Raw genomic sequence first — 144,179 nt, 5'->3', positions numbered from 1 at the left:
GAAAACGCCCAGGATCAGGCCAACAAGTAAGTGAAAAAGGCGAAAGTATGAGCCAGATGATGGCAAATACTAGACCTAACCCTGACCTAACCAGTGTTATCCTTTAAAATATAGATTGAATCCAAGACTAACCCACTGTTTCAGTGTGGTACCACATTACTGCGAGATCCGAACCAGAAAACGCCCAGGTTCTGGCCACCAAGTATGCGAAAAATGCGAAAGCATGAGCCAGATGATGGCAAATACCTGACCTAATCCAAACCTAACCAGTGTTACCCTCTAATATATACATCGAATCCAGGATTACTTCACTGTTTCAGTGCGGTACCACACTACTCCCTGATCCAACCCAGAAAACGCCCAGTATCTGGCAAACAAGTATGCGAAAAATGCGAGAGCATGAGCCAGATGATGGCAAATACCAGACCTAACCCAAACCTGACCGCTGTTACCCACTAAAATATAGATTTTATCCGGAATTAACTCACTGTTGCAGTGTGGTACCACAATACTACGTGATCCAAACCAGAAAACGCCCAGGATCTAGCCAACAAGTATGCGAAAAATGCAAAAGTATGAGCCAGATGATGGCAAATACCAGACCTAACCCTGACCTAACCGGTGTTATCTTCTAAAATATAGATTGAATCCAGGTATAACTCACTGTTTGAGTGTGGTACCACATTACTACGTGATACAAACCAGAAATCGCTCTGGTTCTGGCGATCAAGTATGCGAAAAATGCGAAAGTATGAGCCAGATGATGGCGAATCCCAGACCTCACCCCGACCTAACTGGTGTTATCGTTTAAAATATAGATTGGACCCAGGATTAATTCACTGTTCAAGTGTGGTACCACATTACTACGTGAGCCAACCCAGAAAAAGCCAGCATTTGGCCAACAATTATGCGAAAAAAGTGAAAGTATGGGCGAGATGATGGCGAATCCCAGACCTTACCCAGATCTTACCGGTGTTATCCTCTAAAGTCGTGATCGGGCCCCGGTTTAACCCGCTGTTTCATTGTGGTACCACATTACTACGTTAGCCATACCAGTAAAAGCCCAAAATCAGGCCAACATTTATACGAAATATGCGAGAGTATGGGCCAGATAATTTCAAATACCAGACCTAACCCAAACCTAACCGGTGTTACCCTCTAATATATAGATCGAATGCAGGATTAATCCGCTGTTTCAGTGTGGCATCACACTACTACGTGATGCAAACCAGAAAACGCCCTGGATCTGGCCAAAAAGTATGCGAAAAATGCGAAAGTGTTGAGCCAGATGATGGAAAATACCAGACCTAACCCTGACCTAACCGGTGTTATCCTCTAAAATATAGATTGAATCCTGGTTTACCCTCTGTGTCAGTGTGGTACCTCATTACTACGTGATCCAACCCAGAAAACGCCCAGGATCAGGCCCACAAGTATGCAAAAAATGCGAAAGTATGAGCCAGATTATTGCAAATACCAGACCTAACCCCGACCTAACCGGCGTTATCCTCTAAAATATAGATAGAATCCAAGATAAACTCACTGTTTCAGTGCGGTACCTCACTACTACCTGATCCAACCCAGAAAACGCCCAGGATCTGGCCAAGAAGTATGGGAAAAATGCGAAAGTATGAGCCAGATGATTGCAAATACCAGACCTAACCCTGACCGAACCGGTGTTATCCTCTAAAATATACATTGAATCCAAGACTAACTCACTGTTTCAGTGTGATACCACATTACAATGTGATCCAAACCCGAAAACGCCCAGGATCTGGCCAACAAGTATGCGAAAAATGCGAAAGTATGAGCCAGATGATGGCAAATCCCAGACCTCGCCCCGACCTAACCGGAGTTATCCTTTAAAATATAGATCGGACCCAGGATTAATTCACAGCTCAAGTTTGGTACCACATTACTACGTGACCCAACCCAGAAAAAGCCTGCATTTGGCCAACAATTATGCGAAAAAAGAGAAAGTATGAGCGAGATGATGGCGAATCCCAGACCTTACCCAGACCTTAACGGTGTTATCCTCTAATGAATTGATCGGGCCCCGGTTTAACCTGCTGTTTCATTGTGGTACCACATTACTACGTGAGCCATACCAGAAAAAGCCCAGGATCTGGCCAACATTTATGCGAAATATGCGAAAGTATGGGCCAGATAATATCAAATACCAGACCTAACCCAAACCTAACCGGTGTTACCCTCTAATATAAAGATCGAATCCAGGATTCATTCACTGTTTCAGTGTGGCATCACACTAGTACGCGATCCAACCCAGAAAACGCCCTGGATCAGGCCAACAAGTAAGTGAAAAAGGCGAAAGTATGAGCCAGATGTTGGCAAATACCGGACCTAACCCTGACCTAACCGGTGTTATCCTCTAAAATATAGATTGAATCCAGGATTAACTCACTGTTTCAGTGTGGTACCATATTACTACGTGACGCAAACTAGAAAACGCCCAGGATCTGGCCAACAAGTATGCGAAAAATGCGAAAGTATGAGCCTGATGATGGCAAATACCAGACCTAACCCTGACCTAACCGGTGTTATCCTCTAAAATCTAGATTGAATCCTGGTTTAACCCACTGTTTCAGTGTGGTACCACATTACTACGTGATCCAACCCAGCAAACGCCCAGGGTCAGGCCAACAAGAAGGTGAAAAAGGCGAAAGTATGAGCCAGATAATGGCAAATACCAGACCTAATCCTGACCAAACCGGTGTTATCCTATGAAATATAGATTGAATCCAGGTTTAACTCATTGTTGCAATGTGGCACCACAGTACTACGTGACCCATACCAGAAAACGCCCAGGATCTGGCCAACAAGTATGCGAAAAATGCGAAAGTATGAGTCAGATAATGGCAAATACCCGACCTAACCCTGACCTAACCAGTGTTATCCTCTAAAATATAGATTGAATCCTAGTTTAACCAACTGTTTCAGTGTGGTAACACATTACTACGTGTTCCAGCCCAGCAAACGCCCAGGATCAGGCCAACAAGAAGGTGAAAAAGGCGAAAGTATGAGCCAGATAATGGCAAATACCAGACCTAATCCTGACCAAACCGGTGTTATCCTATGAAATATAGATTGAATCCAGGTTTAACTCATTGTTGCAATGTGGCACCACATTACTACGTGATCCAACCCAGCAAACGCCCACGATCAGGCCAACAAGAAGGTGAAAAATGCGAAAGTATGAGACAGATGATGGCAAATACCAGACCTTACCCAGATCTTACCGGTGCTATCCTCTAAAGAGTTGATCGGGCCCCGGTTTAACCCGCCGTTTCATTGTGGTACCACATTACTACGTGAGCCATACCAGTAAAAGCCCAGAATCTGGCCAACAATTATACGAAATATGCGAAGGTATGGGCCAGATAATTTCAAATACCAGACCTAACCCAAACCTAACCGGTGTTACCCTCTAATATATAGATCGAATCCAGGATTAATCCAGTGTTTCAGTGTGGCATCACACTACTACGCGATCCAACCCAGAAAATGCCCAGGATCAGGCCAACAAGTAAGTGAAAAAGGCGAAAGTATGAGCCAGAAGATGGCAAATACCAGACCTAACCCTGATCTAAGCAGTGTTATCCTCTAAAATATATATTGAATCCAGGTTTAACTCACTGTTGCAGTGTCGTACCACATTACTACGTGACCCAAACCAGAAAACGCCCATGGTCTGGCCAACAAGTATGCGAAAAATGCGAAAGCATGTGCCAGATGATGTCAAATACCAGACCTAACCCAAACCTAACCGGTGTTACGCTCTAATATATAGATCGAGTCCAGGATTACTTCACTGTTTCAGTGCGGTACCACACTACTACCTGATCCAACCCAGAAAACGCCCAGGATCTGGCCAACAAGTATGCGAAAAATGCGAAAGTATGAGCCAGATGTTGGCAACTAACAGACCTAACCCTGACCTAACCGGTGTTATCCTCTAAAATATAGATTGAATCCAAGATTAACTCACTGTTTCAGTGTGGTTCTACATTACTACGTGATCCAAACCAGAAAACGCCCAGGATCTGGCCAACAAGTATGCGAAATATGCGAAAGTATGAGCCAGATAATGGCAAATACCAGACCTAACCCAAACCTAACCGGTGTTATCCTTTAAAATATAGGTCGGACCCAGGATTAATCCACTGTTTCAGTGTGGCATCACACTACTACGCGATCCAACCCAGAAAACGCCCAGGATCAGGCCAACAAGTAAGTGAAAAAGGCGAAAGTATGAGCCAGATGATGGCAAATACTAGACCTAACCCTGACCTAACCAGTGTTATCCTTTAAAATATAGATTGAATCCAAGACTAACCCACTGTTTCAGTGTGATACCACATTACAATGTGATCCAAACCAGAAAACGCCCAGGATCTGGCCAACAAGTAAGTGAAAAATGCGAAAGTATGAGACAGATGATGGCAAATACCAGACCTGACCCTGACCACCCGCTGTTATCCTCTAAAATATAGATTGAATCCAGGATTAACTCACTGTTTCAGTGTGGTACCATATGACTACGTGATCTAAACCAGAAAACGGCCAGAATCTGGCCAACAAGTATGCGAAAAATGCGAAAGTATGAGCCAGATGATGGCAAATACCAGACCTAACCCAAACCTAACCGGTGTTACCGTCTCATATATAGATCGAATCCACGATTACTTCACTGTTTCAGTGCGGTACCAACCTACCACCTGATCTAACCCAGAAAACGCCCAGGATCTGGCCAACAAGTCTGCGAAAAATGCGAAAGCATGAGCCAGATGATGGCAAATACCAGACCTAACCCAAACCTAACGGGTGGTACCCTCTAATATATAGATCGAATCCAGGATTAACTCACTGTATCTGTGTGGTACCTCATTACTACGTGATGCAAGCTAGAAAACGCCCATGATCTGGCCAACAAGTTTGCGAAAAATGCGAAAGCATGAGCCAGATGATGGCAAATACAAGACCTAACCCAAACCTAACCGGTGTTACCCGCTAATATATAGATCGAATCCAGGATTACTTCACTGTTTCAGTGAGGTACCACACTACTACCTGATCCAACCCAGAAAACGCCCAGGATCTGGCCAACAAGTATGCCAAAAATTCGAAACTATGAGCCAGATGATGGCAAATACCAGACCTAACCCTGACCTAACCGGTGTTATCCTCTAAAATATAGATTGAATCCAGGTTTAACTCATGTGGCAGTGTGGTACCACATTACTACGTGATCCAAACCAGAAAACGCCCCGGATCAGGCCAACAAGTATGCGAAAAATGCGAAAGTATGAGGCAGACGTTGGCTAATACTAGACCTAACCCTGACCTAACCGGTGTTATCCTCTAAAATATAGATTGATTCCAGGATTAACTCACTGTTTCAGTGTGGTACCACATTACTACGTGATACAAACCAGAAAACGCCCCGGATCTGGCCAACAAGTTGGCGAAAAATGCGAAAGTATGAGCCAGATGATGGCAAATCCCAGACCTCACCCCGACCTAACCGGAGTTATCCTTTAAAATATAGATCGGACCCAGGATTAATTCACTGTTCAAGGTTGGTACCACATTACTACGTGACCCAACCCAGAAAAAGCCAGCATTTGGCCAACAATTATGCGAAAAAAGAGAAAGTATGAGCGAGATGATGGCGAATCCCAGACCTTACCCAGACCTTAACGGTGTTATCCTCTAATGAATTGATCGGGCCCCGGTTTAACCTGCTGTTTCATTGTGGTACCACATTACTACGTGAGCCATACCAGAAAAAGCCCAGGATCTGGCCAACATTTATGCGAAATATGCGAAAGTATGGACCAGATAATATCAAATACCAGACCTAACCCAAACCTAACCGGTGTTACCCTCTAATATAAAGATCGAATCCAGGATTCATTCACTGTTTCAGTGTGGCATCACACTAGTACGCGATCCAACCCAGAAAACGCCCTGGATCAGGCCAACAAGTAAGTGAAAAAGGCGAATGTATGAGCCAGATGTTGGCAAATACCGGACCTAACCCTGACCTAACCGGTGTTATCCTCTAAAATATAGATTGAATCCAGGATTAACTCACTGTTTCAGTGTGGTACCACATTACTACGTGACCCATACCAGAAAACGCCCAGGATCTGGCCAACAAGTATGCGAAAAATGCGAAAGTATGAGCCAGATGATGGCAAATACAAGACCTAACCCAAACCTAACCGGTGTTACCCGCTAATATATAGATCGAATCCAGGATTACTTCACTGTTTCAGTGTGGTACCATATTACTACGTGACGCAAACTAGAAAACGCCCAGGATCTGGCCAACAAGTATGCGAAAAATGCGAAAGTATGAGCCTGATGATGGCAAATACCAGACCTAACCCTGACCTAACCGGTGTTATCCTCCAAAATCTAGATTGAATCCTGGCTTAACCCACTGTTTCAGTGTGGTACCACATTACTACGTGATCCAACCCAGCAAACGCCCAGGATCAGGCCAACAAGAAGGTGAAAAAGGCGAAAGTATGAGCCAGATAATGGCAAATACCAGACCTAATCCTGACCAAACCGGTGTTATCCTATGAAATATAGATTGAATCCAGGTTTAACTCATTGTTGCAATGTGGCACCACAGTACTACGTGACCCATACCAGAAAACGCCCAGGATCTGGCCAACAAGTATGCGAAAAATGCGAAAGTATGAGTCAGATAATGGCAAATACCATACCTTACCCAGATCTTACCGGTGCTATCCTCTAAAGAGTTGATCGGGCCCCGGTTTAACCCGCCGTTTCATTGTGGTACCACATTACTACGTGAGCCATACCAGTAAAAGCCCAGAATCAGGCCAACATTTATACGAAATATGCGAAGGTATGGGCCAGATAATTTCAAATACCAGACCTAACACAAACCTAACCGGTGTTACCCTCTAATATATAGATCGAATCCAGGATTAATCCAGTGTTTCAGTGTGGCATCACACTACTACGCGATCCAACCCAGAAAATGCCCAGGATCAGGCCAACAAGTAAGTGAAAAAGGCGAAAGTACGAGCCAGAAGATGGCAAATACCAGACCTAACCCTGATCTAAGCAGTGTTATCCTCTAAAATATATATTGAATCCAGGTTTAACTCACTGTTGCAGTGTGGTACCACATTACTACGTGACCCAAACCAGAAAACGCCCCGGATCTGGCCAACAAGTATGCGAAAAATGCGAAAGCATGTGCCAGATGATGTCAAATACCAGACCTAACCCAAACCTAACCGGTGTTACGCTCTAATATATAGATCGAATCCAGGATTACTTCACTGTTTCAGTGCGGTACCACACTACTACCTGATCCAACCCAGAAACCGCCCAAGATCTGGCCAACAATTATGCGAGTAATGAGAAAGTATGAGACAGATGATGGCAAATACCAGACCTAACACTGACCTAACCGGTGTTATCCTCTAAAATATAGATTGAATCCAAGACTAACCCACTGTTTCAGTGTCATACCACATTACAATGTGAACCAAACCAGAAAACGCCCAGGATCTGGCCAACAAGTATGCGAAAAATGCGAAAGTATGAGCCAGATGTTGGCAACTAACAGACCTAACCCTGACCTAACCGGTGTTATCCTCTAAAATATAGATTGAATCCAAGATTAACTCACTGTTTCAGTGTGGTTCTACATTACTACGTGATCCAAACCAGAAAACGCCCAGGATCTGGCCAACAAGTATGCGAAATATGCGAAAGTATGGGCCAGATGATGGCAAATACCAGACCTAACCCAAACCAAACCGGTGTTATCCTTTAAAATATAGGTCGGACCCAGGATTAATCCACTGTTTCAGTGTGGCATCACACTACTACGCGATCCAACCCAGAAACCGCCCAGGATCAGGCCAACAAGTAAGTGAAAGAGGCGAAAGTATGAGCCAGATGATGGCAAATACCAGACCTAACCCTGACCTAACCAGTGTTATCCTTTAAAATATAGATTGAATCCAAGACTAACCCACTGTTTCTGTATGATACCACATTACAATGTGATCCAAACCAGAAAACGCCCAGGATCTGGCCAACAAGTAGGTGAAAAATGCGAAAGTATGAGACAGATGATGGCAAATACCAGACCGAACCCTGACCAGCCGCTGTTATCCTCTAAAATATAGATTGAATCCAGGATTAACTCACTGTTTCAGTGTGGTACCATATGACTACGTGATCTAAACCAGAAAACGGCCAGAATCTGGCCAACAAGTATGCGAAAAATTCGAAAGTATGAGCCAGATGATGGCAAATACCAGACCTAACCCAAACCTAACCGGTGTTACCGTCTCATATATAGATCGAATCCAGGATTACTTCACTGTTTCAGTGCGGTACCACACTACTACCTGATCCAACCCAGAAACCGTCCAGGATCTGGCCAACAAGTATGCGAAAAATGCGAAAATATGAGACAGATGATGGCAAATACCAGACCTAACCCAAACCTAACCGGTGTTATCCTTTAAAATATAGGTCGAATCCAGGATTAACTCACTGTATCTGTGTGGTACCTCATTACTACGTGATGCAAACTAGAAAAAGCCCATGATCTGGCCAACAAGTATGCGAAAAATGCGAAAGCATGATCCAGATGATGGCAAATACAAGACCTAACCCAAACCTAACCAGTGTTACCCGCTAATATATAGATCGAATCCAGGATTACTTCACTGTTTCAGTGCGGTACCACACTACTACCTGATCTAACCCAGAAAACGCCCAGGATCTGGCCAACAAGTATGCCAAAAATTCGAAACTATGAGCCAGATGGTGGCAAATACCAGACCTAACCCTGACCTAACCGGTGTTATCCTCTAAAATATAGATTGAATCCAGGTTTAACTCATGTGGCAGTGTGGTACCACATTACTACGTGATCCAAACCAGAAAACGCCCCGGATCAGGCCAACAAGTATGCGAAAAATGCGAAAGTATGCGGCAGACGTTGGCTAATACCAGAACTAACCCTGACCTAACCGGTGTTATCCTCTAAAATATAGATTGATTCCAGGATTAACTCACTGTTTCAGTGTGGTACCACATTACTACGTGATCCAAACCAGAAAACGCCCTGGATCTGGCCAACAAGTTGGCGAAAAATGCGAAAGTATGAGGCAGACGTTGGCTAATACCAGACCTAACCCTGACCTAACCGGTGTTATCTTCTAAAATATAGATTGATTCCAGGTTTAACACACTGTTTGAGTGTGGTGCCACATTACTACGTGATCCGACCAAGAAAACGCCCAGGCTCTGGCCAACAAGTAGGTGAAAAATGCGAAAGTATGAGGCAGACGTTGGCTAATACCAGACCTAACCCTGACCTAACCGGTGTTATCCTCTAAAATATAGATTGCTTCCAGGTTTAACACACTGTTTGAGTGTGGTGCCACATTACTACGTGATCCGACCAAGGAAACGCCCAGGATCTGGCCAACAAGTAGGCGAAAAATGCGAAAGTATGAGACAGATGATGACAAATACCAGACCTAACCCTGACCTAACGGGTGTTATCCTCTAAAATATAGATTGAATCCAGGATTAACTCACTGTTTCAGTGTGGTACCATATTACTACGTGATCCAACCCAGAAAACGCCCAGGATCTGACCAACAAGTATGCGAAAAATGCGAAAGTATGAGCCAGATATTGGCAACTAACAGACCTAACCCTGACCTAACCGGTGTTATCTTCTAAAATATAGATTGAATCCAGGTATAACTCACTGTTTGAGTGTGGTACCACATTACTACGTGATACAAACCAGAAATCGCCCTGGTTCTGGCGATCAAGTATGCGAAAAATGCGAAAGTATGAGCCAGATGATGGCGAATCCCAGACCTCACCCCGACCTAACTGGTGTTATCCTTAAAAATATAGATTGGACCCAGGATTAATTCAATGTTCAAGTGTGGTACCACATTACTACGTGAGCCAACCCAGAAAACGCCCAGGATCACGCCAACAAGTATGCGGAAAAGGCGAAAGTATGAGCCGGATGATGGCAAATACCAGACCTAACCCAAGCCTAACCGGTGTTATCCTCTAAAATATAGTTTGAATCCAGGTTTAACTCACTGTTGCAGTGTGGAACCACATTACTACGTAACCCAAACCGGAAAACGCCCAGGATCTGGCCCACAAGTATGCAAAAAATGCGAAAGTATGAGCCAGATTATTGCAAATACCAGACCTAACCCCGACCTAACCGGTGTTATCCTCTAAAATATAGATAGAATCCAAGATAAACTCACTGTTTCAGTGCGGTACCACACTACTACCTGATCCAACCCAGAAAACGCCCAGGATCTGGCCAAGAAGTATGGGAAAAATGCGAAAGTATGAGCCAGATGATTGCAAATACCAGACCTAACCCTGACCGAACCGGTGTTATCCACTAAAATATACATTGAATCCAAGACTAACTCACTGTTTCAGTGTGATACCACATTACAATGTGATCCAAACCCGAAAACGCCCAGGATCTGGCCAACAAGTATGCGAAAAATGCGAAAGTATGAGCCAGATGATGGCAAATCCCAGACCTCACCCCGACCTAACCGGAGTTATCCTTTAAAATATAGATCGGACCCAGGATTAATTCACTGTTCAAGTTTGGTACCACATTACTACGTGACCCAACCCAGAAAAAGCCAGCATTTGGCCAACAATTATGCGAAAAAAGAGAAAGTATGAGCGAGATGATGGCGAATCCCAGACCTTACCCAGACCTTAACGGTGTTATCCTCTAATGAATTGATCGGGCCCCGGTTTAACCTGCTGTTTCATTGTGGTACCACATTACTACGTGAGCCATACCAGAAAAAGCCCAGGATCTGGCCAACATTTATGCGAAATATGCGAAAGTATGGGCCAGATAATATCAAATACCAGACCTAACCCAAACCTAACCGGTGTTACCCTCTAATATAAAGATCGAATCCAGGATTCATTCACTGTTTCAGTGTGGCATCACACTAGTACGCGATCCAACCCAGAAACCGCCCAGGATCTGGCCAACAAGTATGCGAAAAATGCGAAAGTATGAGACAGATGATGGCTAATACCAGACCTAACCCAAACCTAACCGGTGTTACGCTCTAATATATAGATCGTAACCAGGATTACTTCACTGTTTCAGTGCGGTACCGCACTAGTACGCGATCCAACCCAGAAACCGCCCAGGATCTGGCCAACAAGTATGCGAAAAATGCGAAAGTATGAGACAGATGATGGCAAATACCAGACCTAACCCTGACCTAACCGGTGTTATCCTCTAAAATACAGATTGAATCCAGGTTAAACTCACTGCTGCAGTGTGGAACCACATTACAATGTGAACGAAACCAGAAAACGCCCAGGATCTGGCCAACAAGTATGCGAAGAATGCGAAAGTATGAGCCAGATCTTGGCAACTAACAGACCTAACCCTGACCTAACCGGTGTTATCCTCTAAAATATAGATTGAATCCAAGATTAACTCACTGTTTCAGTGTGGTTCTACATTACTACGTGATCCAAACCAGAAAACGCCCAGGATCTGGCCAACAAGTATGCGAAATATGCGAAAGTATGAGCCAGATGATGGCAAATACCAGACCTAACCCAAACCTAACCGGTGTTATCCTTTAAAATATAGGTCGAATCCAGGATTAACTCACTGTATCTGTGTGGTACCTCATTACTACGTGATGCAAACTAGAAAACGCCCTGGATCTGGCCAACAAGTTGGCGAAAAATGCGAAAGTGTTGAGCCAGATGATGGAAAATACCAGACCTAACCCTGACCTAACCGGTGTTATCCTCTAAAATATACATTGAATCCAAGACTAACTCACTGTTTCAGTGTGATACCACATTACAATGTGATCCAAACCCGAAAACGCCCAGGATCTGGCCAACAAGTATGCGAAATATGCGAAAGTATGCGGCAGACGTTGGCTAATACCAGAACTAACCCTGACCTAACCGGTGTTATCCTCTAAAATATAGATTGATTCCAGGTATAACACACTGTTTCAGTGTGGTACCATATTACTACGTGATCCAACCCAGAAAACGCCCAGGATCTGGTCAACAAGTATGCGAAAAATGCGAAAGTATGAGCCAGATATTGGCAACTAACAGACCTAACCCTGACCTAACCGGTGTTATCTTCTAAAATATAGATTGAATCCAGGTATAACTCACTGTTTGAGTGTGGTACCACATTACTACGTGATACAAACCAGAAATCGCCCTGGTTCTGGCGATCAAGTATGCGAAATATGCGAAAGTATGCGGCAGACGTTGGCTAATACCAGAACTAACCCCGACCTAACCGGTGTTATCCTCTAAAATATAGATTGATTCCAGGTATAACACACTGTTCAAGTGTGGTACCACATTACTACGTGCGCCAACCCAGAAAAAGCCAGCATTTGGCCAACAATTATGCGAAAAAAGTGAAAGTATGGGCGAGATGATGGCGAATCCCAGACCTTACCCAGATCTTACCGGTGTTATCCTCTAAAGTCGTGATCGGGCCCCGGTTTAACCCGCTGTTTCATTGTGGTACCACATTACTACGTTAGCCATACCAGTAAAAGACCAAAATCAGTCCAACATTTATACGAAATATGCGAGAGTATGGGCCAGATAATTTCAAATACCAGACCTTACCCAAACCTAACCGGTGTTACCCTCTAATATATAGATCGAATGCAGGATTAATCCGCTGTTTCAGTGTGGCATCACACTACTACGTGATGCAAACCAGAAAACGCCCTGGATCTGGCCAAAAAGTATGCGAAAAATGCGAAAGTGTTGAGCCAGATGATGGAAAATACCAGACCTAACCCTGACCTAACCGGTGTTATCCTCTAAAATATAGATTGAATCCTGGTTAACCCTCTGTGTCAGTGTGGTACCTCATCACTACGTGATCCAACCCAGAAAACGCCCAGGATCAGGCCCACAAGTATGCAAAAAATGCGAAAGTATGAGCCAGATTATTGCAAATACCAGACCTAATCCCGACCTAACCGGCGTTATCCTCTAAAATATAGATAGAATCCAAGATAAACTCACTGTTTCAGTGCGGTACCTCACTACTACCTGATCCAACCCAGAAAACGCCCAGCATCTGGCCAAGAAGTATGGGAAAAATGCGAAAGTATGAGCCAGATGATTGCAAATACCAGACCTAACCCTGACCGAACCGGTGTTATCCTCTAAAATATACATTGAATCCAAGACTAACTCACTGTTTCAGTGTGATACCACATTGCAATGTGATCCAAACCCGAAAACGCCCAGGATCTGGCCAACAAGTATGCGAAAAATGCGAAAGTATGAGCCAGATGATGGCAAATCCCAGATCTCACCCCGACCTAACCGGAGTTATCCTTTAAAATATAGATCGGACCCAGGATTAATTCACAGTTCAAGTTTGGTAACACATTACTACGTGACCCAACCCAGAAAAAGCCTGCATTTGGCCAACAATTATGCGAAAAAAGAGAAAGTATGAGCGAGATGATGGCGAATCCCAGACCTTACCCAGACCTTAACGGTGTTATCCTCTAATGAATTGATCGGGCCCCGGTTTAACCTGCTGTTTCATTGTGGTACCACATTACTACGTGAGCCATACCAGAAAAAGCCCAGGATCTGGCCAACATTTATGCGAAATATGCGAAAGTATGGGCCAGATAATATCAAATACCAGACCTAACCCAAACCTAACCGGTGTTACCCTCTAATATAAAGATCGAATCCAGGATTCATTCACTGTTTCAGTGTGGCATCACACTAGTACGCGATCCAACCCAGAAAACGCCCTGGATCAGGCCAACAAGTAAGTGAAAAAGGCGAAAGTATGAGCCAGATGTTGGCAAATACCGGACCTAACCCTGACCTAACCGGTGTTATCCTCTAAAATATAGATTGAATCCAGGATTAACTCACTGTTTCAGTGTGGTACCATATTACTACGTGACACAAACTAGAAAACGCCCAGGATCTGGCCAACAAGTATGCGAAAAATGCGAAAGTATGAGCCTGATGATGATTGCAAATACCAGACCTAACCGTGACCTAACCGGTGTTATCCTCTAAAATCTAGATTGAATCCTGGTTTAACCCACTGTTTCAGTGTGGTACCACATTACTACGTGATCCAACCCAGCAAACGCCCAGGGACAGGCCAACAAGAAGGTGAAAAAGGCGAAAGTATGAGCCAGATAATGGCAAATACCTGACCTAATCCTGACCAAACCGGTGTTATCCTATGAAATATAGATTGAATCCAGGTTTAACTCATTGTTGCAATGTGGCACCACAGTACTACGTGACCCATACCAGAAAACGCCCAGGATCTGGCCAACAAGTATGCGAAAAATGCGAAAGTATGAGTCAGATAATGGCAAATACCCGACCTAACCCTGACCTAACCGGTGTTATCCTCTAAAATATAGATTGAATCCTGGTTTAACCAACTGTTTCAGTGTGGTAACACATTACTACGTGTTCCAGCCCAGCAAACGCCCAGGATCAGGCCAACAAGAAGGTGAAAAAGGCGAAAGTATGAGCCAGATAATGGCAAATACCAGACCTAATCCTGACCAAACCGGTGTTATCCTATGAAATATAGATTGAATCCAGGTTTAACTCATTGTTGCAATGTGGCACCACATTACTACGTGATCCAACCCAGCAAACGCCCACGATCAGGCCAACAAGAAGGTGAAAAAGGCGAAAGTATGAGCCAGATAATGGCAAATACCAGACCTAATCCTGACCAAACCGGTGTTATCCTATGAAATATAGATTGAATCCAGGTTTAACTCATTGTTGCAATGTGGCACCACAGTACTACGTGACCCATACCAGAAAACGCCCAGGATCTGGCCAACAAGTATGCGAAAAATGCGAAGGTATGGGCCAGATAATTTCAAATACCAGACCTAACCCAAACCTAACCGGTGTTACCCTCTAATATATAGATCGAATCCAGGATTAATCCAGTGTTTCAGTGTGGCATCACACTACTACGCGATCCAACCCAGAAAATGCCCAGGATCAGGCCAACAAGTAAGTGAAAAAGGCGAAAGTATGAGCCAGAAGATGGCAAATACCAGACCTAACCCTGATCTAAGCAGTGTTATCCTCTAAAATATATATTGAATCCAGGTTTAACTCACTGTTGCAGTGTGGTACCACATTACTACGTGACCCAAACCAGAAAACGCCCATGGTCTGGCCAACAAGTATGCGAAAAATGCGAAAGCATGTGCCAGATGATGTCAAATACCAGACCTAACCCAAACCTAACCGGTGTTACGCTCTAATATATAGATCGAATCCAGGATTACTTCACTGTTTCAGTGCGGTACCACACTACTACCTGATCCAACCCAGAAAACGCCCAGGATCTGGCCAACAAGTATGCGAAAAATGCGAAAGTATGAGCCAGATGTTGGCAACTAACAGACCTAACCCTGACCTAACCGGTGTTATCCTCTAAAATATAGATTGAATCCAAGATTAACTCACTGTTTCAGTGTGGTTCTACATTACTACGTGATCCAAACCAGAAAACGCCCAGGATCTGGCCAACAAGTATGCGAAATATGCGAAAGTATGAGCCAGATGATGGCAAATACCAGACCTAACCCAAACCTAACCGGTGTTATCCTTTAAAATATAGGTCGGACCCAGGATTAATCCGCTGTTTCAGTGTGGCATCACACTACTACGCGATCCAACCCAGAAAACGCCCAGGATCAGGCCAACAAGTAAGTGAAAAAGGCGAAAGTATGAGCCAGATGATGGCAAATACTAGACCTAACCCAAACCTAACCGGTGTTACCGTCTCATATATAGATCGAATCCAGGATTACTTCACTGTTTCAGTGCGGTACCAACCTACCACCTGATCTAACCCAGAAAACGCCCAGGATCTGGCCAACAAGTCTGCGAAAAATGCGAATGTATGAGACAGATGATGGCAAATACCAGACCTAACCCTGACCAGCCGCTGTTATCCTCTAAAATATAGATTGAATCCAGGATTAACTCACTGTTTCAGTGTGGTACCATATGACTACGTGATCTAAACCAGAAAACGGCCAGAATCTGGCCAACAAGTATGCGAAAAATGCGAAAGTATGAGCCAGATGATGGCAAATACCAGACCTAACCCAAACCTAACCGGTGTTACCGTCTCATATATAGATCGAATCCAGGATTACTTCACTGTTTCAGTGCGGTACCACACTACTACCTGATCCAACCCAGAAAACGCCCAGGATCTGGCCAACAAGTATGCCAAAAATTCGAAACTATGAGCCAGATGATGGCAAATACCAGACCTAACCCTGACCTAACCGGTGTTATCCTCTAAAATATAGATTGAATCCAGGTTTAACTCATGTGGCAGTGTGGTACCACATTACTACGTGATCCAAACCAGAAAACGCCCCGGATCAGGCCAACAAGTATGCGAAAAATGCGAAAGTATGAGGCAGACGTTGGCTAATACTAGACCTAACCCTGACCTAACCGGTGTTATCCTCTAAAATATAGATTGATTCCAGGATTAACTCACTGTTTCAATGTGGTACCACATTACTACGTGATCCAAACCAGAAAACGCCCCGGATCTGGCCAACAAGTTGGCGAAAAATGCGAAAGTATGAGCCAGATGATGGCAAATCCCAGACCTCACCCCGACCTAACCGGAGTTATCCTTTAAAATATAGATCGGACCCAGGATTAATTCACTGTTCAAGGTTGGTACCACATTACTACGTGACCCAACCCAGAAAAAGCCAGCATTTGGCCAACAATTATGCGAAAAAAGAGAAAGTATGAGCGAGATGATGGCGAATCCCAGACCTTACCCAGACCTTAACGGTGTTATCCTCTAATGAATTGATCGGGCCCCGGTTTAACCTGCTGTTTCATTGTGGTACCACATTACTACGTGAGCCATACCAGAAAAAGCCCAGGATCTGGCCAACATTTATGCGAAATATGCGAAAGTATGGGCCAGATAATATCAAATACCAGACCTAACCCAAACCTAACCGGTGTTACCCTCTAATATAAAGATCGAATCCAGGATTCATTCACTGTTTCAGTGTGGCATCACACTAGTACGCGATCCAACCCAGAAAACGCCCTGGATCAGGCCAACAAGTAAGTGAAAAAGGCGAATGTATGAGCCAGATGTTGGTAAATACCGGACCTAACCCTGACCTAACCGGTGTTATCCTCTAAAATATAGATTGAATCCAGGATTAACTCACTGTTTCAGTGTGGTACCACATTACTACGTGACCCATACCAGAAAACGCCCAGGATCTGGCCAACAAGTATGCGAAAAATGCGAAAGTATGAGCCAGATGATGGCAAATACAAGACCTAACCCAAACCTAACCGGTGTTACCCGCTAATATATAGATCGAATCCAGGATTACTTCACTGTTTCAGTGTGGTACCATATTACTACGTGACGCAAACTAGAAAACGCCCAGGATCTGGCCAACAAGTATGCGAAAAAGGCGAAAGTATGAGCCAGATAATGGCAAATACCAGACCTAATCCTGACCAAACCGGTGTTATCCTATAAAATATAGATTGAATCCAGGTTTAACTCATTGTTGCAATGTGGCACCACAGTACTACGTGACCCATACCAGAAAACGCCCAGGATCTGGCCAACAAGTATGCGAAAAATGCGAAAGTATGAGTCAGATAATGGCAAATACCAGACCTTACCCAGATCTTACCGGTGCTATCCTCTAAAGAGTTGATCGGGCCCCGGTTTAACCCGCCGTTTCATTGTGGTACCACATTACTACGTGAGCCATACCTGTAAAAGCCCAGAATCAGGCCAACATTTATACGAAATATGCGAAGGTATGGGCCAGATAATTTCAAATACCGGACCTAACACAAACCTAACCGGTGTTACCCTCTAATATATAGATCGAATCCAGGATTAATCCAGTGTTTCAGTGTGGCATCACACTACTACGCGATCCAACCCAGAAAATGCCCAGGATCAGGCCAACAAGTAAGTGAAAAAGGCGAAAGAATGAGCCAGAAGATGGCAAATACCAGACCTAACCCTGATCCAAGCAGTGTTATCCTCTAAAATATATATTGAATCCAGGTTTAACTCACTGTTGCAGTGTGGTACCACATTACTACGTGACCCAAACCAGAAAACGCCCAGGATCTGGCCAACAAGTATGCGAAAAATGCGAAAGCATGTGCCAGATGATGTCAAATACCAGACCTAACCCAAACCTAACCGGTGTTACGCTCTAATATATAGATCGAATCCAGGATTACTTCACTGTTTCAGTGCGGTACCACACTACTACCTGATCCAAACCAGAAAACGCCCCGGATCAGGCCAACAAGTATGCGAAAAATGCGAAAGTATGAGGCAGACGTTGGCTAATACTAGACCTAACCCTGACCTAACCGGTGTTATCCTCTAAAATATAGATTGATTCCAGGATTAACTCACTGTTTCAGTGTGGTACCACATTACTACGTGATCCAAACCAGAAAACGCCCCGGATCTGGCCAACAAGTTGGCGAAAAATGCGAAAGTATGAGCCAGATGATGGCAAATCCCAGACCTCACCCCGACCTAACCGGAGTTATCCTTTAAAATATAGATCGGACCCAGGATTAATTCACTGTTCAAGGTTGGTACCACATTACTACGTGACCCAACCCAGAAAAAGCCAGCATTTGGCCAACAATTATGCGAAAAAAGAGAAAGTATGAGCGAGATGATGGCGAATCCCAGACCTTACCCAGACCTTAACGGTGTTATCCTCTAATGAATTGATCGGGCCCCGGTTTAACCTGCTGTTTCATTGTGGTACCACATTACTACGTGAGCCATACCAGAAAAAGCCCAGGATCTGGCCAACATTTATGCGAAATATGCGAAAGTATGGGCCAGATAATATCAAATACCAGACCTAACCCAAACCTAACCGGTGTTACCCTCTAATATAAAGATCGAATCCAGGATTCATTCACTGTTTCAGTGTGGCATCACACTAGTACGCGATCCAACCCAGAAAACGCCCTGGATCAGGCCAACAAGTAAGTGAAAAAGGCGAATGTATGAGCCAGATGTTGGTAAATACCGGACCTAACCCTGACCTAACCGGTGTTATCCTCTAAAATATAGATTGAATCCAGGATTAACTCACTGTTTCAGTGTGGTACCACATTACTACGTGACCCATACCAGAAAACGCCCAGGATCTGGCCAACAAGTATGCGAAAAATGCGAAAGTATGAGCCAGATGATGGCAAATACAAGACCTAACCCAAACCTAACCGGTGTTACCCGCTAATATATAGATCGAATCCAGGATTACTTCACTGTTTCAGTGTGGTACCATATTACTACGTGACGCAAACTAGAAAACGCCCAGGATCTGGCCAACAAGTATGCGAAAAAGGCGAAAGTATGAGCCAGATAATGGCAAATACCAGACCTAATCCTGACCAAACCGGTGTTATCCTATGAAATATAGATTGAATCCAGGTTTAACTCATTGTTGCAATGTGGCACCACAGTACTACGTGACCCATACCAGAAAACGCCCAGGATCTGGCCAACAAGTATGCGAAAAATGCGAAAGTATGAGTCAGATAATGGCAAATACCAGACCTTACCCAGATCTTACCGGTGCTATCCTCTAAAGAGTTGATCGGGCCCCGGTTTAACCCGCCGTTTCATTGTGGTACCACATTACTACGTGAGCCATACCTGTAAAAGCCCAGAATCAGGCCAACATTTATACGAAATATGCGAAGGTATGGGCCAGATAATTTCAAATACCGGACCTAACACAAACCTAACCGGTGTTACCCTCTAATATATAGATCGAATCCAGGATTAATCCAGTGTTTCAGTGTGGCATCACACTACTACGCGATCCAACCCAGAAAATGCCCAGGATCAGGCCAACAAGTAAGTGAAAAAGGCGAAAGTATGAGCCAGAAGATGGCAAATACCAGACCTAACCCTGATCTAAGCAGTGTTATCCTCTAAAATATATATTGAATCCAGGTTTAACTCACTGTTGCAGTGTGGTACCACATTACTACGTGACCCAAACCAGAAAACGCCCAGGATCTGGCCAACAAGTATGCGAAAAATGCGAAAGCATGTGCCAGATGATGTCAAATACCAGACCTAACCCAAACCTAACCGGTGTTACGCTCTAATATATAGATCGAATCCAGGATTACTTCACTGTTTCAGTGCGGTACCACACTACTACCTGATCCAACCCAGAAACCGCCCAAGATCTGGCCAACAATTATGCGAGTAATGAGAAAGTATGAGACAGATGATGGCAAATACCAGACCTAACACTGACCTAACCGGTGTTATCCTCTAAAATATAGATTGAATCCTAGACTAACCCACTGTTTCAGTGTCATACCACATTACAATGTGAACCAAACCAGAAAACGCCCAGGATCTGGCCAACAAGTATGCGAAAAATGCGAAAGTATGAGCCAGATGTTGGCAACTAACAGACCTAACCCTGACCTAACCGGTGTTATCCTCTAAAATATAGATTGAATCCAAGATTAACTCACTGTTTCAGTGTGGTTCTACATTACTACGTGATCCAAACCAGAAAACGCCCAGGATCAGGCCAACAAGTAAGTGAAAGAGGCGAAAGTATGAGCCAGATGATGGCAAATACCAGACCTAACCCTGACCTAACCAGTGTTATCCTTTAAAATATAGATTGAATCCAAGACTAACCCACTGTTTCTGTGTGATACCACATTACAATGTGATCCAAACCAGAAAACGCCCAGGATCTGGCCAACAAGTAGGTGAAAAATGCGAAAGTATGAGACAGATGATGGCAAATACCAGACCTAACCCTGACCAGCCGCTGTTATCCTCTAAAATATAGATTGAATCCAGGATTAACTCACTGTTTCAGTGTGGTACCATATGACTACGTGATCTAAACCAGAAAACGGCCAGAATCTGGCCAACAAGTATGCGAAAAATTCGAAAGTATGAGCCAGATGATGGCAAATACCAGACCTAACCCAAACCTAACCGGTGTTACCGTCTCATATATAGATCGAATCCAGGATTACTTCACTGTTTCAGTGCGGTACCACACTACTACCTGATCCAACCCAGAAAACGCCCAGGATCTGGCCAACAAGTATGCCAAAAATTCGAAACTATGAGCCAGATGATGGCAAATACCAGACCTAATCCTGACCTAACCGGTGTTATCCTCTAAAATATAGATTGAATCCAGGTTTAACTCATGTGGCAGTGCGGTACCACATTACTACGTGATCCAAACCAGAAAACGCCCCGGATCAGGCCAACAAGTATGCGAAAAATGCGAAAGTATGAGGCAGACGTTGGCTAATACTAGACCTAACCCTGACCTAACCGGTGTTATCCTCTAAAATATAGATTGAATCCAGGATTAACTCACTGTTTCAGTGTGGTACCACATTACTACGTGACCCATACCAGAAAAGGCCCAGGATCTGGCCAACAAGTATGCGAAAAATGCGAAAGTATGAGCCAGATGATGGCAAATACAAGACCTAACCCAAACCTAACCGGTGTTACCCGCTAATATATAGATCGAATCCAGGATTACTTCACTGTTTCAGTGTGGTACCATATTACTACGTGACGCAATCTGGAAAACGCCCAGGATCTGGCCAACAAGTATGCGAAAAATGCGAAAGTATGAGCCTGATGATGGCAAATACCAGACCTAACCCTGACCTAACCGGTGTTATCCTATGAAATATAGATTGAATCCAGGTTTAACTCATTGTTGCAATGTGGCACCACATTACTACGTGACCCATACCAGAAAACGCCCAGGATCTGGCCAACAAGTATGCGAAAAATGCGAAAGTATGAGCCAGATGATGGCAAATACCAGACCTAACCCTGACCTAACCGGTGCTATCCTCTAAAATATAGATTGAATCCAGGTTTAACTCACTGTTGCAGTGTTGTGCCACATTACTACGTGAACCAAACCAGAAAACGCCCAGGATCTGGCCAACAAGTATGCGAAAAATGCGAAAGTATGAGCCAGATGTTGGCAATTAACAGACCTAACCCTGACCTAACCGGTGTTATCCTCTAAAATATAGATTGAATCCAAGATTAACTCACTGTTTCAGTGTTGCTCTACATTACTACGTGATCCAAACCAGAAAACGCCCAGGATCTGGCCAACAAGTATGCGAAATATGCGAAAGTATGAGCCAGATGATGGCAAATACCAGACTTAACCCAAACCTAACCGGTGTTATCCTTTAAAATATAGGTCGGACCCAGGATTAATCCACTGTTTCAGTGTGGCATCACACTACTACGCGATCCAACCCAGAAAACGCCCAGGATCAGGCCAACAAGTAAGTGAAAAAGGCGAAAGTATGAGCCAGATGATGGCAAATACCAGACCTAACCCTGACCTAACCAGTGTTATCCTTTAAAATATAGATTGAATCCAAGACTAACCCACTGTTTCAGTGTGATACCACATTACAATGTGATCCAAACCAGAAAACGCCCAGGATCTGGCCAACAAGTAGGTGAAAAATGCGAAAGTATGAGACAGATGATGGCAAATACCAGACCTAACCTTGACCAGCCGCTTTTATCCTCTAAAATATAGATTGAATCCAGGATTAACTCACTGTTTCAGTGTGGTACCATATGACTACGTGATCTAAACCAGAAAACGGCCAGAAACTGGCCAACAAGTATGCGAAAAATGCGAAAGTATGAGCCAGATGATGGCAAATACCAGACCTAACCGAAACCTAACCGGTGTTACCGTCTCATATATAGATCGAATCCAGGATTAACTCACTGTATCTGTGTGGTACCTCAATACTACGTGATGCAAGCTAGAAAACGCCCATGATCTGGCCAACAAGTTTGCGAAAAATGCGAAAGCATGAGCCAGATGATGGCAAATACAAGACCTAACCCAAACCTAACCGGTGTTACCCGCTAATATATAGATCGAATCCAGGATTACTTCACTGTTTCAGTGCGGTACCACACTACTACCTGATCCAACCCAGAAAACGCCCAGGATCTGGCCAACAAGTATGCCAAAAATTCGAAACTATGAGCCAGATGATGGCAAATACCAGACCTAACCCTGACCTAACCGGTGTTATCCTCTAAAATATAGATTGAATCCAGGTTTAACTCATGTGGCAGTGTGGTACCACATTACTACGTGATCCAAACCAGAAAACGCCCCCGATCAGGCCAACAAGTATGCGAAAAATGCGAAAGTATGAGGCAGACGTTGGCTAATACTAGACCTAACCCTGACCTAACCGGTGTTATCCTCTAAAATATAGATTGATTCCAGGATTAACTCACTGTTTCAGTGTGGTACCACATTACTACGTGATCCAAACCAGAAAACGCCCCGGATCTGGCCAACAAGTTGGCGAAAAATGCGAAAGTATGAGCCAGATGATGGCAAATCCCAGACCTCTCCCCGACCTAACCGGAGTTATCCTTTAAAATATAGATCGGACCCAGGATTAATTCACTGTTCAAGGTTGGTACCACATTACTACGTGACCCAACCCAGAAAAAGCCAGCATTTGGCCAACAATTATGCGAAAAAAGAGAAAGTATGAGCGAGATGATGGCGAATCCCAGACCTTACCCAGACCTTAACGGTGTTATCCTCTAATGAATTGATCGGGCCCCGGTTTAACCTGCTGTTTCATTGTGGTACCACATTACTACGTGAGGCATACCAGAAAAAGCCCAGGATCTGGCCAACATTTATGCGAAATAGGCGAAAGTATGGGCCAGATAATATCAAATACCAGACCTAACCCAAACCTAACCGGTGTTACCCTCTAATATAAAGATCGAATCCAGGATTCATTCACTGTTTCAGTGTGGCATCACACTAGTACGCGATCCAACCCAGAAAACGCCCTGGATCAGGCCAACAAGTAAGTGAAAAAGGCGAATGTATGAGCCAGATGTTGGCAAATACCGGACCTAACCCTGACCTAACCGGTGTTATCCTCTAAAATATAGATTGAATACAGGATTAACTCACTGTTTCAGTGTGGTACCACATTACTACGTGACCCATACCAGAAAACGCCCAGGATCTGGCCAACAAGTATGCGAAAAATGCGAAAGTATGAGCCAGATGATGGCAAATTCAAGACCTAACCCAAACCTAACCGGTGTTACCCGCTAATATATAGATCGAATCCAGGATTACTTCACTGTTTCAGTGTGGTACCATATTACTACGTGACGCAATCTGGAAAACGCCCAGGATCTGGCCAACAAGTATGCGAAATATGCGAAAGTATGAGCCTGATGATGGCAAATACCAGACCTAACACTGACCTAACCGGTGTTATCCTATGAAATATAGATTGAATCCAGGTTTAACTCATTGTTGCAATGTGGCACCACATTACTACGTGACCCATACCAGCAAACGCCCAGGATCAGGCCAACAAGAAGGTGAAAAAGGCGAAAGTATGAGCCAGATAATGGCAAATACCAGACCTAATCCTGACCAAACCGGTGTTATCCTATGAAATATAGATTGAATCCAGGTTTAACTCATTGTTGCAATGTGGCACCACAGTACTACGTGACCCATACCAGAAAACGCCCAGGATCTGGCCAGCAAGTATGCGAAAAATGCGAAAGTATGAGACAGATGATGGCAAATACCAGACCTAACACTGACCTAACCGGTGTTATCCTCTAAAATATAGATTGAATCCAAGACTAACCCACTGTTTCAGTGTCATACCACATTACAATGTGAACCAAACCAGAAAACGCCCAGGATCTGGCCAACAAGTATGCGAAAAATGCGAAAGTATGAGCCAGATGTTGGCAACTAACAGACCTAACCCTGACCTAACCGGTGTTATCCTCTAAAATATAGATTGAATCCAAGATTAACTCACTGTTTCAGTGTGGTTCTACATTACTACGTGATCCAAACCAGAAAACGCCCAGGATCTGGCCAACAAGTATGCGAAATATGCGAAAGTATGAGCCAGATGATGGCAAATACCAGACCTAACCCAAACCTAACCGGTGTTATCCTTTAAAATATAGGTCGGACCCAGGATTAATCCACTGTTTCAGTGTGGCATCACACTACTACGCGATCCAACCCAGAAAACGCCCAGGATCAGGCCAACAAGTAAGTGAAAGAGGCGAAAGTATGAGCCAGATGATGGCAAATACCAGACCTAACCCTGACCAGCCGCTGTTATCCTCTAAAATATAGATTGAATCCAGGATTAACTCACTGTTTCAGTGTGGTACCATATGACTACGTGATCTAAACCAGAAAACGGCCAGAATCTGGCCAACAAGTATGCGAAAAATTCGAAAGTATGAGCCAGATGATGGCAAATACCAGACCTAACCCAAACCTAACCGGTGTTACCGTCTCATATATAGATCGAATCCAGGATTACTTCACTGTTTCAGTGCGGTACCACCCTACCACCTGATCTAACCCAGAAAACGCCCAGGATCTGGCCAACAAGTCTGCGAAAAATGCGAATGTATGAGCCAGATGATGGCAAATACCAGACCTAACCCAAACCTAACCGGTGGTACCCTCTAATATATAGATCGAATCCAGGATTAACTCACCGTATCTGTGTGGTACCTCATTACTACGTGATGCAAGCTAGAAAACGCCCATGATCTGGCCAACAAGTTTGCGAAAAATGCGAAAGCATGAGCCAGATGATGGCAAATACAAGACCTAACCCAAACCTAACCGGTGTTACCCGCTAATATATAGATCGAATCCAGGATTACTTCACTGTTTCAGTGCGGTACCACACTACTACCTGATCCAACCCAGAAAACGCCCAGGATCTGGCCAACAAGTATGCCAAAAATTCGAAACTATGAGCCAGATGATGGCAAATACCAGACCTAACCCTGACCTAACCGGTGTTATCCTCTAAAATATAGATTGAATCCAGGTTTAACTCATGTGGCAGTGTGGTACCACATTACTACGTGATCCAAACCAGAAAACGCCCCCGATCAGGCCAACAAGTATGCGAAAAATGCGAAAGTATGAGGCAGACGTTGGCTAATACTAGACCTAACCCTGACCTAACCGGTGTTATCCTCTAAAATATAGATTGATTCCAGGATTAACTCACTGTTTCAGTGTGGTACCACATTACTACGTGATCCAAACCAGAAAACGCCCCGGATCTGGCCAACAAGTTGGCGAAAAATGCGAAAGTATGAGCCAGATGATGGCAAATCCCAGACCTCTCCCCGACCTAACCGGAGTTATCCTTTAAAATATAGATCGGAGCCAGGATTAATTCACTGTTCAAGGTTGGTACCACATTACTACGTGACCCAACCCAGAAAAAGCCAGCATTTGGCCAACAATTATGCGAAAAAAGAGAAAGTATGAGCGAGATGATGGCGAATCCCAGACCTTACCCAGACCTTAACGGTGTTATCCTCTAATGAATTGATCGGGCCCCGGTTTAACCTGCTGTCTCATTGTGGTACCACATTACTACGTGAGCCATACCAGAAAAAGCCCAGGATCTGGCCAACATTTATGCGAAATAGGCGAAAGTATGGGCCAGATAATATCAAATACCAGACCTAACCCAAACCTAACCGGTGTTACCCTCTAATATAAAGATCGAATCCAGGATTCATTCACTGTTTCAGTGTGGCATCACACTAGTACGCGATCCAACCCAGAAAACGCCCAGGATCTGGCCAACAAGTATGCGAAAAATGCGAAAGTATGAGCCAGATGATGGCAAATTCAAGACCTAACCCAAACCTAACCGGTGTTACCCGCTAATATATAGATCGAATCCAGGATTACTTCACTGTTTCAGTGTGGTACCATATTACTACGTGACGCAATCTGGAAAACGCCCAGGATCTGGCCAACAAGTATGCGAAATATGCGAAAGTATGAGCCTGATGATGGCAAATACCAGACCTAACACTGACCTAACCGGTGTTATCCTATGAAATATAGATTGAATCCAGGTTTAACTCATTGTTGCAATGTGGCACCACATTACTACGTGACCCATACCAGCAAACGCCCAGGATCAGGCCAACAAGAAGGTGAAAAAGGCGAAAGTATGAGCCAGATAATGGCAAATACCAGACCTAATCCTGACCAAACCGGTGTTATCCTATGAAATATAGATTGAATCCAGGTTTAACTCATTGTTGCAATGTGGCACCACAGTACTACGTGACCCATACCAGAAAACGCCCAGGATCTGGCCAGCAAGTATGCGAAAAATGCGAAAGTATGAGACAGATGATGGCAAATACCAGACCTAACACTGACCTAACCGGTGTTATCCTCTAAAATATAGATTGAATCCAAGACTAACCCACTGTTTCAGTGTCATACCACATTACAATGTGAACCAAACCAGAAAACGCCCAGGATCTGGCCAACAAGTATGCGAAAAATGCGAAAGTATGAGCCAGATGTTGGCAACTAACAGACCTAACCCTGACCTAACCGGTGTTATCCTCTAAAATATAGATTGAATCCAAGATTAACTCACTGTTTCAGTGTGGTTCTACATTACTACGTGATCCAAACCAGAAAACGCCCAGGATCTGGCCAACAAGTATGCGAAATATGCGAAAGTATGAGCCAGATGATGGCAAATACCAGACCTAACCCAAACCTAACCGGTGTTATCCTTTAAAATATAGGTCGGACCCAGGATTAATCCACTGTTTCAGTGTGGCATCACACTACTACGCGATCCAACCCAGAAAACGCCCAGGATCAGGCCAACAAGTAAGTGAAAGAGGCGAAAGTATGAGCCAGATGATGGCAAATACCAGACCTAACCCTGACCAGCCGCTGTTATCCTCTAAAATATAGATTGAATCCAGGATTAACTCACTGTTTCAGTGTGGTACCATATGACTACGTGATCTAAACCAGAAAACGGCCAGAATCTGGCCAACAAGTATGCGAAAAATTCGAAAGTATGAGCCAGATGATGGCAAATACCAGACCTAACCCAAACCTAACCGGTGTTACCGTCTCATATATAGATCGAATCCAGGATTACTTCACTGTTTCAGTGCGGTACCACCCTACCACCTGATCTAACCCAGAAAACGCCCAGGATCTGGCCAACAAGTCTGCGAAAAATGCGAATGTATGAGCCAGATGATGGCAAATACCAGACCTAACCCAAACCTAACCGGTGGTACCCTCTAATATATAGATCGAATCCAGGATTAACTCACCGTATCTGTGTGGTACCTCATTACTACGTGATGCAAGCTAGAAAACGCCCATGATCTGGCCAACAAGTTTGCGAAAAATGCGAAAGCATGAGCCAGATGATGGCAAATACAAGACCTAACCCAAACCTAACCGGTGTTACCCGCTAATATATAGATCGAATCCAGGATTACTTCACTGTTTCAGTGCGGTACCACACTACTACCTGATCCAACCCAGAAAACGCCCAGGATCTGGCCAACAAGTATGCCAAAAATTCGAAACTATGAGCCAGATGATGGCAAATACCAGACCTAACCCTGACCTAACCGGTGTTATCCTCTAAAATATAGATTGAATCCAGGTTTAACTCATGTGGCAGTGTGGTACCACATTACTACGTGATCCAAACCAGAAAACGCCCCCGATCAGGCCAACAAGTATGCGAAAAATGCGAAAGTATGAGGCAGACGTTGGCTAATACTAGACCTAACCCTGACCTAACCGGTGTTATCCTCTAAAATATAGATTGATTCCAGGATTAACTCACTGTTTCAGTGTGGTACCACATTACTACGTGATCCAAACCAGAAAACGCCCCGGATCTGGCCAACAAGTTGGCGAAAAATGCGAAAGTATGAGCCAGATGATGGCAAATCCCAGACCTCTCCCCGACCTAACCGGAGTTATCCTTTAAAATATAGATCGGAGCCAGGATTAATTCACTGTTCAAGGTTGGTACCACATTACTACGTGACCCAACCCAGAAAAAGCCAGCATTTGGCCAACAATTATGCGAAAAAAGAGAAAGTATGAGCGAGATGATGGCGAATCCCAGACCTTACCCAGACCTTAACGGTGTTATCCTCTAATGAATTGATCGGGCCCCGGTTTAACCTGCTGTCTCATTGTGGTACCACATTACTACGTGAGCCATACCAGAAAAAGCCCAGGATCTGGCCAACATTTATGCGAAATAGGCGAAAGTATGGGCCAGATAATATCAAATACCAGACCTAACCCAAACCTAACCGGTGTTACCCTCTAATATAAAGATCGAATCCAGGATTCATTCACTGTTTCAGTGTGGCATCACACTAGTACGCGATCCAACCCAGAAAACGCCCAGGATCTGGCCAACAAGTATGCGAAAAATGCGAAAGTATGAGCCAGATGATGGCAAATTCAAGACCTAACCCAAACCTAACCGGTGTTACCCGCTAATATATAGATCGAATCCAGGATTACTTCACTGTTTCAGTGTGGTACCATATTACTACGTGACGCAATCTGGAAAACGCCCAGGATCTGGCCAACAAGTATGCGAAATATGCGAAAGTATGAGCCTGATGATGGCAAATACCAGACCTAACACTGACCTAACCGGTGTTATCCTATGAAATATAGATTGAATCCAGGTTTAACTCATTGTTGCAATGTGGCACCACATTACTACGTGACCCATACCAGCAAACGCCCAGGATCAGGCCAACAAGAAGGTGAAAAAGGCGAAAGTATGAGCCAGATAATGGCAAATACCAGACCTAATCCTGACCAAACCGGTGTTATCCTATGAAATATAGATTGAATCCAGGTTTAACTCATTGTTGCAATGTGGCACCACAGTACTACGTGACCCATACCAGAAAACGCCCAGGATCTGGCCAGCAAGTATGCGAAAAATGCGAAAGTATGAGCCAGATGATGGCAAATACAAGACCTAACCCAAACCTAACCGGTGTTACCCGCTAATATATAGATCGAATCCAGGATTACTTCACTGTTTCAGTGTGGTACCATATTACTACGTGACGCAATCTGGAAAACGCCCAGGATCTGGCCAACAAGTATGCGAAAAATGCGAAAGTATGAGCCTGATGATGGCAAATACCAGACCTAACCCTGACCTAACCGGTGTTATCCTATGAAATATAGATTGAATCCAGGTTTAACTCATTGTTGCAATGTGGCACCACATTACTACGTGACGCATACCAGAAAACGCCCAGGATCTGGCCAACAAGTATGCGAAAAATGCGAAAGTATGAGTCAGAAAATGGCAAATACCAGACCTAACCCTGACCTAACCGGTGTTATCCTCTAAAATATAGATTGAATCCTGGTTTAACCCACTGTTTCAGTATGGTAACACATTACTACGTGTTCCAACCCAGAAAACGCCCAGGATCGGGCCAAAAAGTAGGTGAAAAAGGCGAAAGTATGAGCCAGATGATGGCAAATACCAGACCTAACCCTGACCTAACCGGTGCTATCCTCTAAAATATAGATTGAATCCAGGTTTAACTCACTGTTGCAGTGTGGTGCCACATTACTACGTGATACAAACCAGAAACCGCCCAGGATCTGCCCAACAAGTATGCGAAAAATGCGAAAGCATGTGCCAGATGATGTCAAATACCAGACCTAACCCAAACCTAACCCGTGTTACGCTCTAATATATAGATCGAATCCAGGATTACTTCACTGTTTCAGTGCGGTACCACACTACTACCTGATCCAACCCAGAAACCGCCCAAGATCTGGCCAACAAGTATGCGAGTAATGAGAAAGTATGAGACAGATGATGGCAAATACCAGACCTAACACTGACCTAACCGGTGTTATCCTCTAAAATATAGATTGAATCCAAGGCTAACCCACTGTTTCAGTGTGATACCACATTACAATGTGAACCAAACCAGAAAACGCCCAGGATCTGGCCAACAAGTATGCGAAAAATGCGAAAGTATGAGCCAGATGTTGGCAACTAACAGACCTAACCCTGACCTAACCGGTGTTATCCTCTAAAATATAGATTGAATCCAAGATTAACTCACTGTTTCAGTGTTGTTCTGCATTACTACGTGATCCAAACCAGAAAACGCCCAGGATCTGGCCAACAAGTATGCGAAATATGCGAAAGTATGAGCCAGATAATGGCAAATACCAGACTTAACCCAAACCTAACCGGTGTTATCCTTTAAAATATAGGTCGGACTCAAGATTAATCCACTGTTTCAGTGTGGCATCACACTACTACGCGATCCAACCCAGAAAACGCCCAGGATCAGGCCAACAAGTAAGTGAAAAAGGCGAAAGTATGAGCCAGATGATGGCAAATACCAGACCTAACCCTGACCTAACCAGTGTTATCCTTTAAAATATAGATTGAATCCAAGACTAACCCACTGTTTCAGTGTGATACCACATTACAATGTGATCCAAACCAGAAAACGCCCAGGATCTGGCCAACAAGTAGGTGAAAAATGCGAAAGTATGAGACAGATGATGGCAAATACCAGACCTAACCCTGACCAGCCGCTTTTATCCTCTAAAATATAGATTGAATCCAGGATTAACTCACTGTTTCAGTGTGGTACCATATGACTACGTGATCTAAACCAGAAAACGGCCAGAAACTGGCCAACAAGTATGCGAAAAATGCGAAAGTATGAGCCAGATGATGGCAAATACCAGACCTAACCCAAACCTAACCGGTGTTACCGTCTCATACATAGATCGAATCCAGGATTAACTCACTGTATCTGTGTGGCACCTCAATACTACGTGATGCAAGCTAGAAAACGCCCATGATCTGGCCAACAAGTTTGCGAAAAATGCGAAAGCATGAGCCAGATGATGGCAAATACAAGACCTAACCCAAACCTAACCGGTGTTACCCGCTAATATATAGATCGAATCCAGGATTACTTCACTGTTTCAGTGCGGTACCACACTACTACCTGATCCAACCCAGAAAACGCCCAGGATCTGGCCAACAAGTATGCCAAAAATTCGAAACTATGAGCCAGATGACGGCAAATACCAGACCTAACCCTGACCTAACCGGTGTTATCCTCTAAAATATAGATTGAATCCAGGTTTAACTCATGTGGCAGTGTGGTACCACATTACTACGTGATCCAAACCAGAAAACGCCCCCGATCAGGCCAACAAGTATGCGAAAAATGCGAAAGTATGAGGCAGACGTTGGCTAATACCAGAACTAACCCTGACCTAACCGGTGTTATCCTCTAAAATATAGATTGATTCCAGGATTAACTCACTGTTTCAGTGTGGTACCACATTACTACGTGATCCAAACCAGAAAACGCCCCGGATCTGGCCAACAAGTTGGCGAAAAATGCGAAAGTATGAGCCAGATGATGGCAAATCCCAGACCTCTCCCCGACCTAACCGGAGTTATCCTTTAAAATATAGATCGGACCCAGGATTAATTCACTGTTCAAGGTTGGTACCACATTACTACGTGACCCAACCCAGAAAAAGCCAGCATTTGGCCAACAAGTATGCGAAAAATGCGAAAGTATGAGCCAGATGATGGCAAATACAAGACCTAACCCAAACCTAACCGGTGTTACCCGCTAATATATAGATCGAATCCAGGATTACTTCACTGTTTCAGTGTGGTACCATATTACTACGTGACGCAATCTGGAAAACGCCCAGGATCTGGCCAACAAGTATGCGAAAAATGCGAAAGTATGAGCCTGATGATGGCAAATACCAGACCTAGCCCTGACCTAACCGGTGTTATCCTCTAAAATCTAGATTGAATCCTGGTTTAACCCACTGTTTCAGTGTGGTACCACATTACTACGTGATCCAACCCAGCAAACGCCCAGGATCAGGCCAACAAGAAGGTGAAAAAGGCGAAAGTATGAGCCAGATAATGGCAAATACCAGACCTAATCCTGACCAAACCGGTGTTATCCTATGAAATATAGATTGAATCCAGGTTTAACTCATTGTTGCAATGTAGCACCACATTACTACGTGACCCATACCAGAAAACGCCCAGGATCTGGCCAACAAGTATGCGAAAAATGCGAAAGTATGAGTCAGAAAAAGGCAAATACCAGACCTAACCCTGACCTAACCGGTGTTATCCTCTAAAATATAGATTGAATCCTGGTTTAACCCACTGTTTCAGTGTGGTAACACATTACTACGTGTTCCAACCCAGAAAACGCCCAGGATCGGGCCAAAAAGTAGGTGAAAAGGGCGAAAGTATGAGCCAGATGATGGCAAATACCAGACCTAACCCTGACCTAACCGGTGCTATCCTCTAAAATATAGATTGAATCCAGGTTTAACTCACTGTTGCAGTGTGGTGCCACATTACGACGTGATACAAACCAGAAACCGCCCAGGATCTGGCCAACAAGTATGCGAAAAATGCGAAAGCATGTGCCAGATGATGTCAAATACCAGACCTAACCCAAACCTAACCAGTGTTACGCTCTAATACAAAAATCGGCCCCCGGTTTAACCTGCTGTTTCATTGTGGTACCACATTACTACGTGAGCCATACCAGAAAAAGCCCAGGATCTGGCCAACATTTATGCGAAATATGCGAAAGTATGGGCCAGATAATATCAAATACCAGACCTAACCCAAACCTAACCGGCGTTACCCTCTAATATAAAGATCGAATCCAGGATTCATTCACTGTTTCAGTGTGGCATCACACTAGTACGCGATCCAACCCAGAAAACGCCCTGGATCGGGCCAAAAAGTAGGTGAAAAAGGCGAAAGTATGAGCCAGATGATGGCGAATCCCAGACCTTACCCAGATCTTACCGGTGCTATCCTCTAAAGAGTTGATCGGGCCCCGGTTTAACCCGCCGTTTCATTGTGGTACCACATTACTACGTGAGCCATACCAGTAAAAGCCCAGAATCAGGCCAACATTTATACGAAATATGCGAAGGTATGGGCCAGATAATTTCAAATACCAGACCTAACCCATACCTAACCGGTGTTACCCTCTAATATATAGATCGAATCCAGGATTAATCCAGAGTTTCAGTGTGGCATCACACTACTACGCGATCCAACCCAGAAAACGCCCAAGATCAGGCCAACAAGTAAGTGAAAAAGGCGAAAGTATGATCCAGAAGATGGCAAATACCAGACCTAACCCTGATCTAAGCAGTGTTATCCTCTAAAATATATATTGAATCCATGTTTAACTCACAGTTGCAGTGTGGTACCACATTACTACGTGACCCAAACCAGAAAACGCCCAGGATCTGGCCAACAAGTATGCGAAAAATGCGAAAGTATGGGCCAGATGATGGCAAATACCAGACCTAACCCTGACCTAGCCGCTGTTATCCTCTAAAATATAGATTGAGTCCAGGATTAACTCACTGTTTCAGTGTGGTACCACATTACTGCGTGATACAAACCAGAAACCGCCCAGGATCTGGCCAACAAGTATGCGAAAAATGCGAAAGCATGTGCCAGATGATGTCAAATACCAGACCTAACCCAAACCTAACCGGTGTTACGCTCTAATATATAGATCGAATCCAGGATTACTTCACTGTTTCAGTGCGGTACCACACTACTACCTGATCCAACCCAGAAACCGCCCAAGATCTGGCCAACAAGTATGCGAAAAATTCGAAACTATGAGCCAGATGATGGCAAATACCAGACCTAACACTGATCTAACCGGTGTTATCCTCTAAAATATAGATTGAATCCAAGACTAACCCACTGTTTCAGTGTGATACCACATTACAATGTGAACCAAACCAGAAAACGCCCAGGATCTGGCCAACAAGTATGCGAAAAATGCGAAAGTATGAGCCAGATGATGGCAAATACCAGACCTAACCCTGACCAGCCGCTGTTATCCTCTAAAATATAGATTGAATCCAGGATAAACTCACTGTTTCAGTGTGGTACCATATTACAACGTGATCCATACCAGAAAGAGCCAGCATTTGGCCAACAATTATGCGAAATATGCGAAGGTATGGGCCAGATAATATCAAATACCAGACCTAACCCAAACCTAACCGGCGTTACCCTCTAATATATAGATCGAATCCAGGATTAATTCACTGTTTCAGTGTGGCATCACACTACTACGTGATCCAACCCTGAAAACGCCCAGGATCTGGCCAAAAAGGATGGGAAAAATGCGAAAGTGTTGAGCCAGATGGTGGAAAATACCAGACCTAACCCTGACCTAACCCGTGTTATCCTCTAAAATATAGATTGAATCCTGGTTTAACCCTCTGTGTCAGTGTAGTACCACATTACTACGTGATCCAACCCAGAAAACGCCAAGGATCAGGCCAACAAGTATGCGAAAAATGCGAAAGTATGAGCCAGATGATGGCAAATGCCAGACCAAACCCAAACCTAACCGGTGTTACCCTCTAATATATAGATCGAATCCAGGATTACTTCGCTGTTTCAGTGCGGTACCACACTACTACCTGATCCAACCCAGAAAACGCCGTGGATCTGGCCAACAAGTAAGCGAAAAATGCGAAAGTATGAGCCAGATGATGGCAAACACCAGACCTAACCCAAGCCTAACCGGTGTTACCCTCTAATATATAGATCGAATCCAGGATTAACTCACAGTTTCAGTGTGGTACCACATTACAACGTGATCCAAACCATAAAACGCCCAGGATCTGGCCAACAACTATGCGAAAAATGCGAGAGTATAAGCCAGATGATGGCAAATACCCGACCTAACCCATACCTAACCGGTGTTACCCTCTAATATATAGATCGAATCCGGGATTACTTCACTGATACTGTGCGGTACCACACTACTACCTGATCCAACCCAGAAAACGCCCAGGATCTGGCCAACAAGTATGCGAAAAATGCGAAAGTATGAGCCAGATGATGGCAAATCCCAGACCTCACCCCGACCTAACCAGTGTTATCCTTTAAAATATAGATCGGACCCAGGATTAATTCACTGTTCAAGTGTGGTACCACATTACTACGTGATCCAACCCAGAAAAAGCCAGCATTTGGCCAACAATTATGCGAAAAAAGTGAAAGTATGAGCCAGATCTTGGCAACTAACAGACCTAACCCTGACCTAACCCGTGTTATCCACTAAAATATAGATTGAATCCAAGATTAACTCACTGTTTCAGTGTGGTTCTACATTACTACGTGATCCAAACCAGAAAACGCCCCGGATCTGTCTAACAAGTATGCGAAAAATGCGAAATTATGAGCCAGATGATGGCAAATGCCAGACCTAACCCAAACCTAACCGGTGTTATCCTTTAAAATATAGATCGGACCCAGGATTAATTCACTGTTCAAGTGTTGTACCACATTACTACGTGATCCAACCCAGAAAAAGCCAGCATTTGGCCAACAGTTATGCGAAAAAAGTGAAAGTATGAGCGAGATGATGGCGAATCCCAGACCTTACCCAGACCTTACCGGTGTTACCCTCTAATATATAGATCGAATCCCGGATTAATCCACCGTTTCAGTGTGGCATCACACTACTACGCGATCCAACCCAGAAAACGCCCAGGATCAGGCCAACAAGTAAGTGAAAAAGGCGAAAGTATGAGCCAGATGATGGCAAATACCAGTCCTAACCCCGATCTATCCAGTGTTATCCTCTAAAATATATATTGAATCCAGGTTTAACTCACTGTTGCAGTGTGGTACCACATTACTACGTGACCCAAACCAGAAAACGCCCAGGATCTGGCCAACAAGTATGCGAAAAATGCGAAAGCATGTGCCATATGATGTCAAATACCAGACCTAACCCAAACCTAACCGGTGTTACGCTCTAATATATAGATCGAATCCAGGATTACTTCACTGTTTCAGTGCGGTACCACACTACTACCTGATCCAACCCAGAAACCGCCCAGGATCTGGCCAACAAGTATGCGAAAAATGCGAAAGTATGAGACAGATGATGGTAAATACCAGACCAAACCCAAATTTAACCGGTGTTACCCTCTAATATATAGATCGAATCCAGGATTAACTCACTGTTTCAGTGTGGTACCACATTACTGCGTGATACAAACCAGAAAACGCCCAGGATCTGGCCAACAAGTATGCGAAAAATGCGAAAGCATGTGCCATATGATGTCAAATACCAGACCTAACCCAAACCTAATCGGTGTTACGCTCTAATATATAGATCGAATCCAGGATTACTTCACTGTTTCAGTGCGGTACCACACTACTACCTGATCCAACCCAGAAACCGCCCAGGATCTGGCCAACAAGTGTGCGAAAAATGCGAAAGTATGAGACAGATGATGGCAAATACCAGACCTAACCCTGACCTAACCGGTGTTATCCTCTAAAATATAGATTGAATCCAAGACTAACCCACTGTTTTAGTGTGACACCACATTACAATGTGATCCAACCCAGATAACACCCAGGATCTAGCCAACAAGTACGCGAAAAATGCGAAAGTATGAGACAAATGTTGGCAACTAACAGACCTAACCCTTACCTAACCCGTGTTATCCTCTAAAATATTGATTGAATCCAAGCATACTCACTGTTTCAGTGTGGTTCTACATTACTACGTGATCCAAACCGGAAAACACCCAGGATCTGGCCAACAAGTATGCGAAAAATGCGAAATTATGAGCCAGATGATGGCAAATACCAGACCTAACCCAAACCTAACCGGTGTTATCCTTTAAAATATAGATCGGACCCAGGATTAATTCACTGTTCAAGTGTTGTACCACATTACTACGTGATCCAGCCCAGAAAAAGCCAGCATTTGGCCAACAATTATGCGAAAAAAGTGAAAGTATGAGCGAGGTGATGGCGAATCCCAGACCTTACCCAGACCTTACCGGTGTTACCCTCTAATATATAGATCGAATCCAGGATTAATCCACTGTTTCAGTGTGGCATCACACTACTACGCGATCCAACCCAGAAAACGCCCAGGATCTGGCCAACAAGTATGCGAAAAATGCGAAAGTATGAGACAGATGATGACAAATACCAGACCTAACCCAAACCTAACCGGTGTTACGCTCTAATATATAGATCGAATCGAGGATTACTTCACAGTTTCAGTGCGGTACCACAATAATACCTGATCCAACCCAGAAACCGCCCAGGATCTGGCCAACAAGTATGCGAAAAATGCGAAAGTATGAGCGAGGTGATGGCGAATCCCAGACCTTACCCAGACCTTACCGGTGTTACCCTCTAATATATAGATCGAATCCAGGATTAATCCACTGTTTCAGTGTGGCATCACACTACTACGCGATCCAACCCAGAAAACGCCCAGGATCTGGCCAACAAGTATGCGGAAAATGCGAAAGTATGAGACAGATGATGACAAATACCAGACCTAACCCAAACCTAACCGGTGTTACGCTCTAATATATAGATCGAATTGAGGATTACTTCACAGTTTCAGTGCGGTACCACAATAATACCTGATCCAACCCAGAAACCGCCCAGGATCTGGCCAACAAGTATGCGAAAAATGCGAAAGTATGAGACAGATGATGGCAAATACCAGACCTAACCCAAACCTAACCGGTGTTACGCTCTAATATATAGATCGAATCCAGGATTACTTCACTGTTTCAGTGCGGTACCACACTACTACCTGAATCAACCCAGAAACCGTCCAGGATCTGGCCAACAAGTATGCGAAAAATGCGAAAGTATGAGACAGATGATGGCAAATACCAGACCTAACCCTGACCTAACCCGTGTTATCCTCTAAAATATAGATTGAATCCAAGATTAACTCACTATTTCAGTGTGGTTCTACGTTACTACGTGATCCAAACCAGAAACCGCCCAGGATCTGGCCAACAAGTATGCGAAAAATGCGAAATTATGAGCCAGATGACGGCAAATACCAGACCCAACCCAAACCTAACCGGTGTTATCCTTTAAAATATAGATCGGACCCAGGATTAATTCACTGTTCAAGTGTTGTACCACATTACTACGTGATCCAACCCAGAAAAAGCCAGCATTTGGCCAACAATTATGCGAAAAAAGTGAAAGTATGAGCGAGATGATGGCGAATCCCAGACCTTACCCAGACCTTACCGGTGTTACCCTCTAATATATAGATCGAATCCAGGATTAATTCACTGTTTCAGTGTGGCATCACACTACTACGCGATCCAACCCAGAAAACGCTAAGGATCAGGCCAACAAGTAAGTGAAAAAGGCGAAAGTATGAGCCAGATGATGGCAAATACCAGACCTAACCCTGACCTAACCGGTGTTATCCTCTAAAATACAGATTGAATCCAGGTTAACCTCACTGCTGCAGTGTGGAACCACATTACAATGTGAACCAAACCAGAAAACGCCCAGGATCTGGCCAACAAGTATGCAAAAAATGCGAAAGTATGAGCCAGATTATTGCAAATACCAGACCTAACCCCGACCTAACCGGTGATATCCTCTAAAATATACATTGAATCCAGGTTTAACTCACTGTTGCAGTGCGGAACCACATTACTACGTAACCCAAACCAGAAAACGCCCTGGATCTGCCAACAAGTATGCAAAAAATGCGAGAGTATGAGCCAGATGATGGCAAATGCCAGACCAATCCCAAACCTAACCGGTGTTACCCTCTAATATATAGATCGAATCCAGGATACCTTCACTGTTTCAGTGCGGTACCACACTACTAGCTGATCCAACCCAGAAAACGCCCTGGATCTGGCCACAAGTATGCGAAAAATGCGAAAGTATGAGCCAGATGATGGCAAATACCAGACCTAACCCAAGCCTAACCGGTGTTACCCTCTAATATATAGATCGGACCCAGGATTAATTCACTGTTCAAGTGTGGTACCACATTACTACGTGATCCAACCCAGAAAAAGCCAGCATTTGGCCAACAATTATGCGAAAAAAGTGAAAGTACGAGCGAGATGATGGCGAATCCCAGACCTTACCCAGACCTTACCGGTGTTATCCTCTAAAGAATTGATCGGGCCCCGGTTTAACCCGCTGTGTTATTGTGGTACCACGTTACTACGTGAGCCATACCAGAAAAAGCCCAGGATCTGGCCAAAATTTATACGAAATATGCGAAAGTATGGGCCAGATAATATCAAATACCAGACCTAACCCGAACCTAACCGGTGTTACCCTCTAATTTATAGATCGAATCCAGGATTAATTCACTGTTTCAGTGTGGCATCACACTACTACGCGATCCAGCCCAGAAACCGCCCAGGATCAGGCCAACAAGTAAGTGAAAATGGCGAAAGTATGAGCCAGATGATGGCAAATACCAGACCTAACCCTGACCTAACCGGTGTTATCCTCTAAAATATAGATTGAATCCAGGTTTAACTCACTGTTGCAGTGTGGAACCACATTACTACGTAACCCAAACCAGAAAACGCCCTGGATCTGGCCAACAAGTATGCAAAAAATTCGAAAGTATGAGCCAGATTATTGCAAATACCAGACCTAACCCTGACCTAACCGGTGTTATCCTCTAAAATATAGATTGAATCCAGATTTAACTCACTGTTTCAGAGTGGTTCTACATTACTACGTGATGCAAACCAGAAAACGCCCTGGATCTGGCCAACAAGTATGCAAAAAATGCGAAAGTATGAGCCAGATTATTGCAAATACCAGACCTAACTCCGACCTAACTGGTGATATCCTCTAAAATATAGATTGAATCCAGGTTTAACTCACTGTTGCAGTGTGGAACCACATTACTACGTAGCCCAAACCAGAAAACGCCATGGATCTGGCCAACAAGTATGCAAAAAATGCGAAAGTATGAGCCAGATTATTGCAAATACCAGACCTAATCCCGACCTAACCGGTGATATCCTCTAAAATATAGATTGAATCCAAGATAAGCTCACTGTTTCAGTGCGGTACCACACTACTACCTTATCCAACCCAGAGAACGCCCAGGATCTGGCCAACAAGTATGCGAAAAATGCGAAAGTATGAGCCGGATGTTGGCAAATACCAGACCTAACCCTGACCTAACCGGTGTTATCCTCTAAGATATAGATTGAATCCAAGACTAACTCACTGTTTCAGTGTGATACCACATTACAATGTGATCCAAACCCGAAAACGCCCAGGATCAGGCCAACAAGAAGGTGAAAAAGGCGAAAGTATGAGCCAGATAATGGCAAATACCAGACCTAATCCTGACCAAGCCTGTGTTATCCTATGAAATATATTGATTGAATCCAGGTTTAACTCATTGTTGCAATGTGGCACCACATTACTACGTGACCCATACCAGAAAACGCCCAGGATCTGGCCAACAAGTATGCGAAAAATGCGAAATTATGAGCCAGATGACGGCAAATACCAGACCCAACCCAAACCTAACCGGTGTTATCCTTTAAAATATAGATCGGACCCAGGATTAATTCACTGTTCAAGTGTTGTACCACATTACTACGTGATCCAACCCAGAAAAAGCCAGCATTTGGCCAACAATTATGCGAAAAAAGTGAAAGTATGAGCGAGATGATGGCGAATCCCAGACCTTACCCAGACCTTACCGGTGTTACCCTCTAATATATAGATCGAATCCAGGATTAATTCACTGTTTCAGTGTGGCATCACACTACTACGCGATCCAACCCAGAAAACGCCAAGGATCAGGCCAACAAGTAAGTGAAAAAGGCGAAAGTATGAGCCAGATGATGGCAAATACCAGACCTAACCCTGACCTAACCGGTGTTATCCTCTAAAATACAGATTGAATCCAGGTTAAACTCACTGCTGCAGTGTGGAACCACATTACAATGTGAACCAAACCAGAAAACGCCCAGGATCTGGCCAACAAGTATGCAAAAAATGCGAAAGTATGAGCCAGATTATTGCAAATACCAGACCTAACCCCGACCTAACCGGTGATATCCTCTAAAATATACATTGAATCCAGGTTTAACTCACTGTTGCAGTGCGGAACCACATTACTACGTAACCCAAACCAGAAAACGCCCTGGATCTGGCCAACAAGTATGCAAAAAATGCGAGAGTATGAGCCAGATGATGGCAAATGCCAGACCAATCCCAAACCTAACCGGTGTTACCCTCTAATATATAGATCGAATCCAGGATACCTTCACTGTTTCAGTGCGGTACCACACTACTAGCTGATCCAACCCAGAAAACGCCCTGGATCTGGCCACAAGTATGCGAAAAATGCGAAAGTATGAGCCAGATGATGGCAAATACCAGACCTAACCCAAGCCTAACCGGTGTTACCCTCTAATATATAGATCGGACCCAGGATTAATTCACTGTTCAAGTGTGGTACCACATTACTACGTGATCCAACCCAGAAAAAGCCAGCATTTGGCCAACAATTATGCGAAAAAAGTGAAAGTACGAGCGAGATGATGGCGAATCCCAGACCTTACCCAGACCTTACCGGTGTTATCCTCTAAAGAATTGATCGGGCCCCGGTTTAACCCGCTGTGTTATTGTGGTACCACGTTACTACGTGAGCCATACCAGAAAAAGCCCAGGATCTGGCCAAAATTTATACGAAATATGCGAAAGTATGGGCCAGATAATATCAAATACCAGACCTAACCCGAACCTAACCGGTGTTACCCTCTAATTTATAGATCGAATCCAGGATTAATTCACTGTTTCAGTGTGGCATCACACTACTACGCGATCCAGCCCAGAAACCGCCCAGGATCAGGCCAACAAGTAAGTGAAAATGGCGAAAGTATGAGCCAGATGATGGCAAATACCAGACCTAACCCTGACCTAACCGGTGTTATCCTCTAAAATATAGATTGAATCCAGGTTTAACTCACTGTTGCAGTGTGGAACCACATTACTACGTAACCCAAACCAGAAAACGCCCTGGATCTGGCCAACAAGTATGCAAAAAATTCGAAAGTATGAGCCAGATTATTGCAAATACCAGACCTAACCCTGACCTAACCGGTGATATCCTCTAAAATATAGATTGAATCCAAGATAAACTCACTGTTTCAGTGCGGTACCACACTACTACCTTATCCAACCCAGAGAACGCCCAGGATCTGGCCAACAAGTATGCGAAAAATGCGAAAGTATGAGCCGGATGTTGGCAAATACCAGACCTAACCCTGACCTAACCGGTGTTATCCTCTAAGATATAGATTGAATCCAAGACTAACTCACTGTTTCAGTGTGATACCACATTACAATGTGATCCAAACCCGAAAACGCCCAGGATCAGGCCAACAAGAAGGTGAAAAAGGCGAAAGTATGAGCCAGATAATGGCAAATACCAGACCTAATCCTGACCAAGCCTGTGTTATCCTATGAAATATATTGATTGAATCCAGGTTTAACTCATTGTTGCAATGTGGCACCACATTACTACGTGACCCATACCAGAAAACGCCCAGGATCTGGCCAACAAGTATGCGAAAAATGCGAAAGTATGAGCCGGATGTTGGCAAATCCCAGACGTCACCCCGACCTAACCGGAGTTATCCTTTAAAATATAGATCGGACCCAGGATTAATTCACTGTTCAAGTTTGGTACCACATTACTACGAGACCCAACCCAGAAAAAGCCAGCATTTGGCCAACAATTATGCGAAAAAGGGAAAGTATGAGCGAGATGATGGCGAATCCCAGACCTTACCCAGACCTTAACGGTGTTATCCTCTAATGAATTGATCGGGCCCCGGTTTAACCTGCTGTTTCATTGTGGTACCACATTACTACGTGAGCCATACCAGAAAAAGCCCAGGATCTGGCCAACATTTATGCGAAATATGCGAAAGTATGGGCCAGATAATATCAAATACCAGACCTAACCCAAACCTAACCGGTGTTACCCTCTAATATACAGATCGAATCCAGGATTCATTCACTGTTTCAGTGTGGCATCACAATAGTACGCGATCCAACCCAGAAAACGCCCTGGATCTGGCCAAGAATTAAGTGAAAAAGGCGAAAGTATGAGCCAGATCTTGGCAAATACCAGACCTAACCCTGACCTAACCGGTGTTATCCTCTAAAATATAGATTGAATCCAGGATTAACTCACTGTTTCAGTGTGGTACCATATTAGTACGTGACGCAAACTAGAAAACGCCCAGGATCTGGCCAACAAGTATGCGAAAAATGCGAAAGTATGAGCCTGATGATGGCAAATACCAGACCTAACCCTGACCTAACCGGTGTTATCCTCTAAAATCTAGATTGAATCCTGGTTTAACCCACTGTTTCAGTGTGGTACCACATTACTACGTGATCCAACCCAGCAAACGCCCAGGATCAGGCCAACAAGAAGGTGAAAAAGGCGAAAGTATGAGCCAGATAATGGCAAATACCAGACCTAATCCTGACCAAGCCTGTGTTATCCTATGAAATATATTGATTGAATCCAGGTTTAACTCATTGTTGCAATGTGGCACCACATTACTACGTGACCCATACCAGAAAACGCCCAGGATCTGGCCAACAAGTATGCGAAAAATGCGAAAGTATGAGTCAGATAATGGCAAATACCAGACCTAACCCTGACCTAACCGGTGTTATCCTCTAAAATATAGATTGAATCCAGGTTTAACTCATTGTTGCAATGTGGCACCACATTACTACGTGACCCATACCAGAAAACGCCCAGGATCTGGCCAACAAGTATGCGAAAAATGCGAAAGTATGAGTCAGATAATGGCAAATACCAGACCTAGCCCTGACCTAACCGGTGCTATCCTCTAAAAAATAGATTGAATCCAGGTTTACCTCACTGTAGCAGTGTGGTGCCACATTACTACGTGACCCAAACCGGAAAACGCCCAAGATCTGGCCAACTAGTTGGCGAAAAATGCGAAAGTATGAGCCAGATGATGGCAAATACCAGACCTAACCCTGACCTAACCGGTGCTATCCTCTAAAATATACATTGAATCCAGGTTTTGCTCACTGTTGCAGTGTGGTACCACATTACTACGTGACCCAAACCAGAAAACGCCCAAGATCTGGCCAACAAGTTGGCGAAAAATGCGAAAGTATGAGCCGGATGATGGCAAATCCCAGACCTCACCCCGAACTAACCGGTGTTATCCTGTAAAATACAGATCGGACCCAGGATTAATTCACTGTTCAAGTGTGGTACCACATTACTACGTGATCCAACCCAGAAAAAGCCAGCATTTGGCCAACAATTATGCGAAAAAAGTGAAAGTATGAGCGAGATGATGACGAATCCCAGACCTTACCCAGATCTTACCGGTGCTATCCTCTAAAGAGTTGATCGGGCCCCGGTTTAACCCGCCGTTTCATTGTGGTACCACATTGCTACGTGAGCCATACCAGTAAAAGCCCAGAATCAGGCCAACATTTATACGAAATATGCGAAGGTATGGGCCAGATAATTTCAAATACCAGACCTAACCCAAACCTAACCGGTGTTACCCTCTAATATATAGATCGAATCCAGGATTAATCCAGTGTTTCAGTGTGGCATCACACTACTACGCGATCCAACCCAGAAAACGCCCAGGATCAGGCCAACAAGTAAGTGAAAAAGGCGAAAGTATGAGCCAGAAGATGGCAAATACCAGACCTAATCCTGATCTAAGCAGTGTTATCCTCTAAAATATATACTGAATCCAGGTTTAACTCACTGATGCAGTGTGGTACCACATTACTACGTGACCCAAACCAGAAAACGCCCAGGATCTGGCCAACAAGTATGCGAAAAATGCGAAAGTATGGGCCAGATGATGGCAAATACCGGACCTAACCCTGACCTAGCCGCTGTTATCCTCTAAAATATAGATTGAATCCAGGATTAACTCACTGTTTCAGTGTGGTACCACATTACTGCGTGATACAAACCAGAAAACGCCCAGGATCTGGCCAACAAGTATGCGAAAAATGCGAAAGCATGTGCCAGATGATGTCAAATACCAGACCTAACCCAAACCTAACCGGTGTTACGCTCTAATATATAGATCGAATCCAGGATTACTTCACTGTTTCAGTGCGGTACAACACTACTACCTGATCCAACCCAGAAACCGCCCACGATCTGGCCAACAAGTATGCGAAATATGCGAAAGTATGACCTAGATGTTGGCAACTAACAGACCTAACCCTGACCTAACCGGTGTTATCCTCTAAAATATAGATTGAATCCAAGACTAACCCACTGTTTCAGTGTGATACCACATTACAATGTGAACCAAACCAGAAAACGCCCAGGATCTGGCCAACAAGTATGCGAAAAATGCGAAAGTATGACCTAGATGTTGGCAACTAACAGACCTAACCCTGACCTAACCGGTGTTATCCTCTAAAATATAGATTGAATCCAAGATTAACTCACTGTTTCAGTGTGGTTCTACATTACTACATGATCCAAACCAGAAAACGCCCAGGATCTGGCCAACAAGTATGCGAAATATGCGAAAGTATGAGCCAGATGATGGTAAATACCAGACCTAACCCAAACCTAACCGGTGTTATCCTTTAAAATATAGGTCGGACCCAGGATTAATCCACTGTTTCAGTGTGGCATCACACTACTACGCGATCCAACCCAGAAAACACCCAGGATCAGGCCAACAAGTAAGTGAAGAAGGCGAAAGTATGAGCCAGATGATGGCAAATACCAGACCTAACCCTGACCTAACCAGTGTTATCCTTTAAAATATAGATTGAATCCAAGACTAACCCACTGTTTCAGTGTGATACCACATTACAATGTGATACAAACCAGATAACGCCCAGGATCTAGCCAACAAGTATGCGAAAAATGCGAAAGTATGAGCCAGATGTTGGCAACTAACAGACCTAACCCTGACCTAACCCGTGTTATCCTCTAAAATATGGATTGATTCCAGGATTAACTCACTGTTTCAGTGTGGTACCACATTACTACGTGATTCAAACCAGAAAACGCCCTGGATCTGGCCAACAAGTTGGCGAAAAATGCGAAAGTATGAGGCAGACGTTGGCTAATACCAGACCTAACCCTGACCTAACCGGTGTTATCCTCTAAAATATAGATTGATTCCAGGTTTAACACACTGTTTGAGTGTGGTGCCACATTACTACGTGATCCGACCAAGAAAACGCCCAGGATCTGGCCAACAAGTAGGTGAAAAATGCGATAGTATGAGGCAGACGTTGGCTAATACCAGACCTAACCCTGACCTAACCGGTGGTACCCTCTAATATATAGATCGAATCCAGGATTAACTCACTGTATCTGTGTGGTACCTCATTACTACGTGATGCAAACTAGAAAACGCCCATGATCTGGCCAACAAGTTTGCGAAAAATGCGAAAGCATGATCCAGATGATGGCAAATACAAGACCTAACCCTGACCTAACCAGTGTTATCCTCTAAAATATATATTGAATCCAGGTTTAACTCACTGTTACAGTGTGGTATCACATTACTACGTGATCCGAACCAGAAAACGCCCTGGATCTGGCCAACAAGTTGGCGAAAAATGCGAAAGTATGAGGCAGATGTTGGCTAACACCAGACCTAACCCAAGCCTAACCGGTGTTACCCTCTAATATATAGATCGAATCCAGGATTAACTCACTGTTTCAGTGTGGTACCACATTACTACGTGACCCAAACCAGAAAACGCCCTGGATCTGGCCAACAAGTTGGCGAAAAATGCGAAAGTATGAGGCAGATGTTGGCTAACACCAGACCTAACCCTGACCTAACCGGTGTTATCCTCTAAAATATAGATTTATTTCAGGTTTAACACACTGTTTGAGTGTGGTGCCTCATTACTACGTGATCTGACCCTGAAAACGCCCAGGATCTGGCCAAAAAGTATGGGAAAAATGCGAAAGTGTTGAGCTAGATGGATGGAAAATACCAGACCTAACCCTGACCTAACCCGTGTTATCCTCTAAAATATAGATTGAATCCTGGTTTAACCCTCTGTGTCAGTGTGGTACCACATTACTCCGTGATCCAACCCAGAAAACGCCAAGGATCAGGCCAACAAGTATGCGAAAAATGCGAAAGCATGAGCCAGATGATGGCAAATGTCAGACCAAACCCAAACCTAACCGGTGTTACCCTGTAATATATAGATCGAATCCAGGATTACATCGCTGTTTCAGTGCGGTACCACACTACTACCTGATCCAACCCAGAAAACGCCCTGGATCTGGCCAACAAGTATGCGAAAAATGCGAAAGTATGAGCCAGATGATGGCAAATACCAGACCTAACCCAAGCCTAACCGGTGTTACCCTCTAATATATAGATCGAATCCAGGATTAACTCACGGTTTCAGTGTGGTACCACATTATTACGTGATGCAAACCAGAAAACGCCCTGGATCTAGCCAACAAGTATGCAAAAAATGCGAAAGTATGAGCCAGATTATTGCAAATACCAGACCTAACCCAGACCTTACCGGTGTTATTCTCTAAAATATAGATTGAATCCAGGTTTAACTCACTGTTGCAGTGTGGAACCACATTACTACGTATCCCAAACCAGAAAACGCCCAGGATCTGGCCCACAAGTATGCAAAAAATGCGAAAGTATGAGCCAGATTATTGCAAATACCAGACCTAACCCCGACCTAACCGGTGTTATCCTCTAAAATATAGATTTATTTCAGGTTTAACACACTGTTTGAGTGTGGTGCCTCATTACTACCTGATCCAACCCAGAAACCGCCCACGATCTGGCCAACAAGTATGCGAAATATGCGAAAGTATGACCTAGATGTTGGCAACTAACAGACCTAACCCTGACCTAACCGGTGTTATCCTCTAAAATATAGATTGAATCCAAGACTAACCCACTGTTTCAGTGTGGTACCACATTACTACGTGATTCAAACCAGAAAACGCCCTGGATCTGGCCAACAAGTTGGCGAAAAATGCGAAAGTATGAGGCAGACGTTGGCTAATACCAGACCTAACCCTGACCTAACCGGTGTTATCCTCTAAAATATAGATTGATTCCAGGTTTAACACACTGTTTGAGTGTGGTGCCACATTACTACGTGATCCGACCAAGAAAACGCCCAGGATCTGGCCAACAAGTAGGTGAAAAATGCGATAGTATGAGGCAGACGTTGGCTAATACCAGACCTAACCCTGACCTAACCGGTGGTACCCTCTAATATATAGATCGAATCCAGGATTAACTCACTGTATCTGTGTGGTACCTCATTACTACGTGATGCAAACTAGAAAACGCCCATGATCTGGCCAACAAGTTTGCGAAAAATGCGAAAGCATGATCCAGATGATGGCAAATACAAGACCTAACCCTGACCTAACCAGTGTTATCCTCTAAAATATATATTGAATCCAGGTTTAACTCACTGTTACAGTGTGGTATCACATTACTACGTGATACGAACCAGAAAACGCCCTGGATCTGGCCAACAAGTTGGCGAAAAATGCGAAAGTATGAGGCAGATGTTGGCTAACACCAGACCTAACCCAAGCCTAACCGGTGTTACCCTCTAATATATAGATCGAATCCAGGATTAACTCACTGTTTCAGTGTGGTACCACATTACTACGTGACCCAAACCAGAAAACGCCCTGGATCTGGCCAACAAGTTGGCGAAAAATGCGAAAGTATGAGGCAGATGTTGGCTAACACCAGACCTAACCCTGACCTAACCGGTGTTATCCTCTAAAATATAGATTTATTTCAGGTTTAACACACTGTTTGAGTGTGGTGCCTCATTACTACGTGATCTGACCCTGAAAACGCCCAGGATCTGGCCAAAAAGTATGGGAAAAATGCGAAAGTGTTGAGCTAGATGGATGGAAAATACCAGACCTAACCCTGACCTAACCCGTGTTATCCTCTAAAATATAGATTGAATCCTGGTTTAACCCTCTGTGTCAGTGTGGTACCACATTACTCCGTGATCCAACCCAGAAAACGCCAAGGATCAGGCCAACAAGTATGCGAAAAATGCGAAAGCATGAGCCAGATGATGGCAAATGTCAGACCAAACCCAAACCTAACCGGTGTTACCCTGTAATATATAGATCGAATCCAGGATTACATCGCTGTTTCAGTGCGGTACCACACTACTACCTGATCCAACCCAGAAAACGCCCTGGATCTGGCCAACAAGTATGCGAAAAATGCGAAAGTATGAGCCAGATGATGGCAAATACCAGACCTAACCCAAGCCTAACCGGTGTTACCCTCTAATATATAGATCGAATCCAGGATTAACTCACTGTTTCAGTGTGGTACCACATTATTACGTGATGCAAACCAGAAAACGCCCTGGATCTAGCCAACAAGTATGCAAAAAATGCGAAAGTATGAGCCAGATTATTGCAAATACCAGACCTAACCCAGACCTTACCGGTGTTATTCTCTAAAATATAGATTGAATCCAGGTTTAACTCACTGTTGCAGTGTGGAACCACATTACTACGTATCCCAAACCAGAAAACGCCCAGGATCTGGCCCACAAGTATGCAAAAAATGCGAAAGTATGAGCCAGATTATTGCAAATACCAGACCTAACCCCGACCTAACCGGTGTTATCCTCTAAAATATAGATTTATTTCAGGTTTAACACACTGTTTTAGTGTGGTGCCTCATTACTACGTGATCTGACCCTGAAAACGCCCAGGATCTGGCCAAAAAGTATGCGAAAAATGCGAAAGTATGAGCCAGATGATTGCAAATACCAGACCTAACCCTGACCGAACCGGTGCTATCCTCTAAAATATAGATTGAATCCAAGATAAACTCACTGTTTCAGTGCGGTACCACACTACTACCTGATCCAACCCAGAAAACGCCCAGGATCTGGCCAACAAGTATGCGAAAAATGCGTAAGTATGAGCCAGATGATTGCAAATACCAGACCTAACCCTGACCGAACCGGTGCTATCCTCTAAAATATAGATTGAATCCAAGACTAACTCACTGTTTCAGTGTGATACCACATTACAATGTGATCCAAACCACAAAACGCCCAGGATCTGGCCAACAAGTATGCGAAAAATGCGAAAGTATGAGCCAGATGATGGCAAATACCAGACCTAACCCAAACCTAAGCGGTGTTATCCTCTAAAATATAGATTGAATCCAGGTTTAACTCACTGTTTCAGTGTGGAACCACATTACTACCTGATCCAAACCAGAAAACGCCCAGGATCTGGCCAACAAGTATGCGAAAAATGCGAAAGTATGAGCGAGTGGATGGCAAATACCTGTCCTAACCCTGCCCTAACCGGTAATCCTCTAAAGTATAGATTGAATCCATGATTAACTCACTGTTTCAGTGTGGTAACACATTACTACGTGATCCAAACCAGAAATCGCCCAGGATCTGGCCAACAAGTATGCGAAAAATGCGATAGTATGAGCCAGATGATGGCAAATCCCAGACCTCACCCCGACCTAACCGGAGTTATCCTTTAAAATATAGATCGGACCCAGGATTAATTCACTGTTCAAGTTTGGTTCCACATTACTACGTGATCCAACCCAGAAAAAGCCAGCATTTGGCCAACAATTATGCGAAAAAAGAGAAAGTATGGGCGAGATGATGGCGAATGCCAGACCTTACCCAGACCTTAACGGTGTTATCCTCTAATGAATTGATCGGGCCCCGGTTTAACCTGCTGTTTCATTGCGGTACCACATTACTAAGTAAGCCATACCAGAAAAGCACAGGATCTGGCCAACAGTTATGCGAAATATGCGAAAGTATGGGCCAGATAATATCAAATACCAGACCTAACCCAAACCTAACCGGTGTTACCCTCTAATATAAAGATCGAATCCAGGATTCATTCACTGTTTCAGTGTGGCATCACACTAGTACGCGATCCAACCCAGAAAACGCCCTGGATCAGGCCAACAAGTAAGTGAAAAAGGCGAAAGTATGAGCCAGGTGTTGGCAAATACCGGACCTAACCCTGACCTAACCGGTGTTATCCTCTAAAATATAGATTGAATCCAGGATTAACTCACTGTTTCAGTGTGGTACCATATTACTACGTGACGCAAGCTAGAAAACGCCCAGGATCTGGCCAACAAGTATGCGAAAAATGCGAAAGTATGAGCCTGATGATGGCAAATACCAGACCTAACCCTGACCTAACCGCTGTTATCCTCTAAAATCTAGATTGAATCCTGGTTTAACCCACTGTTTCAGTGTGGTACCACATTACTACGTGATCCAACCCAGCAAACGCCCAGGATCAGGCCAACAAGAAGGTGAAAAAGGCGAAAGTATGAGCCAGATGATGGCAAATACCAGACCTAACCCTGACCTAACCAGTGCTATCGTCTAAAATATAGATTGAATCCAGGTTTAACTCACTGTTGCAGTGTGGTGCCACATTACTACGTGACCCAAACCAGAAAACGCCCAAGATCTGGCCAACAAGTTGGCGAAAAATGCGAAAGTATGAGCCAGATTATGGCAAATGCCAGACCAAACCCAAACCTAACCGGTGTTACCCTCTAATATATAGATCGAATCCAGGATTACTTCACTGATTCTGTGCGGTACCACACTACTACCTGATCCAACCCAGAAAATGCCCAGGATCTGGCCCACAAGTATGCAAAAAATGCGAAAGTATGAGCCAGATTATTGCTAATACCAGACCTAACCCCGACCTAACCGGTGTTAACCTCTAAAATATAGATTGAATCCAAGATAAACTCACTGTTTCAGTGCGCTACCACACTACTACCTGATCCAACCCAGAAAACGCCCAGGATCTGGCCAACAAGTATGCGAAAAATGCGAGAGTATGAGCCAGATGATGGCAAATACCAGACCTAACCCAAACCTAAGCGCTGTTATCCTCTAAAGTATAGATTGAATCCAGGTTTAACTCACTGTTTCAGTGTGGAACCACGTTACTACCTGATCCAAACCAGAAAACGCCCAGGATCTGGCCAACAAGTATGCGAAAAATGCGAGAGTATGAGCCAGATGATGGCAAATACCAGACCTAACCCAAACCTAAGCGCTGTTATCCTCTAAAGTATAGATTGAATCCAGGTTTAACTCACTGTTTCAGTGTGGAACCACGTTACTACCTGATCCAAACCAGAAAACGCCCAGGATCTGGCCAACAAGTATGCGAAAAATGCGAGAGTATGAGCCAGATGATGGCGAATACCAGACATAACCCAGACCTAACCGGTGGTACCCTCTAATGTATAGATCGAATCCAGGATTAACTCACTGTATCTGTGTGGTACCTCATTACTACGTGATGCAACCCAGAAAACGCCCAGCATCTGGCCAACAAGTATGCGAAAAATGCGAAATTGTGAGCCAGATGAAGGCAAACACCAGACCTAACCCTGACCTAACCGGTGTTATCCTCTAAAATATAGATTGAATCCAGATTTAACTCACTGTTTCGGAGTGGTTCTACATTACTACGTGATCCAAACCAGAAAACGCCTAGGATGTGGCCAACAAGTATGCGAAAAATGCGAAAGTATGAGCCGGATGATGGCAAATACCACACCTAACCCTGACCTAACCGGTGTTATCCTCTAAAATATAGATTGAATCCAGGATTAGCTCATGTGGCAAGTGTAGTACCACATTACTACGTGATGCAAACCAGAAAACGCCCAGGATCTGCCCAACAAGTATGCGAAAAATGCGAAAGTATGAGCCAGATGATGGCAAATGCCAGACCTCACCCCGATCTAACCGGAGTTATCCTTTAAAGTATAGATCGGACCCAGGATTAATTCACTGTTCAAGTTTGGTTCCACATTACTACGTGATCCAACCCAGAAAAAGCCAGCATTTGGCCAACAATTATGCGAAAAAAGAGAAAGTATGGGCGAGATGATGGCGAATGCCAGACCTTACCCACACCTTAACGGTGTTATCCTCTAATGAATTGGTCGGGCCCCGGTTTAACCTGCTGTTTCATTGCGGTACCACATTACTAAGTGAGCCATGCCAGAAAAGCCCAGGATCTGCCCAACATTTATGCGAAATAGGCGAAAGTATGGGCCAGATAATATCAAATACCAGACCTAACCCAAACCTAACCGGTGTTACCCTCTAATATATAGATCGAATCCAGGATTCATTCACTGTTTCTGTGTGGCATCACACTAGTACGCGATCCAACCCAGAAAACGCCCTGGATCAGGCCAACAAGTAAGTGAAAAAGGCGAAAGTATGAGCCAGATGTTGGCAAATACCAGACCTAACCCTGACCTAGCCGGTGTTATCCTCTAAAATATAGATTGAATCCAGGATTAACTCACTGTTTCAGTGTGGTACCAAACTACTACGTGATCCATACCAGAAAAGGCCCACGATCTGGCCAATATTTATACGAAATATGCGAAAGTATGGGCCAGATAATATTATACCAGACCTAAGCCAAACCTTGCCGGTGTTACCCTCTAATATATAGATCGAATCCAGGATTAACTCACTGTTTCAGTGTGGTACCACATTACTACGTGATCCAAATCAGAAAACTCCCAGGATCTGGCCAAAAAGTATGCGAAAAATGCGAAAGTATCAGCCAGATGATGGCAAATAACAGACCTAACCCAAACCTAACCGTTGTTACCCTCTAATATATACATCGAATCCAGGTTTAACTCACTGTTGCAATGTGGCACCACATTACTACGTGACCCATACCAGAAGACGCCCAGGATCTGGCCAACAAGCATGCGAAAAATGCGAAAGTATGAGTCAGGTAATGGCAAATACCAGACCTTACCCCGACCTAACCGGTGTTATCCTTTAAAATATAGATCGGACCCAGGATTAATTCACTGTTCAAGTTTGGTTCCACATTACTACGTGATCCAACCCAGAAAAAGCCAGCATTTGGCCAACAATTATGCGAAAAAAGTGAAAGAATTAGCGAGATGATGGCGAATCCCAGACCTTACCCAGACCTTACCGGTGTTATCCTCTAAAGAATTGATCGGGCCCCGGTTTAACCCGCTGCTTCATTGTGGTACCACATTACTACGTGAGCCATACCAGAAAAAGCCCAGGATCAAGCCAAAATTTATACGAAATATGCGAAAGTATGGGCCAGATAATATCAAATACCAGACCTAACCCAAACCTAACCGGTGTTACCCTCTAATATATAGATCGATTCCAGGATTAATTCACTGTTTCAGTGTGGTATCACACTACTACGTGATCCAACCCTGAAAACGCCCAGGATCTGGCCAAAAAGTATGCGAAAAATGCGAAAGTATCAGCCTGATGATGGCAAATACCAGACCTAATCCTGACCAAACCGGTGTTATCCTATGAAATATAGATTGAATCAAGGTTTAACTCACTGCTGCAATGTGGCACCACATTACTACGTGACCCATACCAGAAAACGCCCTGGATCTGGCCAACAAGTATGCGAAAAATGCGAAAGTATGAGTCTGATAATGGCAAATACCAGACCTAACCCTGACCTAACCAGTGTTATCCTCTAAAATATAGATTGAATCCTGGTTTAACCCACTGTTTCAGTGTGGTAACACATTACTACGTGATCCAACCCAGAAAACGCCCAGGATCAGGCCAACAATTAGGTGAAAAAGGCGAAAGTATGAGCCGGATGATGGCAAATACCAGACCTAACCCTGACCTAACTGGTGTTATTCTTCTATTATATAGATTGAATCCATTTTTAGCTCACTGTTGCAGTGTGGTACCACATTACTACGTGACCCAAACCTGAAAACGCCCAGGATCTGACCAACAAGTATGCGAAAAATGCGTAAATATGAGCCAGATGATGGCAAATAACAGACCTAACCCTGACCTAACCGGTGTTATCCTCTAAAATATAGATTGAATCCAGGTTTAACTCACTGTTGCAGTGTAGAACCACATTACTACGTAACTCAAACCAGAAAACGCCCAGGATCTGGCCAACAAGTATGCGAAAAATGCGAAAGTATGAGCCAGATGATTGCAATTACCAGACCCAACCCCGACCTAACCGGTGTTATCCTCTAATATATAGATCGAATCCAGGATTACATCACTGTTTCTGTGCGGTACCACACTACTACCTGATCCAACCCAGAAAACGCCCAGGATCTGGCCAACAAGTATGCGAAAAATACGAAAGTGTGAGCCGGATAATGGCAAATCCCAGACCTCACCCCGACCTAACCGGTGTTATCCGTTAAAATATAGATCGGACCCAGGATTACTTCACAGTTTTAGTGTGGCATCACACTACTACGCGATCCAAACCATAAAACGCCCAGGATCTGGCCAACAATTATGCGAAAAAAGTGAAAGAATGGGCGAGATGATGGCGAATCCCAGACCTTACCCAGACCTTACCGGTGTTATCCTCTAAAGAATTGATCGGGCCCCGGTTTAACCCGCTGTTTCATTGTGGTACCACACTACTACGTGAGCCATACCAGAAAAAGCCCAGGATCTGGCCAACAAGTATGCGAAAAATGCGAAAGTATGAGCCAGATGATGGCAAATAACAGACCTAACCCTGTCCTAAGCGTTGTTATCCTCTAAAATATAGATTGAATCCAGGTTTAACTCACTGTTGCAGTGTAGAACCGCATTACTACGTAACCCAAACCAGAAAACGCCCAGGATCTGGCCAACAAGTATGCGAGAAACGCGAAAGTATGAGCCAGATGATTGCAATTACCAGACCCAACACCGACCTAACCGGTGTTATCCTCTAAGATATAGATTGAATCCAAGATAAACTCACGGTTTCAGTGCGGTACCACACTACTACCTGATCCAACCCAGAAAACGCCCAGGATATGGCCAACAAGTACGCGAAAAAAGCGAAAGTATGAGGCAGATAATGGCAAATCCCAGACCTCACCCCGACCTAACCGGTGTTATCCTTTAAAATATAGATCGGACCCAGGATTAATTCACTGTTCAAGTGTGGTACCACATTACAACGTGATCCAAACCAGAAAACGCCCTGGATCTGCCCAACAAGTTGGCAAAAAATGCGAAAGTATGAGGCAGTTGTTGGCAAATACCAGACCTAACCCAAACCTAACCGGTGTTACCCTGTAATATATAGATTGAATCCAGGTTTAGCTCATGTGGCAAGTGTAGTACCACATTACTACGTGATGCAAACCAGAAAACGCCCAGGATCTGGCCAACAAGTATGCGAAAAATGCGAAAGTGTGAGCCAGATGATGGCAAATACCAGACCTAACCCAAACCTAACCGGTGTCACCCTCGAGTATATAGATCTAATCCAGGATTACTTCACTGTTTCGGTGTGGCGTCACACTACTACGCGATCCAACCCAGAAAACGCCCAGTATCAGGCCAACAAGTAAGTGAAAAAGGCGAAAGTATGAGCCAGATTTTGGCAAATACCAGACCTAACCCAGACCTAACCGGTGTTATCCTCTAAAATATTGATCGAATCCAGGGTTAATTCACTGTTCAAGTGTGGTACCACATTACTACGTGATCCAACCCAGAAAAAGCCAGCATTTGGCCAACATTTATGCGAAAAATGCGAAAGTATGGGCCAGATAATATCAAATACCAGACCTAACACAAACCTAAACGGTGTTACCCTCTAATATATAGATCGAATCCAGCATTCATTCACTGTTTCAGTGTAGCATCACACTACTACGTGATCCTACCCTGAAAACGCCCAGGATCAGGCCAACAAGTAGGTGAAAAAGGCGAAAGTATAAGCCAGATGATGGCAAATACCAGACCTAACCCTGACCTAACCGGTGTTATCCTCTAAAATATAGATTGAATCCATTTTTAACTCACTGTTGCAGGGTGGTAACACATTACTACGTGACCCAAACCTGAAAACGCCCTGGATCTGGCCAACAAGTATGCGAAAAATGCGAAAGTATGAGCCAGATGATGGCAAATACCAGACCTAACCCTGACCTAACTGGTGTTATTCTTGTATTATATAGATTGAATCCATTTTTAACTCACTGTTGCAGTGTGGTAACACATTACTACGTGGCCCAAACCTGAATACGCCCAGGATCTGGCCAACAAGTATGCGAAAAATGCGAAAGTATCAGCCTGATGATGGCAAATACCATACCTAACCCTGACCTAACCGGTGTTATCCTCTAAAATATAGATTGAATCCTGGTTTAACCCACTGTTTCAGTGTGGTACCACATTACTACGTGATCCAACCCAGAAAACGCCCAGGATCAGGCCAACAAGTAGGTGAAAAAGGCGAAAGTATGTGCCAGATAATGCAAACACCAGAACTAATCCTGACCAAACCGGTGTTATCCACTAAAATATAGATTGAATCCAGGTTTAACTCACTGTTGCAATGTGACACCACATTACTACGTGACCCAACCCAGAAAACTGGCAGGGTCTGGCCGACAAGTATGCGGCAAATGCGAAAGTATGAGCTAGATAATGGCAAATACCAGACCTAACCATGACCTCACAGGTGTTATCCTCTAAAATATAGATAGAATCCATGATTAACTCTCTGTTTCAGTGTGGTACCACATTACCACGTGACCCAAACCAGAAAACGCCCAGGCTCTGGCCAACAAGTATTCGAAAAATGCGAAAGTATGAGCCAGATGATGGCAAATACCAGACCTAACCATGACCTAACCGGTGTTATCCTCTAAAATATAGATTGAATCTTGGTTTAACTCACTGTTGCAGTGTGGTGCCACATTACTACGTGATCCAAACCAGAAAACGCCCAGGATCTGGCCAACAAGTATGCGAAAAATGCGAAAGTATGAGCCAGATGACGGCAAATACCAGACCTAACCCTGACCTAACTGGTGTTATTCTTCTATTATATAGATTGAATCCATTTTTAACTCACTGTTGCAGTGTGGTAACACATTACTACGTGACCCAAACCTGAAAACGCCCTGGATCTGGCCAACAAGTATGCGAAAAATGCGAAAGTATGAGCCGGATGATGGCAAATACCAGACCTAACCATGACCTAACAGGTGTTATCCTCTAAAATATAGATTGAATCCAAGATAAACTCACAGTTTCAGTGCGGTACCACACTACTACCTGATCCAAACCAGAAAACGCCGAGGATCTGGCCAACAAGTATGCGAAAAATGCGAAAGTATGAGCCGGATGATGGCAAATACCAGACCTAACCATGACCTAACAGGTGTTATCCTCTGAAATATAGATTGAATCCATGATTAACTCACTGTTTCAGTGTGGTACCATATTACTACGTGACGCAAACCAGAAAACGCCCAGGATCTGGCCAACAAGTATGCGAAAAATGCGAAAGTATGAGCTAGATAATGGCAAATACCAGACCTAACCATGACCTCACAGGTGTTATCCTCTAAAATATAGATAGAATCCATGATTAACACTCTGTTTCAGTGTGGTACCACATTACCACGTGACCCAAACCAGAAAACGCCCAGGCTCTGGCCAACAAGTATTCGAAAAATGCGAAAGTATGAGCCAGATGACGGCAAATACCAGACCTAACCCTGACCTAACTGGTGTTATTCTTCTATGATATAGATTGAATCCATTTTTAACTCACTGTTTCATTGTGGTACCACATTACTACGTGAGCCATACCAGAAAAAGCCCAGGATCTGGCCAAAATTTATACGAAATATGCGAAAGTATGGGCCAGATAATATCAAATACCAGACCTGACCCAAACCTAACCGGTGTTACCCTCTAATATATAGATCGAATCCAGGATTAATTCACTGTTTCAGTGTGGCATCACACTACTACGTGATAAAACCCTGAAAACGCCCTGGATCTGGCCAACAAGTTGGCAAAAAATGCGAAAGTATGAGGCAGTCGTTGGCAAATACCAGACCTAACCCAAACCTAACCGGTGTTACCCTCTAACATATAGATTGAATCCAGGTTTAACTCACTGTTGCAGTGTGGAACCACATTATTACGTAATCCAAACCAGAAAACGCCCAGGATCTGGCCAACAAGTATGCGAAAAATGCGAAAGTATGAGCCAGATGATTGCAAATACCAGACCCAACCCCGACCTAACCGGTGTTATCCTCTAAAATATAGATTGAATCCAAGATAAACTCACAGTTTCAGTGCGGTTCCACACTACTACCTGATCCAAACCAGAAAACGCCGAGGATCTGGCCAACAAGTATGCGAAAAATGCGAAAGTATGAGCCGGATGATGGCAAATACCAGACCTAACCATGACCTAACAGGTGTTATCCTCTGAAATATAGATTGAATCCATGATTAACTCACTGTTTCAGTGTGGTACCATATTACTACGTGACGCAAACCAGAAAACGCCCAGGATCTGGCCAACAAGTATGCGAAAAATGCGAAAGTATGAGCCTGATGATGGCAAATACCAGACCTAACCCTGACCTAACCGGTGTTATCCTCTAAAATATAGATTGAATCCTGGTTTAACCCACTGTTTCAGCGTGGTACCACAATACTACGTGATCCAAACCAGAAAACGCCCAGGGTCTGGCCAACAAGTATGCGAAAAATGCGAAAGTATGAGCCAGATGATGGCAAATACCAGACCTAACCCTGACATAACCGGTGTTATCCTCTAAAATATAGATTGTATCCAGGTTTAACTCAGTGTTGCAGTGTGGAACCACATTACTACGTGACCCAAACCAGAAAACGCCCAGGGTCTGGCCAACAAGTATGCGAAAAATGCGAAAGTATGAGCCAGATGATGGCAAATACCAGACCTAACGCTGATCTAACTGGTGTTATTCTTCTATTATATAGATTGAATCCATTTTTAACTCACTGTTGCAGTGTGTTAGCACATTACTACGTGACCCAAACCTGAAAACGCCCAGGATCTGGCCAACAAGTATGCGAAAAATGCGAAAGTATGAGCCTGATGATGGCAAATACCAGACCTGACCCCGACCTAACCAGTGTTATCCTCTAAAATATAGATTGAATCCAAGATAAACTCACTGTTTCAGTGCGGTACCACACTACTACCTGATCCAACCCAGAAAACGCCCAGGATCTGGCCAACAAGTACGCGAAAAAAGCGAAAGTATGACCCAGATAATGGCAAATCCCAGACCTCACCCCGACCTAACCGGTGTTATCCTTTAAAATATAGATCGGACCCAGGATTAATTCACTGTTCAAGTGTGGTACCACATTACTACGTGATCCAACCCAGAAAAGGCCAGCATTTGGCCTACAAGTATGCGAAAAAAGTGAAAGAATGAGCGAGATGATGGCGAACCCCAGACCTTACCCAGACCTTACCGGTGTTATCCTCTAAAGAGTTGATCGGGCCCCGGTTTAACCCGCTGTTTCATTGTGGTACCACATTACTACGTGAGCCATACCAGAAAAAGCCCAGGATCTGGCCAAAATTTATACGAAATATGCGAAAGTATGGGCCAGATAATATCAAATACCAGACCTAACCCAAACCTAACCGGTGTTACCCTCTAATATATAGATCGAATCCAGGATTAATTCACTGTTTCAGTGTGGCATCACACTACTACGTGATAAAACCCTGAAATCGCCCTGGATCTGGCCAACAAGTTGGCAAAAAATGCGAAAGTATGAGGCAGTCGTTGGCAAATACCAGACCTAACCCAAACCTAACCGGTGTTACCCTCTAACATATAGATTGAATCCAGGTTTAACTCACTGTTGCAGTGTGGAACCACATAATTACGTAATCCAAACCAGAAAACGCCCAGGATCTGGCCAACAAGTATGCGAAAAATGCGAAAGTATGAGCCAGATGATTGCAAATACCAGACCCAACCCCGACCTAACCGGTGTTATCCTCTAAAATATAGATTGAATCCAAGATAAACTCACAGTTTCAGTGCGGTACCACACTACTACCAGATCCAAACCAGAAAACGCCGAGGATCTGGCCAACAAGTATGCGAAAAATGCGAAAGTATGAGCCAGATGATGGCAAATAACAGACCTAACCATGACCTAACCGGTGTTATCCTCTAAAATATAGATTGAATCCATGATTAACTCACTGTTGCAGTGTGGTACCACATTACTACGTGACCCAAACCTGAAAACGCCCAGGATCTGGCCAACAAGTATGCGAAAAATGCGAAAGTATGAGCCAGATGATGGCAAATACCAGACCTAACCATGACCTAACCGGTGTTATCCTCTAAAATATAGATTGAATCCATGATTAACTCACTGTTTCAGTGTGGTACCATATTACTACGTGACGCAAACCAGAAAACGCCCAGGATCTGGCCAACAAGTATGCGAAAGATGCGAAAGTATGAGCCAGATGATGGCAAATACCAGACCTAACCATGACCTAACCGGTGTTATCCTCTAAAATATAGATTGAATCCATGATTAACTCACTGTTGCAGTGTGGTACCACATTACTACGTGACCCAAACCTGAAAACGCCCAGGATCTGGCCAACAAGTATGCGAAAAATGCGAAAGTATGAGCCAGATGATGGCAAATACCAGACCTAACCATGACCTAACCGGTGTTATCCTCTAAAATATAGATTGAATCCATGATTAACTCACTGTTTCAGTGTGGTACCATATTACTACGTGACGCAAACCAGAAAACGCCCAGGATCTGGCCAACAAGTATGCGAAAAATGCGAAGGTATGAGCCTGATGATGGCAAATACCAGACCTACCCCTGACCTAACCGCTGTTATCCTCTAAAATATAGATTGAATCCTGGTTTAACTCACTGTTTCAGTGTGGTACCACATTACTACGTGACCCAAACCTGAATACGCCCAGGATCTGGCCAACAAGTATGCGAAAAATGCGAAAGTATGAGCCAGATGATGGCAAATAACAGACCTAACCCTGACCTAACCGGTGTTATCCTCTAAAATATAGATTGAATCCAGGTTTAACTCACTGTTGCAGTGTAGAACCACATTACTACGTAACCCAAACCAGAAAACGCCCAGGATCTGGCCAACAAGTATGCGAAAAATGCGAAAGTATGAGCCAGATGATTGCAGTTACCAGACCTGACCCCGACCTAACCAGTGTTATCCTCTAAAATATAGATTGAATCCAAGATAAACTCACTGTTTCAGTGCGGTACCACACTACTACCTGATCCAACCCAGAAAACGCCCAGGATCTGGCCAACAAGTACGCGAAAAAAGCGAAAGTATGACCCAGATAATGGCAAATCCCAGACCTCACCCCGACCTAACCGGTGTTATCCTTTAAAATATAGATCGGACCCAGGATTAATTCACTGTTCAAGTGTGATACCACATTACTACGTGATCCAACCCAGAAAAAGCCAGCATTTGGCCAACAAGTATGCGAAAAAAGTGAAAGAATGAGCGAGATGTTGGCGAACCCCAGAACTTACCCAGACCTTACCGGTGTTACCCTCTAATATATAGATCAAATGCAGGATTAACTCACTGTTTTAGTGTGGTACCACACTACTACCAGATCCAACCCAGAAAACGCCCAGGATCTGGCCAACAAGTATGCGAAAAATGCGAAAGTACGAGCCAGATGATGGCAAATACCAGACCTAACCATGACCTAGTCGGTGTTATCCGCTAAAATATAGATTGAATCCAGGTTTAACTCACTGTTCCAGTGTGGAACCACATTACTACCTGATCCAAACCAGAAAACGCCCAGGATCTGGCCAACAAGTATGCGAAAAATGCGAAAGTATGAGCCAGATGATGGCAAATACCAGACCTAACCCAAACCTAACCGGTGTTACCCTGTAATATATAGATCGAATCCAGGATTAACTCACTGTTTCAGTGTGGTACCACATTACAACGTGGTCCAAACCAGAAAACGCCCTGGGTCTGGCCAACAAGTTGGCAAAAAATGCGAATGTATGAGGCAGTCGTTGGCAAATACCAGGTCTAACCCAAACCTAACCGGTGTTACCCTCTAATATATAGATTGAATCCAGGTTTAGCTCATGTGGCAAGTGTAGTACCACATTACTACGTGATGCAAACCAGAAAACGCCCAGGATCTGGCCAACAAGTATGCGAAAAATGCGAAAGTGTGAGTCAGATGATGGCAAATACCAGACCTAACCCATACCTAACCGGTGTCACCCTCTAGTATATAGATCTAATCCAGGATTACTTCACTGTTTCGGTGTGGCGTCACACTACTACGCGATCCAACCCAGAAAACGCCCAGTATCAGGCCAACAAGTAAGTGAAAAAGGCGAAAGTATGAGCCAGATTTTGGCAAATGCCAGACCTAACCCAGACCTAACCGGTGTTATCCTCTAAAATATTGATCGAATCCAGGGTTAATTCACAGTTCAAGTGTGGTACCACATTACTACGTGATCCAACCCAGAAAAAGCCAGCATTTGGCCAACATTTATGAGAAAAATGCGAAAGTATGGGCCAGATAATATCAAATACCAGACCTAACACAAACCTAACCGGTGTTACCCTCTAATATATAGATCGAATCCAGGATTCATTCACTGTTTCAGTGTAGCATCATACTACTACGTGATCCAACCCTGAAAACGCCCAGGATCTGGCCAAAAAGTATGCGAAAAATGCGAAAGTATGGGCCAGTTGATGGCAAATACCAGACCTAACCCTGACCTAACCTCTGTTATCCTCTAAAATATAGATTGAAAGCAGGATTAACTAATTGTTTCAGAATGGTACCATATTACTACGTGATCCAAACCAGAAAAGACCTATCCCTGACCTAGCCGCTGATATGCTCTAAAATATAGCTTGAATCCAGGTTTAACTCACTGTTTCAGAGTGGTTCTACATTACTACGTGATCCGACCCAGAAAACGCCCAGGATCTGGCCAACAAGTATGCGAAAAATGCTAAAGTATGGGCCTGATGATGGCAAATACCAGACCAAACCCTGACCAAACTGGTGTTATTCTTCTATTATATAGATTGAATCCAGGTTTAACTCACTGTAGCAGTGTGGTACCACATTACTACGTGATCCAACCCAGAAAACACCCAGGATCAGGCCAACAAGTAGGTGAAAAAGGCGAAAGTATGAGCCAGGTGATGGCAAATACCAGACCTAACCCTGACCTAACCGGTGTTATCCTCTAAAATATAGATTGAATCCATGATTAACTCACTGTTTCAGTGTGGTACCATATTACTACGTGACCCAAACCTGAAAACGCCCTGGATCTGGCCAACAAGTATGCGAAAAATGCGAAAGTATGAGCCTGATGATGGCAAATACCAGACCTAACCCTGACCTAACCGGTGTTATCCTCTAAAATATAGATTGAATCCTGGTTTAACCCACTCTTTCAGTGTGGTACCACATTACTACGTGATCCAACCCAGAAAACGCCCAGGATCAGGCCAACAAGTAGGTGAAAAAGGAGAAAGTATGTGCCAGATAATGCAAACACCAGAACTAATCCTGACCAAACCGGTGTTATCCACTAAAATATAGATTGAATCCAGGTTTAACTCACTGTTGCAATGTGACACCACATTACTACGTGACCCAACCCAGAAAACTCCCAGGGTCTGGCCGACAAGTATGCGACAAATGCGAAAGTATGAGCTAGATAATGGCAAATACCAGACCTAACCATGACCTAACCGGTGTTATCCTCTAAAATATAGATTGAATCCATGATTAACTCACTGTTTCAGTGTGGTACCATATTACTACGTGACCCAAACCAGAAAACGCCCAGGAACTGGCCAACAAGTATGCGAAAAATGCGAAAGTATGAGCCAGATGATGGCAACTACCAGACCTAACCATGACCTAACCGGTGTTATCCTCTAAAATATAGATTGAATCCATGATTAACTCACTGTTTCAGTGTGGTACCATATTACTACGTGACGCAAACCAGAAAACGCCCAGGATCTGGCCTACAAGTATGCGAAAAATGCGAAAGTATGAGCCTGATGATGGCAAATACCAGACCTACCCCTGACCTAACCGCTGTTATCCTCTAAAATATAGATTGAATCCTGGTTTAACCCACTGTTTCTGTGTGGTACCACATTACTACGAGATCCAAATCAGAAAAGACCTAACCCTGACCTAGCCGCTGATATGCTCTAAAATATAGCTTGAATCCAGGTTTAACTCACTGTAGCAGTGTGGTACCGCATTGCTACGTGATCCAACCCAGAAAACACCCAGGATCAGGCCAACAAGTATGTGAAAAAGGCGAAAGTATGAGCTAGATAATGGCAAATACCAGACCTAACCCTGACCTAAGCGGTGTTATACTCTAAAATATAGATTGAATCCTGGTTTAACTCACTGTTTCAGTGTGGTACCACATTACTACGTGACCCAAACCTGAATACGCCCAGGATCTGGCCAACAAGTATGCGAAAAATGCGAAAGTATGAGCCAGATGATGGCAAATAACAGACCTAACCCTGACCTAACCGGTGTTATCCTCTAAAATATAGATTGAATCTTGGTTTAACTCACTGTTGCAGTGTGGTGCCACATTACTACGTGATCCAACCCAGAAAACGCCCAGGATCTGGCCAACAAGTTCGCGAAAAAAGCGAAAGTATGACCCAGATAATGGCAAATCCCAGACCTCACCCCGACCTAACCGGTGTTATCCTTTAAAATATAGATCGGACCCAGGATTAATTCACTGTTCAAGTGTGGTACCACATTACTACGTCATCCAACCCAGAAAAAGCCAGCATTTGGCCAACAAGTATGCGAAAAAAGTGAAAGAATGAGCGAGATGATGGCAAATACCAGACCTAACCCTGACCTAACCGGTGTTATCCTCTAAAATATAGATTGAATCCAGGTTTAACTCACTGTTGCAATGTGACACCACATTACTACGTGACCCAACCCAGAAAACTCCCAGGGTCTGGCCGACAAGTATGCGACAAATGCGAAAGTATGAGCTAGATAATGGCAAATACCAGACCTAACCATGACCTAACCGGTGTTATCCTCTAAAATATAGATTGAATTCATGATTAACTCACTGTTTCAGTGTGGTACCATATTACTACGTGACCCAAACCAGAAAACGCCCAGGAACTGGCCAACAAGTATGCGAAAAATGCGAAAGTATGAGCCAGATGATGGCAAATACCAGACCTAACCCAAACCTAACCGGTGTTACCCTCTAATATATAGATCGAATCCAGGATTAACTCACTGTTTCAGTGTGGTACCACATTACAACGTGATCCAAACCAGAAAACGCCCTGGGTCTGGCCAACAAGTTGGCAAAAAATGCGAATGTATGAGGCAGTCGTTGGCAAATACCAGACCTAACCCAAACCTAACCGGTGTTACCCTCTAATATATAGATTGAATCCAGGTATAGCTCATGTGGCAAGTGTATTACCACATTACTACGTGATGCAAACCAGAAAACGCCCAGGATCTGGCCAACAAGTATGCGAAAAATGCGAAAGTGTGAGCCAGATGATGGCAAATACCAGACCTTACCCAAACCTAACCGGTGTCACCCTCTAGTATATAGATCTAATCCAGGATTACTTCACTGTTTCGGTGTGGCGTCACACTACTACGCGATCCAACCCAGAAAACGCACAGTATCAGGCCAACAAGTAAGTGAAAAAGGCGAAAGTATGAGCCAGATGATGGCAAATAACAGACCTAACCATGACCTAACCGGTGTTATCCTCTAAAATATAGATTGAATCCATGATTAACTCACTGTTTCAGTGTGGTACCATATTACTACGTGACGCAAACCAGAAAACGCCCAGGATCTGGCCAACAAGTATGCGAAAAATGCGAAAGTATGAGCCAGATGATGGCAAATACCAGACCTAACCATGACCTAACCGGTGTTATCCTCTAAAATATAGATTGAATCCATGATTAACTCACTGTTTCAGTGTGGTACCATATTACTACGTGACGCAAACCAGAAAACGCCCAGGATCTGGCCAACAAGTATGCGAAAAATGCGAAAGTGTGAGCCAGATGATGGCAAATACCAGACCTTACCCAAACCTAACCGGTGTCACCCTCTAGTATATAGATCTAATCCAGGATTACTTCACTGTTTCGGTGTGGCGTCACACTACTACGCGATCCAACCCAGAAAACGCCCAGTATCAGGCCAACAAGTAAGTGAAAAAGGCGAAAGTATGAGCCAGATTTTGGCAAATGCCAGACCTAACCCAGACCTAACCGGTGTTATCCTCTAAAATATTGATCGAATCCAGGGTTAATTCACAGTTCAAGTGTGGTACCACATTACTACGTGATCCAACCCAGAAAAAGCCAGCATTTGGCCAACATTTATGAGAAAAATGCGAAAGTATGGGCCAGATAATATCAAATACCAGACCTAACACAAACCTAACCGGTGTTACCCTCTAATATATAGATCGAATCCAGGATTCATTCACTGTTTCAGTGTAGCATCATACTACTACGTGATCCAACCCTGAAAACGCCCAGGATCTGGCCAAAAAGTATGCGAAAAATGCGAAAGTATGGGCCAGTTGATGGCAAATACCAGACCTAACCCTGACCTAACCTCTGTTATCCTCTAAAATATAGATTGAAAGCAGGATTAACTAATTGTTTCAGAATGGTACCATATTACTACGTGATCCAAACCAGAAAAGACCTATCCCTGACCTAGCCGCTGATATGCTCTAAAATATAGCTTGAATCCAGGTTTAACTCACTGTTTCAGAGTGGTTCTACATTACTACGTGATCCGACCCAGAAAACGCCCAGGATCTGGCCAACAAGTATGCGAAAAATGCTAAAGTATGGGCCTGATGATGGCAAATACCAGACCAAACCCTGACCAAACTGGTGTTATTCTTCTATTATATAGATTGAATCCAGGTTTAACTCACTGTAGCAGTGTGGTACCACATTACTACGTGATCCAACCCAGAAAACACCCAGGATCAGGCCAACAAGTAGGTGAAAAAGGCGAAAGTATGAGCCAGGTGATGGCAAATACCAGACCTAACCCTGACCTAACCGGTGTTATCCTCTAAAATATAGATTGAATCCATGATTAACTCACTGTTTCAGTGTGGTACCATATTACTACGTGACCCAAACCTGAAAACGCCCTGGATCTGGCCAACAAGTATGCGAAAAATGCGAAAGTATGAGCCCGATGATGGCAAATACCAGACCTAACCCTGACCTAACCGGTGTTATCCTCTAAAATATAGATTGAATCCTGGTTTAACCCACTCTTTCAGTGTGGTACCACATTACTACGTGATCCAACCCAGAAAACGCCCAGGATCAGGCCAACAAGTAGGTGAAAAAGGAGAAAGTATGTGCCAGATAATGCAAACACCAGAACTAATCCTGACCAAACCGGTGTTATCCACTAAAATATAGATTGAATCCAGGTTTAACTCACTGTTGCAATGTGACACCACATTACTACGTGACCCAACCCAGAAAACTCCCAGGGTCTGGCCGACAAGTATGCGACAAATGCGAAAGTATGAGCTAGATAATGGCAAATACCAGACCTAACCATGACCTAACCGGTGTTATCCTCTAAAATATAGATTGAATCCATGATTAACTCACTGTTTCAGTGTGGTACCATATTACTACGTGACCCAAACCAGAAAACGCCCAGGAACTGGCCAACAAGTATGCGAAAAATGCGAAAGTATGAGTCAGATGATGGCAAATACCAGACCTAACCATGACCTAACCGGTGTTATCCTCTAAAATATAGATGGAATCCATGATTAACTCACTGTTTCAGTGTGGTACCATATTACTACGTGACGCAAACCAGAAAACGCCCAGGATCTGGCCAACAAGTATGCGAAAAATGCGACAGTATGAGCCTCATGATGGCAAATACCAGGCCTAACCCTGACCTAACCGGTGTTATCCTCTAAAATATAGATTGAATCCTGGTTTAACCCACTGTTTCAGTGTGGTGCCACATTACTACGTGATCCAAACCAGAAAACGCCCAGGATCTGGCCAACAAGTATGCGAAAAATGCGAAAGTATGAGCCAGATGATGGCAAATACCAGACCTAACGCTGATCTAACTGGTGTTATTCTTCTATTATATAGATTGAATCCATTTTTAACTCACTGTTGCAGTGTGGTACCACATTACTACGTGACCCAAACCTGGAAACGCCCAGGATCTGGCCAACAAGTATGCGAAAAATGCGAAAGTATGAGCCAGATGATGGCAACTACCAGACCTAACCATGACCTAACCGGTGTTATCCTCTAAAATATAGATTGAATCCATGATTAACTCACTGTTTCAGTGTGGTACCATATTACTACGTGACGCAAACCAGAAAACGCCCAGGATCTGGCCTACAAGTATGCGAAAAATGCGAAAGTATGAGCCTGATGATGGCAAATACCAGACCTACCCCTGACCTAACCGCTGTTATCCTCTAAAATATAGATTGAATCCTGGTTTAACCCACTGTTTCTGTGTGGTACCACATTACTACGAGATCCAAATCAGAAAAGACCTAACCCTGACCTAGCCGCTGATATGCTCTAAAATATAGCTTGAATCCAGGTTTAACTCACTGTAGCAGTGTGGTACCGCATTGCTACGTGATCCAACCCAGAAAACACCCAGGATCAGGCCAACAAGTAGGTGAAAAAGGCGAAAGTATGAGCTAGATAATGGCAAATACCAGACCTAACCATGACCTAGTCGGTGTTATCCGCTAAAATATAGATTGAATCCAGGTTTAACTCACTGTTCCAGTGTGGAACCACATGACTACCTGATCCAAACCAGAAAACGCCCAGGATCTGGCCAACAAGTATGCGAAAAATGCGAAAGTATGAGCCAGATGATGGCAAATACCAGACCTAACCCAAACCTAACCGGTGTTACCCTGTAATATATAGATCGAATCCAGGATTAACTCACTGTTTCAGTGTGGTACCACATTACAACGTGGTCCAAACCAGAAAACGCCCTGGGTCTGGCCAACAAGTTGGCAAAAAATGCGAATGTATGAGGCAGTCGTTGGCAAATACCAGGTCTAACCCAAACCTAACCGGTGTTACCCTCTAATATATAGATTGAATCCAGGTTTAGCTCATGTGGCAAGTGTAGTACCACATTACTACGTGATGCAAACCAGAAAACGCCCAGGATCTGGCCAACAAGTATGCGAAAAATGCGAAAGTGTGAGTCAGATGATGGCAAATACCAGACCTAACCCATACCTAACCGGTGTCACCCTCTAGTATATAGATCTAATCCAGGATTACTTCACTGTTTCGGTGTGGCGTCACACTACTACGCGATCCAACCCAGAAAACGCCCAGTATCAGGCCAACAAGTAAGTGAAAAAGGCGAAAGTATGAGCCAGATTTTGGCAAATGCCAGACCTAACCCAGACCTAACCGGTGTTATCCTCTAAAATATTGATCGAATCCAGGGTTAATTCACAGTTCAAGTGTGGTACCACATTACTACGTGATCCAACCCAGAAAAAGCCAGCATTTGGCCAACATTTATGAGAAAAATGCGAAAGTATGGGCCAGATAATATCAAATACCAGACCTAACACAAACCTAACCGGTGTTACCCTCTAATATATAGATCGAATCCAGGATTCATTCACTGTTTCAGTGTAGCATCATACTACTACGTGATCCAACCCTGAAAACGCCCAGGATCTGGCCAAAAAGTATGCGAAAAATGCGAAAGTATGGGCCAGTTGATGGCAAATACCAGACCTAACCCTGACCTAACCTCTGTTATCCTCTAAAATATAGATTGAAAGCAGGATTAACTAATTGTTTCAGAATGGTACCATATTACTACGTGATCCAAACCAGAAAAGACCTATCCCTGACCTAGCCGCTGAAATGCTCTAAAATATAGCTTGAATCCAGGTTTAACTCACTGTTTCAGAGTGGTTCTACATTACTACGTGATCCGACCCAGAAAACGCCCAGGATCTGGCCAACAAGTATGCGAAAAATGCTAAAGTATGGGCCTGATGATGGCAAATACCAGACCAATCCCTGACCAAACTGGTGTTATTCTTCTATTATATAGATTGAATCCAGGTTTAACTCACTGTAGCAGTGTGGTACCACATTACTACGTGATCCAACCCAGAAAACACCCAGGATCAGGCCAACAAGTAGGTGAAAAAGGCGAAAGTATGAGCCAGGTGATGGCAAATACCAGACCTAACCCTGACCTAACCGGTGTTATCCTCTAAAATATAGATTGAATCCATGATTAACTCACTGTTTCAGTGTGGTACCATATTACTACGTGACCCAAACCTGAAAACGCCCTGGATCTGGCCAACAAGTATGCGAAAAATGCGAAAGTATGAGCCTGATGATGGCAAATACCAGACCTAACCCTGACCTAACCGGTGTTATCCTCTAAAATATAGATTGAATCCTGGTTTAACCCACTCTTTCAGTGTGGTACCACATTACTACGTGATCCAACCCAGAAAACGCCCAGGATCAGGCCAACAAGTAGGTGAAAAAGGAGAAAGTATGTGCCAGATAATGCAAACACCAGAACTAATCCTGACCAAACCGGTGTTATCCACTAAAATATAGATTGAATCCAGGTTTAACTCACTGTTGCAATGTGACACCACATTACTACGTGACCCAACCCAGAAAACTCCCAGGGTCTGGCCGACAAGTATGCGACAAATGCGAAAGTATGAGCTAGATAATGGCAAATACCAGACCTAACCATGACCTAACCGGTGTTATCCTCTAAAATATAGATTGAATCCATGATTAACTCACTGTTTCAGTGTGGTACCATATTACTACGTGACCCAAACCAGAAAACGCCCAGGAACTGGCCAACAAGTATGCGAAAAATGCGAAAGTATGAGTCAGATGATGGCAAATACCAGACCTAACCATGACCTAACCGGTGTTATCCTCTAAAATATAGATGGAATCCATGATTAACTCACTGTTTCAGTGTGGTACCATATTACTACGTGACGCAAACCAGAAAACGCCCAGGATCTGGCCAACAAGTATGCGAAAAATGCGACAGTATGAGCCTCATGATGGCAAATACCAGGCCTAACCCTGACCTAACCGGTGTTATCCTCTAAAATATAGATTGAATCCTGGTTTAACCCACTGTTTCAGTGTGGTGCCACATTACTACGTGATCCAAACCAGAAAACGCCCAGGATCTGGCCAACAAGTATGCGAAAAATGCGAAAGTATGAGCCAGATGATGGCAAATACCAGACCTAACGCTGATCTAACTGGTGTTATTCTTCTATTATATAGATTGAATCCATTTTTAACTCACTGTTGCAGTGTGGTACCACATTACTACGTGACCCAAACCTGGAAACGCCCAGGATCTGGCCAACAAGTATGCGAAAAATGCGAAAGTATGAGCCAGATGATGGCAACTACCAGACCTAACCATGACCTAACCGGTGTTATCCTCTAAAATATAGATTGAATCCATGATTAACTCACTGTTTCAGTGTGGTACCATATTACTACGTGACGCAAACCAGAAAACGCCCAGGATCTGGCCTACAAGTATGCGAAAAATGCGAAAGTATGAGCCTGATGATGGCAAATACCAGACCTACCCCTGACCTAACCGCTGTTATCCTCTAAAATATAGATTGAATCCTGGTTTAACCCACTGTTTCTGTGTGGTACCACATTACTACGAGATCCAAATCAGAAAAGACCTAACCCTGACCTAGCCGCTGATATGCTCTAAAATATAGCTTGAATCCAGGTTTAACTCACTGTAGCAGTGTGGTACCGCATTGCTACGTGATCCAACCCAGAAAACACCCAGGATCAGGCCAACAAGTAGGTGAAAAAGGCGAAAGTATGAGCTAGATAATGGCAAATACCAGACCTAACCCTGACCTAAGCGGTGTTATACTCTAAAATATAGATTGAATCCTGGTTTAACTCACTGTTTCAGTGTGGTACCACATTACTACGTGACCCAAACCTGAATACGCCCAGGATCTGGCCAACAAGTATGCGAAAAATGCGAAAGTATGAGCCAGATGATGGCAAATAACAGACCTAACCCTGACCTAACCGGTGTTATCCTCTAAAATATAGATTGAATCTTGGTTTAACTCACTGTTGCAGTGTGGTGCCACATTACTACGTGATCCAACCCAGAAAACGCCCAGGATCTGGCCAACAAGTTCGCGAAAAAAGCGAAAGTATGACCGAGATAATGGCAAATCCCAGACCTCACCCCGACCTAACCGGTGTTATCCTTTAAAATATAGATCGGACCCAGGATTAATTCACTGTTCAAGTGTGGTACCACATTACTACGTCATCCAACCCAGAAAAAGCCAGCATTTGGCCAACAAGTATGCGAAAAAAGTGAAAGAATGAGCGAGATGATGGCAAATACCAGACCTAACCCTGACCTAACCGGTGTTATCCTCTAAAATATAGATTGAATCCAGGTTTAACTCACTGTTGCAATGTGACACCACATTACTACGTGACCCAACCCAGAAAACTCCCAGGGTCTGGCCGACAAGTATGCGACAAATGCGAAAGTATGAGCTAGATAATGGCAAATACCAGACCTAACCATGACCTAACCGGTGTTATCCTCTAAAATATAGATTGAATTCATGATTAACTCACTGTTTCAGTGTGGTACCATATTACTACGTGACCCAAACCAGAAAACGCCCAGGAACTGGCCAACAAGTATGCGAAAAATGCGAAAGTATGAGCCAGATGATGGCAAATACCAGACCTAACCCAAACCTAACCGGTGTTACCCTCTAATATATAGATCGAATCCAGGATTAACTCACTGTTTCAGTGTGGTACCACATTACAACGTGATCCAAACCAGAAAACGCCCTGGGTCTGGCCAACAAGTTGGCAAAAAATGCGAATGTATGAGGCAGTCGTTGGCAAATACCAGACCTAACCCAAACCTAACCGGTGTTACCCTCTAATATATAGATTGAATCCAGGTATAGCTCATGTGGCAAGTGTATTACCACATTACTACGTGATGCAAACCAGAAAACGCCCAGGATCTGGCCAACAAGTATGCGAAAAATGCGAAAGTGTGAGCCAGATGATGGCAAATACCAGACCTTACCCAAACCTAACCGGTGTCACCCTCTAGTATATAGATCTAATCCAGGATTACTTCACTGTTTCGGTGTGGCGTCACACTACTACGCGATCCAACCCAGAAAACGCACAGTATCAGGCCAACAAGTAAGTGAAAAAGGCGAAAGTATGAGCCAGATGATGGCAAATAACAGACCTAACCATGACCTAACCGGTGTTATCCTCTAAAATATAGATTGAATCCATGATTAACTCACTGTTTCAGTGTGGTACCATGTTACTACGTGACGCAAACCAGAAAACGCCCAGGATCTGGCCAACAAGTATGCGAAAAATGCGAAAGTATGAGCCAGATGATGGCAAATACCAGACCTAACCATGACCTAACCGGTGTTATCCTCTAAAATATAGATTGAATCCATGATTAACTCACTGTTTCAGTGTGGTACCATATTACTACGTGACGCAAACCAGAAAACGCCCAGGATCTGGCCAACAAGTATGCGAAAAATGCGAAAGTATGAGCCTGATGATGGCAAATACCAGACCTACCCCTGACCTAACCGCTGTTATCCTCTAAAATATAGATTGAATCCTGGTTTAACCCACTGTTTCTGTGTGGTACCACATTACTACGAGATCCAAATCAGAAAAGACCTAACCCTGACCTAGCCGCTGATATGCTCTAAAATATAGCTTGAATCCAGGTTTAACTCACTGTAGCAGTGTGGTACCGCATTGCTACGTGATCCAACCCAGAAAACACCCAGGATCAGGCCAACAAGTAGGTGAAAAAGGCGAAAGTATGAGCTAGATAATGGCAAATACCAGACCTCACCCCGACCTAACCGGTGTTATCCTTTAAAATATAGATCGGACCCAGGATTAATTCACTGTTCAAGTGTGGTACCACATTACTACGTGATCCAACCCAGAAAAAGCCAGCATTTGGCCAACAAGTATGCGAAAAAAGTGAAAGAATGAGCGAGATGATGGCGAACCCCAGACCTTACCCAGACCTTACCGGTGTTATCCTCTAAAGAATTGATCGAATCCAGGATTAACTCACTGTTTCAGTGTGGTACCACATTACTACGTAACCCAAACCAGAAAACGGCCAGGATCTGGCCAACAAGTATGCGAAAAATGCGAAAGTACGAGCCAGATGATGGCAAATACCAGACCTAACCATGACCTAGTCGGTGTTATCCGCTAAAATATAGATTGAATCCAGGTTTAACTCACTGTTCCAGTGTGGAACCACATTACTACCTGATCCAAACCAGAAAACGCCCAGGATCTGGCCAACAAGTATGCGAAAAATGTGAAAGTATGAGCCAGATGATGGCAAATACCAGACCTAACCCAAACCTAACCGGTGTTACCCTCTAATATATAGATCGAATCCAGGATTAACTCACTGTTTCAGTGTGGTACCACATTACAACGTGATCCAAACCAGAAAACGCCCTGGGTCTGGCCAACAAGTTGGCAAAAAATGCGAATGTATGAGGCAGTCGTTGGCAAATACCAGGTCTAACCCAAACCTAACCGGTGTTACCCTCTAATATATAGATTGAATCCAGGTTTAGCTCATGTGGCAAGTGTAGTACAACATTACTACGTGATGCAAACCAGAAAACGCCCAGGATCTGGCCAACAAGTATGCGAAAAATGCGAAAGTGTGAGTCAGATGATGGCAAATACCAGACCTAACCCATACCTAACCGGTGTCACCCTCTAGTATATAGATCTAATCCAGGATTACTTCACTGTTTCGGTGTGGCGTCACACTACTACGCGATCCAACCCAGAAAACGCCCAGTATCAGGCCAACAAGTAAGTGAAAAAGGCGAAAGTATGAGCCAGATTTTGGCAAATACCAGACCTAACCCAGACCTAACCGGTGTTATCCTCTAAAATATTGATCGAATCCAGGGTTAATTCACAGTTCAAGTGTGGTACCACATTACTACGTGATCCAACCCAGAAAAAGCCAGCATTTGGCCAACATTTATGAGAAAAATGCGAAAGTATGGGCCAGATAATATCAAATACCAGACCTAACACAAACCTAACCGGTGTTACCCTCTAATATATAGATCGAATCCAGGATTCATTCACTGTTTCAGTGTAGCATCATACTACTACGTGATCCAACCCTGAAAACGCCCAGGATCTGGCCAAAAAGTATGCGAAAAATGCGAAAGTATGGGCCAGTTGATGGCAAATACCAGACCTAACCCTGACCTAACCTCTGTTATCCTCTAAAATATAGATTGAAAGCAGGATTAACTAATTGTTTCAGAATGGTACCATATTACTACGTGATCCAAACCAGAAAAGACCTAACCCTGACCTAGCCGCTGATATGCTCTAAAATATAGCTTGAATCCAGGTTTAACTCACTGTTTCAGTGTGGTACCACATTTCTACGTGATCCAACCCAGAAAACGCCCAGGATCAGGCCAACAAGTAGGTGAAAAAGGAGAAAGTATGTGCCAGATAATGCAAACACCAGAACTAATCCTGACCAAACCGGTGTTATCCACTAAAATATAGATTGAATCCAGGTTTAACTCACTGTTGCAATGTGACACCACATTACTACGTGACCCAACCCAGAAAACTCCCAGGGTCTGGCCGACAAGTATGCGACAAATGAGAAAGTATGAGCTAGATAATGGCAAATACCAGACCTAACCATGACCTAACCGGTGTTATCCTCTAAAATATAGATTAAATCCATGATTAACTCACTGTTTCAGTGTGGTACCATATTACTACGTGACCCAAACCAGAAAACGCCCAGGAACTGGCCAACAAGTATGCGAAAAATGCGAAAGTATGAGTCAGATGATGGCAAATACCAGACCTAACCATGACCTAACCGGTGTTATCCTCTAAAATATAGATGGAATCCATGATTAACTCACTGTTTCAGTGTGGTACCATATTACTACGTGACGCAAACCAGAAAACGCCCAGGATCTGGCAACAAGTATGCGAAAAATGCGACAGTATGAGCCTGATGATGGCAAATACCAGGCCTAACCCTGACCTAACCGGTGTTATCCTCTAAAATATAGATTGAATCCTGGTTTAACCCACTGTTTCAGTGTGGTGCCATATTACTACGTGACGCAAACCAGAAAACGCCCAGGATCTGGCAACAAGTATGCGAAAAATGCGACAGTATGAGCCTGATGATGGCAAATAACAGACCTAACCCTGACCTAACCGGTGTTATCCTCTAAAATATAGATTGAATCTTGGTTTAACTCACTGTTGCAGTGTGGTGCCACATTACTACGTGATCCAAACCAGAAAACGCCCAGGATCTGGCCAACAAGTATGCGAAAAATGCGAAAGTATGAGCCAGATGATGGCAAATAACAGACCTGACCCCGACCTAACCAGTGTTATCCTCTAAAATATAGATTGAATCCAAGATAAACTCACGGTTTCAGTGCGGTACCACACTACTACCTGATCCAACCCAGAAAACGCCCAGGATCTGGCCAACAAGTTCGCGAAAAAAGTGAAAGTATGACCCAGATAATGGCAAATCCCAGACCTCACCCCGACCTAACCGGTGTTATCCTTTAAAATATAGATCGGACCCAGGATTAATTCACTGTTCAAGTGTGGTACCACATTACTACGTCATCCAACCCAGAAAAAGCCAGCATTTGGCCAACAAGTATGCGAAAAAAGTGAAAGAATGAGCGAGATGATGGCAAATACCAGACCTAACCCTGACCTAACCGGTGTTATCCTCTAAAATATAGATTGAATCCAGGTTTAACTCACTGTTGCAATGTGACACCACATTACTACGTGAACCAACCCAGAAAACTCCCAGGGTCTGGCCGACAAGTATGCGACAAATGAGAAAGTATGAGCTAGATAATGGCAAATACCAGACCTAACCATGACCTAACCGGTGTTATCCTCTAAAATATAGATTGAATCCATGATTAACTCACTGTTTCAGTGTGGTACCATATTACTACGTGACCCAAACCAGAAAACGCCCAGGAACTGGCCAACAAGTATGCGAAAAATGCGAAAGTATGAGTCAGATGATGGCAAATACCAGACCTAACCATGACCTAACCGGTGTTATCCTCTAAAATATAGATGGAATCCATGATTAACTCACTGTTTCAGTGTGGTACCATATTACTACGTGACGCAAACCAGAAAACGCCCAGGATCTGGCAACAAGTATGCGAAAAATGCGACAGTATGAGCCTGATGATGGCAAATACCAGGCCTAACCCTGACCTAACCGGTGTTATCCTCTAAAATATAGATTGAATCCTGGTTTAACCCACTGTTTCAGTGTGGTGCCACATTACTACGTGATCCAAACCAGAAAACGCCCAGGATCTGGCCAACAAGTATGCGAAAAATGCGAAAGTATGAGCCAGATGATGGCAAATACCAGACCTAACGCTGATCTAACTGGTGTTATTCTTCTATTATATAGATTGAATCCATTTTTAACTCACTGTTGCAGTGTGGTACCACATTACTACGTGACCCAAACCTGGAAACGCCCAGGATCTGGCCAACAAGTATGCGAAAAATGCGAAAGTATGAGCCAGATGATGGCAACTACCAGACCTAACCATGACCTAACCGGTGTTATCCTCTAAAATATAGATTGAATCCATGATTAACTCACTGTTTCAGTGTGGTACCATATTACTACGTGACGCAAACCAGAAAATGCCCAGGATCTGGCCTACAAGTATGCGAAAAATGCGAAAGTATGAGCCTGATGATGGCAAATACCAGACCTACCCCTGACCTAACCGCTGTTATCCTCTAAAATATAGATTGAATCCTGGTTTAACCCACTGTTTCTGTGTGGTACCACATTAGTACGAGATCCAAATCAGAAAAGACCTAACCCTGACCTAGCCGCTGATATGCTCTAAAATATAGCTTGAATCCAGGTTTAACTCACTGTAGCAGTGTGGTACCGCATTGCTACGTGATCCAACCCAGAAAACACCCAGGGTCAGGCCAACAAGTAGGTGAAAAAGGCGAAAGTATGAGCTAGATAATGGCAAATACCAGACCTAACCCTGACCTAAGCGGTGTTATACTCTAAAATATAGATTGAATCCTGGTTTAACTCACTGTTTCAGTGTGGTACCACATTACTACGTGACCCAAACCTGAATACGCCCAGGATCTGGCCAACAAGTATGCGAAAAATGCGAAAGTATGAGCCAGATGATGGCAAATAACAGACCTAACCGTGACCTAACCGGTGTTATCCTCTAAAATATAGATTGAATCTTGGTTTAACTCACTGTTGCAGTGTGGTGCCACATTACTACGTGATCCAAACCAGAAAACGCCCAGGATCTGGCCAACAAGTATGCGAAAAATGCGAAAGTATGAGCCAGATGATGGCAAATAACAGACCTGACCCCGACCTAACCAGTGTTATCCTCTAAAATATAGATTGAATCCAAGATAAACTCACGGTTTCAGTGCGGTACCACACTACTACCTGATCCAACCCAGAAAACGCCCAGGATCTGGCCAACAAGTTCGCGAAAAAAGCGAAAGTATGACCCAGATAATGGCAAATCCCAGACCTCACCCCGACCTAACCGGTGTTATCCTTTAAAATATAGATCGGACCCAGGATTAATTCACTGTTCAAGTGTGGTACCACATTACTACGTCATCCAACCCAGAAAAAGCCAGCATTTGGCCAACAAGTATGCGAAAAAAGTGAAAGAATGAGCGAGATGATGGCAAATACCAGACCTAACCCTGACCTAACCGGTGTTATCCTCTAAAATATAGATTGAATCCAGGTTTAACTCACTGTTGCAATGTGACACCACATTACTACGTGACCCAACCCAGAAAACTCCCAGGGTCTGGCCGACAAGTATGCGACAAATGCGAAAGTATGAGCCTGATGATGGCAAATACCAGGCCTAACCCTGACCTAACCGGTGTTATCCTCTAAAATATAGATTGAATCCTGGTTTAACCCACTGTTTCAGTGTGGTACCATATTACTACGTGACGCAAACCAGAAAACGCCCAGGATCTGGCCTACAAGTATGCGAAAAATGCGAAAGTATGAGCCTGATGATGGCAAATACCAGACCTACCCCTGACCTAACCGCTGTTATCCTCTAAAATATAGATTGAATCCTGGTTTAACCCACTGTTTCTGTGTGGTACCACATTAGTACGAGATCCAAATCAGAAAAGACCTAACCCTGACCTAGCCGCTGATATGCTCTAAAATATAGCTTGAATCCAGGTTTAACTCACTGTAGCAGTGTGGTACCGCATTGCTACGTGATCCAACCCAGAAAACACCCAGGGTCAGGCCAACAAGTAGGTGAAAAAGGCGAAAGTATGAGCTAGATAATGGCAAATACCAGACCTAACCCTGACCTAAGCGGTGTTATACTCTAAAATATAGATTGAATCCTGGTTTAACTCACTGTTTCAGTGTGGTACCACATTACTACGTGACCCAAACCTGAATACGCCCAGGATCTGGCCAACAAGTATGCGAAAAATGCGAAAGTATGAGCCAGATGATGGCAAATAACAGACCTAACCCTGACCTAACCGGTGTTATCCTCTAAAATATAGATTGAATCTTGGTTTAACTCACTGTTGCAGTGTGGTGCCACATTACTACGTGATCCAAACCAGAAAACGCCCAGGATCTGGCCAACAAGTATGCGAAAAATGCGAAAGTATGAGCCAGATGATGGCAAATAACAGACCTGACCCCGACCTAACCAGTGTTATCCTCTAAAATATAGATTGAATCCAAGATAAACTCACGGTTTCAGTGCGGTACCACACTACTACCTGATCCAACCCAGAAAACGCCCAGGATCTGGCCAACAAGTTCGCGAAAAAAGCGAAAGTATGACCCAGATAATGGCAAATCCCAGACCTCACCCCGACCTAACCGGTGTTATCCTTTAAAATATAGATCGGACCCAGGATTAATTCACTGTTCAAGTGTGGTACCACATTACTACGTCATCCAACCCAGAAAAAGCCAGCATTTGGCCAACAAGTATGCGAAAAAAGTGAAAGAATGAGCGAGATGATGGCAAATACCAGACCTAACCCTGACCTAACCGGTGTTATCCTCTAAAATATAGATTGAATCCAGGTTTAACTCACTGTTGCAATGTGACACCACATTACTACGTGACCCAACCCAGAAAACTCCCAGGGTCTGGCCGACAAGTATGCGACAAATGCGAAAGTATGAGCTAGATAATGGCAAATACCAGACCTAACCATAACCTAACCGGTGTTATCCTCTAAAATATAGATTGAATTCATGATTAACTCACTGTTTCAGTGTGGTACCACATTACAACGTGATCCAAACCAGAAAACGCCCTGGGTCTGGCCAACAAGTTGGCAAAAAATGCGAATGTATGAGGCAGTCGTTGGCAAATACCAGACCTAACCCAAACCTAACCGGTGTTACCCTCTAATATATAGATTGAATCCAGGTATAGCTCATGTGGCAAGTGTAGTACCACATTACTACGTGATGCAAACCAGAAAACGCCCAGGATCTGGCCAACAAGTATGCGAAAAATGCGAAAGTGTGAGCCAGATGATGGCAAATACCAGACCTTACCCAAACCTAACCGGTGTCACCCTCTAGTATATAGATCTAATCCAGGATTACTTCACTGTTTCGGTGTGGCGTCACACTACTACGCGATCCAACCCAGAAAACGCCCAGTATCAGGCCAACAAGTAAGTGAAAAAGGCGAAAGTATGAGCCAGATTTTGGCAAATACCAGACCTAACCCAGACCTAACCGTTGTTATCCTCTAAAATATTGGTCGAATCCAGGGTTAATTCACTGTTCAAGTGTGGTACCACATTACTACGTGATCCAACCCACAAAAAGCCAGCATTTGGCCAACATTTATGCGAAAAATGCGAAAGTATGGGCCAGATAATATCAAATACCAGACCTAACACAAACCTAACCGGTGTTACCCTCTAATATATAGATCGAATCCAGGATTCATTCACTGTTTCAGTGTAGCATCACACTACTACGTGATCCAACCCTGAAAACGCCCAGGATCTGGCCAAAAAGTATGCGAAAAATGCGAAAGTATGGGCCAGTTGATGGCAAATACCACACCTAACCATGACCTAACCGGTGTTATCCTCTAAAATATAGATTTAATCCATGATTAACTCACTGTTTCAGTGTGGTACCATATTACTACGTGACCCAAACCAGAAAACGCCCAGGAACTGGCCAACAAGTATGCGAAAAATGCGAAAGTATGAGCCAGATGATGGCAAATACCAGACCTAACCATGACCTAACCGGTGTTATCCTCTAAAATATAGATTGAACCCATGATTAACTCACTGTTTCAGTGTGGTACCATATTACTACGTGACCCAAATCAGAAAACGCCCAGGGTCTGGCCAACAAGTATGCGAAAAATGCGAAAGTATGAGCCAGATGATGGCAAATACCAGACCTAACCATGACCTAACCGGTGTTATCCTCTAAAATATAGATTGAATCCATGATTAACTCACTGTTTCAGTGTGGTACCATATTACTACGTGACCCAAACCAGAAAACGCCCAGGAACTGGCCAACATGTATGCGAAAAATGCGAAAGTATGAGCCTGATGATGGCAAATACCAGACCTAACCCTGACCTAACTGCTGTTATCCTCTAAAATATAGATTGAATCCTGGTTTAACCCACTGTTTCAGTGTGGTGCCACATTACTACGTGATCCAAACCAGAAAACGCCCAGGATCTGGCCAACAAGTATGCGAAAAATGCGAAAGTATGAGCCAGATGATGGCAAATACCAGACCTAACGCTGATCTAACTGGTGTTATTCTTCTATTATATAGATTGAATCCATTTTTAACTCACTGTTGCAGTGTGGTACCACATTACTACGTGACCCAAACCTGAAAACGCCCAGGATCTGGCCAACAAGTATGCGAAAAATGCGAAAGTATGAGCCAGATGATGGCAACTACCAGACCTAACCATGACCTAACCGGTGTTATCCTCTAAAATATAGATTGAATCCATTTTTAACTCACTGTTGCAGTGTGGTACCACATTACTACGTGACCCAAACCTGAATACGCCCAGGATCTGGCCAACAAGTATGCGAAAAATGCGAAAGTATGAGCCAGATGACGGCAAATAACAGACCTAACCCTGACCTAACCGGTGTTATCCTCTAAAATATAGATTGAATCCAGGTTTAACTCACTGTTGCAGTGTAGAACCACGTTACTACGTAACCCAAACCAGAAAACGCCCAGGATCTGGCCAACAAGTATGCGAAAAATGCGAAAGTATGAGCCAGATGATTGCAGTTACCAGACCTGACCCCGACCTAACCAGTGTTATCCTCTAAAATATAGATTGAATCCAAGATAAACTCACTGTTTCAGTGCGGTACCACACTACTACCTGATCCAACCCAGAAAACGCCCAGGATCTGGCCAACAAGTACGCGAAAGAAGCGAAAGTATGACCCAGATAATGGCAAATCCCAGACCTCACCCCGACCTAACCGGTGTTATCCTTTAAAATATAGATCGGACCCAGGATTAATTCACTGTTCAAGTGTGGTACCACATTACTACGTGATCCAACCCAGAAAAAGCCAGCATTTGGCCAACAAGTATGCGAAAAAAGTGAAAGAATGAGCGAGATGATGGCGAACCCCAGACCTTACCCAGACCTTACCGGTGTTATCCTCTAAAGAATTGATCGGGCCCGGTTTAATCCGCTGTTTCATTGTGGTACCACATTACTACGTGAGCCATACCAGAAAAAGCCCAGGATCTGGCCAAAATTTATACGAAATATGCGAAAGTATGGGCCAGATAATATCAAATACCAGACCTAACCCAAACCTAACCGGTGTTACCCTCTAATATATAGATCGAATCCAGGATTAATTCACTGTTTCAGTGTGGCATCACACTACTACGTGATAAAACCCTGAAGACGCCCTGGATCTGGCCAACAAGTTGGCAAAAAGTGCAAAAGTATGAGGCCGTCGTTGACAAATACCAGACCTAACCCAAACCTAACCGGTGTTACCCTCTAACATATAGATTGAATCCAGGTTTAACTCACTGTTGCAGTGTGGAACCACATTACTACGTAACCCAAACCAGAAAACGCCCAGGATCTGGCCAACAAGTATGCGAAAAATGCGAAAGTATGAGCCAGATGATTGCAAATACCAGACCCAACCCCGACCTAACCGGTGTTATCCTCTAAAATATAGATTGAATCCAAGATAAACTCACAGTTTCAGTGCGGTACCGCACTACTACCTGATCCAAACCAGAAAACGCCGAGGATCTGGCCAATAAGTATGCGAAAAATGCGAAAGTATGAGCCAGATGATGGCAAATACCAGACCTAACCCAAACCTAACCGGTGTTACCCTCTAATATATAGATCGAATCCAGGATTAACTCACTGTTTCAGTGTGGTACCACATTACTACGTAACCCAAACCAGAAAACGCCCAGGATCTGGCCAACAAGTATGCGAAAAATGCGAAAGTACGAGCCAGATGATGGCAAATACCAGACCTAACCATGACCTAGTCGGTGTTATCCGCTAAAATATAGATCGAATCCAGGTTTAACTCACTGTTCCAGTGTGGAACCACATTACTACCTGATCCAAACCAGAAAACGCCCAGGATCTGGCCAACAAGTATGCGAAAAATGCGAAAGTATGAGCCAGATGATGGCAAATACCAGACCTAACCCAAACCTAACCGGTGTTACCCTCTAATATATAGATCGAATCCAGGATTAACTCACTCTTTCAGTGTGGTACCACATTACTACGTAACCCAAACCAGAAAACGCCCAGGATCTGGCCAACAAGTATGCGAAAAATGCGAAAGTACGAGCCAGATGATGGCAAATACCAGACCTAACCATGACCTAGTCGGTGTTATCCGCTAAAATATAGATCGAATCCAGGTTTAACTCACTGTTCCAGTGTGGAACCACATTACTACCTGATCCAAACCAGAAAACGCCCAGGATCTGGCCAACAAGTATGCGAAAAATGCGAAAGTATGAGCCAGATGATGGCAAATACAAGACCTAACCCAAACCTAACCGGTGTTACCCTCTAATATATAGATCGAATCCAGGATTAACTCACTGTTTCAGTGTGGTACCACATTACAACGTGATCCAACCCTGAAAACGCCCAGGATCTGGCCAAAAAGTATGCGAAAAATGCGGAAGTATGGGCCAGTTGATGGCAAATACCAGACCTAACCCTGACCTAACCTCTGTTATCCTCTAAAATATAGATTGAAAGCAGGATTAACTAATTGTTTCAGTATGGTACCATATTACTACGTGATCCAAACCAGAAAAGACCTAACCCTGACCTAGCCGCTGATATGCTCTAAAATATAGCTTGAATCCAGGTTTAACTCACTGTTTCAGAGTGGTTCTACATTACTACGTGATCCGACCCAGAAAACGCCCAGGATCTGGCCAACAAGTATGCGAAAAATGCTAAAGTATGAGCCTGATCATGGCAAATACCTAACCAAACCCTGACCAAACTGGTGTTATTCTTCTATTATATAGATTGAATCCAGGTTTAACTCACTGTAGCAGTGTGGTACCACATTACTACGTGATCCAACCCAGAAAACACCCAGGATCAGGCCAACAAGTAGGTGAAAAAGGCGAAAGTATGAGCCAGGTGATGGCAAATACCAGACCTAACCCTGACCTAACCGGTGTTATCCTCTAAAATATAGATTGAATCGATGATTAACTCACTGTTTCACTGTGGTACCATATTACTACGTGACCCAAACCTGAAAACGCCCTGGATCTGGCCAACAAGTATGCGAAAAATGCGAAAGTATGAGCCTGATGATGGCAAATACCAGACCTCACCCCGACCTAACCGGTGTTATCCTTTAAAATATAGATCGGACCCAGGATTAATTCACTGTTCAAGTGTGGTACCACATTACTACGTGATCCAACCCAGAAAAAGCCAGCATTTGGCCAACAAGTATGCGAAAAAAGTGAAAGAATGAGCGAGATGATGGCGAACCCCAGACCTTACCCAGACCTTACCGGTGTTATCCTCTAAAGAATTGATCGGGCCCGGTTTAACCCGCTGTTTCATTGTGGTACCACATTACTACGTGAGCCATACCAGAAAAAGCCCAGGATCTGGCCAAAATTTATACGAAATATGCGAAAGTATGGGCCAGATAATATCAAATACCAGACCTAACCCAAACCTAACCGGTGTTACCCTCTAATATATAGATCGAATCCAGGATTAATTCACTGTTTCAGTGTGGCATCACACTACTACGTGATAAAACCCTGAAGACGCCCTGGATCTGGCCAACAAGTTGGCAAAAAGTGCAAAAGTATGAGGCCGTCGTTGGCAAATACCAGACCTAACCCAAACCTAACCGGTGTTACCCTCTAACATATAGATTGAATCCAGGTTTAACTCACTGTTGCAGTGTGGAACCACATTATTACGTAATCCAAACCAGAAAACGCCCAGGATCTGGCCAACAAGTATGCGAAAAATGCGAAAGTATGAGCCAGATGATTGCAAATACCAGACCCAACCCCGACCTAACCGGTGTTATCCTCTAAAATATAGATTGAATCCAAGATAAACTCACAGTTTCAGTGCGGTACCGCACTACTACCTGATCCAAACCAGAAAACGCCGAGGATCTGGCCAATAAGTATGCGAAAAATGCGAAAGTATGAGCCAGATGATGGCAAATACCAGACCTAACCCAAACCTAACCGGTGTTACCCTCTAATATATAGATCGAATCCAGGATTAACTCACTGTTTCAGTGTGGTACCACATTACTACGTAACCCAAACCAGAAAACGCCCAGGATCTGGCCAACAAGTATGCGAAAAATGCGAAAGTACGAGCCAGATGATGGCAAATACCAGACCTAACCATGACCTAGTCGGTGTTATCCGCTAAAATATAGATCGAATCCAGGTTTAACTCACTGTTCCAGTGTGGAACCACATTACTACCTGATCCAAACCAGAAAACGCCCAGGATCTGGCCAACAAGTATGCGAAAAATGCGAAAGTATGAGCCTGATGATGGCAAATACCAGACCTCACCCCGACCTAACCGGTGTTATCCTTTAAAATATAGATCGGACCCAGGATTAATTCACTGTTCAAGTGTGGTACCACATTACTACGTGATCCAACCCAGAAAAAGCCAGCATTTGGCCAACAAGTATGCGAAAAAAGTGAAAGAATGAGCGAGATGATGGCGAACCCCAGACCTTACCCAGACCTTACCGGTGTTATCCTCTAAAGAATTGATCGGGCCCGGTTTAACCCGCTGTTTCATTGTGGTACCACATTACTACGTGAGCCATACCAGAAAAAGCCCAGGATCTGGCCAAAATTTATACGAAATATGCGAAAGTATGGGCCAGATAATATCAAATACCAGACCTAACCCAAACCTAACCGGTGTTACCCTCTAATATATAGATCGAATCCAGGATTAATTCGCTGTTTCAGTGTGGCATCACACTACTACGTGATAAAACCCTGAAGACGCCCTGGATCTGGCCAACAAGTAGGCAAAAAGTGCAAAAGTATGAGGCCGTCGTTGGCAAATACCAGACCTAACCCAAACCTAACCGGTGTTACCCTCTAACATATAGATTGAATCCAGGTTTAACTCACTGTTGCAGTGTGGAACCACATTATTACGTAATCCAAACCAGAAAACGCCCAGGATCTGGCCAACAAGTATGCGAAAAATGCGAAAGTATGAGCCAGATGATTGCAAATACCAGACCCAACCCCGACCTAACCGGTGTTATCCTCTAAAATATAGATTGAATCCAAGATAAACTCACAGTTTCAGTGCGGTACCGCACTACTACCTGATCCAAACCAGAAAACGCCGAGGATCTGGCCAATAAGTATGCGAAAAATGCGAAAGTATGAGCCAGATGATGGCAAATACCAGACCTAACCCAAACCTAACCGGTGTTACCCTCTAATATATAGATCGAATCCAGGATTAACTCACTGTTTCAGTGTGGTACCACATTACTACGTAACCCAAACCAGAAAACGCCCAGGATCTGGCCAACAAGTATGCGAAAAATGCGAAAGTACGAGCCAGATGATGGCAAATACCAGACCTAACCATGACCTAGTCGGTGTTATCCGCTAAAATATAGATCGAATCCAGGTTTAACTCACTGTTCCAGTGTGGAACCACATTACTACCTGATCCAAACCAGAAAACGCCCAGGATCTGGCCAACAAGTATGCGAAAAATGCGAAAGTATGAGCCAGATGATGGCAAATACCAGACCTAACCCAAACCTAACCGGTGTTACCCTCTAATATATAGATCGAATCCAGGATTAACTCACTGTTTCAGTGTGGTACCACATTACAACGTGATCCAACCCTGAAAACGCCCAGGATCTGGCCAAAAAGTATGCGAAAAATGCGGAAGTATGGGCCAGTTGATGGCAAATACCAGACCTAACCCTGACCTAACCTCTGTTATCCTCTAAAATATAGATTGAAAGCAGGATTAACTAATTGTTTCAGTATGGTACCATATTACTACGTGATCCAAACCAGAAAAGACCTAACCCTGACCTAGCCGCTGATATGCTCTAAAATATAGCTTGAATCCAGGTTTAACTCACTGTTTCAGAGTGGTTCTACATTACTACGTGATCCGACCCAGAAAACGCCCAGGATCTGGCCAACAAGTATGCGAAAAATGCTAAAGTATGAGCCTGATCATGGCAAATACCTAACCAAACCCTGACCAAACTGGTGTTATTCTTCTATTATATAGATTGAATCCAGGTTTAACTCACTGTAGCAGTGTGGTACCACATTACTACGTGATCCAACCCAGAAAACACCCAGGATCAGGCCAACAAGTAGGTGAAAAAGGCGAAAGTATGAGCCAGGTGATGGCAAATACCAGACCTAACCCTGACCTAACCGGTGTTATCCTCTAAAATATAGATTGAATCGATGATTAACTCACTGTTTCACTGTGGTACCATATTACTACGTGACCCAAACCTGAAAACGCCCTGGATCTGGCCAACAAGTATGCGAAAAATGCGAAAGTATGAGCCTGATGATGGCAAATACCAGACCTAACCCTGACCTAACCGGTGTTATCCTCTAAAATATAGATTGAATCCTGGATTAACCCACTGTTTCAGTGTGGTACCACATTACTACGTGATCCAACCCAGAAAACGCCCAGGATCAGGCCAACAAGTAGGTGAAAAAGGAGAAAGTATGTGCCAGATAATGCAAACACCAGAACTAATCCTGACCAAACCGGTGCTATCCACTAAAATATAGATTGAATCCAGGTTTAACTCACTGTTGCAATGTGTCACCACATTACTACGTGACCTAAACGTGAATACGCCCAGGATCTGGCCAACAAGTATGCGAAAAATGCGAAAGTATGAGCCAGATGATGGCAAATACCAGACCTAACCATGACCTAACCGGTGTTATCCTCTAAAATATAGATTGAATCCATGATTAACTCACTGTTTCAGTGTGGTACCATATTACTACGTGACCCAAACCAGAAAACGCCCAGGAACTGGCCAACAAGTATGCGAAAAATGCGAAAGTATGAGCCAGATGATGGCAAATACCAGACCTAACCATGACCTAACCGGTGTTATCATCTAAAATATAGATTGAATCCATGATTAACTCACTGTTTCAGTGTGGTACCACATTACTACGTGACCCAAACCAGAAAACGCCCAGGGTCTGGCCAACAAGTATGCGAAAAATGCGAAAGTATGAGCCAGATGATGGCAAATACCAGACCTAACCCTGATCTAACTGGTGTTATTCTTCTATTATATAGATTGAATCCATTTTTAACTCACTGTTGCAGTGTGGTACCACATTACTACGTGACCTAAACGTGAATACGCCCAGGATCTGGCCAACAAGTATGCGAAAAATGCGAAAGTATGAGCCAGATGATGGCAAATACCAGACCTAACCATGACCTAACCGGTGTTATCCTCTAAAATATAGATTGAATCCATGATTAACTCACTGTTTCAGTGTGGTACCATATTACTACGTGACCCAAACCAGAAAACGCCCAGGTTCTGGCCAACAGGTATGCGAAAAATGCGAAAGTATGAGCCAGTTGATGGCAAATACCAGACCTAACCATGACCTAACCGGTGTTATCCTCTAAAATATAGATTGAATCCATGATTAACTCACTGTTTCAGTGTGGTACCACATTACTACGTGACCCAAACCAGAAAACGCCCAGGATCTGGCCAGCAAGTATGCGAAAAATGCGAAAGTATGAGCCTGGTGATGGCAAATACCAGACCTAACCCTGACCTAACAGCTGTTATCCTCTAAAATATAGATTGAATCCTGGTTTAACCCACTGTTTCTGTGTGGTACCTCATTACTACGAGATCCAAACCAGAAAAGACCTAACCCTGACCTAGCCGCTGATATGCTCTAAAATATAGCTTGAATCCAGGTTTAACTCACTGTTTCAGAGTGGTTCTACATTACTACGTGATCCGACCCAGAAAACGCCCAGGATCTGACCAACAAGTATGCGAAAAATGCGAAAGTATGAGCCAGACGATGGCAAATACCAGACCTAACCCTGACCTAACTGGTGTTATTTTTCTATTATATAGATTGAATCCATTTTTAACTCACTGTTGTAGTGTGGTAACACATTACTACGTGATCCAACCCAGAAAACACCCAGGATCAGGCCAACAAGTAGGTGAAAAAGGCGAAAGTATGAGCCAGATGATGGCAAATACCAGACCTAAGCCTGACCTAACCGGTGTTATCCACTAAAATATAGATTGAATCCAGGTTTAACTCACTGTTGCAGTGTGGTGCCACATTACTACGTGATCCAAACCAGAAAACGCCCAGGATCTGGCCAACAAGTATGCGAAAAATGCGAAAGTATGAGCCAGATGATGGCAAATACCAGACCTAACCCTGACCTAACTGGTGTTATTTTTCTATTATATAGATTGAATCCAATTTTAACTCACTGTTGTAGTGTGGTAACACATTACTACGTGACCCAAACCTCAAAAGGCCCTGGATCTGGCCAACAAGTATGCGAAAAATGCGAAAGTATGAGCCAGATGATGGCAAATACCAGACCTAACCCTGACCTAACCGGTGTTATCCTCTAAAATATAGATTGAATCCATTTTTAACTCACTGTTGCAGTGTGGTAACACATTACTACGTGACCCAAACCTGAAAACGCACTGGATCTGGTCAACAAGTATGCGAAAAATGCGAAAGTATGAGCCTGATGATGGCAAATACCAGACCTAACCCTGACCTAACCGGTGTTATCCTCTAAAATATACATTGAATCCAGGTTTAACCCACTGTTTCAGTGTGGTACCACATTACTACGTGACGCAAACCAGAAAACGCCCAGGATCTGGCCAACAAGTATGCGAAAAATGCGAAAGTATGAGCCTGATGATGGCAAATACCAGGCCTAACCCTGACCTAACCGGTGTTATCCTCTAAAATATACATTGAATCCTGGTTTAACCCACTGTTTCAGTGTGGTGCCACATTACTACGTGATCCAACCCGGAAAACGCCCAGGATCTGGCCAACAAGTGGGTGAAAAAGGCGAAAGTATGTGCCAGATAATGCAAACACCAGAACTAATCCTGACCAAACCGGTATTATCCACTGAAATATAGATTGAATCCGTAATTAACTCACTGTTTCAGTGTGGTACCACATTACTACGTGACCCAAACCCGAAGACGCCCAGGATCTGGCCAACAAGTATGCGAAAAATGCGAAAGTATGAGCCAGATGATGGCAAATACCAGACCTAACTATGACCTAACCGGTGTTATCCTCTAAAATATAGATTGAATCCAGGTTTAACTCACTGTTGCAATGTGGCACCACATTACTACGTGACCCAAACAAGAAAACGCCCAGGGTCTGGCCAACAAATATGCGAAAAATGCGAATGTATGAGCCAGCTGATGGCAAATACCAGACCTAACCCTGACCAAACCGGTGTTATCCTCTAAAATATAGATTGAATCCAGGTTTAACTCACTGTTGCAATGTGGCACCACATTACTACGTGACCCAAACCAGAAAACGCCCAGGATCTGGCAGACAAGTATGCGAAAAATGCGAAAGTATGAGCTAGATAATGGCAAATACCAGACCTAGCCCTGACCTAAGCGGTGTTTTCCTCTAAAATATAGATTGAATCCTAGTTTAGCCCACCGTCGCAGTGTGGTGCCACATTACTACGTGACCCAAACCAGAAAACGCCCAGGTTCTGGCAGACAAGTATGCGAAAAATGCGAAAGTATGAGCTATATAATGGCAAATACCAGACCTAACCCTGACCTAGGCGGTGTTATCCTCTAAAATATAGATTGAATCCTAGTTTAACCCACTGTTGCAGTGTGATGCCACATTACTACGTGACCCAAACCAGAAAACGCCCAGGATCTGGCCAACAAGTATGCGAAAAATGCGAAAGTATGAGCCAGATAATGGCAAATACCAGACCTAACCCTGACCTAACCGGTGTTATCCTCTAAAATATAGATTGAATCCTGGTTTAACCCACTGTTTCTGTGTGGTACCACATTACTACGTGATCCAACCCAGAAAACGCCCAGGATCAGGCCAACAAGTAGGTGAAAAAGGCGAAAGTATGTGCCAGATAATGCAAACACCAGAACTAATCCCGACCAAACCGTTGTTATCCACTAAAATATAGATTGAATCCAGGTTTAACTCACTGTTGCAATGTGACACCACATTACTACGTGACCCAACCCAGAAAACTCCCAGGGTCTGGCCGACAAGTATGCGACAAATGCGAAAGTATGAGCTAGATAATGGCAAATACCAGACCTAACCATGACCTAACCGGTGTTATCCTCTAAAATATAGATTGAATCCATGATTAACTCACTGTTTCAGTGTGGTACCACATTACTACGTGACCCAAACCAGAAAACGCCCAGGATCTGGACAACAAGTATGCGAAAAATGCGAAAGTATGAGCCAGATGATGGCAAATACCAGACCTAACCATGACCTAACCGGTGTTATCCTCTAAAATATAGATTGAATCCTGGTTTAACTCACTGTTGCAGTGTGGTGCCACATTACTACGTGATCCAAACCAGAAAACGCCCAGGATCTGGACAACAAGTATGCGAAAAATGCGAAAGTATGAGCCTGATGATGGCAAATACCAGGCCTAACCCTGACCTAACCGGTGTTATCCTCTAAAATATAGATTGAATCCTGGTTTAACTCACTGTTTCAGTGTGGTACCATATTACTACGTGACGCAAACCAGAAGACGCCCAGGATCTGGCCAACAAGTATGCGAAAAATGCGGAAGTATGAGCCTGGTGATGGCAAATACCAGGCCTAACCCTGACCTAACCGGTGTTATCCTCTAAAATATAGAGTGAAACCTGGTTTAACCCACTGTTTCAGTGTGGTACCACATTACTACGTGATCCAACCCAGAAAACGCCCAGGATCAGGCCAACAAGTGGGTGAAAAAGGCGAAAGTATGTGCCAGATAATGCAAACACCAGACCTAACCCTGACCTAAGCGGTGTTATACTCTAAAATATAGATTGAATCCTGGTTTAACTCACTGTTTCAGTGTGGTACCACATTACTACGTGACCCAAACCTGAATACGCCCAGGATCTGGCCAACAAGTATGCGAAAAATGCGAAAGTATGAGCCAGATGATGGCAAATAACAGACCTAACCCTGACCTAACCGGTGTTATCCTCTAAAATATAGATTGAATCTTGGTTTAACTCACTGTTGCAGTGTGGTGCCACATTACTACGTGATCCAAACCAGAAAACGCCCAGGATCTGGCCAACAAGTATGCGAAAAATGCGAAAGTATGAGCCAGATGATGGCAAATAACAGACCTGACCCCGACCTAACCAGTGTTATCCTCTAAAATATAGATTGAATCCAAGATAAACTCACGGTTTCAGTGCGGTACCACACTACTACCTGATCCAACCCAGAAAACGCCCAGGATCTGGCCAACAAGTTCGCGAAAAAAGCGAAAGTATGACCCAGATAATGGCAAATCCCAGACCTCACCCCGACCTAACCGGTGTTATCCTTTAAAATATAGATCGGACCCAGGATTAATTCACTGTTCAAGTGTGGTACCACATTACTACGTGATCCAACCCAGAAAAAGCCAGCATTTGGCCAACAAGTATGCGAAAAAAGTGAAAGAATGAGCGAGATGATGGCGAACCCCAGACCTTACCCAGACCTTACCGGTGTTATCCTCTAAAGAATTGATCGGGCCCGGTTTAACCCGCTGTTTCATTGTGGTACCACATTACTACGTGAGCCATACCAGAAAAAGCCCAGGATCTGGCCAAAATTTATACGAAATATGCGAAAGTATGGGCCAGATAATATCAAATACCAGACCTAACCCAAACCTAACCGGTGTTACCCTCTAATATATAGATCGAATCCAGGATTAATTCACTGTTTCAGTGTGGCATCACACTACTACGTGATAAAACCCTGAAGACGCCCTGGATCTGGCCAACAAGTTGGCAAAAAGTGCAAAAGTATGAGGCCGTCGTTGGCAAATACCAGACCTAACCCAAACCTAACCGGTGTTACCCTCTAACATATAGATTGAATCCAGGTTTAACTCACTGTTGCAGTGTGGAACCACATTATTACGTAATCCAAACCAGAAAACGCCCAGGATCTGGCCAACAAGTATGCGAAAAATGCGAAAGTACGAGCCAGATGATGGCAAATACCAGACCTAACCATGACCTAGTCGGTGTTATCCGCTAAAATATAGATCGAATCCAGGTTTAACTCACTGTTCCAGTGTGGAACCACATTACTACCTGATCCAAACCAGAAAACGCCCAGGATCTGGCCAACAAGTATGCGAAAAATGCGAAAGTATGAGCCAGATGATGGCAAATACCAGACCTAACCCAAACCTAACCGGTGTTACCCTCTAAAATATAGATTGAATCCATGATTAACTCACTGTTTCAGTGTGGTACCATATTACTACGTGACCCAAACCAGAAAACGCCCAGGAACTGGCCAACAAGTATGCGAAAAATGCGAAAGTATGAGCCAGTTGATGGCAAATACCAGACCTAACCCTGACCTAACCTCTGTTATCCTCTAAAATATAGATTGAAAGCAGGATTAACTAATTGTTTCAGTATGGTACCATATTACTACGTGATCCAAACCAGAAAAGACCTAACCCTGACCTAGCCGCTGATATGCTCTAAAATATAGCTTGAATCCAGGTTTAACTCACTGTTTCAGAGTGGTTCTACATTACTACGTGATCCGACCCAGAAAACGCCCAGGATCTGGCCAACAAGTATGCGAAAAATGCTAAAGTATGAGCCTGATCATGGCAAATACCTAACCAAACCCTGACCAAACTGGTGTTATTCTTCTATTATATAGATTGAATCCAGGTTTAACTCACTGTAGCAGTGTGGTACCACATTACTACGTGATCCAACCCAGAAAACACCCAGGATCAGGCCAACAAGTAGGTGAAAAAGGCGAAAGTATGAGCCAGGTGATGGCAAATACCAGACCTAACCCTGACCTAACCGGTGTTATCCTCTAAAATATAGATTGAATCGATGATTAACTCACTGTTTCACTGTGGTACCATATTACTACGTGACCCAAACCTGAAAACGCCCTGGATCTGGCCAACAAGTATGCGAAAAATGCGAAAGTATGAGCCTGATGATGGCAAATACCAGACCTAACCCTGACCTAACCGGTGTTATCCTCTAAAATATAGATTGAATCCTGGATTAACCCACTGTTTCAGTGTGGTACCACATTACTACGTGATCCAACCCAGAAAACGCCCAGGATCAGGCCAACAAGTAGGTGAAAAAGGAGAAAGTATGTGCCAGATAATGCAAACACCAGAACTAATCCTGACCAAACCGGTGCTATCCACTAAAATATAGATTGAATCCAGGTTTAACTCACTGTTGCAATGTGTCACCACATTACTACGTGACCTAAACGTGAATACGCCCAGGATCTGGCCAACAAGTATGCGAAAAATGCGAAAGTATGAGCCAGATGATGGCAAATACCAGACCTAACCATGACCTAACCGGTGTTATCCTCTAAAATATAGATTGAATCCATGATTAACTCACTGTTTCAGTGTGGTACCATATTACTACGTGACCCAAACCAGAAAACGCCCAGGAACTGGCCAACAAGTATGCGAAAAATGCGAAAGTATGAGCCAGATGATGGCAAATACCAGACCTAACCATGACCTAACCGGTGTTATCATCTAAAATATAGATTGAATCCATGATTAACTCACTGTTTCAGTGTGGTACCACATTACTACGTGACCCAAACCAGAAAACGCCCAGGGTCTGGCCAACAAGTATGCGAAAAATGCGAAAGTATGAGCCAGATGATGGCAAATACCAGACCTAACCCTGATCTAACTGGTGTTATTCTTCTATTATATAGATTGAATCCATTTTTAACTCACTGTTGCAGTGTGGTACCACATTACTACGTGACCTAAACGTGAATACGCCCAGGATCTGGCCAACAAGTATGCGAAAAATGCGAAAGTATGAGCCAGATGATGGCAAATACCAGACCTAACCATGACCTAACCGGTGTTATCCTCTAAAATATAGATTGAATCCATGATTAACTCACTGTTTCAGTGTGGTACCATATTACTACGTGACCCAAACCAGAAAACGCCCAGGTTCTGGCCAACAGGTATGCGAAAAATGCGAAAGTATGAGCCAGTTGATGGCAAATACCAGACCTAACCATGACCTAACCGGTGTTATCCTCTAAAATATAGATTGAATCCATGATTAACTCACTGTTTCAGTGTGGTACCACATTACTACGTGACCCAAACCAGAAAACGCCCAGGATCTGGCCAGCAAGTATGCGAAAAATGCGAAAGTATGAGCCTGATGATGGCAAATACCAGACCTAACCCTGACCTAACAGCTGTTATCCTCTAAAATATAGATTGAATCCTGGTTTAACCCACTGTTTCTGTGTGGTACCTCATTACTACGAGATCCAAACCAGAAAAGACCTAACCCTGACCTAGCCGCTGATATGCTCTAAAATATAGCTTGAATCCAGGTTTAACTCACTGTTTCAGAGTGGTTCTACATTACTACGTGATCCGACCCAGAAAACGCCCAGGATCTGACCAACAAGTATGCGAAAAATGCGAAAGTATGAGCCAGACGATGGCAAATACCAGACCTAACCCTGACCTAACTGGTGTTATTTTTCTATTATATAGATTGAATCCATTTTTAACTCACTGTTGTAGTGTGGTAACACATTACTACGTGATCCAACCCAGAAAACACCCAGGATCAGGCCAACAAGTAGGTGAAAAAGGCGAAAGTATGAGCCAGATGATGGCAAATACCAGACCTAAGCCTGACCTAACCGGTGTTATCCACTAAAATATAGATTGAATCCAGGTTTAACTCACTGTTGCAGTGTGGTGCCACATTACTACGTGATCCAAACCAGAAAACGCCCAGGATCTGGCCAACAAGTATGCGAAAAATGCGAAAGTATGAGCCAGATGATGGCAAATACCAGACCTAACCCTGACCTAACTGGTGTTATTTTTCTATTAAATAGATTGAATCCAATTTTAACTCACTGTTGTAGTGTGGTAACACATTACTACGTGACCCAAACCTCAAAAGGCCCTGGATCTGGCCAACAAGTATGCGAAAAATGCGAAAGTATGAGCCAGATGATGGCAAATACCAGACCTAACCCTGACCTAACCGGTGTTATCCTCTAAAATATAGATTGAATCCATTTTTAACTCACTGTTGCAGTGTGGTAACACATTACTACGTGACCCAAACCTGAAAACGCAATGGATCTGGTCAACAAGTATGCGAAAAATGCGAAAGTATGAGCCTGATGATGGCAAATACCAGACCTAACCCTGACCTAACCGGTGTTATCCTCTAAAATATACATTGAATCCAGGTTTAACCCACTGTTTCAGTGTGGTACCACATTACTACGTGACGCAAACCAGAAAACGCCCAGGATCTGGCCAACAAGTATGCGAAAAATGCGAAAGTATGAGCCTGATGATGGCAAATACCAGGCCTAACCCTGACCTAACCGGTGTTATCCTCTAAAATATACATTGAATCCTGGTTTAACCCACTGTTTCAGTGTGGTGCCACATTACTACGTGATCCAACCCGGAAAACGCCCAGGATCTGGCCAACAAGTGGGTGAAAAAGGCGAAAGTATGTGCCAGATAATGCAAACACCAGAACTAATCCTGACCAAACCGGTATTATCCACTGAAATATAGATTGAATCCGTAATTAACTCACTGTTTCAGTGTGGTACCACATTACTACGTGACCCAAACCCGAAGACGCCCAGGATCTGGCCAACAAGTATGCGAAAAATGCGAAAGTATGAGCCAGATGATGGCAAATACCAGACCTAACTATGACCTAACCGGTGTTATCCTCTAAAATATAGATTGAATCCAGGTTTAACTCACTGTTGCAATGTGGCACCACATTACTACGTGACCCAAACAAGAAAACGCCCAGGGTCTGGCCAACAAATATGCGAAAAATGCGAATGTATGAGCCAGCTGATGGCAAATACCAGACCTAACCCTGACCAAACCGGTGTTATCCTCTAAAATATAGATTGAATCCAGGTTTAACTCACTGTTGCAATGTGGCACCACATTACTACGTGACCCAAACCAGAAAACGCCCAGGATCTGGCAGACAAGTATGCGAAAAATGCGAAAGTATGAGCTAGATAATGGCAAATACCAGACCTAGCCCTGACCTAAGCGGTGTTTTCCTCTAAAATATAGATTGAATCCTAGTTTAGCCCACCGTCGCAGTGTGGTGCCACATTACTACGTGACCCAAACCAGAAAACGCCCAGGTTCTGGCAGACAAGTATGCGAAAAATGCGAAAGTATGAGCTATATAATGGCAAATACCAGACCTAACCCTGACCTAGGCGGTGTTATCCTCTAAAATATAGATTGAATCCTAGTTTAACCCACTGTTGCAGTGTGATGCCACATTACTACGTGACCCAAACCAGAAAACGCCCAGGATCTGGCCAACAAGTATGCGAAAAATGCGAAAGTATGAGCCAGATAATGGCAAATACCAGACCTAACCCTGACCTAACCGGTGTTATCCTCTAAAATATAGATTGAATCCTGGTTTAACCCACTGTTTCTGTGTGGTACCACATTACTACGTGATCCAACCCAGAAAACGCCCAGGATCAGGCCAACAAGTAGGTGAAAAAGGCGAAAGTATGTGCCAGATAATGCAAACACCAGAACTAATCCCGACCAAACCGTTGTTATCCACTAAAATATAGATTGAATCCAGGTTTAACTCACTGTTGCAATGTGACACCACATTACTACGTGACCCAACCCAGAAAACTCCCAGGGTCTGGCCGACAAGTATGCGACAAATGCGAAAGTATGAGCTAGATAATGGCAAATACCAGACCTAACCATGACCTAACCGGTGTTATCCTCTAAAATATAGATTGAATCCATGATTAACTCACTGTTTCAGTGTGGTACCACATTACTACGTGACCCAAACCAGAAAACGCCCAGGATCTGGACAACAAGTATGCGAAAAATGCGAAAGTATGAGCCAGATGATGGCAAATACCAGACCTAACCATGACCTAACCGGTGTTATCCTCTAAAATATAGATTGAATCCTGGTTTAACTCACTGTTGCAGTGTGGTGCCACATTACTACGTGATCCAAACCAGAAAACGCCCAGGATCTGGACAACAAGTATGCGAAAAATGCGAAAGTATGAGCCTGATGATGGCAAATACCAGGCCTAACCCTGACCTAACCGGTGTTATCCTCTAAAATATAGATTGAATCCTGGTTTAACTCACTGTTTCAGTGTGGTACCATATTACTACGTGACGCAAACCAGAAGACGCCCAGGATCTGGCCAACAAGTATGCGAAAAATGCGGAAGTATGAGCCTGGTGATGGCAAATACCAGGCCTAACCCTGACCTAACCGGTGTTATCCTCTAAAATATAGAGTGAAACCTGGTTTAACCCACTGTTTCAGTGTGGTACCACATTACTACGTGATCCAACCCAGAAAACGCCCAGGATCAGGCCAACAAGTGGGTGAAAAAGGCGAAAGTATGTGCCAGATAATGCAAACACCAGACCTAACCCTGACCTAAGCGGTGTTATACTCTAAAATATAGATTGAATCCTGGTTTAACTCACTGTTTCAGTGTGGTACCACATTACTACGTGACCCAAACCTGAATACGCCCAGGATCTGGCCAACAAGTATGCGAAAAATGCGAAAGTATGAGCCAGATGATGGCAAATAACAGACCTAACCCTGACCTAACCGGTGTTATCCTCTAAAATATAGATTGAATCTTGGTTTAACTCACTGTTGCAGTGTGGTGCCACATTACTACGTGATCCAAACCAGAAAACGCCCAGGATCTGGCCAACAAGTATGCGAAAAATGCGAAAGTATGAGCCAGATGATGGCAAATAACAGACCTGACCCCGACCTAACCAGTGTTATCCTCTAAAATATAGATTGAATCCAAGATAAACTCACGGTTTCAGTGCGGTACCACACTACTACCTGATCCAACCCAGAAAACGCCCAGGATCTGGCCAACAAGTTCGCGAAAAAAGCGAAAGTATGACCCAGATAATGGCAAATCCCAGACCTCACCCCGACCTAACCGGTGTTATCCTTTAAAATATAGATCGGACCCAGGATTAATTCACTGTTCAAGTGTGGTACCACATTACTACGTGATCCAACCCAGAAAAAGCCAGCATTTGGCCAACAAGTATGCGAAAAAAGTGAAAGAATGAGCGAGATGATGGCGAACCCCAGACCTTACCCAGACCTTACCGGTGTTATCCTCTAAAGAATTGATCGGGCCCGGTTTAACCCGCTGTTTCATTGTGGTACCACATTACTACGTGAGCCATACCAGAAAAAGCCCAGGATCTGGCCAAAATTTATACGAAATATGCGAAAGTATGGGCCAGATAATATCAAATACCAGACCTAACCCAAACCTAACCGGTGTTACCCTCTAATATATAGATCGAATCCAGGATTAATTCACTGTTTCAGTGTGGCATCACACTACTACGTGATAAAACCCTGAAGACGCCCTGGATCTGGCCAACAAGTTGGCAAAAAGTGCAAAAGTATGAGGCCGTCGTTGGCAAATACCAGACCTAACCCAAACCTAACCGGTGTTACCCTCTAACATATAGATTGAATCCAGGTTTAACTCACTGTTGCAGTGTGGAACCACATTATTACGTAATCCAAACCAGAAAACGCCCAGGATCTGGCCAACAAGTATGCGAAAAATGCGAAAGTACGAGCCAGATGATGGCAAATACCAGACCTAACCATGACCTAGTCGGTGTTATCCGCTAAAATATAGATCGAATCCAGGTTTAACTCACTGTTCCAGTGTGGAACCACATTACTACCTGATCCAAACCAGAAAACGCCCAGGATCTGGCCAACAAGTATGCGAAAAATGCGAAAGTATGAGCCAGATGATGGCAAATACCAGACCTAACCCAAACCTAACCGGTGTTACCCTCTAATATATAGATCGAATCCAGGATTAACTCACTGTTTCAGTGTGGTACCACATTACAACGTGATCCAACCCTGAAAACGCCCAGGATCTGGCCAAAAAGTATGCGAAAAATGCGGAAGTATGGGCCAGTTGATGGCAAATACCAGACCTATCCCTGACCTAACCTCTGTTATCCTCTAAAATATAGATTGAAAGCAGGATTAACTAATTGTTTCAGTATGGTACCATATTACTACGTGATCCAAACCAGAAAAGACCTAACCCTGACCTAGCCGCTGATATGCTCTAAAATATAGCTTGAATCCAGGTTTAACTCACTGTTTCAGAGTGGTTCTACATTACTACGTGATCCGACCCAGAAAACGCCCAGGATCTGGCCAACAAGTATGCGAAAAATGCTAAAGTATGAGCCTGATCATGGCAAATACCTAACCAAACCCTGACCAAACTGGTGTTATTCTTCTATTATATAGATTGAATCCAGGTTTAACTCACTGTAGCAGTGTGGTACCACATTACTACGTGATCCAACCCAGAAAACACCCAGGATCAGGCCAACAAGTAGGTGAAAAAGGCGAAAGTATGAGCCAGGTGATGGCAAATACCAGACCTAACCCTGACCTAACCGGTGTTATCCTCTAAAATATAGATTGAATCGATGATTAACTCACTGTTTCACTGTGGTACCATATTACTACGTGACCCAAACCTGAAAACGCCCTGGATCTGGCCAACAAGTATGCGAAAAATGCGAAAGTATGAGCCTGATGATGGCAAATACCAGACCTAACCCTGACCTAACCGGTGTTATCCTCTAAAATATAGATTGAATCCTGGATTAACCCACTGTTTCAGTGTGGTACCACATTACTACGTGATCCAACCCAGAAAACGCCCAGGATCAGGCCAACAAGTAGGTGAAAAAGGAGAAAGTATGTGCCAGATAATGCAAACACCAGAACTAATCCTGACCAAACCGGTGCTATCCACTAAAATATAGATTGAATCCAGGTTTAACTCACTGTTGCAATGTGTCACCACATTACTACGTGACCTAAACGTGAATACGCCCAGGATCTGGCCAACAAGTATGCGAAAAATGCGAAAGTATGAGCCAGATGATGGCAAATACCAGACCTAACCATGACCTAACCGGTGTTATCCTCTAAAATATAGATTGAATCCATGATTAACTCACTGTTTCAGTGTGGTACCATATTACTACGTGACCCAAACCAGAAAACGCCCAGGAACTGGCCAACAAGTATGCGAAAAATGCGAAAGTATGAGCCAGATGATGGCAAATACCAGACCTAACCATGACCTAACCGGTGTTATCATCTAAAATATAGATTGAATCCATGATTAACTCACTGTTTCAGTGTGGTACCACATTACTACGTGACCCAAACCAGAAAACGCCCAGGGTCTGGCCAACAAGTATGCGAAAAATGCGAAAGTATGAGCCAGATGATGGCAAATACCAGACCTAACCCTGATCTAACTGGTGTTATTCTTCTATTATATAGATTGAATCCATTTTTAACTCACTGTTGCAGTGTGGTACCACATTACTACGTGACCTAAACGTGAATACGCCCAGGATCTGGCCAACAAGTATGCGAAAAATGCGAAAGTATGAGCCAGATGATGGCAAATACCAGACCTAACCATGACCTAACCGGTGTTATCCTCTAAAATATAGATTGAATCCATGATTAACTCACTGTTTCAGTGTGGTACCATATTACTACGTGACCCAAACCAGAAAACGCCCAGGTTCTGGCCAACAAGTATGCGAAAAATGCGAAAGTATGAGCCAGTTGATGGCAAATACCAGACCTAACCATGACCTAACCGGTGTTATCCTCTAAAATATAGATTGAATCCATGATTAACTCACTGTTTCAGTGTGGTACCACATTACTACGTGACCCAAACCAGAAAACGCCCAGGATCTGGCCAGCAAGTATGCGAAAAATGCGAAAGTATGAGCCTGATGATGGCAAATACCAGACCTAACCCTGACCTAACAGCTGTTATCCTCTAAAATATAGATTGAATCCTGGTTTAACCCACTGTTTCTGTGTGGTACCTCATTACTACGAGATCCAAACCAGAAAAGACCTAACCCTGACCTAGCCGCTGATATGCTCTAAAATATAGCTTGAATCCAGGTTTAACTCACTGTTTCAGAGTGGTTCTACATTACTACGTGATCCGACCCAGAAAACGCCCAGGATCTGACCAACAAGTATGCGAAAAATGCGAAAGTATGAGCCAGACGATGGCAAATACCAGACCTAACCCTGACCTAACTGGTGTTATTTTTCTATTATATAGATTGAATCCATTTTTAACTCACTGTTGTAGTGTGGTAACACATTACTACGTGATCCAACCCAGAAAACACCCAGGATCAGGCCAACAAGTAGGTGAAAAAGGCGAAAGTATGAGCCAGATGATGGCAAATACCAGACCTAAGCCTGACCTAACCGGTGTTATCCACTAAAATATAGATTGAATCCAGGTTTAACTCACTGTTGCAGTGTGGTGCCACATTACTACGTGATCCAAACCAGAAAACGCCCAGGATCTGGCCAACAAGTATGCGAAAAATGCGAAAGTATGAGCCAGATGATGGCAAATACCAGACCTAACCCTGACCTAACTGGTGTTATTTTTCTATTATATAGATTGAATCCAATTTTAACTCACTGTTGTAGTGTGGTAACACATTACTACGTGACCCAAACCTCAAAAGGCCCTGGATCTGGCCAACAAGTATGCGAAAAATGCGAAAGTATGAGCCAGATGATGGCAAATACCAGACCTAACCCTGACCTAACCGGTGTTATCCTCTAAAATATAGATTGAATCCATTTTTAACTCACTGTTGCAGTGTGGTAACACATTACTACGTGACCCAAACCTGAAAACGCACTGGATCTGGTCAACAAGTATGCGAAAAATGCGAAAGTATGAGCCTGATGATGGCAAATACCAGACCTAACCCTGACCTAACCGGTGTTATCCTCTAAAATATACATTGAATCCAGGTTTAACCCACTGTTTCAGTGTGGTACCACATTACTACGTGACGCAAACCAGAAAACGCCCAGGATCTGGCCAACAAGTATGCGAAAAATGCGAAAGTATGAGCCTGATGATGGCAAATACCAGGCCTAACCCTGACCTAACCGGTGTTATCCTCTAAAATATACATTGAATCCTGGTTTAACCCACTGTTTCAGTGTGGTGCCACATTACTACGTGATCCAACCCGGAAAACGCCCAGGATCTGGCCAACAAGTGGGTGAAAAAGGCGAAAGTATGTGCCAGATAATGCAAACACCAGAACTAATCCTGACCAAACCGGTATTATCCACTGAAATATAGATTGAATCCGTAATTAACTCACTGTTTCAGTGTGGTACCACATTACTACGTGACCCAAACCCGAAGACGCCCAGGATCTGGCCAACAAGTATGCGAAAAATGCGAAAGTATGAGCCAGATGATGGCAAATACCAGACCTAACTATGACCTAACCGGTGTTATCCTCTAAAATATAGATTGAATCCAGGTTTAACTCACTGTTGCAATGTGGCACCACATTACTACGTGACCCAAACAAGAAAACGCCCAGGGTCTGGCCAACAAATATGCGAAAAATGCGAATGTATGAGCCAGCTGATGGCAAATACCAGACCTAACCCTGACCAAACCGGTGTTATCCTCTAAAATATAGATTGAATCCAGGTTTAACTCACTGTTGCAATGTGGCACCACATTACTACGTGACCCAAACCAGAAAACGCCCAGGATCTGGCAGACAAGTATGCGAAAAATGCGAAAGTATGAGCTAGATAATGGCAAATACCAGACCTAGCCCTGACCTAAGCGGTGTTTTCCTCTAAAATATAGATTGAATCCTAGTTTAGCCCACCGTCGCAGTGTGGTGCCACATTACTACGTGACCCAAACCAGAAAACGCCCAGGTTCTGGCAGACAAGTATGCGAAAAATGCGAAAGTATGAGCTATATAATGGCAAATACCAGACCTAACCCTGACCTAGGCGGTGTTATCCTCTAAAATATAGATTGAATCCTAGTTTAACCCACTGTTGCAGTGTGATGCCACATTACTACGTGACCCAAACCAGAAAACGCCCAGGATCTGGCCAACAAGTATGCGAAAAATGCGAAAGTATGAGCCAGATAATGGCAAATACCAGACCTAACCCTGACCTAACCGGTGTTATCCTCTAAAATATAGATTGAATCCTGGTTTAACCCACTGTTTCTGTGTGGTACCACATTACTACGTGATCCAACCCAGAAAACGCCCAGGATCAGGCCAACAAGTAGGTGAAAAAGGCGAAAGTATGTGCCAGATAATGCAAACACCAGAACTAATCCCGACCAAACCGTTGTTATCCACTAAAATATAGATTGAATCCAGGTTTAACTCACTGTTGCAATGTGACACCACATTACTACGTGACCCAACCCAGAAAACTCCCAGGGTCTGGCCGACAAGTATGCGACAAATGCGAAAGTATGAGCTAGATAATGGCAAATACCAGACCTAACCATGACCTAACCGGTGTTATCCTCTAAAATATAGATTGAATCCATGATTAACTCACTGTTTCAGTGTGGTACCACATTACTACGTGACCCAAACCAGAAAACGCCCAGGATCTGGACAACAAGTATGCGAAAAATGCGAAAGTATGAGCCAGATGATGGCAAATACCAGACCTAACCATGACCTAACCGGTGTTATCCTCTAAAATATAGATTGAATCCTGGTTTAACTCACTGTTGCAGTGTGGTGCCACATTACTACGTGATCCAAACCAGAAAACGCCCAGGATCTGGACAACAAGTATGCGAAAAATGCGAAAGTATGAGCCTGATGATGGCAAATACCAGGCCTAACACTGACCTAACCGGTGTTATCCTCTAAAATATAGATTGAATCCTGGTTTAACTCACTGTTTCAGTGTGGTACCATATTACTACGTGACGCAAACCAGAAGACGCCCAGGATCTGGCCAACAAGTATGCGAAAAATGCGGAAGTATGAGCCTGATGATGGCAAATACCAGGCCTAACCCTGACCTAACCGGTGTTATCCTCTAAAATATAGAGTGAAACCTGGTTTAACCCACTGTTTCAGTGTGGTACCACATTACTACGTGATCCAACCCAGAAAACGCCCAGGATCAGGCCAACAAGTGGGTGAAAAAGGCGAAAGTATGTGCCAGATAATGCAAACACCAGAACTTATCCTGACCAAACCGGTGTTATCCACTAAAATATAGATTGAATCCATGATTAACTCACTGTTTCAGTGTGGTACCACATTACTACGTGACCCAAACCCGAAGACGCCCAGGATCTGGCCAACAAGTATGCGAAAAATGCGAAAGTATGAGTCAGATGATGGCAAATACCAGACCTAACCATGACCTAACCGGTGTTATCCTCTAAGATATAGATTGAATCCAGGTTTAACTCACTGTTTCAGAGTGGTTCTACATTACTACGTGATCCGAGCCAGAAAACGCCTAGGATCTGGCCAACAAGTATGCGAAAAATGCGAAAGTATGAGCCAGATAATGGCAAATACCAGACCTAACCCTGACCTAACCGGTGTTATCCTCTAAAATATAGATTGAATCCTGGTTTAACCCACTGTTTCTGTGTGGTACCACATTACTACGTGACGCAAACCAGAAAACGCCCAGGATCAGGCCAACAAGAAGGTGAAAAATGCGAAAGTATGAGCCAGATGATGGCAAATACCAGACCAAACCCTGACCTAACTAGTGATATTCTTCTATTATATAGATTGAATCCAGGTTTAACTCACTGTAGCAGTGTGGTACCACATTACTACGTGACCCAAACCCGAAAACGCCCAGGATCTGGCTAACAAGTATGCGAAAAATGCGAATGTATGAGCCAGATGATGGCAAATACCAGACCTAACCCTGACCTAACCTCTGTTATCGTCTAAAGTATAGGTTGAATGCAGGATTAACTCATTGTTTCAGTGTGGTACCATATTACTACGTGATCCAAACCAGAAAAGACCTAACCCTGACCGAGCCGCTGATATCCTCTAAAATATAGATTGAATCCAGGTTTAACTCACTGTTTCAGAGTGGCTCTACATTACTACGTGATCGGAGCCAGAAAACGCCCAGGATCTGGCCAACAAGTATGCGAAAAATGCGAAAGTATGAGCCAGATGATGGCAAATACCAGACCTAACCCTGACCTAAGCGGTGTTATCCTCTGAAATATAGATTGAATCCTGGTGTAACCCACTGTTTCTGTGTGGTACCACATTACTACGTAATCCAACCTAGAAAACGCCCAGGATCAGGCCAACAAGAAGGTGAAAAATGCGAAAGTATGAGCCAGATAATGGCATATACCAGACCTAACCCTGACCTAACTGGTATTATTCTTCTATTATATAGATTGAATCCAGGTTTAACTCACTGCTGCAATGTGGCACCACATTACTACGTGATCCAAACCAGAAAACGCCCAGGATCTGGCAGACAAGTATGCGAAAAATGCGAAAGTATGAGCTAGATAATGGCAAATACCAGACCTAAGCCTGTCCTGAGCGGTGTTATCCTCTAAAATATAGATTGAATCCTAGTTTAACCCACTGTTGCAGTGTGGTGCCACATTACTACGTGACCCAAACCAGAAAACGCCCAGGATCTTTCCAACAAGTATGCGAAAAATGCGAAAGTATGAGCCAGATGATGGCAAATACCAGACCTAACCATGACCTAACCGGTGTTATCCTCTAAAATATAGATTGAATCCATGATTAACTCACTGTTTCAGTGTGGTACCATATTACTACGTGACGCAAACCAGAAAACGCCCAGGATCTGGCCAACAAGTATGCGAAAAATGCGAATGTATGAGCCAGATGATGGCAAATACCAGACCTAACCCTGACCAAACCGGTGTTATCCTCTAAAATATAGATTGAATCCAGGTTTAACTCACTGTTGCAATGTGGCACCACATTACTACGTGACCCAAACCAGAAAACGCCCAGGATCTGGCAGACAAGTTTGCGAAAAATGCGAAAGTATGAGCTAGATAATGGCAAATACCAGACCTAACCCTGACCTAAGCGGTGTTATCCTCTAAAATATAGATTGAATCCTGGTTTAACCCACTGTTTCTGTGTGGTACCACATTACTACGTGATCCGACCCAGAAAACGCCCAGGATCTGGCCAACAAGTAGGTGAAAAATGCGAAAGTATGAGACTGATGATGGCAAATACCAGACCTAACCCTGACCTAACCGGTGTTATCCTCTAAAATATAGATTGAACCATGGTTTATCCCACAGTTTCTGTGTGGTACCACTTTACTACGTAATCCAACCTAGAAAACGCCCAGGATCAGGCCAACAAGAAGGTGAAAAATGCGAAAGTATGAGCCAGATAATGGCATATACCAGACCTAACCCTGACCTAACCGGTGTTATCCTCTGAAATATAGATTGAATCCTGGTTTAACCCACTGTTTCTGTGTGGTACCACATTACTACGTGATCCAAACCAGAAAAGACCTACCCCTGACCTAGCCGCTGATATCCTCTAAAATATAGATTGAATCCAGGTTTAACTCACTGTTTCAGAGTGGTTCTACATTACTACGTGATCCGACCCAGAAAACGCCCAGGATCTGGCCAACAAATATGCGAAAAATGCGAAAGTATGAGCCAGATGATGGCAAATACCAGACCTAACCCTGACCTAACCGGTGTTATCCTCTGAAATATAGATTGAATCCTGGTTTAACCCACTGTTTCTGTGTGGTACCACATTACTACGTGATCCAAACCAGAAAAGACCTACCCCTGACCTAGCCGCTGATATCCTCTAAAATATAGATTGAATCCAGGTTTAACTCACTGTTTCAGAGTGGCTCTACATTACTACGTGATCGGAGCCAGAAAACGCCCAGGATCTGGCCAACAAGTATGCGAAAAATGCGAAAGTATGAGCCAGATGATGGCATATACCAGACCTAACCCTGACCTAAGCGGTGTTATCCTCTGAAATATAGATTGAATCCTGGTGTAACCCACTGTTTCTGTGTGGTACCACATTACTACGTAATCCAACCTAGAAAACGCCCAGGATCAGGCCAACAAGAAGGTGAAAAATGCGAAAGTATGAGCCAGATAATGGCATATACCAGACCTAACCCTGACCTAACTGGTATTATTCTTCTATTATATAGATTGAATCCAGGTTTAACTCACTGCTGCAATGTGGCACCACATTGCTACGTGATCCAAACCAGAAAACGCCCAGGATCTGGCAGACAAGTATGCGAAAAATGCGAAAGTATGAGCTAGATAATGGCAAATACCAGACCTAAGCCTGTCCTGAGCGGTGTTATCCTCTAAAATATAGATTGAATCCTAGTTTAACCCACTGTTGCAGTGTGGTGCCACATTACTACGTGACCCAAACCAGAAAACGCCCAGGATCTTTCCAACAAGTATGCGAAAAATGCGAAAGTATGAGCCAGATGATGGCAAATACCAGACCTAACCATGACCTAACCGGTGTTATCCTCTAAAATATAGATTGAATCCATGATTAACTCACTGTTTCAGTGTGGTACCATATTACTACGTGACGCAAACCAGAAAACGCCCAGGATCTGGCCAACAAGTATGCGAAAAATGCGAATGTATGAGCCAGATGATGGCAAATACCAGACCTAACCCTGACCAAACCGGTGTTATCCTCTAAAATATAGATTGAATCCAGGTTTAACTCACTGTTGCAATGTGGCACCACATTACTACGTGACCCAAACCAGAAAACGCCCAGGATCTGGCAGACAAGTTTGCGAAAAATGCGAAAGTATGAGCTAGATAATGGCAAATACCAGACCTAACCCTGACCTAAGCGGTGGTATCCTCTAAAATATAGATTGAATCCTGGTTTAACCCACTGTTTCTGTGTGGTACCACATTACTACGTGATCCGACCCAGAAAACGCCCAGGATCTGGCCAACAAGTAGGTGAAAAATGCGAAAGTATGAGACTGATGATGGCAAATACCAGACCTAACCCTGACCTAACCGGTGTTATCCTCTAAAATATAGATTGAACCATGGTTTATCCCACAGTTTCTGTGTGGTACCACTTTACTACGTAATCCAACCTAGAAAACGCCCAGGATCAGGCCAACAAGAAGGTGAAAAATGCGAAAGTATGAGCCAGATAATGGCATATACCAGACCTAACCCTGACCTAACCGGTGTTATCCTCTGAAATATAGATTGAATCCTGGTTTAACCCACTGTTTCTGTGTGGTACCACATTACTACGTGATCCAAACCAGAAAAGACCTACCCCTGACCTAGCCGCTGATATCCTCTAAAATATAGATTGAATCCAGGTTTAACTCACTGTTTCAGAGTGGTTCTACATTACTACGTGATCCGACCCAGAAAACGCCCAGGATCTGGCCAACAAATATGCGAAAAATGCGAAAGTATGAGCCAGATGATGGCAAATACCAGACCAAACCCTGACCAAACTGGTGTTATCCTCTAAAATATAGACTGAATCCAGGTTTAACTCACTGTTGCAATGTGGCACCACATTACTACGTGACCCAAACCAGAAAACGCCCAGGATCTGGCAGACAAGTATGCGAAAAATGCGAAAGTATGAGCTAGATAATGGCAAATACCAGACCTAACCCTGACCTAAGCGGTGTTATCCTCTAAAATATAGATTGAATCCTGGTTTAACCCACTGTTTCAGTGTGGTGTCACATTACTACGTGATCCAACCCAGAAAACACCCAGGATCAGGCCAACAAGTAGGTGAAACAGGCGAAAGTATGAGCCAGATGATGGCAAATACCAGACCTAACCCAAACCTAACCGGTGTTACCCTCTAATATATAGATCGAATCTAGGATTAACTCACTGTTTCAGTGTGGTGCCAGATTACTACGTGATCCGACCCAGAAAACGCCCAGGATCTGGCCAACAAGTAGGTGAAAAATGCGAAAGTATGAGACTGACGATGGCAAATACCAGACCTAACCCTGACCTAGCCGCTGATATCCTCTAAAATATAGATTGAATCCAGGTTCAACTCACTGTTTCAGAGTGGTTCTACATTACTACGTGATCCGACCCAGATAACGCCCAGGATCAGGCCAACAAGTATGCGAAAAATGCGAAAGTATGACCCAGATGATGGCAAATACCAGACCAAACCCTGACCTAACTGGTGTTATCCTTCTATTATATAGATTGAATCCAGGTTTAACTCACTGTAGCAGTGTGGTACCACATTACTACGTGACCCAAACCCGAAAATGCCCAGGATCTGGCCAACAAGTATGCGAAAAATGCGAATGTATGAGCCAGATGATGGCAAATACCAGACCTAACCCTGACCTAAGCGGTGTTATCCTCTAAAATATAGATTGAATCCTGGTTTAACCCACTGTTTCAGTGTGGTGTCACATTACTACGTGATCCAACCCAGAAAACACCCAGGATCAGGCCAACAAGTAGGTGAAAAAGGCGAAAGTATGAGCCAGATGATGGCAAATACCAGACCTAACCCTGACCTAAGCGTTGTTATCCTCTAAAATATAGATTGAATCCTGGTTTAACCCACTGTTTCAGTGTGGTGCCACATGACTACGTGATCCAACCCAGAAAACACCCAGGATCAGGCCAACAAGTAGGTGAAAAAGGCGAAAGTATGAGCCAGATGATGGCAAATACCAGACGAAACCCTGACCTAACTGGTGTTACTCTTCTATTATATAGATTGAATCCAGGTTTAACTCACTGTTGCAATGTGGCACCACATTACTACGTGACCCAAACCAGAAAACGCCCAGGATCTGGCAGACAAGTATGCGAAAAATGCGAAAGTATGAGCTAGATAATGGCAAATACCAGACCTAGCCCTGACCTAAGCGGTGTTATCCTCTGAGATATAGATTGAATCCAGGTTTAACTCACTGTTGCAATGTGGCACCACATTACTACGTGATCCAACCCAGAAAACACCCAGGATCAGGCCAACAAGTAGGTGAAAAAGGCGAAAGTATGAGCCAGATGATGGCAAATACCATACGAAAACCTGACCTAACTGGTGTTACTCTTCTATTATATAGATTGAATCCAGGTTTAACTCACTGTTGCAATGTGGCACCACATTACTACGTGACCCAAACCAGAAAACGCCCAGGATCTGGCAGACAAGTATGCGAAAAATGCGAAAGTATGAGCTAGATAATGGCAAATACCAGACCTAGCCCTGACCTAAGCGGTGTTATCCTCTAAAATATAGATTGAATACTGGTTTAACCCACTGTTTCTGTGTGGTACCACATTACTACGTGATCCAACCCAGAAAACGCCCAGGATCAGGCCAACAAGTAGGTGAAAAAGGCGAAAGTATGTGCCAGGTAATGCAAACACCAGAACTAATCCCGACCAAACCGTTGTTATCCACTAAAATATAGATTGAATCCAGGTTTAACTCACTGTTGCAATGTGACACCACATTACTACGTGACCCAACCCAGAAAACTCCCAGGGTCTGGCCGACAAGTATGCGACAAATGCGAAAGTATGAGCTAGATAATGGCAAATACCAGACCTAACCATGACCTAAGCGGTGTTATCCTCTAAAATATAGATTGAATCCTGGTTTAACCCACTGTTTCAGTGTGGTACCACATTACTACGTGACCCAAACCAGAAAACGCCCAGGATCTGGACAACAAGTATGCGAAAAATGCGAAAGTATGAGCCAGATGATGGCAAATACCAGACCTAACCATGACCTAACCGGTGTTATCCTCTAAAATATAGATTGAATCCTGGTTTAACTCACTGTTGCAGTGTGGTGCCACATTACTACGTGATCCAAACCAGAAAACGCCCAGGATCTGGCCAACAAGTATGCGAAAAATGCGAAAGTATGAGCCAGATGATGGCAAATACCAGGACTAACCCTGACCTAACCGGTGCTATCCTCTAAAATATAGATTGAATCCTGGTTTAACTCACTGTTTCAGTGTGGTACCATATTACTACGTGACGCAAACCAGAAAACGCCCAGGATCTGGCCAACAAGTATGCGAAAAATGCGAATGTATGAGCCAGATGATGGCAAATACCAGACCTAACCCTGACCTAAGCGGTGTTATCCTCTAAAATATAGATTGAATCCTGGTTTAACCCACTGTTTCAGTGTGGTGTCACATTACTACGTGATCCAACCCAGAAAACACCCAGGATCAGGCCAACAAGTAGGTGAAAAAGGCGAAAGTATGAGCCAGATGATGGCAAATACCAGACCTAACCCTGACCTAAGCGTTGTTATCCTCTAAAATATAGATTGAATCCTGGTTTAACCCACTGTTTCAGTGTGGTGCCACATGACTACGTGATCCAACCCAGAAAACACCCAGGATCAGGCCAACAAGTAGGTGAAAAAGGCGAAAGTATGAGCCAGATGATGGCAAATACCAGACGAAACCCTGACCTAACTGGTGTTACTCTTCTATTATATAGATTGAATCCAGGTTTAACTCACTGTAGCAGTGTGGAACCACATTACTACGTGATCCAACCCAGAAAACGCCCAGGATCAGGCCAACAAGTAGGTGAAAAAGGCGAAAGTATGTGCCAGGTAATGCAAACACCAGAACTAATCCCGACCAAACCGTTGTTATCCACTAAAATATAGATTGAATCCAGGTTTAACTCACTGTTGCAATGTGACACCACATTACTACGTGACCCAACCCAGAAAACTCCCAGGGTCTGGCCGACAAGTATGCGACAAATGCGAAAGTATGAGCTAGATAATGGCAAATACCAGACCTAACCATGACCTAACCGGTGTTATCCTCTAAAATATAGATTGAACCCATGATTAACTCACTGTTTCAGTGTGGTACCACATTACTACGTGACCCAAACCAGAAAACGCCCAGGATCTGGACAACAAGTATGCGAAAAATGCGAAAGTATGAGCCAGATGATGGCAAATACCAGACCTAACCATGACCTAACCGGTGTTATCCTCTAAAATATAGATTGAATCCTGGTTTAACTCACTGTTGCAGTGTGGTGCCACATTACTACGTGATCCAAACCAGAAAACGCCCAGGATCTGGCCAACAAGTATGCGAAAAATGCGAAAGTATGAGCCTGATGATGGCAAATACCAGGACTAACCCTGACCTAACCGGTGCTATCCTCTAAAATATAGATTGAATCCTGGTTTAACTCACTGTTTCAGTGTGGTGCCATATTACTACGTGACGCAAACCAGAAAACGCCCAGGATCTGGCCAACAAGTATGCGAAAAATGCGAAAGTATGAGCCTGATGATAGCAAATACCAGGCCTAACCCTGACCTAACCGGTGTTATCCTTTAAAATATAGATTAAATCCTGGTTTAACCCACTGTTTCAGTGTGGTACCACATTACTACGTGATCCAACACAGAAAACGCCCAGGATCAGGCCAACAAGTGGGTGAAAAAGGCGAAAGTATGTGCCAGATAATGCAAACACCAGAACTTATCCTGACCAAACCGGTGTTATCCACTAAAATATAGATTGAATCCATGATTAACTCACTGTTTCAGTGTTGTACCACATAACTACGTGACCCAAACCCGAAGACGCCCAGGATCTGGCCAACAAGTATGCGAAAAATGCGAAAGTATGAGCCAGATGATGGCAAATACCAGACCTAACCATGACCTAACCGGTGTTATCGTCTAAAGTATAGGTTGAATGCAGGATTAACTCATTGTTTCAGTGTGGTACCATATTACTACGTGATCCAAACCAGAAAAGACCTAACCCTGACCGAGCCGCTGATATCCTCTAAAATATAGATTGAATCCAGGTTTAACTCACTGTTTCAGAGTGGCTCTACATTACTACGTGATCGGAGCCAGAAAACGCCCAGGATCTGGCCAACAAGTATGCGAAAAATGCGAAAGTATGAGCCAGATGATGGCAAATACCAGACCAAACCCTGACCTAACTAGTGTTATTCTTCTATTATATAGATTGAATCCAGGTTTAACTCACTGTAGCAGTGTGGTACCACATTACTACGTGACCCAAACCCGAAAACGCCCAGGATCTGGCTAACAAGTATGCGAAAAATGCGAATGTATGAGCCAGATGATGGCAAATACCAGACCTAACCCTGACCAAACAGGTGTTATCCTCTAAAATATAGATTGAATCCAGGTTTAACTCACTGTTGCAATGTGGCACCACATTACTACGTGACCCAAACCAGAAAACGCCCAGGATCTGGCAGACAAGTATGCGAAAAATGCGAAAGTATGAGCTAGATAATGGCAAATACCAGACCTAACCCTGACCTAAGCGGTGTTATCCTCTAAAATATAAATTGAATCCTGGTTTAACCCACTGTTTCAGTGTGGTGTCACATTACTACGTGATCCAACCCAGAAAACACCCAGGATCAGGCCAACAAGTAGGTGAAAAAGGCGAAAGTATGAGCCAGATGATGGCAAATACCAGACGAAACCCTGACCTAACTGGTGTTATTCTTCTATTATATAGATTGAATCCAGGTTTAACTCACTGTTGCAATGTGGCACCACATTACTAAGTGACCCAAACCAGAAAACGCCCAGGATCTGGCAGACAAGTATGCGAAAAATGCGAAAGTATGAGCTAGATAATGGCAAATACCAGACCTAGCCCTAACCTAAGCGGTGTTATCCTCTAAAATATAGATTGAATCCTAGTTTAGCCCACCGTCGCAGTGTGGTGCCACATTACTACGTGACCCAAACCAGAAAACGCCCAGGTTCTGGCAGACAAGTATGCGAAAAATGCGAAAGTATGAGCTAGATAATGGCAAATACCAGACCTAACCCTGACCTAGGCGGTGTTATCCTCTAAAATATAGATTGAATCCTAGTTTAACCCACTGTTGCAGTGTGGTGCCACATTACTACGTGACCCAAACCAGAAAACGCCCAGGATCTGGCCAACAAGTATGCGAAAAATACGAAAGTATGAGCCAGATAATGGCAAATACCAGACCTAACCCTGACCTAACCGGTGTTATCCTCTAAAATATAGATTGAATCCTGGTTTGACCCACTGTTTCTGTGTGGTACCACATTACTACGTGATCCAACCCAGAAAACGCCCAGGATCAGGCCAACAAGTAGGTGAAAAAGGCGAAAGTATGTGCCAGATAATGCAAACACCAGAACTAATCCCGACCAAACCGTTGTTATCCACTAAAATATAGATTGAATCCAGGTTTAACTCACTGTTGCAATGTGACACCACATTACTACGTGACCCAACCCAGAAAACTCCCAGGGTCTGGCCGACAAGTATGCGACAAATGCGAAAGTATGAGCTAGATAATGGCAAATACCAGACCTAACCATGACCTAACCGGTGTTATCCTCTAAAATATAGATTGAATCCATGATTAACTCACTGTTTCAGTGTGGTACCACAATACTACGTGACCCAAACCAGAAAACGCCCAGGATCTGGACAACAAGTATGCGAAAAATGCGAAAGTATGAGCCAGATGATGGCAAATACCAGACCTAACCATGACCTAACCGGTGTTATCCTCTAAAATATAGATTGAATCCTGGTTTAACTCACTGTTGCAGTGTGGTGCCACATTACTACGTGATCCAAACCAGAAAACGCCCAGGATCTGGCCAACAAGTATGCGAAAAATGCGAAAGTATGAGCCTGATGATGGCAAATACCAGGCCTAACCCTGACCTAACCGGTGTTATCCTCTAAAATATAGATTGAATCCTGGTTTAACTCACTGTTTCAGTGTGGTACCATATTACTACGTGACGCAAACCAGAAAATGCCCAGGATCTGGCCAACAAGTATGCGAAAAATGCGAAACTATGAGCCTGATGATGGCAAATACCAGGCCTAACCCTGACCTAACCGGTGTTATCCTCTAAAATATTGATTGAATCCTGGTTTAACCCACTGTTTCAGTGTGGTACCACATTACTACGTGATCCAACCCAGAAAACGCCCAGGATCAGGCCAACAAGTGGGTGGAAAAGGCGAAAGTATGTGCCAGATAATGCAAACACCAGAACTTATCCTGACCAAACCGGTGTTATCCACTAAAATATAGATTGAATCCATGATTAACTCACTGTTTCAGTGTGGTACCACATTACTACGTGACCCAAACCCGAAGACGCCCAGGATCTGGCCAACAAGTATGCGAAAAATGCGAATATATGAGCCAGATGATGGCAAATACCAGACCTAACCCTGACCTAACCGGTGTTATCCTCTAAAATATAGGTTGAATCCTGGTTTAACCCACTGTTTCTGTGTGGTACCACATTACTACTTGACGCAAACCAGAAAACGCCCAGGATCTGGACAACAAGTATGCGAAAAATGCGAAAGTAGGAGCCAGATGATGGCAAATACCAGACCTAACCCTGACCTAACCGGTGTTATCCTCTAAAATATAGATTGAAACCAGGTTTAACCCACTGTTTGAGTGTGGTGCCACATTACTACGTGATACAACCCTGAAAGCGCCCAGTATCTGGCCAACAAGTAGGTGAAAAATGCGAAGGTATGAGCCAGATGATGGCAAATACCAGACCTAACCATGACCTAACCGGTGTTATCCTCTAAAATATAGATTGAATCCTGGTTTAACTCACTGTTGCAGTGTGGTGCCACATTACTACGTGATCCAAACCAGAAAACGCCCAGGATCTGGCCAACAAGTATGCGAAAAATGCGAAAGTATGAGCCTGATGATGGCAAATACCAGGCCTAACCCTGACCTAACCGGTGTTATCCTCTAAAATATAGATTGAATCCTGGTTTAACTCACTGTTTCAGTGTGGTACCATATTACTACGTGACGCAAACCAGAAAATGCCCAGGATCTGGCCAACAAGTATGCGAAAAATGCGAAACTATGAGCCTGATGATGGCAAATACCAGGCCTAACCCTGACCTAACCGGTGTTATCCTCTAAAATATTGATTGAATCCTGGTTTAACCCACTGTTTCAGTGTGGTACCACATTACTACGTGATCCAACCCAGAAAACGCCCAGGATCAGGCCAACAAGTGGGTGGAAAAGGCGAAAGTATGTGCCAGATAATGCAAACACCAGAACTTATCCTGACCAAACCGGTGTTATCCACTAAAATATAGATTGAATCCATGATTAACTCACTGTTTCAGTGTGGTACCACATTACTACGTGACCCAAACCCGAAGACGCCCAGGATCTGGCCAACAAGTATGCGAAAAATGCGAATATATGAGCCAGATGATGGCAAATACCAGACCTAACCCTGACCTAACCGGTGTTATCCTCTAAAATATAGGTTGAATCCTGGTTTAACCCACTGTTTCTGTGTGGTACCACATTACTACTTGACGCAAACCAGAAAACGCCCAGGATCTGGACAACAAGTATGCGAAAAATGCGAAAGTAGGAGCCAGATGATGGCAAATACCAGACCTAACCATGACCTAACCGGTGTTATCCTCTAAGATATAGATTGAATCCAGGTTTAACTCACTGTTTCAGAGTGGTTCTACATTACTACGTGATCCGAGCCAGAAAACGCCTAGGATCTGGCCAACAAGTATGCGAAAAATGCGAAAGTATGAGCCAGATAATGGCAAATACCAGACCTAACCCTGACCTAACCGGTGTTATCCTCTAAAATATAGATTGAATCCTGGTTTAACCCACTGTTTCTGTGTGGTACCACATTACTACGTGACGCAAACCAGAAAACGCCCAGGATCAGGCCAACAAGAAGGTGAAAAATGCGATAGTATGAGCCAGATGATGGCAAATACCAGACCAAACACTGACCTAACTAGTGTTATTCTTCTATTATATAGATTGAATCCAGGTTTAACTCACTGTAGCAGTGTGGTACCACATTACTACGTGACCCAAACCCGAAAACGCCCAGGATCTGGCTAACAAGTATGCGAAAAATGCGAAAGTATGAGCCAGATGATGGCAAATACCAGACCTAACCATGACCTAACCGGTGTTATCCTCTAAGATATAGATTGAATCCAGGTTTAACTCACTGTTTCAGAGTGGCTCTACATTACTACGTGATCGGAGCCAGAAAACGCCCAGGATCTGGCCAACAAGTATGCGAAAAATGCGAAAGTATGAGCCAGATGATGGCAAATACCAGACCAAACCCTGACCTAACTAGTGTTATTCTTCTATTATATAGATTGAATCCAGGTTTAACTCACTGTAGCAGTGTGGTACCACATTACTACGTGACCCAAACCCGAAAACGCCCAGGATCTGGCTAACAAGTATGCGAAAAATGCGAATGTATGAGCCAGATGATGGCAAATACCAGACTTAACCCTGACCAAACAGGCGTTATCCTCTAAAATATAGATTGAATCTAGGTTTAACTCACTGTTGCAATGTGGCACCACATTACTACGTGACCCAAACCAGAAAACGCCCAGGATCTGGCAGACAAGTATGCGAAAAATGAGAAAGTATGAGCTAGATAATGGCAAATACCAGACCTAACCCTGACCTAAGCGGTGTTATCCTCTAAAATATAGATTGAATCCTGGTTTAACCCACTGTTTCAGTGTGGTGTCACATTACTTCGTGAACCAACCCAGAAAATACCCAGGATCAGGCCAACAAGTAGGTGAAAATGCGAAAGTATGAGCCAGATGATGGCAAATACCAGACCTAACCCTGACCTAAGCGGTGTTATCCTCTGAAATATAGATTGAATCCAGGTTTAACCCACTGTTTCAGTGTGGTGCCACATGACTACGTGATCCAACCCAGAAAACACCCAGGATCAGGCTAACAAGTAGGTCAAAAGGGCGAAAGTATGAGCCAGATGATGGCAAATACCAGACCAAACCCTGACCTAACTGGTGTTATTCTTCTATTATATAGATTGAATCCAGGTTTAACTCACTGTTGCAATGTGGCACCACATTACTACGTGACCCAAACCAGAAAACGCCCAGGATCTGGCAGACAAGTATGCGAAAAATGCGAAAGTATGAGCTAGATAATGGCAAATACCAGACCTAAGCCTGTCCTGAGCGGTGTTATCCTCTAAAATATAGATTGAATCCTAGTTTAACCCACTGTTGCAGTGTGGTGCCACATTACTACGTGACCCAAACCAGAAAACGCCCAGGATCTTTCCAACAAGTATGCGAAAAATGCGAAAGTATGAGCCAGATGACGGCAAATACCAGACCTAACCATGACCTAACCGGCGTTATCCTCTAAAATATAGAGTGAATCCATGATTAACTCACTGTTTCAGTGTGGTACCATATTACTACGTGACGCAAGCCAGAAAACGCCCAGGATCTGGCCAACAAGCATGCGAAAAATGCGAAAGTATGAGCCTGACGATGGCAAATACCAGACCTAACCCTGACCTAACCGGTGTTATCCTCTAAAATATAGATTGAATCCTGGTGTAACCCACTGTTTCTGTGTGGTACCACATTACTACGTAATCCAACCTAGAAACGCCCAGGATCAGGCTAACAAGAAGGTGAAAAATGCGAAAGTATGAGCCAGATAATGGCATATACCAGACCTAACCCTGACCTAACCGGTGTTATCCTCTAAAATATAGATTGAATCCAGGTTCAACTCACTGTAGCAGTGTGGTACCACATTACTACGTGACCCAAACCCGAAAACGCCCAGGATCTGGCCAACCAGTATGCGAAAAATGCGAATGTATGAGCCAGATGATGGCAAATACCAGACCTAACCCTGACCAAACCGGTGTTATCCTCTAAAATATAGATTGAATCCAGGTTTAACTCACTGTTGCAATGTGGCACCACATTACTACGTGACCCAAACCAGAAAACGCCCAGGATCTGGCAGACAAGCTTGCGAAAAATGCGAAAGTATGAGCTAGATAATGGCAAATACCAGACCTAACCCTGACCTAAGCGGTGTTATCCTCTAAAATATAGATTGAATCCTGGTTTAACCCACTGTTTCTGTGTGGTACCACATTACTACGTGATCCGACCCAGAAAACGCCCGGGATCTGGCCAACAAGTAGGTGAAAAATGCGAAAGTATGAGACTGATGATGGCAAATACCAGACCTAACCTTGACCTAACCTCTGTTATCCTCTAAAATATAGGTTGAATGCAGGATTAACTCATTGTTTCAGTGTGGTACCATATTACTACGTGATCCAAACCAGAAAAGACCTAACCCTGACCTAGCCGCTGATATCCTCTAAAATATAGATTGAATCCAGGTTTAACTCACTGTTTCAGAGTGGTTCTACATTACTACGTGATCCGACCCAGAAAACGCCCAGGATCTGGCCAACAAGTATGCGAAAAATGCGAAAGTATGAGCCAGATGATGGCAAATACCAGACCAAACCCTGACCAATCTGGTGTTATCCTCTAAAATATAGATTGAATCCAGGTTTAACTCACTGTTGCAATGTGGCACCACATTACTACGTGACCCAAACCAGAAAACGCCCAGGATCTGGCAGACAAGTATGCGAAAAATGCGAAAGTATGAGCTAGATAATGGCAAATACCAGACCTAACCCTGACCTAAGCGGTGTTATCCTCTAAAATATAGATTGAATCCTGGTTTAACCCACTGTTTCAGTGTGGTGTCACATTACTACGTGATCCAACCCAGAAAACACCCAGGATCAGGCCAACAAGTAAGTGAAAAAGGCGAAAGTATGAGCCAGATGATGGCAAATACCAGACCTAACCCAAACCTAACCGGTGTTACCCTCTAATATATAGATCGAATCTAGGATTAACTCACTGTTTCAGTGTGGTGCCAGATTACTACGTGATCCGACCCAGAAAACGCCCAGGATCTGGCCAACAAGTAGGTGAAAAATGCGAATGTATGAGACTGACGATGGCAAATACCAGACCTAACCCTGACCTAGCCGCTGATATCCTCTAAAATATAGATTGAATCCAGGTTTAACTCACTGTTTCAGAGTGGTTCTACATTACTACGTGATCCGACCCAGATAACGCCCAGGATCAGGCCAACAAGTATGCGAAAAATGCGAAAGTATGACCCAGATGATGGCAAATACCAGGCCAAACCCTGACCTAACTGGTGTTATCCTTCTATTATATAGATTGAATCCAGGTTTAACTCACTGTAGCAGTGTGGTACCACATTACTACGTGACCCAAACCCGAAAACGCCCAGGATCTGGCCAACAAGTATGCGAAAAATGCGAATGTATGAGCCAGATGATGGCAAATACCAGACCTAACCCTGACCAAACCGGTGTTATCCTCTAAAATATAGATTGAATCCAGGTTTAACTCACTGTTGCAATGTGGCACCACATTACTACGTGACCCAAACCAGAAAACGCCCAGGATCTGGCAGACAAGTATGCGAAAAATGCGAAAGTATGAGCTAGATAATGGCAAATACCAGACCTAACCCTGACCAAACCGGTGTTATCCTCTAAAATATAGATTGAATCCAGGTTTAACTCACTGTTGCAATGTGGCACCACATTACTACGTGACCCAAACCAGAAAACGCCCAGGATCTGGCGGACAAGTATGCGAAAAATGCGAAAGTATGAGCTAGATAATGGCAAATACCAGACCTAACCCTGACCTAAGCGGTGTTATCCTCTAAAATATAGATTGAATCCTAGTTTAACCCACTGTTGCAGTGTGGTGCCACATTACTACGTGACCCAAACCAGAAAACGCCCAGGATCTGGCCAACAAGTAGGTGGAAAAGGCGAAAGTATGTGCCAGATAATGCAAACGCCAGAGCTAATCCTGACCTAACCGGTGTTATCCTCTAAAATATAGATTGAATCCTGGTGTAACCCACTGTTTCTGTGTGGTACCACATTACTACGTAATCCAACCTAGAAAACGCCCAGGATCAGGCTAACAAGAAGGTGAAAAATGCGAAAGTATGAGCCAGATAATGGCATATACCAGACCTAACCCTGACCTAACCGGTGTTATCCTCTAAAATATAGATTGAATCCAGGTTCAACTCACTGTAGCAGTGTGGTACCACATTACTACGTGACCCAAACCCGAAAACGCCCAGGATCTGGCCAACCAGTATGCGAAAAATGCGAATGTATGAGCCAGATGATGGCAAATACCTGACCTAACCCTGACCAAACCGGTGTTATCCTCTAAAATATAGATTGAATCCAGGTTTAACTCACTGTTGCAATGTGGCACCACATTACTACGTGACCCAAACCAGAAAACGCCCAGGATCTGGCAGACAAGTTTGCGAAAAATGCGAAAGTATGAGCTAGATAATGGCAAATACCAGACCTAACCCTGACCTAAGCGGTGTTATCCTCTAAAATATAGATTGAATCCTGGTTTAACCCACTGTTTCAGTGTGGTGTCACATTACTACGTGATCCAACCCAGAAAACACCCAGGATCAGGCCAACAAGTAGGTGAAAAAGGCGAAAGTATGAGCCAGATGATGGCAAATACCAGACCTAACCCTGTGCTAAGCGGTGTCATCCTCTAAAATATAGATTGAATCCGTGATTAACTCACTGCTTCAGTGTGGTACCATATTACTACGTGACGCAAACCAGAAAACGCCCAGGATCTGGCCAACAAGTATGCGAAAAATGCGAAAGTATGAGCCTGATGATGGGAAATACCAGACCTATCCCTGACCTAACCGGTGTTATCCTCTAAAATATAGATTGAATCCTGGTTTAACCCACTGTTTCAGTGTGGTACCACATTACTACGTGATCCAACCCAGAAAACGCCCAGGATCAGGCCGACAAGTAGGTGAAAAAGGCGAAAGTATGTGCCAGATAATGCAAACACCAGAACTAATCCTGACCAAACCGGTGTTATCCACTAAAATATAGATTGAATCCAGGTTTAACTCACTGTTGCAATGTGACACCACATTACTACGTGACGCTAACCCGAAGACGCCCAGGATCTGGCCAACAAGTATGCGAAAAATGCGAAAGTATGAGCCAGATGATGGCAAATACCAGACCTAACCATGACCTAACCGTGTTATCCTCTAAAATATAGATTGAATCCAGGTTTAACTCAGTGTTGCAATGTGGCACCACATTACTACGTGACGCTAACCCGAAGACGCCCAGGATCTGGCCAACAAGTATGCGAAAAATGCGAAAGTATGAGCCAGATGATGGCAAATACCAGACCCAACTCTGACCTAACCGGTGTTATCCTCTTAAATATAGATTGAATACAGGTTTAACCACTGTTTCAGTGTGGTACCACATTACTACGTGATCCAACCCAGAAAACGCCCAGGATCAGGCCAACAAGTATGTGAAAAATGCAAAAGTATGAGCCTGATGATGGCAAATACCAGACCTAACCCTGACCTAACCGGTGTTATCCTCTAAAATATAGATTGAATCCAGGTTTAACTAACTGTTGCAATGTGGCACCACATTACTACGTGACCCAAACCCGAAAACGCCCAGGATCTGGCCAACAAGTATGCGAAAAATGCGAAAGTATGAGCCAGATGATGGCAAATACCAGACCAAACCCTGACCTAACTGGTGTTATTCTTCTATTATATAGATTGAATCCAGGTTTAACTCACTGTTGCAGTGTGGTGCCACATTACTACGTGACCCAAACCAGAAAACGCCCAGGATCTGGCCAACAAGTATGCGAAAAATGCGAAAGTATGAGCCAGATGATGGCAAATACCAGACCTAACCCTGACATAACCGGTGTTATCCTCTAAAATATAGATTGTATCCAGGTTTAACTCAGTGTTGCAGTGTGGAACCACATTACTACGTGATCCAAACCAGAGAACGCCCAGGATCTGACCAATAAGTATGCGAAAAATGCGAAAGTATGAGCCAGATGATGGCAAATACCAGACCTAACCCAAACCTAACCGGTGTTACCCTCTAATATATAGATCGAATGCAGGATTAACACACTGTTTCAGTGTGGTACCACATTACTACGTGATCCAAACCAGAAAACGCCCAGGATCTGGCCAACAAGTATGCGAAAAATGCGAGAGTATGAGCCAGATGATGGTAAATACCAGACCTAACCCAAACCTAACCGGTGTTACCCTCTAATATATAGATTGAATCCATGATTAACTCACTGTTTCAGTGTGGTACCAAACTACTACGTGATCCATACCAGAAAAGGCCCACGATCTGGCCAATATTTATACGAAATATGCTAAAGTATGGGCCAGGTAATATCAAATACCAGACCAAACCTAAACCTAGCCGGTGTTACCCTCTAATATATAGATCGAATCCAGGATTAACTCACTGCTGCAGTGTGGAACCATATTACTACGTGATCCAAACCAGAAAACGTCCAGGATCTGACCAATAAGTATGCGAAAAATGCGAAAGTAAGAGCCAGATGATGGCAAATACCAGACCTAACCCAAACCTAACCGGTGTTACCCTCTAATATATAGATCAAATCAAGGATTAACTCACTGTTTCAGTGTGGTCCAACATTACTACGTGATCCAAACCAGAAAACGCCCTGGATCTGGCCAACAAGTTTGCGAAAAATGCGAAAGTATGAGGCAGACGATGGCAAATACCAGACCTAACCCTGACCTAACCGGAGTTATCCTCTAAAATATAGATTGAATCCAGGTTTAACTCACTGTTTGAGTTTGGTGCCACATTACTACGTGATCCGACCCAGAAAACGTCCAGGATCTGGACAACAAGTAGGTGAAAAATGCGAAAGTATGAGACTGATGATGGCAAATACCAGACCTAACCCTGACCTAACCTCTGTTATCCTCTAAAATATAGATTGAATGCAGGATTAACTCACTGTTTCAGTGTGGTACCATATTACTACGTGATCCAAACCAGAAAATGCCCAGGATCTGGCCAACTAGTATGCGAAAAATGCGAATGTTTGAGCCAGATGATGGCAAATACCAGACCTAACCCTGACTTAGCCGCTGATATCCTCTAAAATATAGATTCAATCCTGGTTTAACTCAGTGTTTCAGAGTGGTTCTACATTACTACGTGATACAAACCAGAAAACGCCCAGGATCTGGCCAACAAGTATGCGAAAAATGCCAAAGTATGAGCCAGATGATGGCAAATACCAGACCTAAACCTGACATATCCGGTGTTATCCTCTAAAATATAGATTGAACCCAGGTTTAACTCACTGTTGCAGTGTGGTGCCACATTACTACGTGACCCAAACCAGAAAACGCCAAGGATCTGGCCAACAAGTATGCGAAAAATGCGAAAGTATGAGCCAGATGATGGCAAATACCAGACCTAACCCTGACCTAACTGGAGTTATTCTTCTATTATATAGATTGAATCCAGTTTTAGCTCACTGTTGCAGTGTGGTACCACATTACTACGTGACCCAAACCTGAAAACGCCCAGGATCTGGCCAACAAGTATGCGAAAAATGCGAAAGTATGAGCCAGATGATGGCAAATACCAGACCTAACCCAGACCTAACCGGTGTTATCCTCTAATATATAGATTGAATCCATGATTAACTCACTGTTTCAGTGTGGTACCATATTCCTACGTGACGCAAACCAGAAAACACCCAGGATCTGACCAATAAGTATGCGAAAAATGCGAAAGTATGAGCCAGCTGATGGCAAATACCAGACCTAACCCTGACCTAACCGGTGTTATCCTCTAAAATATAGATTGAATCCTGGTTTAACCCACTGTTTCATTGTGGTAGCACATTACTACGTGATCCAACCCAGAAAACGCCCAGGATCAGGCCAACAAGTAGGTGAAAAACGCGAAAGTATGAACCACATGATGGCAAATACCAGACCTAACCCTGACCTAACTGGTGTTATCCTCTAAAATATAGATTGAATCCAGGTTTAACTCACTGTTGCAATGTGGCACCACATTACTACGTGACCCAAACCCGAAAACGCCCAGGATCTGGCCAACAAGTATGCGAAAAATGCGAAAGTATGAGCCAGATGATGGCAAATACCAGACCTAACCATGACCTAACCCGTGTTATCCTCTAAAATATAGATTGAATCCAGGTTTAACTCACTGTTGCAATGTGGCACCACATTACTACGTGTCGCTAACCCGAAGACGCCCAGGATCTGGCCAACAAGTATGCGAAAAATGCGAAAGTATGAGCCAGATGATGGCAAATACCAGACCTAACTCTGACCTAACCGGTGTTATCCTCTAAAATATAGATTGAATCCAGGTTTAACTCACTGTTGCAATGTGGCACCACATTACTACATGACCCAAACCCGAAAACGCCCTGCATCTGGCCAGCAAGTATGCGAAAAATGCGAAAGTATGAGCCAGATGATGGCAAATACCAGACCTAACCATGACCTAACCCGTGTTATCCTCTAAAATATAGATTCAATCCAGGTTTAACCACTGTTTCAGTGTGGTACCACATTACTACGTGATCCAACCCAGAAAACGCCCAGGATCAGGCCAACAAGTAGGTGAAAAATGCGAAAGTATGAGCCTGATGATGGCAAATACCAGACCTAACCCTGACCTAACCGGTGTTATCCTCTAAAATATAGATTGAATCCAGGTTTAACTCACTGTTGCAATGTGGCACCACATTACTACATGACCCAAACCCGAAAACGCCCAGGATCTGGCCAACAAGTATGCGAAAAATGCGAAAGTATGAGCCGGATGATGGCAAATACCAGACCTAACCCTGACCTAACCGGTGTTATCCTCTAAAATATAGATTGAATCCAGGTTTAACTCACTGTTGCAATGTGGCACCACATTACTACGTGACCCAAACCCGAAAACGCCCAGGATCTGACCAATAAGTATGCGAAAAATGCGAAAGTATGACCCAGATGATGGCAAATATCAGACCTAACCCAAACCTAACCGGTGTTACCCTCTAATATATAGATCGAATGCAGGATTAACACACTGTTTCAGTGTGGTGCCACATTACTACGTGATCCAAACCAGAAAACGCCCAGGATCTGGCCAACAAGTATGCGAAAAATGCGAGAGTATGAGCCAGATGATGGTAAATACCAGACCTAACCCAAACCTAACCGGTGTTACCCTCTAATATATAGATTGAATCCATGATTAACTCACTGTTTCAGTGTGGTACCAAACTACTACGTGATCCATACCAGAAAAGGCTCACGATCTGGCCAATATTTATACGAAATATGCGAAAGTATGGGCCAGGTAATATCAAATACCAGACCTAACCAAAACCTAGCCGGTGTTACCCTCTAATATATAGATCGAATCCAGGATTAACTCACTGCTGCAGTGTGGAACCACATTACTACGTGATCCAAACCAGAAAACGTCCAGGATCTGGCCAATAAGTATGCGAAAAATGCGAAAGTATGAGCCAGATGATGGCAAATACCAGACCTAACCCAAACCTAACCGGTGTTACCCTCTAATATATAGATCGAATCAAGGATTAACTCAGTGTTTCAGTGTGGTCCAACATTACTACGTGATCCAAACCAGAAAACGCCCTGGATCTGGCCAACAAGTTTGCGAAAAATGCGAAAGTATGAGGCAGACGATGGCAAATACCAGACCTAACCCTGACCTAACCGGAGTTATCCTCTAAAATATAGATTGAATCCAGGTTTAACTCACTGTTTGAGTTTGGTGCCACATTACTACGTGATCCGACCCAGAAAACGTCTAGGATCTGGCCACCAAGTAGGTGAAAAATGCGAAAGTATGAGGCAGACAATGGCAAACACCAGACCTAACCCTGACCTAACCGTTGTTATCTTCTAAAATATAGATTGAATCCAGGTTTCACTCACTGTTTCAGAGTGGTCCTATATTACTACGTGATCCAAACCAGAAAACGCCCAGGATCTGGCCAGCAAGTATGCTAAAAATACGAAAGTATGAGGCAGACGATGGCAAATACGAGACCTAACCATGACCTAACCGGTGTTATCCCCTAAAATATAGATTGTATCCAAGATTAACTCACTGCTTCAGTGTGGTACCACATTACTACGTGATCGAAACCAGAAAACGCCCAGGATCTGGCCAAAAAGTATGCGAAAAATGCGAAAGTATGAGCCAGATGATGGCAAATACCAGACCTTACCCTGACCTAACACGTGTTATCCTCTAAAATATACATTGAATCCAGGTTTAACTCACAGTTTCAGAGTGGTTCTACATTACTACGTGATCCAACCCAGAAGACGCCCAGGATCTGGCCAACAAGTAGGTGAGAAATGCGAAAGTATGAGCCAGTTGATGGCAAATACCAGACCTAACGCTGACCTAACCGGTGTTATCCTCTAAAATATAGATTGAATCAAGGTTTAACTCACTGTTTCAGAGTGGTCCTACATTACTACGTGATCCAAACCAGAAAACGGCCAGGATCTGGCCAACAAGTATGCTAAAAATACGAAAGTATGAGGCAGACGATGGCAAATACGAGACCTAACCATGACCAAACCGGTGTTATCCTCTAAAATATAGATTGTATCCAAGATTAACTCACTGCTTCAGTGTGGTACCACATTACTACGTGATCCAAACCAGAGAACGCCCAGGATCTGGCCAACAAGTATGCGAAAAATACGGAAGTATGAGTCAGATGATGGCAAATACCAGACCTAACCAGTGTTATCCTCTAAAATATAGATTGTATCTAGGTTTAACTCACTGATGAAGTGTGGAACCACATTACTACGTGAGACAAACCAGAAAACGCCCAGTATCTGTCCAATAAGTATGCGAAAAATGCGAAACTATGAGCCAGATTATGGCAAATCCCAGGCCTCACGCTGACCTAACCGGTGCTACCCTTTAAAATATAGATCGGACCCAGGTTTAACTCACTGTTTCACTGTGGCATCACACTACTACGAGATCCAACCCAGAAAACGCCCAGGATCTGGCCAACGAGTATGCGAAAAATGCGAACGTATGAGACAGGTGATGGCAAATACCAGACCTAACCCTGACCTAACTGGTGTTATTCTTCTATTATATAGATTGAATCCAGGTTTAACTCACTGCTTGAGTGTGGTACCTCATTACTACGTGATCCAAACCAGAAAACGCCCAGGATCTGGCCAACAAGTATGCGAAAAATGCGAATGTATGAGCCAGATGATTGCAAATACCAGACCTAACCCTGACCTAGCCGGTGTTATCCTCTAAAATATAGATTGAATCCATGATTAACTCACTGTTTCAGTGTGGCACCTCCTTACTACGTGATCCAAACCAGAAAACACCCATGATAAGGCCAACAAGTAGGTGAAAAAGGCGAAAGTATGAGCCAGATGATGGCAACTCCTAGGCCTCACCCCGACCTAACCAGTGTTATCCTTTAAAATAGAGATCGGACCCAGGTTTAACTCACTGTTTGAGTGTGGTACTACATTACTACGTGTTCCAAACCAGAAAACGCCCAGGATCTGGTCAACAAGTATGAGAAAAATGCGAATGTATGAGCCAGTTGATTGCAAATACCAGACCTAACCCTGACTTAACCGGTGTTATCCTCTTGAATATAGATTGAATCCAGGTTTAGCTCACTGTTTCAGAGTGGTCCTATATTACTACGTGATCCAAACCAGAGAACGCCCAGGATCTGGCCAACAAGTATGCGAAATATGCGAAAGTATGAGTCAGATGATGGCAAATACCAGACCTAACCAGTGTGATCCTCTAAAATATAGATTGTATCCAGGTTTAACTCACTGATGAAGTGTGGAACCACATTACTACGTGATCCAAACCAGAAAACGCCCAGGATCTGGCCAACAAGTATGCGAAAAATGCGAAAGTATGAGACAGATGATGGCAAATACCAGACCTAACCCTGACCTGACCGGTGTTATCCTCTAAAATATAGATTGAATCCAGGTTTCACTCACTGTTTCAGTGTGGTACCACATTACTACGTGATCCAAACCAGAAAACGCCCAGGATCTGGCCAACAAGTATGCGAAAAATGCGAAAGTATGGGCCAGATGATGGCAAATACCAGACCTAACCCTGACCTAGCCGCTGATATCCTCTAACATATAGATTCAATCCAGGTTTAACTCACTGTTGCAGTGTGGTACCACATTACCACGTGACCCAAACATGAAAACGCTCAGGATCTGGCCAACAAGTATGCGAAAAATGCGAAAGTATGAGCCAGATGATGGCAAATACCAGACCTAACCCTGACCTAACCAGTGTTACCTTGTAATACATTGATCGAATCCAGGATTAACTCACTGTTTCAGTGCGGTACCACATTACTACGTGATCCAAACCAGAAAACGCCCAGGATCTGGCCAACAAGTATGCGAAAAATGCGAAAGTATGAGCCAGATGATGGCAAATACCAGACCTAACCCAAACCTAACCAGTGTTACCTTGTAATACATAGATCGAATCCAGGACTAACTCACTGTTTCAGTGTGGTACCACATTACTACGTGATCCAAACCAGAAAACGCCCAGGTTCTGGCCAACAAGTATGCGAAAAATGCGAAAGTATGAGACAGATGATGGCAAATACCAGACCTAACCAAACCTAACCGGTGTTACACTTTAAAATACTCATCGGACCCAGGTTTAACTCTCTGTTTCAGTGCGGTACCACATTACTACATGATCTGAACCAGAAAACGCCCAGGATCTGGAAAACAAGTAGGCGAGAAATGCGAAAGTATGAGCCAGATGATGACAAATCCCAGAACTCACACCGACCTACCCGGTGTTATCCTCTAAAATATAGATCGGGCCCAGGTATAACTCACTGTTTCAGTGTGGTACCACATTACTACGTGGTCCAAACCAGAAAACGCCCAGGATCTGGCCATCAAGTAGGCGAAAAATGCGTAAGTATGAGGCAGACTATGGCAGGAACCAATCCTAACCGTGACCTATCCGGAGTTATCCTCTAAAATATAGATTGAATCCAGGTTTAACACAGTGTTTGAGTGTGGTGCCACATCACTACGTGATCCAACCCAGAAAACGCCCAGGATCTGGCCAACAAGTAGGTAAACAATGCGAAAGTATGAGACAGATGATGGCAAACACCAGACCTAACCCTGACCTAACTGGTGTTATTCTTCTATTATATAGATTGAATCCAGGTTTAACTCACTGCTTGAGTGTGGTACCTCATTACTACGTGATCCAAACCAGAAGATGCCCAGGATCTGGCCAACAAGTATGCGAAAAATGCGAAAGTATGAGCCAGATGATGCCAAATACCAGACCTAACCCAAACCTAACCAGTGTTACCTTGTAATACATAGATCGAATCCAGGATTAACTCACTGTTTCAGTGTGGTACCACATTACTACGTGATCCAAACCAGAAAACGCCCAGGTTCTGGCCAACAATTATGCGAAAAATGCGAAAGTATGAGCCAGATGATGGCAAATACCAGACCTAACCAAACCTAACCGGTGTTACACTTTATAATACTCATCGGACCCAGGTTTAACTCACTGTTTCAGTGTGGTACCTCATTACTACATAATCTGAACCAGAAAACGCCCAGGATCTGGAAAACAAGTAGGCGAGAAATGCGAAAGTATGAGCCAGATGATGACAAATCCCAGAACTCACACCGACCTAACCGGTGTTATCCTCTAAAATATAGATCGGGCCCAGGTATAACTCACTGTTTCAGTGTGGTACCACATTACTACGTGGTCCAAACCAGAAAACGACCAGGATCTGGCCAACAAGTAGGCGAAAATTGCGAAAGCATGAGCCAGATGATGGCAAATACCAGACCTAACCCTGACCTAACCAGTGTTATCCTCTACAATATAGATTGTATCCAGGTTTAACTCACTGATGAAGTGTGGAACCACATTACTACGTGATCCAAACCAGAAAACGCCCAGGATCTGGCCAACAAGTATGCGAAAAATGCGAAAGTATGAGGCAGACGATGGCAAACACCAGACCTAACCCTGACCTAACCGGTGTTATCCTCTAAAATATAGATTGAATCCAGGTTTATCTCACAGTTTCAGAGGGGTTCTACATTAGTTCGTGATCCAAACCAGAAAATGCCCAGGATCTGGCCAACAAGTATGCGAAAAATGCGAAAGTATGAGCCAGATGATGGCAAATACCAGACCTAACCCTGACCTAACCGGTGTTATCCTCTAAAATATAGATTGAATCCAGGTTTATCTCACAGTTTCAGAGGGGTTCTACATTAGTTCGTGATCCAAACCAGAAAATGCCCAGGATCTGGCCAACAAGTAGGCGAGAAATGCGAAAGTATGAGCCAGATGATGACAAATCCCAGAACTCACACCGACCTAACCGGTGTTATCCTCTAAAATATAGATCGGGCCCAGGTATAACTCACTGTTTCAGTGTGGTACCACATTACTACGTGGTCCAAACCAGAAAACGACCAGGATCTGGCCAACAAGTAGGCGAAAAATGCGAAAACATGAGCCAGATGATGGCAAATACCAGACCTAACCCTGACCTAACCAGTGTTATCCTCTACAATATAGATTGTATCCAGGTTTAACTCACTGATGAAGTGTGGAACCACATTACTACGTGATCCAAACCAGAAAACGCCCAGGATCTGGCCAACAAGTATGCGAAAAATGCGAAAGTATGAGGCAGACGATGGCAAACACCAGACCTAACCCTGACCTAACCGGTGTTATCCTCTAAAATATAGATTGAATCCAGGTTTATCTCACAGTTTCAGAGGGGTTCTACATTAGTTCGTGATCCAAACCAGAAAATGCCCAGGATCTGGAAAACAAGTAGGCGAGAAATGCGAAAGTATGAGCCAGATGATGACAAATCCCAGAACTCACACCGACCTAACCGGTGTTATCCTCTAAAATATAGATCGGGCCCAGGTATAACTCACTGTTCCAGTGTGGTACCACATTACTACGTGGTCCAAACCAGAAAACGACCAGGATCTGGCCAACAAGTAGGTGAAAAATGCGAAAGTATGAGACAGGTGATGGCAAATACCATGCCTAACCCTGACCTAACTGGTGTTATTCTTCTATTATATAGATTGAATCCAGGTTTAACTCACTGCTTGAGTGTGGTACCTCATTACTACGTGATCCAAACCAGAAAACGCCCAGGATCTGGCCAACAAGTATGCGAAAAATGCGAAAGTATGAGGCAGACGATGGCAAACACCAGACCTAACCCTGACCTAACCGGTGTTATCCTCTAAAATATAGATTGAATCCAGGTTTATCTCACAGTTTCAGAGGGGTTCTACATTAGTTCGTGATCCAAACCAGAAAATGCCCAGGATCTGGCCAACAAGTATGCGAAAAATGCGAAAGTATGAGCCAGATGATGGCAAATACCAGACCTAGCCCTGACCTAACTGGTGTTATTCTTCTATTATATAGATTGAATCCAGTTTTAACTCACAGTTTCAGTGTGGTACCACCTTACTACGTGATCCAACCCAGAAAATGCCCAGGATCTGGCCAACAAGTATGCGAAAAATGCGAAAGTATGAGCCAGATGATGGCAAATACCAGACCTAACCCAAACCTAACCGGTGTTACCCTCTAATATATAGATCGAATGCAGGATTAACTCACTGTTTCAGTGTGGTACCACATTACTACGTGATCGAAACCAGAAAACGCCCAGGATCTGGCCAACAAGTATGCGAAAAATGCGAAAGCATGAGCCAGATGATGGCAAATTCCAGACCTAACCCAAACCTAACCGGTATTACCCTCTAAAATATAGATCGAATCCAGGATTAACTCACTGTTGCAGTGTGGTACCACATTACTACGTGATCCAAACCAGAAAACGCCCAGGATCTGGCCAACAAGTATGCGAAAAATGCGAAAGTATGAGCCAGATGATGGCAACTCCTAGGCCTCACCCCGACCTAACCAGTGTTATCCTTTAAAATAGAGATCGGACCCAGGTTTAACTCACTGTTTGAGTGTGGTACTACATTACTACGTGTTCCAAACCAGAAAACGCCCAGGATCTGGTCAACAAGTATGAGAAAAATGCGAATGTATGAGCCAGTTGATTGCAAATACCAGACCTAACCCTGACTTAACCGGTGTTATCCTCTAGAATATAGATTGAATCCAGGTTTAGCTCACTGTTTCAGAGTGGTCCTATATTACTACGTGATCCAAACCAGAGAACGCCCAGGATCTGGCCAACAAGTATGCGAAATATGCGAAAGTATGAGTCAGATGATGGCAAATACCAGACCTAACCAGTGTGATCCTCTAAAATATAGATTGTATCCAGGTTTAACTCACTGATGAAGTGTGGAACCACATTACTACGTGATCCAAACCAGAAAACGCCCAGGATCTGGCCAACAAGTATGCGAAAAATGCGAAAGTATGAGACAGATGATGGCAAATACCAGACCTAACCCTGACCTAACCGGTGTTATCCTCTAAAATATAGATTGAATCCAGGTTTCACTCACTGTTTCAGTGTGGTACCACATTACTACGTGATCCAAACCAGAAAACGCCCAGGATCTGGCCAACAAGTATGCGAAAAATGCGAAAGTATGGGCCAGATGATGGCAAATACCAGACCTAACCCTGACCTAGCCGCTGATATCCTCTAACATATAGATTCAATCCAGGTTTAACTCACTGTTGCAGTGTGGTACCACATTACCACGTGACCCAAACATGAAAACGCCCAGGATCTGGCCAACAAGTATGCGAAAAATGCGAAAGTATGAGCCAGATGATGGCAAATACCAGACCTAACCCTGACCTAACCAGTGTTACCTTGTAATACATAGATCGAATCCAGGATTAACTCACTGTTTCAGTGCGGTACCACATTACTACGTGATCCAAACCAGAAAACGCCCAGGATCTGGCCAACAAGTATGCGAAAAATGCGAAAGTATGAGCCAGATGATGGCAAATACCAGACCTAACCCAAACCTAACCAGTGTTACCTTGTAATACATAGATCGAATCCAGGATTAACTCACTGTTTCAGTGTGGTACCACATTACTACGTGATCCAAACCAGAAAACGCCCAGGTTCTGGCCAACAAGTATGCGAAAAATGCGAAAGTATGAGACAGATGATGGCAAATACCAGACCTAACCAAACCTAACCGGTGTTACACTTTAAAATACTCATCGGACCCAGGTTTAACTCTCTGTTTCAGTGCGGTACCACATTACTACATGATCTGAACCAGAAAACGCCCAGGATCTGGAAAACAAGTAGGCGAGAAATGCGAAAGTATGAGCCAGATGATGACAAATCCCAGAACTCACACCGACCTACCCGGTGTTATCCTCTAAAATATAGATCGGACCCAGGTATAACTCACTGTTTCAGTGTGGTACCACATTACTACGTGGTCCAAACCAGAAAACGCCCAGGATCTGGCCATCAAGTAGCCGAAAAATGCGTAAGTATGAGGCAGACTATGGCAGGAACCAATCCTAACCGTGACCTATCCGGAGTTATCCTCTAAAATATAGATTGAATCCAGGTTTAACACAGTGTTTGAGTGTGGTGCCACATCACTACGTGATCCAACCCAGAAAACGCCCAGGATCTGGCCAACAAGTAGGTAAACAATGCGAAAGTATGAGACAGATGATGGCAAACACCAGACCTAACCCTGACCTAACTGGTGTTATTCTTCTATTATATAGATTGAATCCAGGTTTAACTCACTGCTTGAGTGTGGTACCTCATTACTACGTGATCCAAACCAGAAGATGCCCAGGATCTGGCCAACAAGTATGCGAAAAATGCGAAAGTATGAGCCAGATGATGCCAAATACCAGACCTAACCCAAACCTAACCAGTGTTACCTTGTAATACATAGATCGAATCCAGGATTAACTCACTGTTTCAGTGTGGTACCACATTACTACGTGATCCAAACCAGAAAACGCCCAGGTTCTGGCCAACAATTATGCGAAAAATGCGAAAGTATGAGCCAGATGATGGCAAATACCAGACCTAACCAAACCTAACCGGTGTTACACTTTATAATACTCATCGGACCCAGGTTTAACTCACTGTTTCAGTGTGGTACCTCATTACTACATAATCTGAACCAGAAAACGCCCAGGATCTGGAAAACAAGTAGGCGAGAAATGCGAAAGTATGAGCCAGATGATGACAAATCCCAGAACTCACACCGACCTAACCGGTGTTATCCTCTAAAATATAGATCGGGCCCAGGTATAACTCACTGTTTCATGTGGTACCACATTACTACGTGGTCCAAACCAGAAAACGACCAGGATCTGGCCAACAAGTAGGCGAAAAATGCGAAAGCATGAGCCAGATGATGGCAAATACCAGACCTAACCCTGACCTAACCAGTGTTATCCTCTACAATATAGATTGTATCCAGGTTTAACTCACTGATGAAGTGTGGAACCACATTACTACGTGATCCAAACCAGAAAACGCCCAGGATCTGGCCAACAAGTATGCGAAAAATGCGAAAGTATGAGGCAGACGATGGCAAACACCAGACCTAACCCTGACCTAACCGGTGTTATCCTCTAAAATATAGATTGAATCCAGGTTTATCTCACAGTTTCAGAGGGGTTCTACATTAGTTCGTGATCCAAACCAGAAAATGCCCAGGATCTGGCCAACAAGTATGCGAAAAATGCGAAAGTATGAGCCAGATGATGGCAAATACCAGACCTAACCCTGACCTAACCGGTGTTATCCTCTAAAATATAGATTGAATCCAGGTTTATCTCACAGTTTCAGAGGGGTTCTACATTAGTTCGTGATCCAAACCAGAAAATGCCCAGGATCCGGCCAACAAGTAGGCGAGAAATGCGAAAGTATGAGCCAGATGATGACAAATCCCAGAACTCACACCGACCTAACCGGTGTTATCCTCTAAAATATAGATCGGGCCCAGGTATAACTCACTGTTTCAGTGTGGTACCACATTACTACGTGGTCCAAACCAGAAAACGACCAGGATCTGGCCAACAAGTAGGCGAAAAATGCGAAAGCATGAGCCAGATGATGGCAAATACCAGACCTAACCCTGACCTAACCAGTGTTATCCTCTACAATATAGATTGTATCCAGGTTTAACTCACTGATGAAGTGTGGAACCACATTACTACGTGATCCAAACCAGAAAACGCCCAGGATCTGGCCAACAAGTATGCGAAAAATGCGAAAGTATGAGGCAGACGATGGCAAACACCAGACCTAACCCTGACCTAACCGGTGTTATCCTCTAAAATATAGATTGAATCCAGGTTTATCTCACAGTTTCAGAGGGGTTCTACATTAGTTCGTGATCCAAACCAGAAAATGCCCAGGATCTGGAAAACAAGTAGGCGAGAAATGCGAAAGTATGAGCCAGATGATGACAAATCCCAGAACTCACACCGACCTAACCGGTGTTATCCTCTAAAATATAGATCGGGCCCAGGTATAACTCACTGTTTCAGTGTGGTACCACATTACTACGTGGTCCAAACCAGAAAACGACCAGGATCTGGCCAACAAGTAGGTGAAAAATGCGAAAGTATGAGACAGATGATGGCAAATACCATGCCTAACCCTGACCTAACTGGTGTTATTCTTCTATTATATAGATTGAATCCAGGTTTAACTCACTGCTTGAGTGTGGTACCTCATTACTACGTGATCCAAACCAGAAAACGCCCAGGATCTGGCCAACAAGTATGCGAAAAATGCGAAAGTATGAGGCAGACGATGGCAAACACCAGACCTAACCCTGACCTAACCGGTGTTATCCTCTAAAATATAGATTGAATCCAGGTTTATCTCACAGTTTCAGAGGGGTTCTACATTAGTTCGTGATCCAAACCAGAAAATGCCCAGGATCTGGCCAACAAGTATGCGAAAAATGCGAAAGTATGAGCCAGATGATGGCAAATACCAGACCTAGCCCTGACCTAACACGTGTTATCCTCTAATATGTAGATCGAATCCGGGATTAATTCACTGTTTCAGTGCGTCATCACACTACTACGTGATGCAACCCAGAAAACGCCCGGGATCTGGCCAAAAAGGATGCGAAAAATGCGAAAGTATGTGCCAGATGATGGAAAATACCAGACCTAACCCTGACCTAACCGGTGTTATCCTCTAAAATATAGATTGAATCCAGGATTTACTCACTGTTTCAGTGTGGTACCATATTACTACGTGATTCAAACCAGAAAACGCCCAGGATCTGGCCAACAAGAATGCGAAAAATGCGAAAGTATGTGCCAGATGATGGCAAATACCCGACCTAACCCTGACCTAACTGGTGTTATTCTTCTATTATATAGATTGAATCCAGGTTTAACTCACTGCTTGAGTGTGGTACCTCACTACTACGTGGTCCAAACCAGAAAACGCCCAGGATCTGGACAACAAGTATGCGAAAAATGTGAAAGTATGAGCTAGATGATGGCAAATACCAGACCTAACCCTGACCTAACCGGTGTTATCCCCTAAAATAAACATTTAATCCAGGTTTAACTCACTGTTGCAGTGTGGTGCCCCATTAGTACGTGATCCAAACCAGGAAACGCCCAGGATCTGGCCTACAAGTAGGTGAAAAATGCGAAACTATGAGCCAGATGATGGCAAATACCAGACCTAACCGTGACCTAACCAGTGTTATCCTCTAAAATATAGATTGTATCCAGGTTTAACTCTCTGATGAAGTGTGGAACCACATTACTACGTGATCCAAACCAGAAAACGCCCAGTATCTGGCCAATAGGTATGCGAAAAATGCGAAACTATGAGCCAGATGATGGCAAAACCCAGGCCTCACGCCGACATAACCGGTGTTATCCTTTAAAATATAGATCGGACCCAGGTTTAACTCACTGTTGCAGTGTGGTACCACATTACTACGTGATCGAAACCAGAAAACGCCCAGGATCTGGCCAATATTTATACGAAATATGCGAAAGTATTGGCGAGATACTATCAAATACCAGACCTAACCCAAACCTAACCGGTGTTACCCACTAATATATAGATCGAATCCAGGATTAATTCACTGTTTCAGTGTGGCATCACACTACTACGTGATCCAACCACGAAAACGCCCAGGATATGGCCAAAAACTATGCGAAAATTGCGAAAGTATGTGCCATATGATGGAAAATACCACACCTAACCCTGAGGTAACCTGTGTTATCCTCTATAATATAGATTGAATCCTGGTTTAACCCACTGTTTCAGTGTGGTACCACCTTACAACGTGATCCAACCCAGAAAACGCCCAGGATCTGGGCAAAAAGTATGCGAAAAATGCGAAACTATGAGCCAGATGATGGCAAATACCAGACCTAACCCTGACATAGTCGGTGTTATCCTCTAAAATATAGATTTAATCCAGGTTTAACTCACTGTTGCAGTGTGGTGCCCCATTAGTACGTGATCCAAACCAGAAAACGCCCTGGATCTGGCCAACAAGTATGCGAAAAATGCGTAAGAATGAGGCAGACGATGGCAAGTACCAGTCCTAACCGTGACCTTGCCGGAGTTATCCTCTAAAATATAGATTGAATCCAGGTTTAACACACTGTTTGATTGTGGTGCCACATCCCTACGTGATCCAACCCAGAAAACGCCCAGGATCTGGCCAACAAGTAGGTGAAAAATGCGAAAGTATGAGACAGATAATGGCAAATACCAGACCTAACCCTGACCTAACCGGTGTTAACCTCTAAAATATAGATTGAATCCAGGATTAACTCACTGTTTCTGTGTGGTACCACATTACCTACGTGATCCAAACCAGAAAACGCCCAGGATCTGGCCAACAAGTATGCGAAAAATGCGAAAGTATGAGGCAGACGATGGGAAACACCAGACCTAACCCTGACCTAACCGGTGTTATCCTCTAAAATATAGATTGAATCCAGGTTTAACTCACAGTTTCAGAGTGGTTCTACATTAGTACGTGATCCAAACCAGAAAATGCCCAGGAACTGGCCAACAAGTAGGTGAATAATGCGAAAGTATGAGCCAGATGATGGCTAATACCAGTCCTAACCCAGGCCTAACCGGTGATATCCTCTAAAATATTGATCGGACCCAGGTTTAACTCACTGTTTCAATGTGGCACCACATTACTACGTGATCCAAACCAGAAAACGCCCAGGATCTGGACAACAAGTATGCGAAAAATGCGAAAGTATGAGCTAGATGATGGCAAATACCAGACCTAACCCTGACCTAACCGGTGTTATCCCCTAAAATAAAGATTTAATCCAGGTTTAACTCACTGTTGCAGTGTGGTGCCCCATTAGTACGTGATCCAAACCAGGAAACGCCCAGGATCTGGCCTACAAGTAGGCGAAAAATGCGAAAGTATGAGCCAGATGATGGCAAATACCAGACCTAACCCTGACCTAACCGGTGTTATACTCTAATATATAGATTCTATCCAGGTTTAACTCACTGTTTCAGTGTGGAACCACATTACTACGTGATCCAAGCCAGAAAACGCCCGGGATATGGCCAACAAGTATGCGAAAAAATGCGAAAGTATGAGCCAGATGATGGCAAATACCAGACCTAACCCTGACCTAACCGGTGTTATCCCCTAAAATATAGATTGAATCCAGGTTTAACTCACTGTTTGAGTGTGGTGCCACATTACTAGGTGATACAACCCAGAAAGCGCCCAGTATCTGGCCAACAAGTAGGTGAAAAATGCGAAAGTATGAGACACATGATGGCAAATACCAGACC

Source organism: Colletes latitarsis, unplaced genomic scaffold (genome assembly GCF_051014445.1).
Source record: "Colletes latitarsis isolate SP2378_abdomen unplaced genomic scaffold, iyColLati1 scaffold0021, whole genome shotgun sequence".
NCBI classification, from domain to species: Eukaryota; Metazoa; Arthropoda; class Insecta; order Hymenoptera; family Colletidae; genus Colletes; species Colletes latitarsis.
This window is presented reverse-complemented; position numbering follows the sequence as displayed.